General features: G+C 31.7%; 10 protein-coding genes across 10 annotated transcripts in view; 3 read left to right on the forward strand and 7 right to left on the reverse strand.

The window, feature by feature from the left end:
• The first annotated feature begins 2,532 nt into the window (after nt 1-2,532).
• LOTGIDRAFT_223175 (hypothetical protein) lies at nt 2,533-11,661 on the forward strand. The gene is made up of 21 exons (XM_009068475.1): nt 2,533-2,718; nt 3,079-3,242; nt 3,570-3,687; nt 3,900-3,974; nt 4,188-4,259; nt 4,542-4,641; nt 4,905-5,035; nt 5,248-5,393; nt 5,730-5,845; nt 6,051-6,115; nt 6,548-6,624; nt 6,738-6,830; nt 7,274-7,346; nt 7,747-7,902; nt 8,161-8,269; nt 8,623-8,756; nt 9,187-9,273; nt 9,680-9,796; nt 10,077-10,170; nt 11,098-11,208; nt 11,351-11,661. Exons 1-21 carry the CDS (start codon nt 2,599-2,601, stop codon nt 11,416-11,418), a joined length of 2,226 nt encoding a protein of 741 aa, XP_009066723.1. The 5' UTR covers nt 2,533-2,598; the 3' UTR covers nt 11,419-11,661.
• A 2,264-nt stretch (nt 11,662-13,925) lies between these two features.
• On the forward strand, nt 13,926-15,103 carry LOTGIDRAFT_134383 (hypothetical protein; the record flags this gene model as incomplete). Its single annotated transcript, XM_009068476.1, has 3 exons — nt 13,926-14,086; nt 14,353-14,587; nt 14,963-15,103. Coding segments are annotated over 3 exons (537 nt in total), but the record flags the coding sequence as incomplete, so codon positions are not given.
• A 6,222-nt stretch (nt 15,104-21,325) lies between these two features.
• Nucleotides 21,326-23,380, reverse strand: LOTGIDRAFT_169853 (hypothetical protein; the record flags this gene model as incomplete). The annotated part of the gene is made up of 2 exons (XM_009068477.1): nt 21,326-21,389; nt 22,146-23,380. 2 exons carry the CDS (start codon nt 23,378-23,380, stop codon nt 21,326-21,328), a joined length of 1,299 nt encoding a protein of 432 aa, XP_009066725.1.
• Nucleotides 23,381-27,855: 4,475 nt separating this feature from the next.
• On the reverse strand, nt 27,856-29,985 carry LOTGIDRAFT_134425 (hypothetical protein; the record flags this gene model as incomplete). Its single annotated transcript, XM_009068478.1, has 4 exons — nt 27,856-27,989; nt 28,446-28,556; nt 29,115-29,331; nt 29,791-29,985. The coding sequence occupies 4 exons, from the start codon at nt 29,983-29,985 to the stop codon at nt 27,856-27,858; spliced, it is 657 nt and encodes a 218-aa protein (XP_009066726.1).
• Nucleotides 29,986-35,438: 5,453 nt separating this feature from the next.
• Nucleotides 35,439-49,475, forward strand: LOTGIDRAFT_84718 (hypothetical protein; the record flags this gene model as incomplete). The annotated part of the gene is made up of 2 exons (XM_009068479.1): nt 35,439-35,717; nt 49,383-49,475. Coding segments are annotated over 2 exons (372 nt in total), but the record flags the coding sequence as incomplete, so codon positions are not given.
• Nucleotides 49,476-58,098: 8,623 nt separating this feature from the next.
• On the reverse strand, nt 58,099-61,088 carry LOTGIDRAFT_236927 (hypothetical protein; the record flags this gene model as incomplete). The annotated part of the gene is made up of 2 exons (XM_009068480.1): nt 58,793-61,088; nt 58,099-58,226 (listed from the first exon to the last, which is right to left on the reverse strand). The coding sequence occupies exons 1-2, from the start codon at nt 60,459-60,461 to the stop codon at nt 58,099-58,101; spliced, it is 1,797 nt and encodes a 598-aa protein (XP_009066728.1). The 5' UTR covers nt 60,462-61,088.
• Nucleotides 61,089-88,828: 27,740 nt separating this feature from the next.
• Nucleotides 88,829-89,011, reverse strand: LOTGIDRAFT_134423 (hypothetical protein; the record flags this gene model as incomplete). Its single annotated transcript, XM_009068481.1, has 1 exon — nt 88,829-89,011. A coding segment is annotated over one exon (183 nt), but the record flags the coding sequence as incomplete, so codon positions are not given.
• Nucleotides 89,012-114,445: 25,434 nt separating this feature from the next.
• Nucleotides 114,446-119,004, reverse strand: LOTGIDRAFT_197848 (hypothetical protein). The gene is made up of 11 exons (XM_009068482.1): nt 118,847-119,004; nt 118,296-118,406; nt 117,916-118,002; nt 117,556-117,659; nt 117,257-117,351; nt 117,003-117,096; nt 116,597-116,742; nt 116,095-116,242; nt 115,649-115,769; nt 115,369-115,475; nt 114,446-114,972 (listed from the first exon to the last, which is right to left on the reverse strand). The coding sequence occupies exons 1-11, from the start codon at nt 118,983-118,985 to the stop codon at nt 114,817-114,819; spliced, it is 1,308 nt and encodes a 435-aa protein (XP_009066730.1). The 5' UTR covers nt 118,986-119,004; the 3' UTR covers nt 114,446-114,816.
• An 818-nt stretch (nt 119,005-119,822) lies between these two features.
• Nucleotides 119,823-120,599, reverse strand: LOTGIDRAFT_101308 (hypothetical protein; the record flags this gene model as incomplete). Its single annotated transcript, XM_009068483.1, has 1 exon — nt 119,823-120,599. A coding segment is annotated over one exon (777 nt), but the record flags the coding sequence as incomplete, so codon positions are not given.
• Nucleotides 120,600-128,113: 7,514 nt separating this feature from the next.
• Nucleotides 128,114-144,179, reverse strand: part of LOTGIDRAFT_134438 (hypothetical protein) — a gene marked incomplete at both ends in the record, with an annotated part of 20,444 nt that continues 4,378 nt past the window's right edge. Inside the window, 15 exons of the mRNA XM_009068484.1 lie at nt 128,114-128,290; nt 128,649-128,739; nt 128,913-129,046; nt 129,623-129,828; nt 130,327-130,451; nt 130,731-130,828; nt 131,548-131,602; nt 131,985-132,096; nt 132,582-132,777; nt 133,256-133,402; nt 133,633-133,715; nt 133,957-134,123; nt 135,851-135,941; nt 136,134-136,299; nt 138,641-138,809. Coding sequence (XP_009066732.1) covers nt 128,114-128,290; nt 128,649-128,739; nt 128,913-129,046; nt 129,623-129,828; nt 130,327-130,451; nt 130,731-130,828; nt 131,548-131,602; nt 131,985-132,096; nt 132,582-132,777; nt 133,256-133,402; nt 133,633-133,715; nt 133,957-134,123; nt 135,851-135,941; nt 136,134-136,299; nt 138,641-138,809 — 2,017 coding nt within the window. The remainder of the gene's footprint in view (nt 128,291-128,648; nt 128,740-128,912; nt 129,047-129,622; nt 129,829-130,326; nt 130,452-130,730; nt 130,829-131,547; nt 131,603-131,984; nt 132,097-132,581; nt 132,778-133,255; nt 133,403-133,632; nt 133,716-133,956; nt 134,124-135,850; nt 135,942-136,133; nt 136,300-138,640; nt 138,810-144,179) is intronic.

Raw genomic sequence — 144,179 nt, forward strand, 5'->3', positions numbered from 1 at the left:
ACACAATTTAGAAGATTTTTAAAGATCCGATATTTAGTGCTGACAGGAGCTGTAGGAGGTGGTGTAGTTGTAAATAAGGTAAGCTTAAGAAATTATATGTGAAATTTAAGAATAGATTCTGATATCAAATGTGAACAATTGATCTTAAAGCTTACATCAGGGCTGTTGATTTATCTGTATTTGCCAGTCATGTCTGATTTGAGCTAAAAAATGACTGACTGCAATAATGATCATTAAGACATTTTCTAAAAATGTCGAAGATTTTCATGCATTCACTGATAATTGGTGCAATGTGTAATTTATTAATGATTCACATTCGGAAAGTTCAGATCATGTGGAAGGTCAACCATGACTGAAAAGTATATGAATAAGAAAATATAGTGATATTTACTCAAATTGAAAAAAAGTAAGATAAAATAAAACCCATGAAAATTTTGGGTGTAACATCTTCAATTAATAGCTAATTAGGCACTTCTAGCTAGTGACATAACATTTTCATTTGATATTTGTGTTTTGTTTTCTTTTATATATTTGATAAGCGTACCTATATTTTTTTATTCTTAAACATATGATACTTATATTTTTGTTTTCTGTAATATGTTTAAATTTTGTTTAGTATTCTTATTAATTTATCTTGTAGAAAATTGATAGTTTTAGAGAGTATTTACCTGATTTAGATTGGATGAAAGAATACATACCACAATATGATGCTTTACAACAATTAGGACATTCTATAAGAGTATATACAAGACAAGTAACAGGGCCACAAAAAGTAGGTTCAATCAGTTTCTTTATTGTTTTTACTCATTTGTTTATTTTTGTATTTTGATTTGCTTCAATTTGGTGGCTGATTCTGAGGTTAAATCCCTGAGAAATTTAACCAGATTATGACGTCACAATTCATTCATTCATTCATTCATTCATTCATTCATTCATTCATTCATTCATTCATTCATTCATTCATTCATTCATTCATTCATTCATTCATTCATTCATTTATAGTAAATAATATTCAAACAAAATGGTATTTGAAATAGGAAGCTAATTTTTTAATACTCATAGACAAGCATTTGAAATTTTTGAACAGGATGAATGTGTTATGGGAAAATATTTTTGGTAAACGAGTGATTATTTACATAGATATATTATATTATTGTCATTTAAGGAATGGTTAAGGGGAAAATTGGAGAATCTAAGAGAATATAGAGCTGGATTACCAAGTCTAGAGGATATGAAGTCCAAATTACCCAGTATGCAAGACTTAACTGATTATTTTGATGAATTGCCTAAAGCTGATCCCATGATGGAAGGTAATTCTTTTCATGAATTTTGTGCATGAAAAATGTTAATTTTAGTTCTAAGATTTAATCATTTAGAACATTTTCATGGACTGCATTATGCATTTTTAATCAAAATATGTACAAACTGGAAAAATATTTTGAATTTCAAATAACATTTGTGGTGATGCTCCCCCCCCCCCCCACCCTTTCACACATATCCCCTACTGCTATCAATTAATGTATTTATATATTGTTATATTGTCAGGACTGTCAGGTGTGGGTTCTATACTTCTCTCTTCAGGTAGATATCATTCTTAACTTCTTCCAATATATTGTCAGATCTACTGCACCCATCCATTCCAGGGGTTTTCAACCTGAGGGTATTTACCCCTAAGAGGGTAATTTTGATATTTTTGAGAGTAATGATGCACTTTGTAGTCTAGGATTAAAATTTTTGGACATTATAATTTAAGTTGTTCTATTTAGTCAGGCTTTATTCTCAGACATGAAATGATTGCAGAGAAAATGTAGGGAAAATCATGAAATAGTAAAGATTTGTAGGGGGAAGGGAGGTAATACAATCTATCAAAGATACTGAAAGGTGTAATGGAAAGAAAAAGGTTGAAAACACTTGATCTAGGCTGATTCATAATGATTGTGAGGTGTCTTGAAAGGCTTTTATCTCAATCCTTGTAAACCTACAATACAAACTCAATGAAATTTCAATAGTGAAAGATATCCTAACCTGTTTCATAATATTTTTAGTATTAGTAATTAGAATAAATTAAATCCCATTTCCCACCCCACACCTGACATATCGCTTCACCTTCTATACTTATATTATAGCTTAGGTTGCAAATGTCAAGGGCAAAGATAATTTGTTTGTAGGAAATTGTGGACAGATAATTTCTTTGTTTAAGATTCTGGTATACAGCCTATAACAAATGTAGCAGCCTTAACAGCAGATGCCACTTCTTCTTCCAGTTCTGAGAAAGTAGTAAGTTTCCTTCTTTTCTCTCAAATTGTAATGTGTAAGCTTAACTATACCTTCAGTAAAGGACCATAGTACTCTATATTGAGCCCATAAAGTCCAATTTCAGCTATCTGTGATACTTTTCAGAATTCAAATACAATATCTAGTTCTCTTGCAATTCAACAAAAATGTACCATGATAGCATTATGTGTGTTGAAATACTAACATTTGACAAGTTAGTTAAAGGGATTGTAAAGAGTTTTGATTTTTTATGTGTATGATGAAGAAAAAGGTCTTTCTTTCCAGGCCCAACAGAAAGCTAGAATAGAACAAATACAAGAAGAAATGATAGAAATACAGTTAAGATATCAGAAAGAAATTGAAAGATTAGAGAAAGATAATAGAGAATTAAGAAAAAGTATTTTATTAAAAGATAAAAAAGATGGCAAGAGAAGAGTTATGAAGGTAAGCTGCAAACACTATGGAAACGCTCAAAAGCACTACCCAAGGAATCTGAATTGAATGGCGTGCACCTAGTGAATATCATTCTTGCTTATCCCAGTACCGATTAATGATTATCATGTTAATTTGTAAAGAGGCTGGATGGTGAAGCCATACAGTGTTGTCAACAGTTACATTTGATTTTTACTTATCCTCTGTTTCCATTTGAAGGGGTTGTAATAAGTTTGAATAAAATTGCAACATCCAACTGAAAATTGCAATGGTGCAAATAGATGCTGTCGGTGTCCCTGATACACATTAAAAGTTAAGGAAACCTTTACAATGGCTCTATTATTTATTGATTTTTTGCTTGTGTAATTTCAGAAATCACCTATAGATATGTATTCAGAAGTATTAGATGAACTAGCAGAATATGATTCTAATTATAGTACTCAAGATAATTTACCTCGTGTTGTAGTGGTAGGAGATCAGAGTTCAGGAAAAACTAGTGTGTTAGAAATGATAGCTCAGGCTAGAATCTTTCCTAGGTTAGTAGAAGACACAAAAGTACTAACTTTTCCTTAGTGGTAAAATGAAGGATTTAATTATGATTAAAAAAAAGATAACTGATTATGATTACCTTTACTAAAAAATATGTTCTATTTGTTTATGTGCTTCAATCCTTTTATGATCTGACACTGTCTTTACTTGATTAAGTTCATATGAAGTAATTGTTGTGAAACCTATAAGAATCCCTGCTTTATCTTTGATGTAAAAGCTATTTCAAATGAATTGATTGTTTCCTAAAATATCATTGCAGGTGAATTTCTTACTATTATTCAAAAATTAATGGCTGAAATTTGTATTTTTTGTAGAGGATCAGGTGAAATGATGACTAGATCACCAGTAAAAGTAACACTAAGTGAAGGACCGTATCATATAGCCCAGTTTAAAGATAGTAGCAGAGAGTTTGATCTTACAAAAGAATCTGACGTAAGAGAATTTCCTTTCCTTTTTTTAATTTGGGATTTAGTCTTATCCATATAGTGATTTTTTATTTAATAATTAACATTTTTTCTCAGAAATCCAGATTTAGTTAGTAAATATTTCAAATCTGATTTTGAAAATTGTTAGTAACCAAATGAAGTTTATAAAAACATAAATACTCCCTCTTTAACTTATACTGTTATTAATTGTGATTTCAGTTAGCAGCATTAAGACGTGAAGTTGAATTAAGAATGAAGAACAGTGTAAGAAAGGGACAGACAATTAGTACAGAGGTAATATACTTATTTATTGTTACTTTGTAATACAAGAAGCTACATGTCATGGAGTTCATATCCTATCCTAGATATGATGAAAATAACAATGTAAATTGTTGAAACATTGTGTATAATCAGAAGTAGTAAACTATAATATTATGTTGAGGTGAGTTCATACTGTGTGACTATATCATTATTAAAGTCGTTCATAGAAGACATTCTTTATTTCAGTGTATATCAATGTCTGTAAAAGGACCAGGATTACAGAGAATGGTTTTAGTGGATTTACCTGGAATTATTTCGGTAGGTATTTAAAACCATATTTTAACACTCACAATTATTAGCAATTTTTTAAAGACCCCCATCACAGTGAACATGCTTCCCTCAACCATGATCAGAAATTCCTGAAGGCAGTCCAGGAGGGTTAAAGCTCTTCGATCGATATGGTTTCAACTTTCGAGGAGAATATGCGGAAAAATTTGACCAGACAAGTGTAATTATACATAAAATACAGCCCATACACTTCTTGATATGTCATACGATCAAATCTTTAAAATCTATTTACCGTAACTAATTTATTTGTAGACCCAAACTATCAACATGGCTCCTGATACTAAAGAATCCATCAAGAAAATGGCTGCCAGTTATATGGAGAATCCTAATGCTATTATTTTATGTATACAAGGTAGGTTAAATTTTCTCTGTGATGTTTGAAACATGAGGTTTTGACCTGTTAGATAAACTGGATCACTGTTGTGTTCACTTGTATCTTTATATAGAGTATTTGAATTAAATGGTTTTTACTGCCGTGTTATGTACTATATCTATGCGTGTTCCAATGTGCTGAATGTATGACAGAGCCATTAATCCTTGATGTATTGAACCGAATTCTGATATGAAATATATGTCATTTAAAGATTATAAAGGGTTTGTTGTTTTATATTTAAGATGGTTCTCTGGATGCTGAAAGAAGTAATGTAACAGATCTAGCCTCTATGATGGATCCACAAGGCAAGAGAACAATCTTTGTATTGACTAAGGTTGATTTAGCTGAGAGCAACTTGTACAATCCTGATAGGGTAAGTCATAGATTGGTTAGATTTTTTAGGGTCAGGAATGTCATGAAGTGACTTATACGTCCTGTGCCTGTGCTTTCATAATATTTTGAATATTTGTAGAATGAAAGAAAAAATTTAGTTCTCAACTCTATGTGGTCAGAGACTAAAATGTATGTTCTATGTGGAATAGATATATGACACTATGTATATAAAAATGAACTATTTGCTTGCAGATTAAGTCTATATTAGAAGGTAGATTATTCCCAATGAAAGCTCTGGGATATTTCGCTGTAGTAACTGGTAAAGGTAATAATAATGATAGTATATCTACTATTAAAGACTATGAAGAAAATTTCTTTAGAAGTTCCCGATTATTCAGGTTAGTGATATGATGTAAATATGTTATATTATGAAAATACAGGGAAAACAACTTTACCTCAAAAGAGTCCTACCTAACAGCTGGTCAAAATCTCTTCCCATTGATCACTCCAAATTTTTTTTCATTGACAGCTAAGTCAACAAGATTACAACCTATTTTCCAATGAAGCCAAGCAAATTACAAAGCAGTTTTCTATGCAGTCGATTGAATGCATTCAACATGAGTTATTGAAGCATATAAAAATGTTTTTGGGCATGGAAATGTGTTCACCATGTTTTCAGAAATTTCTTTGGGAAAAAAAGGAAATGTTATCCAACCTATTGATTAATATTGTAGAGATGGCGTATTAAAACCAACTCAGATGACAACTCAGAATCTAAGTATGGCTGTATCTCAAGTTTTCTGGAAAATGGTGAAAGAAACAGTGGAACAACAGACTGATGCTTTTAGAGGTTTGTTTACATTAAACACATTTTATCTAAAAATACCAGCATAAGTTATAAAATTGTCAATTTTGTCATGAGCTAATGTCATTTGTGTTGTGCTGAAACATACTGTCTCTTAGAGTCATACCTGAAAAAGCCCATAAACTTTGCAACCCTGGAATGTAAGTACTATTACTACTATTTTCTCACAAACAGTATTGTTTATTTTCAGCTACAAGATTTAATTTAGAAACAGAATGGAAGAATACATTTCCTAGTTTAAGAGAATTAGATAGGGTATGATATATTTCAACTTGTATTCAAACTTTTAATTATCATTTTGTTTATGTCAGAGGAAGGTACAGGTTCATTTAGAATTTAGTGGCCTATTTTGTCAAAATTTTGTCGAAATTTGACTTAAGATTTCGAGAACAGATCACCAACTGCCACTAGGTTTGTCATATCGTAGAGGCCACACTGCACCACACCACACCACTTCTCACTACATCACACCGCACCACACCACACTGCATCTCACCACACAGCACCGCACAGCACCACATCACACTGCACACCACATCTCACCACATCACACTGCATCACAACACAACACATCTCATCACACCACATCACCGCATATCACACCACACCGCTTGGTTTTTTTTTGTATTTTGTACATATTATGATACTTATTGTTACTTTTATTTTATTTTCTCTCTTTCACAATAGGATGAATTATTTGAAAAAGCTAGAGGTGAAATTTTAGATGAAGTTATAAATCTAAGTCAAGTAACACCTAAACAATGGTAAGAATAATTTTTGAGGGGACCAGGGAAATTTTAAGTTTGGTTATACCATAGTGTCCTAGTGTCTAATTGGCAAAAGATATGAAATTTAACTGTATGATTTATTTTTGCAGGGAGGATGCCTTCTATGCGAAATTATGGGAGAAGAATTCTAATTTTGTGATAGAGAATATTTATTTACCAGCTGCTCAGAAAACTGATGCAGGGTAAGATTGCCTTGAGGTGATTTTTTCATCTTGTGAAAACACTCCATTTTCATTCTTATGCACTTAATTCCATACATCATTTCAATAGATTGCCTTGTCATCATTATGTTAAAGTAATATATAATGGCCCTAAATAATGAAAAGGGCTGTTGATTTATCTGTATTTGCCAGTCATGTCTGAGTCAGGCTAGAAAATGACTGACGGTTGCGTTGATCTGTGCTAGATTCTCTGGATTTTTCATGCATTCTTGATGAAAATTGGTACAAGATTATAATTTACTTGTTAAAATGCCTGGTTGGAAATTTCTAAAATCAACAGCCCTGGTAAGTTAAGTTACAGATATTAGAGTATAATATATAACTATGTATGTCATCAAATCACAGATAGTTTCTCAAGGTGATATAGCTCTGATATCACAACCTTACTGTATATATTATTTCAGAACATTTAATACAATAGTTGATATTAAGTTAAAACAATGGGCTGAAGATCTACTTCCTAAAAAATGTGTTGAGGTAAGAAGAAAATGTCTAAATACAATATCAATCAGGATTTGATTTCTGACTGCAACAAACAATCAGTCTGTTTAAAATGCTGATGTGGATGTTTTGTTTCATGCTTTTTCTATGGGTTGGTAGATCTGATATTCATACTATGAGAAATAATTAAGTATGTCATGAAGGGTTGCCCAGAAAATAATATGAAATGAAAAATGGTTGCTTTAGCAAATTTATTAGATGCATTTGTATACAATTGTGAGTAAGCTCACTAAAATGTTTCTAATTATACATATTCCAAGGTGAAACATGTACAGAACAGTGGGGTATGAAACTTGTGTCTGCTTATTGTAGCTTCTGATATATAATTAAATAATGTATATGAATTTTGTCAATTATTGATTTCATCTTTTCACAGGTTGGTTGGGAGACCTTACATCAACAATTTGAGAAACTAGTTAATAAAGATCAGGCTAGAAAAGGTCATGATGAAATATTTGATAATATAAAACAGTCAGTATTAGTCAGAGCTGCTAAAGATCATTCATGGGAAGGAAAAGCTGAAGACAGTTTGGTGAGTGTTGGAATGATTACTTGAGAACTATCATATTAATCTTCTTCGGCAAATTCAATTTATTCCGGTTTTATATATTTTAAAATTTATTGATAATATAAAAGGGACAGGTTGGCCATCCATTTGACCAATCATACTAATCAGTAATAGTGATCGCAGCTCACTGTCAAAATTTTAGCCTTCAAAGCCATGTGTATCCGCGCTGATATCAACGCTTGTATGTGGGAAATTATGTCAAATTACTTGTTAATATTCTAGAGAGTGATACAGAATAATATTCTAGAAGATAGATCAGTAACAGATAAACAACAGTGGGATGCAGCCATTAAATTTATGGAGGATAGTTTGAAAGGAAAATTACAACAAGGTTAGTAAATTACAATGAAAAACATAGTGAAAATTATTGAAAGAGACAATATAGTTTTGATATTTTGATTTTCTTACTTAATCAATGGTAACTTGCAAACTTAACTAGCTATGTGGACTCTCAGAATGCTCTTTGTTTAAATCAGGTCATTATCACAAAGGAATGTTATGTTTAAAATGAATGTATATTTAGGCATTATGCATCACCAGGAATGGCATCAGAATTTTCTTACCTTGAGGAGTACGAACACATATCACCTTATGTAGACGACAATCCAACTCGATATCGACAACTCATTGTTAGCCCTTTATCTCTTGTGCATTTCTCATTAATATTGATTGTCTTTATTTTAGCTGAAGATGCATTAAAAGAATTAACAGGACCAGGTTTTAGAGAACAATGGTTACAATGGAAATCACGCACACCAGATAACTGGAATCGTATTGCTACTAATAATGAACTGGAAAAATTACTACATTCTAAGAGGGTAGGTTTGATCAGTGGTATACTAATCAATTCATTTAGTTTCTGATGTTCTGTAGCACAGTGATTGAAAGTTTTGGTTCTTTAATGATGTCATTTGCTTGGTTATATCAAATAAAGGGTGATCATGGGTTCTAATCTAGGTAGGCATGTGCAAGTCTGGTAACCTTGGTTGAGTCATCTTCATTCATAAATCCTGTTGACCAAGTTGTTAATGGGTACAGATAAGCCAGCTATGGTAGAAAGGATCCTCATGGACCTATTTATCCTTGTAAACTATAGTTGTTTCTTTCTTATTTTCTATCCTGGTTTATCATCCTATGTTTCATATTCTGAAATAGTCTTGCAACAGCTGATTTAACTTTTGAAAAAGAAGCCAAATTGTATTTTCTACTACACTGTAAAGACTAAATGATATACCATATTTATTACAGCATCATCAAGCACACTTATCTCTAGATGAACTAACTACAGTACGTAAAAATTTACAGACACAAAATATCGAGGTGGATAATGACTTTGTAAGTAGCACTATTCTCTAAAACCTTGACCCAGTTTCTAAATAATGCGTAGAACTAATCTTGCACTTTAAGTGAAGAAAAATGTTATTTTTGTTATCAAAGGGTTAATTTATAACATTTATGCTCGTATGAGAAACAGGGTCCTGAAGTCTTGAATATGTTTTATTTCATGGAATGGACTGTAGTTAATTGGATCCAGCTGTAAATGGGTATGAATAATTCGAGAAAGAACAATGCCAAGATTTAGCTGAGGATCAGATGTAGACGGAAATATCTAAGTCTTAATTTCCTCATTTTATGGCATACGTAGTTTCACTGAACAGAAATCTAAATAAAATCATGACAATTTGATCTTTAAAATGAAACATTACTATATCACATATGATATTTTTATATTATGTTCCAGATACGAGAAACGTGGTATCATGTCTACAGAAAAAATTTCTTCCAGAATTCTCTTAGTCAAGCTAATAATTGTCGTAAAGGATTTTATTATTATCAACGTGGTTTTGCTGATACAGGGGTAGGTAACTCTTCTTTGTTAATTTCTCAGTTACTACAATTTACTTTCAGGAGGCAAAAAGAAACGATATATTTTGATAATGGTATATGTTGATTTTGAATAAAGATCAATTCTATTGTGAAGGCTACTTGATATTCTTAATTTTTTTCTAGTGACCTAGAATTGACCTTAGAATACATTTGTGATAATATGAAAATAATGCCAAGTTGACAAAAACATTTGATGGAAGGGTCAGTTTTGTAGGCAGGATGATCATTTTTTCTATTTTATCTATTTACAGCTAGATTGTCATGATGTAGTTTTATTCTGGAGGTTTCAGAGAATGTTACAAGTTACCAGTAATGCTTTAAGACAACAAGTAATGAACAATGAAGGTAAATACCAAGCTAGAAATATGATTGTATAAGAACACAAATGTAAGAAATCATATTTCATTGATTTTCAGCTTTGATAATTCAAGATTTTTGAGGGTTTTGAACCTACTTTCTGTGGATGATTTGTGATCTCTTAGTAATAGGTAATGTTTGTGTGTTTATCTACAGCTAGAAGATTAGAATGTATTATTAAAGATGGTTTACTATGTATTTATCATTTGAAATATTTTGTGTTTGTTTACAGCTAGAAGATTAGAATGTATTATTAAAGATGGTTTAATACGTATTGATTATTTGGGATATTTTGTGTTTGTTTACAGCTAGATGATTAGAACGTATTATTAAAGATAGTTTACTATGTATTTATTATTTGAGATACTTTGTTTTTGTTTACAGCTAGGAGATTAGAATGTATTATTAAAGATAGTTTACTATGTATTTGTTTTTTGAAATATTTTGTGTTTTTTACAGCTAGGAGATTAGAATGTATTATTAAAAATGGTTTACTATGTATTTATTATTTGAGATATTTTGTGTTTGTTTACAGCTAGAATATTAGAACGTATTGTTAAAGATGGTTTACTATGTATTTATTATTTGAGATATTTTGTGTTTGTTTACAGCTAGATGATTAGAACGTATTATTAAAGATAGTTTACTATGTATTTATTATTTGAGATATTTTGTGTTTGTTTACAGCTAGGAGATTAGAATGTATTATTAAAGATGGTTTACTATGTATTTATTATTTGAAATATTTTGTGTTTGTTTACAGCTAGAAGATAAGAATGTATTATTAAAGATAGTTTACTATGTATTTATTATTTGAGATATTTTGCGTTTGTTTACAGCTAGAAGATTAGAACGTATTGTTAAAGATGGTTTACTATGTATTTATAATTTGAAATATTTTGTGTTTGTTTACAGCTAGAAGATTAGAACGTATTATTAAAGATGGTTTAGAAGATATAGGAGAAGACAAGGAAGAATTATCTAAATTATTAACAGGAAGGCGTGTTCAACTTGCTGAAGAACTAAGTAAGTTGAGGCATTCATTTTAATTAGACTATGAAAACAAAGTCAGTAAATATCAAACTTTGGTGTTTTATAATGACATCTTGCTTGGCCATTTTTTAAACTTGTGTTTGAATTATAACCTATTTTTTCTATTGCATTTCAGAAAAAGTTCGTCAGATTCAAGAAAAATTAGAAGAATTTGTACAAGCTTTAAACAAAGAGAAATCATAAAACAGAAATCTCAATTGATTTTTCAAGCCTAAATAATGCATTTAGGCCATATTGTGACAATTCTCTTCTAAGTTTATTGACTAATGAGGTTGGATATTTCTTGCACTCAAGAATTTTGTGGCTTTTGAAAGAAGACAAACCATTTAAGCTAGCTTTTTATACAGATTGAAAAACTATAAAGGATACTGTTTAGCTAAAGGTACTTCAGAATTGAAAGAGAGACTTTTGTTGCCAATACAATACGAAGTTATTTCTAATTTTTCACTCGCAAGGGTGAGGTTTGTTCATCTTGGTGCATAATTATTCCCTTCAAATCCTTACGCATCTAGAAGACAATTTGAATACAGGTTCATGTATAACTTGTGTAAGTTTAGTGAACTTTATTCGGTTTTCAATTGACTCAGTGAGTGACAAAAAGTGAATTGTGTTAAACAAACAGATGACTTGTTTCTATGAATCTGTGTGGTTTTGTGCTTGTGTGTATATCTTTTATCATCTAATTAGTGCTAATAGATTGATATCTGTAGTGGGCTTTGTATTAATGACAATATAAATATTGTTGATAAATGTTAAGTTTTATACACTTGCTGAGTTTCTATGGTAATATACCAGCCTGTGTTATAATATATCAGAAGAGAAGAGATTTACTTAAAGGGCTTGTACAAAGGTTCTCTATACATTTTATGTGTATTCAGACCAGTTATAGCTTCTATTTGCATCATTCTACTAGATAACTGTGGTTCCTGTCATTATAGCTATGCTTAACCGAATATTACATCACTATCGCAAAATCTATTAAAACATTATAAGCAACTTTTGTGATAGTGATGTCATAAAACACTAAGAGAAATTGTAAGACCCACAGATGTCTTGACTGAAAATTAGGATGGTGCTAATTGATTCTATCAATGACCCCATAACAAAAAATTAAGAAAACCTTTATTACCATCCATTTGAAAAATGCTGGAGTCAAGATTAATACAGTGAATAACAACAATATATTTACCAGAAAGTGCGGCAGTTTGGCTAACTATTTGTAGTTATAATGTAATGTGATATAATACAGAAAAATTCAAGGGCTATACAGCGACATCATTTTAGATATTAAGGTCTTGATTTAAGGTGCAAATTATTGCTTATTGTAGAAGAACAAATGTCGTTTCAATTCTGACAATATGGTCTATGAAATTCTGAAGCGACTATATTTCTTTATTTAAGTTTTGTTAGATTATAATGAATTTCTTACACTGTTTTGAAACAAGAATTAGTTTTTTAAAATTGTCAAATAATGAAATAATAATTGAGCTGCTAAGTTATAAGATGTGTGGCTACTAGTATTTTTGAAAAAGGGGATAGGTTGGGGGTTAATTTTTGTGAAATATTTTGTTTGTTAAGCAGATTTAGTTGTTGAAGAAATTAAAATATTATTTATATGAAATAGAATTTTGTTTGTTTTGAAATGCAATGTGATAGAAAAAATGAAATTGAAATAAAATTTATAAACCAAAACATATTCTTTGATTATCATTTATTTTGAATGTTTTCACTGAAAAACATTTGGTACCAAGAAGGTATACCTCATTCCTTTAATCCTCATGATACTGCGATACCAGTTGGTTAGAAAGAAAGGAAAGTTTCTGATGACAGACCGTTCTAACCTAATCCTACACTGTACTGGATATAAATCATCTTTTTATGTATGGATCAAAGTAACTTTCAATATTATTGTGTGCAGTCATTTCAGAAAAACTTAAAGTTGTTGCTAATGTAGAATTTGAATCAAGAAAAGTCCTGCATTTAGTCAATTATCTCTATATGTCATAATATATACTATTCTATATACCACGCTCGTAATTTACTTATCACATACATCACGTACAACAGTTTTGTCAACCTTTCGTTTCCTATTTGGATATTTCGTTTCTTTCTAGGTAATTGCTACATAATAAATATGTACGAGAAAAGTCATCGTAGAAGTCCGTAAATAAATAATTTATTTCCATTGGTTGATTTATTTCCGGGAATGATCGGGATGACGTAGACACCGGAAGCACATGTCTTCCACTTGTAAATAAACATGCTGCAATCCCCAGAAATTAAAGTCATGTAACGATTATTTCTGTTTCATGAGCGTTGTTCGTAAAAAGGAATATTAGTAGCTTGTAGATTTCAAACACATAACACATACGTATTAACTGTTATATTTTTAATGGCTCAAACTATGGCTAAGATAGCTAAAATGCTGACTTTGTTTGAAGGAAAAGGTAATAATATTCATCTATTGCAATTGCATTATTAGCATCATGGGGACACCCTGGTTTTTCAAGCAACTATTGTTGATGTCTTATAATGTTTGCGTAAGAAGTTATGAAAAATGTGTTTCTTCAGCAGTTAATAGTAGTGAGTACAGAATAACATAGAACACAAATTATATTGTTTTGAATCAAAAAGATTTGTTTTTTTAAATTTTAGAAGCTCAAATTATACATAGAGCTGCTGCAGATACCTTACTATCAGGGGGAGTTATAGCTGTACCAACTGATACTATATATGGTATTGCTGCCCTCTCGCAGAATGTTGATGCTATAAATAGAATATATGATATTAAACAGCGTAATTCATTAAAACCAATTGCTGTCAGTGTTGGAGAGGTTGAAGATATTTTCAGGTAGGATTATTAAAACTAGGTTGGGATAATTTCAGAAATAGCTTTACATTTCCACTTTTGCTGCATGTTACGAAAACAAATTTTGGTTAAAATTTCTCCTTTTAATCAGTATAATAATGATTGCATTTGATTTTATGTATGGTTACGAAATTTTTAACTAATGCAAAAGTCTGCATAATTAGATATACATAACTAGCATCTTATTAAACATAGGACAGAATCTAAGCCCTAGATCTACATCACAGAGCCAATGTTTTATATTATAGATGGAGTAAAGTGACAGTTAGTAAAGAGTTCTTAAACGAGTTATTACCTGGACCAGTTACTGTGGTGATGGAAAGGAAGCCTGAATTAAACCCACAACTCAATCCAGATACAAACCTAATAGGCATTAGAATTCCTGATCATAATTTTATACGTCAAATCTCCAGATTATGTGGTCAACCCATTGCTTTAACAAGTGCTAACATCAGTAGTAATAGAAGCACTTTAGCCATTAAGGTAAAAATCAATAGAATGTGAATGGCTGAAGCCTTCTGTAATTTATGTTTGTCTACAGCAATTTTTTTTATGCAATCTATATTCTATAATAACTAATATATATTTAAAATACTTTTGCCCTTTTTAAAATTTTTATATCACTGAAATTTTTGTATTGAGCACAGTTTTACAGTGGAAATATGTATTGTGGTTTTATAATGTGTTGTAACTTTGAGAAAGTGATGAAATAAATTGCAATGTTGAGTGTTCATAATATAAATTTTAGCTTCCTGACTATGTTTTGAATTTCCTCCTAATCTAGACATGTATAGTATGCTCAAATATTTTATTCCATGAGATACCAGTACTTGAAATAATATGTTTTGTATTTTCCAGGAATTTGAAGACTTATGGCCCAACTTGGACCTGATAGTTGATGGTGGAATGTTAGGTAATTGTCAAGCTAGTCGTTTGGGGTCCACAGTAGTTGATCTTTCTCTAGTTGGAAAATATGACATAATAAGACAAGGAAGGTAAGTAGATACTGCAATTTCTAGCACTGATTCATTGAATCAGTTCAATTTTATTATTTTCTTAAGTTGTTCACTAATGAAATGCTGTTCAGAGTTATTTTTCTCTATGGAGTGGTAAACTGTCCTTAATACTTGACAATGGAATCAGTAGAAGGCAATAGCTCAAAATATTTTACTCATGAACATTTGGTCCCTTTATTATCAATGGTTTTAAGATATTTTTTATTACTTTTCAGTGGCTATGATAAAACTATTAATATTCTAAAGAAATATGAACTCGTTGATGTACAAGATAAATCCTAGCACTTGATATTGGACATTAAAATTCAACTTCTGTGATATTTCCTCTGTGTTCAGGTCATTTTATGGGGATCATGTATGGGCAAAAGGCACAATTAAAATATTTGTCTGACGGTTTACAAAAGCTTAACATTGATAATAAGTTATATTATATATAACATTTTGACAGTGTAATAAGATAAATTTGTTCATGTTAAGTGTAGTTAAAAAAAGGTACAATTGGCATAAGGCATGTTATCAGAGTTTTATAAGAACTGCTATGTTTAAACTTTAAATTATTTCATCTTAATTATGAGAATTAGGGTCCAAAAATTCAAATTAATAAAGGTTACAGATTTTTATCATGTGTTCCAAGTTTCACAATCAAGGAAAAAGTTTAATTTTTTTTTTTTCTATTCCTTCATTTATTAGGAAGTTTGGTAATTAACAATCAATCCCACCAATGGGATGCATTTTAGCAGAGTATGGAATATGGATGCCACTCTGAATTTGAATGGCATTAGCACCTCTAATAATAAAAAAGTTAATTTTTATACGCCCACGTATATTGTCGGCACACCTGTCCGTCGGTCGGTCCGTCAACATTTGCTTGTAAACGCTCTAAAAACTATATTTTTGATGGAATCAAATGAAATTCGGTATGTGTATATATATTCATAAAACGAACATCAAGTTCGAATTTGAGCTATTTTCAACCGTTAGAAGCAGAGTTATTGCCCTTGCCCCAAATTTGACCCCAATTTTCAACCAATTTGATGAAACTTAAAATGGATGTTATTGGACCTAAATCGACAGGTTTGAGAAAGTTTAGTTTACTTCTGATTAAATTTAAGCCTTCTTACGTCAGTTTTGAGGAGTTACTGCCCTTTAACCTCTATACATTAAGTGCTTCTATCAACATCATTTGCTTGTATGGATTTTTGATGGAATCAAATGAAATTCGGTATGTGTAGACATATTCTTAAAACGAAGATCAAGTTCGAATTTGAGCTATTTTCGACCGTAAGAAGCAGAGTTATTGCCCATGCCCCAAAATATTTACCATCCGCATGCCACGGTGGGCGTATATGGCTGTGGTCCACTATCTTATATTTATGTCACTAATACTAGTTATATTGAATTTTACCTAACATTTTGTTTTATTTTTAGAATTTTATTAATATATTTTTGAAATAAAATGTTGTATTCATTGCTTTCTTTTATTATATATGTGAGTGCATGATCTTATAATGTTCATACGCATTTTTTTCATAGGTATGGCAGTGGGTAGGTTCAAAGATGAATAAATACTCTTATTGGCCTAGTTTGAAAATCTAAATTTTATGTTCATTCATTCCTATATGATAATTAAAGGGACAGGTTCACCATCTGTTTGATCTAAGTAAACGGATTATTTTTGCCTAGCTAATCAGTAATAGTGTAAACAGCTCACCGTCAAAAATTTGAGCCTTTAAATCCATGTGTGTTCAGAATTATCCATGTTTGAAAGTGAAAAAGATGACTCAATGTTTCTTGAGATACTGCCATATATAGAAATAAAAAGTGAAATTCCTTGTTTGTGGTATTTGTCAAAGAATTATGCAATTTTGGTACATTTTTTGTACTACTGAAGACTACTTACATATATTCAAGATCCCAAAGTAATATCTGATAACAGATCAATAAACAAAACAAGGGTGTTGGTTAGATTTTTTTTATTAGGCTTCCATTTTTAATCTTAGTGTTTTTTTTAAAGACAATATATTGGGGTTAATGATTATTCCCAGGGCAATATCTGTCTGTCATGTACAAAAATATCAAATATACTTAATAATCATCAAAGATATTTATACAGCCACAAACCGGCTGAAGATTTCATTATCAATTTGTTATAGAATTATTAAAGTAATTTAGAAATGTGATACACAAAGAAGCATAATTGTTGGGGCACAACTAAATATTATAGGGGGCCGGTGTCAGATAATATAACAATCATTTTTTCATACTGGTTCACACAAGAAATGCATACACAATCATGTACATTAATATTTAACATAATAAATTGGCACAAGATATTTACATAAGCTATTTCTAAATTTATTAACGCTTCACAATGCTAAAACTATTTTTTGCTTGACAACCCTACCAGTATAAGCATGGACTTTTGCGTCATTAAATTTAAAACAAGTATATTCAATATTTTGTGCTTCTTTATATAGACTATTTCCATGTTTATTATAAACATCAACCAATAACATTCAATTCAATACAATTCTAAGGGAGGACCAGAAGATTCTAGACTCCAAACCTCACCTACAGTTGTGCTCCTGTAAATTACACTGTATTATATAATTATAGTCATGCTTCGTATCCCAAATACAGGATTTTACACGATCTTAAGTATTTATGAATGTAGGACATGATGAGTCAAATGTAGAGTTTATATTAGAGTAGACTCATGAAATTTAACGTTGTTATAATATCTATTTCAGATCTCAGAAATTACTTGAAAAAACTTAAAAATTGTCCACACTAAAACATAACATGAAAATATAACAAATAAAAATATTTCACTTCAATTGTGTTTGTGGATCAAGTAACAAGCCATACAAGACTTAAAAGGTTCAAGTGTTTGAATAACTAGGGCCTTATTCAGGAAAAACTTAAGATGATTATAGTGTTCCAGTTATCTGATTGGTGAATCACTAAAATTGATCTTAAATTTAAATTTGTTATCCAATCAGAAAACTGTAATTCTTAAAATCTGGATTTGACTTAAGTTAAGTTTTGGAGAATAAGACCCCTAATTGATTTCACAAATTTAAAACAAACAAATAATACAAGTTAGGTCAAGCAAATTGAATTTGTGTACATCTTGGAACTTCAAACAGCCACATGAACCTTCCATTTTAATTTGATACCACACTTAGGTCTCAAAAACATTTTTTTCTTTTCTCTATATTTTTTTCCTGAATGCTAGACAGGACCATGTCCTTGTGTAATGGGCCTAATTCTGACCCATGTAAAATAAAAAGTTTATTATTATTATTATTCCTCAAATTTCTTTTCTTGGTAGTTTCAGTCTACAAAATTTGTTGAATCATTAGGAAAGTCAACTGAAACAAGTTACCAGGTTAATAATACTTTATTAATACTAGATAATTCTTTTTTATTTTCTTTTTGGAAATTTCTTTAAATCAGGTTTCCTCTTTTTTGAATTATTATTTCATTTATAAATGTATTTTAATTTTTTTTATTTTTTTTCTATTTTAAAGTTGTTGAAACAAAAAATATAAATGGTCCATGTTAAGTATACCATATAATTGAGCAAAATTGTGTATTAAATTAATACTCTTAAAAGCTAAATGAAGCATAATACTAAAAACATATAAATACAATAAAAAAAGATGATCAATTGATCCTTATATAGGCCCAACAAGGTGTAACAAGAACACATGGTTTGAAATGTGAAAATGGTACAAAATGCCTGACTGCATCATATACCTGCATAAAGTTTTATGGTAATCAGTATAACACTTATAGCATTTTATCATTCTGGATCACAAGGGTTGACAAAGGGGTTCAATTTGCCAGTGCCTTCTGTTGGATAGTAACTTGTTACCTTTCAACCACCCTAATCACTATTTTTGGAAACTGCTATTAAAAAACCTTTCTCCTTTCTGTGCTCTGTGTAACACAAGAAATGCCTACACACAGTGGTGGAGCCAAAGGGGGGCCAAAAGGGTTACCCACCCCCTAGGTTAGAAATTCTGGCAACCTGATATTTCGCCCTTGAGCAACCCACTTTATTTCTAATTAGATTTGAAACTTTACAGACTAAACTTACATTTTGTTGATTACTACTAAATGGCCTGATCATGTTTATGTTTTGAATCCAGAATATCATATATTATCTATTGTCAAAATGAGTGACCGATCAAGAAACGTCAAAAAGTCTTTTTTCTTTGTTAATCCTGACTGTACGTCCATAGACATTTATGATTGGTTAACACTCTTAATTATATGCAATAAAAACATAATGATAGGATTAAGAATACATGATGATTCATTAGAAACTCCAATTAATCAAATAGTTTGCTTAATATGACACTAAAAAGGAAATCCATTTTTAACAGTGGTATTTCTATATTGCTCTACAATTGATATATTGAGCACTATTTTAACAGTGGTATTTCTATATTGCTCTACAATTGATATATTGAGCACTATTTTAACAGTGGTATTTCTAAATCGCTCTACAATTGATATATTGAGCACTATTTTAACAGTGGTATTTCTATATCGCTCTACAATTGATGTATTGATCATTATGTTAACAGTGGTATTTCTATATCGCTCTACTATTGATGTACTGAGCACTATTTAAACAGTGGTATCTCTATATCACTCTACAATTGATGTATTGAGCACTATTTCAACAGTGGTATTTCTATATCACTCTTCAATTGATGTACTGAGCACTATTTTAACAGTGGTATTTCTATATCACTCTTCAATTGATGTATTAAGTACTATTTTAACAGTGTTATTTCTACATCACTCTACAATTGATGTATTGAGCACTATTTTAACAGTGAGAATTTTTTGTTTATCTACTGTATAACAATGGACTGGACAATCTTTCTACTGGTATTAAAGCTTACAAATCTAAGTAGGTAGTCTTTAGCCTATATACCAAAAAAGTATTTTCACTTTTAAGTGAAATATAGGTAGCAATATATGTAATAAGCTTATAATAATAATTTTCTAAAATATAAAATAGAACTCTATGCTACAAGTAGAGTTTGTTCTATCAGGTATGTTCTACTGTTAAGTAGAGTTTTATATAACAATAATTATTATATGATATCACAAATTCCCAAAAAGGGGAAACCAATTAAAACTATATTATTGTCCTGTTATTTGACGTTTCGACTTACTGCCTTCTTCAGAAACGATGAAACGCGGAACGTGAGAATCATCAAGGAACGTGATTGGATGAAGAGGTTACGAACGGAGGATCCAAATGGGTTGAATAAGAAGTGTTCGTTGGTTTTCTGTGGAGAGACTATTAACGGCATGACGAAAGATGAAATGACGTCGTAAATGAACTTTTTGACATGACAACCATCAAACAGTTTGAGTATTCTAAACTTTAAATAGTTAGTAAAATAACGGAATAAGATGTGATCGAGATCTATTTTGGGTGTTTCTGAAGAAGGCAGTCAGCCGAAACGTCAAATAACAGGACAATAATATAGTAATAATTATTATATATCTATGCTCTAAATAGGGAGTTCTATCTAGGTATGTTCAACTGTTAAGTAGTATATCTATGCTATGAGTAGGGAGTTTTATCTATATACATATAATATGTTGAACTGTTAAATATTATAGATGCTATATAATATAGAGTGTTATATAGTAATAAATATTATATATTCACCCTAGGAGTAGGGAGTGCTATCTAGGTTAATTATTAAACAGAGCTCTATGCAATAAGTAGAGTGTTATAACACTATAACTATGAGTAAGGAGCACTATCTATGTACATGTAACATGTTGAACTGTTAAACAGAGCTCTATTCTATAGGTAGTGTTATATAGTAATAAATATTATGTATCCATGCTATGAGCAGGGGGTGCTATATATAATAAAAGGTATATAAACTTATAAAAAGGGCTTCATGCTGTAAATAGGGAGGGCTTTATAGCAACAAGTATTTACACTGTTAAACAGAACTGTAGGCTATGTTATACATAGAAAGGGCTATATAGAAACATCAAGAATTTTAACTGTTAAACAAAAGTCTATGCTATAAGTCTAAAGTATCAAAAAGTATCTAAAAATATAAATAGGGCTTTATGCTATAAATAAGAAGGCTTAGTAATATACCTATTTGGTAAAACAAAATAATTAAGATAAAAAGCTAAAAAAAAGTTCAAATTAATTATCATCTGATTCATCTGATGTGTAGGTTCTATCACTATCTCCTTCGCTTTCACTATCACTGGAAATAATAAAAATAAATAGTGAAAAACATACACCCTAATACAATTTTCAAAGCTGTTAGATATAGAAGATCTAAAATGAGTGCTTATATAATATGAAATTTATGAAATGAGTTGCAGGATTAAATTTTACTTGATGTCTTGGCAATGAAAGATTATATATATCAGACAACTATCAATAAAGACATAATTTCCTTACATTCTTGCACTCTTTCGATATAGGGCCTTCATTTTGAGCCTTTTTAAACATTTCTCCAAAATGCCTTAGCACGTAACAAAATAGATCATGATAAACACATTCATGTGATTACTAAATTGAAACTTGTAGTCCAAGTAATCTGCGATTTCATGCCCTTTAGCTTCTACCTTAACTGAGTTGTCAACTTAAAACATGTTATGTTTGTTTACATGGCTGGATACATGACCTAATTTGCAAAGTTCTTAACCTGTGCTTTGAGCTCATATTGTTTTATGAACCTGTGTTATGAACTAAAGGGACAGATTCGCCATTTTCGGGGGTTTGATTCTTTGGGTCTTGAATATATATGTAAATAGTCTTCATAAGTACAAGAACTGTACAACAACCAAATTTTTATGGTGATCTTTGAACACTATAATTAGTATCTCAGCTAAGAAATTCCTGTTTCTAAGACTAAGGTACGCTTGGTCGAACAGATAGCAAACCTGTCCCTTTAAACAAGTAAAATGAAGATAGAAAACTACTAACAAACTAGATATAAGCTATTTGGACTTACCTTGAATGATCATCATTCCGTGGATGTATATTTTTACAATGGTTTTTATAACGGCAATTCCCAGCCAAATAATATTGACAAATAGTAGGTTCGTTTGACTGAGTGGCAATATTAGTACTGCTGCCAAATCGTCTGGCTTTGGAGAAAAGTTTGCGATTTCCTTGATGATGGCTTTGAGATCTGGTATGGCAGGATGGTGCTGAATTATATCTCAGTCCTGGGCGTTGTCCTGGTTGTGGATGCTGAATGGGATAAGCTACAGGAGATTGAATCAGCTGCATTTGTCGACTCCTAGATTGTTGAATAGGTGTATACCATGATCTGTTCAACTGTTCTCTGTGTTGTCTGTTGTAAGAGTGTCCTACAGAACCATTACTAGTTGCTTGCTGTGAAATAGTCATATTGTTAAAAGTGTCAACCATCTGTGCTCTTGGAGTGTAAGAATCCATATTATTTCTAGGGCCTCTTGTTTTATTGTAATCAACTTCATTAGGTCTACTATAGTTTGCATTTCGTGCCTTTCTTTCTTCAATCATGTCATACATGTCTTTAATTTCTCCCAAAATAGCAGATTGATTTCTTTCTGTGTTTATTCCAAATCTCTTTAAAATCTTCTCATTATTCAGAATTTCGTGGCTACGATTACATTTACCACGACCAAACTTACAATTACCCCAAACATAATGCTCACAAATATGCAAACTTGTACATTTCCCACCTTTTGAACAGCCTCTGCTCACATTATAAAATGAACAAATTCTTGGTATGCTGGCTTCGGTTCTGTTTCTTCGCAGCCGAAAGAGTTTCTGTAAATATTTATAGGGAAGATCATCCAGTAGCAAGGCACGGAAAAGTTTTATATTATGTTCACTATTAAGGGCATGTCCATATTTACAGGTATTCCTCTTTGACAGACACCCATCTGATAAAATGTAGAACTTACAGATATGAAACATTGGACAATCTCTGTCATCACAATTAGATTCTGAGCAGTAATCTGGACATAGATTAACTTGTACAACCAAATTAACCATTTCTGATCTCCCATGTTCACGGCAAAATGCAAATATTTGTGGATAATCTAGTAAACAATCTAAGAGTTCAGATCTACTTTCAATATTTAGCTTGCTCTGTAAACGATTGAAATCCATATTTTCTCCATTTCTAGAAGCAATCATTTGAATTGCAGAACGTGCAAGATCTTCGCTTCTTGTAGTATGACTTCTTTCAGCCATTATAGTTAATTCATCTGAAAAGGTAAAATAATAAAACAATATGAAACCTCCTCAACCATTTAAAGTCTTGCTATCATATCTTCATATCTTTCTTTCTTATCTTTACAAACAATTGGTGAAGGTTCTCAATCAGTGTGCAAAGTCTGATGACCTTGAATGAGTCATCTTTCCTCAATATTTCATTAGACCCAGCTGGAATTGGGTATGTTAGATAATGTAGCAAACAGGATCCTCCGGATTCAAACCTCAGATGTTATCCTAGAGTCAAAAGTAGCTGTTGAATTTTACTTTTTATTACGATATCTAAAATTTCCAAACACCTACACATTTTATTTGGTGCTTAAGCAAAATGTAAGAATTCATCAGACTTTTTGTCAAGTTTCTGATACAGCCTACATTAGTCTGATAGTCACGGCTGACTATAATCATTATTTAATACTTTCAAGACTTAATATTCATCACAGTTTATAGCCTAGTAAAACAAATGGTGTTCTATATGAAATCAATTTACTTCCTTGACTAAAATGAAAGTAGAAACATACAAATTTTATAATATGAAATTGTTCGTATATAGTGTAATTTTACTATTTATAACATATGTGGGCTATATATCACAGTTCTCTACAGTAGGCCTATAGTCAATTGAGGGTTAATTGCGACCTATTTAATATATCTGAAATACATAATAGGTCTGTGGAAGCAGGCTGTGATCTTTCCTATTCTTATAATGTTATTGCTCTCAAGAAAACAAGGAAAAATGTCAAAACATTATGTGCTTTGTTATTAAAAAAGTTAGTTATACCATAATATACTTCTTGTGTTTTTTGTTATAAAAATGTCAATAGTCAAGCGTGGAAATTATAGGAGAGAACCCAAGCATGAATTATGACAAGAAATTAGAGATGATTTTAACTTTTTCATAGTTTTTTCGACTTCTTGCTTTTCACCCTGCTTATGGTTGCTTTCTAAGTTACTGGTGCCGCATGTGGTTTTTTGAAAAGAAATGTGATTGCAAATTTCTCCTCCCCACATAAGACACATAATTGAGACCATTCCACCTTGTACTGTGGGGCTTCTCTACCTGACATCCGAAAATAGGATGCCTGAAAGTCCCACCAATGTAGTCAGAGACATTTTGTATACCAATATCCGTAGGGTCTACATACATTAATAATTTAGCCTATATATTGTCTACTATATATCGTATATAATTATATTTAATACTAGCCTATAAATGTAACTCACTTGTAATGTTATTAGTACTAGTAATAGTCCTTATTCCAATCCCATACAGAAATTTTTACACTCCAATGGGTATTAGAACCCGTGCTGACATATTATCTGATACTGAAACTTGACATTCTGTTTTGACAACAAGCTGATAAAATGCTTGGAAATCGAATTGATTGTTCGGCCTATTTTTAACCATTTTCTTGGAAGTCATATGATTAATATTACGTCATAGACCTAGCTACCTAGAGTCATTAATTGATTGTAAACCTCTAACTCTAATTGAAAATTCCGAATGATTACTTTTTTTTTTTTAAGTCCATGTCCGTTTGGCAATAAGCCAATATAATTAGACATTTGATACAAGATATATAAGCATTTTGAATACTTTAGTTTAGGCGTGTTCTTTGTCAATATGGACTAGGCCTATAAAACTATTAAAGGGATTGAAAAGATGTTTTCTAAACTTGTATGTATATGGGGGACACTGATGACAACAATTTGCATCATTCCAATTTCAGACAGACATGTGTGGTTCCTGCAATTCCACTAAAATTAAGTGTTTTATGGCGTCACTTTACGCAATTTAAACCTGCTTAGTGACGTCATAAAACGCTCACAGACGTCGGATTGAAAATTGCAATGGTGCATGATATCAATACTATCAGTGTCCTCTATACACATAAAATGTTTCAAAAACCTCTTTACAATCCCTTTAATAATATTTATGAAACACCCTATAGGTCGCGGTGGCCTAGGGTGCTTTTTGCACTTGCTCAGTAACTTGCGCAGTTGGTGGGTGGTCGCGTTTTGGAATCCAAATTGAATCAAAATTTTAAAAGAAAACATAAATTTTGCAATGAAAAGTCAAAACTACTACAGTAACTATCTACTCTATCATTTTGACTATAAAAAAGGTGTATGTGAACATAGAACTTTAGCCTATAATTCTATTGTGAACAATGGATAAAGAAGTGCATGACGTCTTATACCTTGACTTGAATGCAATAGCCAGCCTATTTTCATTTATTTTTTTTTTGGCAACGATTTGATAGGATTGTAAGTTAGCAAATACAGCCAATCAGAGTCATCAACAGAAAGTCTTAAACAATTAGCCATAATATTTACAGTCTATTTGTCAAGGTCTCTGATTGGCAATAATTGCTGGCGTACAATCCAATAAAATTGATGCTACCATGAAACAAGAAAGGTGGTTATTACAGTCAAGGCATAAGACAAAGTTCGTAGTAGTTTGGCATTGTGAAGATGAGCTAATCTAAAGGCCTTTGATCATATTTAACATTTGGAGCTATTTAAGCCCCCTATTAAATTTTTTCTATACCAATTTGTGTTGAGAAGATGCTCAATGAAGTAGGCTACTATTTCATTTCATATGCTGAAATCGTATTTTTGGACAAACATAAGAACTCTTTCCTGCAAAATATTGAATCGTACTGTGGAAAACACACAAATTAGGCTACTCTAATCAGATACTCACTTATGGTTGATCTATTATAGCTTCCTCATGTGGAAAGTTCATGAGCGATACCATTGTTATTTTGGATTTAAGGTTTTGTTCGGATCGATAGTACTTAGTTTCTTTTTCTGTTTTAACTTAACTAATGTCTATCTTTTCAAAACTAAAATAGGGCAAAAAACATACTGCACAATATTATGATAGTTTGTGTATTTTTATTGGAATGTTGGATAATCATACTTAAACAATTAAACCATGGAACCTCATAATCTATACTGAGAGTCCACATAGCTAGTATGATATTTTGGGTATCATGGGTGGATGAAATTGATCTGTATCATTGGGCAAATTCATAAAAATTAGTATATTTCATCTATTTTTCTTTCGGTGAAAATAATAGTTTTGTACATTAAAATATAACTAGCTAGGGCCTACATCAGCATCAGGAAGGTGTGACTGACCCAAAAAGCACTCTAGATAGGCAGCCATTCTGACAAATTATCAATTCGTTAAAAAGCATATCAGCAAAAGAATTAATATTTAATGGTGTTATACAATTGCTGACCTAGAATGCTATAAATAGATTAAAAGACTTAAAGTCCCATTTGTTATATATGGGTGGTTGGCTAGACTATAAATAGAAGGTGGTCCACAATTTTTGTTGGTTTTGTAAAAGGGCATCAAACAGTATTCCAGTATGTCCCTAGTTGACTTGGTTGACACCCATAAAACATCATACCATGAAAGAAATTGATATTTTTAGAGTGGACAGAATCTACTCTACACATATATCTAGTTATATTGATACCATCATTACACCTTTTCAATTCTAGATGATTATTTTCTATTTATGTGATCAAATGTGAATCTGCTGATTAACCTAAAGTATTAAATAAAAACAATACAATAGCAAATTTAAGTCAACAAAATCAATGTTTATAGACCAGAATCAAACAAAAGAGCATGCTCTTCTAATGAAATCTGTTTTCAAATATAATTCTCATTTAAGAATTTAAGCTCAGCGTTGAAATTTGAGCCTTCAAATCGTCATGCGATTTTCGTACATTTCTAGTATTCTAAAGACTATTTACATATATCCAAGACTAAAATCAACCCCCCAAAATGGCAGACCTGTCCCTTTAAGATAAATTAAATTCAATAAAATTTTGGACCATAAATTGTAAAAAATACCTTGGCCCTATATTGAAATATATTTGAGTTAGGTAAATATCATGAAATACTTTTAACCCATATCACTTACAAGAACTAATTATATTATTGAATTGGTTGGGTTCGGAAGAGTGGTTGACTTTTCTGATTGATCCATTGGTTGTAGTTGATTTCTGGGTTGAGAAACATTAGGTTGGGTTGCCTGGACCAGACCAGGAAAAAAGTACAGACTTTTACTTAATGATGACCTATATTCTGGAGACTGTTTATTACGATCACTAATTGTTTCAGCTTTTTGAACTAAATTATTCACCTGGAAAGAAATTTTCAGTAACCAATATTTAATCTGAGCAAACGTGTATGCACAAATAGTTCAATTTGTTGTCAGAGGTAATACTGAAAAAACATTCTTGATCTTCTTGTCTTTCAGATTCCATATGCTTTGTGACTTTTGTGCTTCTAATAGGTTCCTTCACAATTGGAAATCGAAAAAAGGTTTAGGTTTAGGCAAATAGTTCTTCATTGTACACTGCATGGCATCATTAGTCCAACAGGAGCAGAAACCATACTAGGATGTATTGTGTGTTCTGTACAGATTTCAACCTCCATGTTTTGTACCTACCTTAGTCATAATATTAACTAGTTCACAGCTATGAGCCCAGTATTTAAAGGCATAGACCACAGCTTGTATAAACCACGTTCCAATGTTGATATTTCGCCAAGATACATAACCTGAAATATAATTGATAGAAATTTATAAAAACTATACACTAAAAACTACAGAAATATGTCCTTCACATGTATGTAAGATTAAACTAAAAAAATCAAGCTGTCAATTTTTTAACGCCAATGTAAACTGACTTCATTACGCTTTTTGGTAGGTGTAAGAAAACAACTGAAGAAGAAAAATCTTTTTTCTTCCTTTTTTGGTTCTGGAAATTCTAATCTATAAATCAAATAGATTTACTTAGAAACATGAATTTTTTTTGCTTAGCCATCCAGTAATAGTGTTCACAGCTCACCGTCCAAATTTGAGCCTTGAAATCCATAAAATATTGATGCATTGACCATAATATGATTATAGAAGATAAGTAAATGTGGATGGTAACTTTTTAACTATAATTAAGGTTTTTCTATTATGAAGAAAAGAGGTAAGTTGGTGTTTATTCATCACAAATTTATAATTACCTGGACTTGTTGCCATGGAGATAAACATATCAGCTCTTCTAGCAGTATTATGCAAGGCTTCATCAACTTGCTCAATGTCTTGTAAATCTAGCTCATCCAACTTTTGAGTGACTTCATTCATTTGTTCCTTGTCTTTTTCAGTTATTTTTTGGCTATTTTCTGTTCCCCAATCTTTTATGTCTGTTGATGAAATATATGGAATTTTAAATTTAGGCTTATGAAAGACAGAAAGGGCCAGTCAGTGTTCAGAGATGGACACTTCTGAGGAAAGCACAACCAATTGTTCTTAATCTTTTTCGATATGTTTTTAAGGACCAGATTTGCCATTTTTTGGTCTTGAATAAGCCTTCAGTTACAAGAAATGTACAAAAATACCTAAACTAAAACTCGGAAATTCACTTTCCTATATGGCAGAATCTCAAGAAAAGACGAAACATCTTTTTAACTTTCAAACTGGTCCAAATAATTCTTGACACATGGATTTGAAGGCTAAAAGTTGGATGGTGAGGTGTTAACATTATTACTGATCAGCTTGGCTCCTGTTTCTGTTTCTGAGACTACGATACAATTGGTCAAAAATGGCTAATCTGTCCCTTTAATGCTAGGCTTAATTCAAGGCTTGGGGCATATAGGTTTAATTAGATTGTATAAACATAAACTTATACTCACTTCCCTGACAAGCTTGAATGAAAAACAGTTTTGGTTTTCCATGTAAACTTTGACAATAAATCGAATCAAAACTAAAAACAATTTTGCTAATGTCCACTTCCTTGCCATCTACTCCATAAACATTACCATGGGAACCATGAGATAAAATAACCATTACAAAACAATCATAATTGGTGTGATCCATATCTGTATACTCTTGTACTATGTCCACTATTTCCTACAAAAAAAAAAAGAATTACATAATGAAATATAGTGTGATAGTGACATCATAAACCACATAGTGGAATTGCAAGAACCACAGACGTCTTAATTGAGAATTTGAATGGTGTAAATTGATGCTATCAGTGTCCCTTATACACATAACTTTTTTTTAGAAAACCTCTTATTATATAATCTCTTGAAGTAATAAGCTTAGGGGATGAATGCTTGAAGTCCATTACCTGGGAAATACTTCTTCCTTCAATCTATATTGTCATAATCATATCGTTAATTAATGGTATTAGGGATGAAAGCCGACACCAGGCCAACAGTTGGAAGCACTGGAAGAGGCATCAAAATTTACCCCATAGAGTGATATTTAAAATATTATATTCTATATTAATAAGCGTGAATTGTTATCAAATATTTAATTCTGTTTATATTTTAGGAATTAACTATCAATATCAAATTCTTTTACCTGTGCAGTTTTGTTATTGCGCACATCAACTAAAAAATGTAACTGTGTGAAAAGTTTCTCCAAAGAAATCACATCTTTCTCTGTGCCATCTCGATCATCAAGTTCTGTACTTTTATGAAATATCTCATTATTTATCACCACACAGTGTCCCCGAGGGTTTGAATTCATTTGGTAAATCTGTAATATTTCATGCATATCAATTCACAATTATGAAATATTGACTAAAAAATCAAAAACTATTAAAATTACTATCAAAATTTCTCACGAAAACAGGAAAATGTAATAAAAATAATTTTTTTTTCAAAATATCAAGATTTAGGTTAATCCACTTGTATAAGAATCAGAAATATTATAACAGAACCTAAAAACACATGTTGCTGTTAATCAGAGTTTCATGATATGTGAACTTCAGACAACTGACCTATTTTCAGCCTACATCCCAACTGAAGTTGGACAAGTATAACTTATTCTCATGTCTACATTTCGAGACGAATTTGGAACATTTTTCAAAAAGTGTTTGGGAGAATTAATGATGGAAAGCTTTTCAGTGAAACACTGGTTACATCGTTTGATTTTCTTTGTGTGGGCTTTAGCTCTGCTATCAATAAATCAGGATATTTTGTAATTTATGCTCTGAGAGTTCGGTACTATTTTCATATTTTCGATATTTAAACGACTGCATATGGTTGTAATAGGTGTTTTATAGCAGTAACAACAACATGATTCAAGTTCAGTTGAGGGTTGGTTTTGAGCCCTCTGCTCTTTCTAGTCTACGTCAATGTCATTAGTGATGGTCTTCTTTCCAACCCCAAGCTTTTTGCTGATGATACGTCTCTGTTCATGACCATTGAAAACAAAGAAGCATGTCAAGAAGCACTTAATTCAGATCTTGAAAAATTAAGTGAGTGGTCCCAAAAATGGCAAGTTACATTCAATCCACTGAAAACAGAAACTCTTACTTTCTCACATAAGGAAATTCCAACTATCTTCAATCTTAACTTTAACAATAAATATTGTTTAAAAAAAAAAAAAAAAAAATGATTCAAGTTCTGTTTTAATATTTCAATTCTGATGTATAAAGCACTATTTTAACAGTGGTATTTCTATATCGCTCTACAATTGATGTACTGAGCACTATTTTAACAGTGGTATTTATATATCCCTCTACAATTGATGTATTGAGCTCTATTTTAACAGTGGTATTTCTATATCGCTCTACAATTGATATATTGAGCTCTATTTTAACAGTGGTATTTCTAAATCACTCTACAATTGATATATTGAGCTCTATTTTAACAGTGGTATTTCTATATCGCTCTACAATTGATGTATTGAGCACTATGTTAACAGTGGTATTTCTATATATTGCTCTACAATTGATATATTGAGAACTATTTTAACAGTGGTATTTCTATAGCATTCTACAATTGATGTATCGAGCACTATTTATCAGTTGTATTTCTATATCACTCTACAATTGATGTACTGAGCACTATTTCAATAGTGGTATTTCTATATCACTCTACAATTGATGTCCTAAGTACTATTTTAACAGTGGTATCTCTATATCACTCTACAATTGATGTACTGAGTACTATTTTAACAGTGGTATTTCTATATCACTCTACAATTGATGTACTGAGCACTATTCTAACAGTGGTATTTCTATATCACTCTACAATTGATATATTGAGCACTATTTCAATAGTGGTATTTCTATATCACTCTACAATTGATGTATTGAGCTCTATTTTAACAGTGGTATTTCTATATCGCTCTACTATTGATGTATTAAGCACTATTTTAACAGTGGTATTTCTATATCGCTCTACTATTGATGTATTAAGCACTATTTTAACAGTGGTATTTCTATATATTGCTCTACAATTGATATATTGAGCACTATTTTAACAGTGGTATTTCTATATCACTCTACAATTGATGTATTGAGCACTATTTTAACAGTGGTATTTCTATATCGCTCTACAATTGATATATTGAGCTCTATTTTAACAGTGGTATTTCTATATCACTCTACAATTGATGTATTAAGCACTATTTTAACACTGGTATTTCTATATCACTCTACAATTGATATATTGAGCACTATTTTAACAGTGGTATTTCTATATCGCTCTACAATTGATATATTGAGCACTATTTTAACAGTGAAAATATTTTATTTTATTGTATAAGAATTATAAAAGTATAATACATCAGGATACACGTACTATATATTTAGGTTATACGATAACAATTTTACTCACCTCACTATCAGTCGTACATCTTTTAAACTTTTCATACATTTGGTCACCGTTCATGGCAATACATTTCGGAACACTGACAATTTTTGTATCATCATTTGGATCAGGAAATACTGTAAATGTGATTTCAAGTCAAAATTTCCATAATCAAAAATAACAACAAATCAACAATTCTTCAAATTTTTAACATATTTCTCCTTTTTAACCAAATGTAATTTTTCACAGATTATCAGAATACTAACGTCTAAATATTAAGCTTCAAAAGAATGCAAGAATTTGATAATTATTCAAAGAGCAAAAAAAGTGTTTCTGAAATAGCCTTATGATTTTTGTACGTCCAAAAATTTTACATGATAACCGAAAATTTAATTTCACAACTATCTAAAAAGCTTTTGTTAACTTTTTAAGTTAATTATGCTTTATGGTAGGTGTTAATCTTTTAACAACAAAACCATTTAAAAGTTTTACGTAAACTTTTTATGTTTGTTATGCTATTTGGTAGGTGTAAGAAAACGTCTGTACAAATTTATGCAAAATAGACACCGGATCCTTCTACCATAAATTTCCAGAAATCAGAGGAAAAAAAAAATCTAAATTAGTTTCTATGAAAAAAAAACAACCTTCATTCCTTAAAAAAAAAAATTTCCAGATACTTCCATTATAAATAAAATATATGATTTTTGATAAAATCAATTCTGAGAAAGTAGAAAAATCCAGGTCAGTTGTGCCTTTTGTAATTTTTTTTTCTCTTCTGACCTTTTTCTTGAAAAAATCCATCAAACAAGAAAATAAATTGGTCTGGCCTCATTGTAAAAACTATGTCTCCCACTATTCTAAAGATTTTAACTAGAAATTGAATCTTTATGAGGTCCAACACCAAAACTCATACTGCCCCTTAATCTATGAAACAATATGGTACCTGATGGTAACTGATGTTCTGTTGTTATTCCAAATGTGCCTCCCAGATAGTTTGCTGCTACGGGTTCGTTACAATCTATTAAAACTTTCCCGAACATATCAAAAGCTGAATCACCTCTCCTTGGTAAAATATTTAACAATTCACGACATTTCTGAATTCTTGTTGGCTTGGACTAAAATTGAACAGGCAATTAAGAAATTGAACAAAAAAATATTCAAAATAAAATGGTCTCAATATCTGTAGTTCAAAAAGCATCTACTCATTAACATAAGCTGTTAATGTACTAAGCTGGAAAAAGCCTTTATTGCCATACCCACAAATGCATGTCATTTTCAAGACCTTCATTACATGAGCAAATAATACATGTCTAATTATGATGTCATCAATCTTACCAATTCAGAACATGTAACTTACTATTTGAAACCAGAGAATTTTTCTTTTTTTTTTAATACTATTTGATTCATTTTCATAGTATTTTTATGTCAATCGAAAATTACAATTTTTTGGATTCCTTTGATTAGCAACTTAGAACTTACCAAAATGTCTTCTTCCATGTACTGTGTGATGACTTTATAATCTGTTAATTTACTCACTATTGAATTAATATCATGTATAGACTTGCCAATATCTTCACGATGTCTCCGTAAAATATCTCGTTTATGTTCCTGCATCATTCTGAAGATTTTCTTTACAAATAGGTAACGTATTTATTTAAATCAAAGCAGGCTGTAAAAAATAAATAATCAATGTTACATTGTGATACCAAATACTTAGCTGTGATACGCCATTTCATTACAAATACATTTAACACTAAATTAATGAAAAACAACAAAAAAAGCAGTGACTATAACAATCTACTCTCTAACCAAACTGATATCTAAGTCAATTTACATTGTTGTTTTTGTTTATAAATTTATCGTGTGCAAAATTATATTTGAAATGCTTCCTTCATAGAAATTCAATGACTGTCTTTAAAATGGATTTTTTTATTCTATCATAATATTTTTATTGATTGGTATATTTATCTTCCCCCAAAACAATTAAACTAGAGATAATTTAATTAATAAGCCACAGTGGTCAATCAGCAAATCTACAAGCCATTTTAAGGCAGCTGTTTCATAAAACTTTCAGTTCTAGTTCTAAATGCTCCTCTTCCATGATTTTATTTCCTACTTTTGACTTCAGCTACTTACAATTTTCATTTAGGCTACTTACTACAGTAGGCCTACTATACAAATATATTTCACCAACCACTGCATATTATGGTTAATAGGTCTACGCAGGGTAAAATGATCAAAATAAACCATTACCATTGCTAGGAATTTATAATTTCAATAATCGATCATCATACTCAATTAAAGTCAAAGTTACATTTTTTCTAGTACCAGTTAACAAGTAGTAATATCTTCCACATTGGTTCCTTTCAGCACATAACTTAACCACAATAAATTATAATACAATAACTGATCAAAGCAACACAATATACTTCTATAACACAAAATCAACCGATGAAATTAAGTATTTTGGCATGCAATGTTTTTCAATTAGAATATCAAATAGGCCTATTGATCACTAGTCTGTCATTGATCTCAATTTGCTAAGCGATACCCAGCCCTTAGTCTAGTACAACACAAAGGCATAGCCTACTCTACACTATTAACAGAACACAATAGTTCGCAAATAATAAAATAAAATAGGGTCTATATAAGATCATATATTTTGTGCGTCTTTAAAATAGACTTTGCTTACTATAGTCTATTAAAAGTATTATGGTGTTTCTGGAAAGGCACAGGACTAGTAGGCTACTAGTACTAGTAGAGAAGACAGGTGAGTGATCGAGTTATAATGTACTATTTACTATAGCCTTAGGAACATTTCACAGTTGAGTTACTAAGTTTGTTTACTTGATTCATACTTAACCATCCAGATTCTTAAATTCAAGAAGTCGTTTAAAAGGGGTGAATTTTCGCTCACTAATCTGCATACTAATCTACATAGACAATACAAAAAATTCCCCTAAATAGCCTTTATCATCCAGTCCCGCTTTGTCTACGCACAGTTCTTCATGGACGCCAAAGACTACACAATAAACCGAAAGTAATGTAAATTTTGGACATGGATTTGTAAAAGTTTGACAAGTCTGAAATTTAGACGACAATTTTTCAATTATAAGAGTTGTGTCCCTTGACTTGAAATTTCTTAATCAAAACAAATGACAGATAAAAGGAAAGTGGCGAAAATTGACTTAAAATCTGAATGAATTTGAATTTGTATTAAAAGAGTATATCATTATGGTACCAATAGACTTGCTGGATACTGCAAGGAATGGGGATTTGAGCCTTTTGAAGTCGACGCCTGCTCCAAACTTCAAGTCAGTGGTTGACAGCTGTGGAGCATCTTGTTTACATTATGCAGCAAGAGGGGATAAATTAGAAATTGTTGAGTACCTTGTCAAAAATAATGTAATAGACATTTTATGTCGTAGCAATGTTGGTGCCACTACAGCCCATGATGCTGCAGCTTCCGGCAGCTTTAACACTTTAAAATGGTTGATCCAGAATACTTCATATCCAGTTGACAATCAAGATGGTACAGGAGCTTCTGTAGTCCATCTTGCTGCACGTTTTACACATTTTGAAATGCTAGAATGGCTGCTTGATAACTCGAACTGTGATATTTTATTGAAATCAGCCAGTGGAGCCATTCCGTTACATTTTGCTGTAGTTGGGGGAGGTTTGGATTGTGTGAAATTGTTACTGGATGAATCTCCAAGGTTAGTGACTGTTTTATTGGATTTTTCATCATAGATCAATATAACATAATTTTTAAATCTGCAGCATGTCAAATAGATAGTCCTCTGTTTAGCATAGGGAACTCATAGAATGCTGCTGTTTTTCAATTCTTGATGTTAACAAATCTTAAGTTGCTTGCTTAGGATCGCATGTTCTGGAAAGCAAATATACAGTCGAGTAACCTAATTTCGTGGAAACCTATTATTCGTGGATTTCTGGAAAGGATTAATAATTTACATAGCGACCTTGCGCGACCTCCACATTAGTTTGTTTTAATAAACATGGCTTTTCTCTACAATATCAGCTAGTAGAATGAATTCAGTAGTTTCAAACAAGGTAAACTGTATTAATGTATACTTTGACAAATACAAAATGGCGGATTTCACTTAATACCAAACATCACCATTTTTTATCGGCTGAATTTCACTATAATCCCAAGCGGTAATCGGAATTCCAAGTGTCGTCTGCTAGAATGTAGTCCAACGAAAAAAGTCACGTGATCAACTAGCGGATTCCGTGTCAGCAGAAAATTTCTATGGAACACAAAGTGGACCATATTCTTATGTTGTTTCAGTAACTTTTAGCAATAAATCACGCTATGTATCTTATTTTGCCAGTCACTATTTTTTTTTTAAATCGTGGTTGTTTGAAGGAATTGTCACTAGTTATAATGAATTAATATTAAAGATAAATACTAAGAGAAGTTAATTATACCACCCGGTATCCATACAACGTGTTTTTCTCGACTTATTTATAGATCAAACATTGTACACGAAAATAGGTGACGCATTCTGCAGCCGTTGCCGAGTTGGTTGCTCATGAAATATAGGTCAAAGTAAAGGATTCATAAAGAAAATTGAAATAAACCAATTGTAATTATTTTGTAGAATATCTGAGGAAACACCTAAGACATAAAAAAAAAATTTCTTTTTTTCAACTTTGACGTAATTCGGTGTTGAATCCTTATATCCACGAAAATAGGTTACACCACTGTACCTTACCTGTACATATTGATAAACAAACGGTTGTCTACAAATTCCTTCTGTTTTTCAGATCAGTGAATGTTCAACTCAATAATGGTGTTACTGCTGCCTATTTAGCCTGTCAGGAGGGCCAGATAGAAATATTGAAATATTTAGTTCTGAATGCCAATGGTAATTTAAAGATGAATGCATATGATGGTATGACGTGTGTGCATGCTGCTGGTCAGCTTGGAAGATTAGAATGTATGAAATTTCTGGTATGTTTTCTGCTCATATTCCGTTAACTTCCAGAAAATTTCCAGAGATGAATTCATTATACAAGGGCAATGTCTAGATATTATATTCATCATTATAAATATTATAGGAGGAGTGTGTACCAGTTCCACAAAAACAGCAATTATGATTAAGCCCTATCTCCCAATGGCTGGTGCAATTCTGCCTTTGTGAAGTTTCAATGTATCTAAACTTATACAAGGGAACAAAACTCAATATTTGCAAGTTACTGGCATTTGTAATCACACAGAACTGTCAATCTGATTATATACCCCAAAAATTCCCTTTTTTTCTATAGGATACTTTATTTTAAAAATTATTTACCCACAATTTACTACTATTTTACTAGTTAACTTTTACTTATTTTTAGGTAAAGGATCAAAAAATTAACCCAAACCAAAGAGATTTTGATGGAAATACACCTCTGCACTTTGCTGCTAGTGGAGGATTTTATCAAGTTGTTGATTGGTTAATGAGAGAAGGCGGAGCTAAAGTCACGTTAGATAATTTAGGAGGAAGTCCACTACATACGGCAGTACAAATGGGACAAACTAAGGTAAGGAGATGTATAAATTGATTTGAAGTTAACATGACAGTATTGAATTCATATATTATACAAATACACAATATATTCTTGTTTCTGCTATACAATAAGATAGCAGATATTTTCATCAATCCAGATATTGCTATAAAAAGGAAGCAATTAATATGGAAGATACAGAGTTGAGTAAGATTTTTTGGTAAAGAATTGAAGGTGACAGAAAATAAACACCATACTTTGGAAGATGTATTAGTTGGAAAGAATGTGTTCTTATCTCTTCAAACAGATGGTAGCAAATCTTGTATATTGTTTACATGACCTTCATTTCTGCGTTATTCTTCAACCAAGGCCTGATTGGTCAGATATAAATAGTACCAATTTGTATTCTGGATTGAATGGTGTATTTATTACTATCGATTATACATTTTTTTGAAACAATATCTTACAACATGTTTAGGTTTTTATTATATATAACAATCTGGGTAGAGTACTACTAAACATGGCCACCATTAATCACTGATAAGCTGCAGAGAGTCAGCAGAAATTTATCTTTTTGAACTTAACAAAATCATCAGCTTGTGATCGCTTATATCAAAGTTCACCATAGTTTTTTGTGTTATATTTGTCAGAGATAGACAAAGGCCTAGATATAGGATTAAAACTATTTTTGGCATTTTTGTTTGTGACATTATTGTAGTGTTACTACTGTTTTTTATAATTTTTATAATGAAACTGGATTTTCAACCTGTTTTTGTCTCTTTCTACTATTTTTTCTTAAATTTGACCTTGATTTACCTGATTGTCATGAATTATAGTACTTGGAAAAACCACATCCGTTGTTTCTAAATTTATCAGTTTTCAACTCTTTAAGGTGAAGTGACTGTTTTTTTCATATGAAATGTTGAAATTGTCTAATTTGTAAGCATTCTTACCTTTAATGATAACTTTTAAAACATCCCTCAACTATCAGAAAATAAACAAGACAAGGCAAATGTAATTTTTTTGCCAAAATTTCCTCATTACCCACTGATTAGCATTTCCTTTAAGGAACAGAAAGTCAAAAAATCAATTTTATTTAGGTCATTTCTCTGCCCTTTCCATGAAGAATCTTTATCAGGCTTTATGAATTGAAATTTGACAACCAAACTTTTTTTCTGCATGGGGGTTCAAATTTGTTATTTTGTCTAATAAACCTGGTAAAGACTACTGTTCTGTTCACTTTAGTACATTTTGATACACATTTAACAAGTTATGCTTTTCAATAGCTGTCATGAAATTGCTTTGCATGTGTATAACCTTTTAGATGACCACTTCTCTTATAGTTTGTGTTGTTAACATTATAATAGCTAGGTGGGAAGGGAACCAATGTTTCTAACTAACTTGATGTATGTGTCATGTATGATAAAAGAAAGAAGATGTCTCAGCAATTAGGAAATCAAGTTTAAGATATTTCATGAAGCGGAACTTTCATTTGTTGATTGTCTACCTGAATTGTCTCTCATTATTATTGTCTGAGGTTATGTTAGTGAATGAAAAAGTTGTTTTGTTTTTAAAGAAAAAAAACAAGGGAATTCACGATCTGGAATTTGAAAATACAAATCATGAATATTAATGCCTCACATATATTTATATATATTTTAATGTCTTTAAAATTAAACTAGAAATTTCAAATTTTGCTATTATATAGTTAGTCCACCAACCAACTGACTGACTCAACGAAGGGACAACTGTCAAGGCTGAATTGAAATTCTGCAACTTTGACTTACTTTGAGAAGGTTTTATAGTTGCAAGTCTCACATGGGGCGTCTGAAAAATTCAATTGATTTGGTACATTCTGATCCATTTTTGGTGCAAAAAGGTACACAAATCAAAATAAAATTGGAATTTGGTTATTTTTGTGTCTTAAATTCATTATTCAAATCTTTTTTATAGTTTATTGTGGTTAAGTTTTGTTCTGAAGGGAAAACTTTGTTATAAATGATAGAAGATGGATGACCTTTGTAGAGAATACAACTTGTGATATTTAATGGATTATTAAATTTACTAATATATTTGATAATATTAATAATATTAATAATTGAATTTTTGAATTCATATCGCCGATTATTGATATATAATCAAGCTCTAACAATACCCCTCTCCTATTATACCATATTTTGTTTGTTATATAATCATTAGACTGTGTGATATAAATTACAAGACAGTTTATATTTATGTATATTTATTTTAAATATATGACTTTTCTTACCTTATATTACTGTATTTACCCTAAAAATATGAATCATATTGCAGATATTATTGAAACGAGATAGTAAATTATACTTTGACTATAAGGAAATACAAAGATAAAAGTAATTTGACTCATAGCAAACTGAGAGTCAGTTATCAAAATTTGAAAAGATTTTGGCTTAATAAGATTATATCAGATTAAATTTAATGATGCGAATTTCTGTTTTTGAAAATTTGCTACTGAATATATGATGACTAACAATTTGAAAATACAGTAGAAACTGTATAGACCACTCAAGAAGATAATAAATTAACTACCTTAATCTTGTGAAGATTAGCAAACTGCCAGTAGCCTATAATCCTGTTTAATCTCACCTCTATGTGAAAGCATGTGATGTTAAATATGTAAAGCACTGGCCAAGGTCACTAATAGAGAGATCTGCTAAAAATAGGGTTAATATTATAGTAAGTGCCTAGTTTTGAACATGAAAAACTAAACAGGTATTCTACAACAAATCTAATGAATAGTGAAATACAAGGAATATTCAGGTTGTCACAGTAGAATGTATTATGTTATGTATGGTATATGTTTTGTGTTAAGTATGGTGATTTATTAGACTGACTACGGTATATTCAGGTAGAATGTTTTATTATTGGTGAGTAGAGATTTGTCTATTCATGAAGCTTCATTGAAGATATTGTAGTTGATTCAATGAATATTATAATACTGTATTGAACTAAGATATTGCTTTAGTCATATAAATATCTTATCTTTACTAGAGAATTTTATTCAATGGTCAATGGATAAAGCATATGACAGGTTTTTGTCATTTTAAACACATATTAAGGTAAATAATTTTATACATCTAACACACTGTGTTTAAAATATTAGACTGTCATGATTATATACATCAAAGCTTAGAATTTTAGTTAAAATTTTTGAAATATAGTGAATAAGATTTGTGATTTGCAACATATATTTTGTTAAAGTTTATTATTATGTTCAACTTTTTGTAATATTCTTTGGACATCTAAAGAGTGTTTCTAGTGTTAATATTATTTAAAAGAGTCAAAGAGGTCATCGTATTTTGAATAGGGGTTTTGACATTGTCTTATTAACCTTTAAACTAAGCCTGTACACTTCCTTTTGTTGGCGTGGAAATGAAATTGGTGCTATTTGAATCTGACCAATCAGAGAATTGAAATCACATAAACAAAACACAAAATTGATTTGGCGTCGCCCGTTTGAAGAGATAAGAACACATCCTCTCCACCTACTAACCAAAATACGGTTTAGATTTTCTGTCACCTTCAACGTCCATGAAGAAGTGTGATGAATGGGGATGTGGTTTTGACACGTTGCAAAGAGATAAACTTTCAAATGTAAAATGTTGTCTATAATTTCAACAGACAGAACCAGAAATGATATCTGTAATTTTTGATAAAAATTCAGTATGATGTATCAACACTTAACTAAAGATTATCATAAAAGTTTTAGTATCTTATTTTCACCAAACTATACATGTACAATGAAATTGTCATTCGTCATTGATCTAAGAATGTCATATGATCTATTAGAATATGAACATACTTCTCTCCAAGAAATTACTTCTAAGAATTGACTCTCTTTTTTTGTATTATGTCTTTCTTTGTGTAAAGTCTAATCCTATTTTTTTTTTCATTTTTTATAAGAAATATTTACCTTTAGATTGATTTTGTAATTTTTTTCAAAAATACCCTTCTTTGTATAATGCCTTTAATGGGCGTAAATATCTGAATATTCATGAGCAGTATTGATAATATGATTATGCTAATTACATGGTTCGATATGATATCTCCTGAACAACACTGTGTAATATTATATAACCAATTTGAAAAGGTTATTGTTTGAATTTCCTGTTTGAAATTTAAGTCATATTTTATTGCATTTTCAAGGAACTCGATTAGATATTTTTCTTCTAGCCCTTAAGATCAGATAATCCACACACTGAAGAAATCTGATGTATTGGATGCAAATTTTTTTTTGTATCTGTCTGCAGCTGATGTAGTGTATGTGTAAATTTTATAACCTTGCTTCCCCTTGTCAGAAATTGTTGACATGAAAAATGAGTCCAGTAACATACAGTGGGAATTTCTGCTGCTGTGTTTGCCAAATTTCTCTCATTGGACATTACAATAAGGGTTTTGTCTCAAATAGTCCACAGGGGAGCCGTGGTGGGTCATTGAGTTAGACACTTGCTCGCTAACCTAAACCTGCCCTTCTTCATTAGCCCAGATGGTGCAGAAAAGTAGGACGTAAAACTCCATTCATTTCATTTCAAATAGTTCACAAAAGTGCAAACGAGTAGGACTTAACACTCTCATTAGATGAATTCAATGGGCCATATGCAATGCTCTTACCTTGAGTAATGTTGAACTTTGGCTAAAGTCGAACTTTACAAGGTTAGGATTAAGGCTTTCATTTTCTACATTTTGATAGTCAAATTTAAGCACGACTTTCGTACAGATCGACCAGCATACCTAAAGTTCGACTTAAGTTTAACTTTAGTCAAAGTTTAGGTAAAGTACGAGAGCTGCATATATGGCCCAATGTCTTTTATCTGCAGCACTGATATATTTTTAATCTATTTTGGTATAAAATAATCAATACAACTATAGTAAGTAATGTTCTGATAGATCTCAGACTTTCATAGGTAGAGATTATTGTTTAATTATTTACTACATGTTAAATTACATTAGATAGGAACACCCAGTCTTTTATATAGTCTCATAGTAGACAGTATTTTCCATTCACTTGTAAACTATGTAAGACATGGCCTGTACTTAATATAATGCATATAATTTATTGTATGATAAAACTTCATTAGGATAAGCTGATAATATTTCTGGGTATGTTATTTTCAATAAGTCCTTTTCAATAAGTCCTTTGAAAATATTTAATCTTAAAGGAATTTTAAACAGGTTTTGTAAGTTTTTAATGTGTATCAGGTCTATGTGATACAAGCATATTTCGCAATTAGTGACGCTATCAAACTCATCTATTTTGTGGAATGGCAGGTGCCACGACTCAAAAATTGGAATGGTGCAAATTGATGCTATCAATTCCTCAAATATACATATTAATTAAGAAAACCTCTTTACAATCCCTTTAATATTGTTGTGTGTGATTAGTACAGAAAGTTGACTCTTGTGGAAACAGAGACTTTAATTCTCTTGACAACCTTATTCTGGAGACACTCTCTAGTTTGGCTCACTGGTTTGTGTGCTATATTCTTGATAGACAGACATGTCATAGAGGAAAATATTTGTCACTGAGGCTGAGCTCTAAAACACTAGTTGTGAAAACGCTTTGTAACTTTTATAGAATTTGCAGAGTTGAAAACCGCGCAAAACAATAACCCTCTACCTTCGTCATTGTAGCTTACATCAGTATTTGAATGCCAATTTGAAAATTGCCGACCTGATAGAGATTGGTATTGCTTTGTGTTTCAAGCTCATGTAGAATTCATCCAATGCAGCATCTTTGAAGCACATACTTCACAGGATGCTGTGTATTGCTCTGTAAAGCCTCTTTTGGGATAGCATCTGAATTCAGTCATACCACAGATGACTTTAACTTTATATATCTAGCTTAAGACAACCTTACTGCTTGGAACTGAAATATCTTACTGTCCTAGACATTATTATCCAGTCAATTGAATCTTTCTAGAAACTGAAGTATCCTACTGTCCTAGACATTATTATCCAGTCAATTGAATCTTTCTAGAAACTGAAGTATCCTACTGTCATAGACATTATTATCCAGTTATTTGAATCTTTCTAGGAACTGAAGTATTCTACTGTCCTAGACATTATTATCCAGTCATTTGAATCTTTCTAGAAACTGAAGTATCTTACTGTCATAGACATTATTATCCAGTCGTATGAATCTTGCGTTATTCTTATCAATAAAGAACATCAAATTTTAATGACATTGTGTGAAGAGAAATCAATTTCTTATGAAGGTAACTCTCATTAGTGTCTTCCTGTAGAGAATAATTTGTCAAACTTTCTTTTATTACCTTATTGATTATGTTTCAAGTTTCAATGGATTTGATCTCCAAAAAAATCTATAGTGTTGTTCATTTTAGAGTCAAATTCTTGGATCTCATTGAAGTAAGTTCATTCGTATTTTTCTGCTAAGTTTTATTTTTGTATTTTTTTTATTAGGTGTTATCTGATAGCTCTGTGATACAAGTTTTATGAACTAGTGTTGGTAAAGTACAGATTATATGGCATTCTGAAAAAATGTACTACAATTGTATGCAGAAATGAAAAGATATGGAGTCAGCCAAAGAGGACTGACAATTCCATGCAGTGTGCAATGAGGGAAATTTGTCAGGACATTAGCATTAGCCTAGTCTTTTTGATTTTCAACTGTCAAGGGGTATAATGTGCACAGTCTCTAGCACCAAGGGTCTTGGTTTATTTCTATTCCAAAAGAGAAGATGCTTTTTCCATGTCAGCTACTCAAACCTGGATCCCTGACTGGGGGAAACTAGGTTGAAAACTAAAAAGGCATATCTTAACTGACTTCAGGTTGCATGGGTATTTTCAATAGTCCATAACACATCATCAAGATCAAAGAATAGAATGTTTATATTTGTTAACTCAATTTAAAATTTTGAAATCTTAACATTTGTTGCCAAATAATATTTCTAATTTCTGAGTCTCAATAATTTCAGACTATGTTCACCACCCCTATTGTATATATAGTTATAATTCTGAGATAATATTGATAGTAATAGACTGTAGAGTTAATACTTCTCCCTTTTATTCTATAGATAATCTAGGGTGTAGTTACATTGACATAGTTCAATATTATATTTTGATAGAGGTAATGATAGATAGACTGATCAAAAGATAAGTAGAACTTGTGATAGTGACAACCAATTTGTGGCAGACGTGAATCAAGTGCTAATGGCTTTGATTGCTACAGTTAGAATCTAACTGTTAGATCCTGAATAGACTGACAAATCTGGCCCCACCCTGTTCCAAGGACATGATATGCATTAGGGCGGCATGTTTAGGCCCAGACATAAAATGGGAGTAACTGCGATCAATTTTTGGATAGCTAGTTATTTAAAGTGACACTATGTCTTAGAATGAACATAAAATTTAAGTTCTCGAAATGGTCAACAGAAGCTCTGTAAAATTTGGAAAATTCATAAAACTAAGTAATTATTGAAAAACGCTTAATCTTGATGTTAACCGTTTTTCAATAGTTAATTGCATATTTATTAAGTTTTTTTGATCCTGTTATGTTATTTATTTATGACACCAGGTATATCTACTGGTTCTTATTCGCCATGTTTAAAATTCCTAAATTCTAAGATGTAGTATCACTTTAAAAGGTATGCCATGACAAAAGTCAAAGATGGACCATCATATTGTGCCTACCACTGGTCTGTTTTGTGGTACCTTGTGGGGTATAAGAACATTGGAGAATAGCCTGTAATGTCTTGATGGAATCATTAATGGTTTAGTCTTGTACAGATACCAAAAGTTATGCCAAATTTGCTTTTTGTCATGGTGAAATTCTCAAAAACTGGATCCTGAAATGTTTATTTATTTCAATAGATATTGTCAATAATTAGCATGAAAATGTTATTGTGACTAGCATTTTCCTTCCATGATAGTTAGTTATAGACTAAATATATTATTACATTACAGTATTACATTATATACTACGACTTGTTGATCTGTGTAATCCTTTGAAATGTCATTGCTACTATTCCTCCAAATGGCAAATGTTCCAGGACTGCAACTAGGCAAAAGATGCTATGAGACAATTAAGGGGTCTGAGTAGAGTTCAAATAGTAATCAACTTTTCCGTAGACATCATATGAGTGTATGCTTACTCTTCTAGACACCTGATATATCACTTTTCATTATAAAATACTTACTCACTTATGATTGATATACTTCCTCATGAATGTGAGAAGTACTTGGTTTATTTATTTATAATATTTATATTTTGAATTTTTAAAAAAGATTTTATATTTATGTTCGTCAATTAGTTATTAGTCATTTAGGCCTAAAAGGTTCTACAGGTAGTAACGGCCCTTAGTATGCCAGTTGTCTGTTGATGTTAGCTCACAATCAGAATCAGTCAAGGTATTGAAATTCCAATCAATGTCATTTCAATTAAATATAGTTAGTTATTATTTTTATTTAGTAGAGTATGGTATTAGAATATTTGACAGTGAAAGGATATGATATAGGTCATAGTCAAATATAAAAGGGTATGATATATACTACTATTCATCCGATGTTAGAGGGTAGATAAAAAGGGCTGATAACAAGGGTTACGCATGTCATGTAGTGTGAAGATGAACATTTACTTTAAGGTCATTAAGGATATGATTAGGTTACTTAATGGGGTTCACCTTGAACATTACTTGCATACTGCATACATGTAGTTTTTACACTGTTGATATGTCCTTCTGTGGCAAATATCGAGATAATACCCTCTGATTTTTCAACCCGGTTTCCCACTGTCAGTGATGCAGGTAAGAGGGACTGACATGGAAAAAGCATCAAGTCGTTCGGATTGGCAATAAACCAAGGCCTTGTGTGCTACAGGCTGTGCATGTTAAAGATCCCTCGACAGTTGGAAATCAAAAAAAAAGTACCCAGTAGGCTGATGCTGCTGTCCTGACAAAGTTTCCTCATTGCACACTATATGACGTTGATCGTTTTCATTAACCTATAAAATGCAGAAAAGTAGGACGTAAAACTCCATTCATTTCATTTCATTAATTAACTGTTTGATTTTGACCATTATATTTTTCATTACAAAATGTTTAATTGTCATCCTGAAAACACTATTTTGGGGGCCAGGTTTTATGAAATTTGCAATATTTTTAACAAAGTATCTAAATTTACACAATAAGTTGTGAGGTAGAGCAAATGTTGATAGACCAGCCACGCTATAAAACAATAGGTTATATATTTATGGTTTATGAATATGCATAGAACGAAGTGACAATAGTGACATGTGACAAGCGACATTATAATGACATGTACATACTGACATGTTCAGATTATCACTGTCTTCAGTTATCATGTCAATGTACATATTCAGATAAAATATTCAGATAAAATATTCAGATAAAATATTCAGATAATAAAACCCATAGTCCACAGATAACATGTAAGGTTAGGCTAGTAAGAACAGTTGTGAGAAATAAGCCTGTGTTTTCACTCTTCACATAAGATTATCTAGGAGATTTATAGCTGACTGTTTTACAACACATGAACAGACTCTACTTTAGCTGCAATGTGCTTTCTCATGGATTATCTCTTATAGGCAAGTAGAACTCAATATGTTTGTGTGAAATACAATTTTCCATCTTAGCAATGTCAAGCTATTACCAACTTCATCTAATACCTTGACTGCAACAACCACTATTCTTGTATATATCAAAAGTTTGTAAATGCAGCCATTTGGTTGGATTGTGAGTTGGTGCATACAGTCAGACAGATAGTCTGTAAACAATAGGCCATAATGTTTACAGTCTGTATGTCGAAGGCACTGGCGTACAATCCAATCTACTTTTGTCTTAATACTTTTTATAGACTTCATTTGCCATAAATGTATGGTTAACATAATTTGCATATTTGTCAAATTAAAATTCCAATATGTAGAAAAGTGAGTGTAATTATATCTAAAGTTTTGTTTTTAAAGAAATAAATGTAAAGAAAGAATGTAAAGAAATTGTAAAGTGATTTGTACTGAATAATGATGTAAATGATAAATTTTTTCGTTTTGGCTCTATTTGATATCAATCTGTAATTCTCTAAACTCTTAGAACAGTGGCTCAAAGCAAAATGTAAAAAAAATATTTATACAATCTTTATTCATTCAAGCTGGTAGTCCTGTCACTGATTTATGATTTAGATGCTTCCTGCTTTATTTTTGGTTTGATGATTTGATCTTTGGAATATCTCTTTAAATAATATATCTGTGTGTTATTTTAGCACATTTCCTCATGGTGGCGTTTGTTTAGAGAGTTCTGAACAGGTTCCGTCTGTTCCAATTCTGCTCCCAATCGATCAGTATGAAAGTGGAAATGTCATATTCCCAAGTTATCCTTCTCTGCCATTTTGAATTTTGTCTGCACCTACTATTATTTTTGGCACAAGTGGAACGGTATATGATTTCGATAAGGTGCCAGAACAGTAGGATCATTATGTTTTAGCAGACCTCCAGAGCATGCTGCTCTACTTGGCATTGGTGCTTGTCAACTGAGCCAAAGTTCTGAAGTATCTTTGCACTAGTTGATGATTTATTGTTTTGTTTGGTGTTTGTATTCAGTTGTAAAGTTCTGTGAGAAAGTTAGAAAACAAGTATTAGTTGATATTATATGTTTGTCAATGTTAATAGCTGTAGGCTTGTACATCTCATATTACTCTCTACATCTTATTATAATAATAGTCTGATATTGTATCTAATTTACTTTATACCTGGGTATCCTGAGGTCTGAAACTTTAAAAGGTAAAATATATTATCACGCAGTTTTTCTTTCAAGAGAAAGTTTCAGAATAACTCTCCATTGAATTTGAGCGTTCAAATCTATGTGTGTCCAGAATTATCTGCATTTGATTGTTGAAATGAGGACCATATATAGAAAAGACATTGAATTTCTAGTTTGAGGTGTATTTGAAGGGATTATGTGATTTTCGTGCAGTTCTAGTACTTCTGAAGACTATTTACTTATATTGAAGACTAAAATCAACCCGCGCAAATAACAAACCATGGCCTTTAACATCAGTATGATTTCAAAATTTACTTATATCATCCTCCTTGATCATTAGGACTTGATTACAAAGTCATCTTGTCACCTTAGAAAAGTTCAAATATTTTCCTGTTTTAAGACCACATTGACATTAGGTCTATTTTCATCAGTAGATAATATAACATGTATATTGTTTATAGATATTATATGATATATATGTCACATCACACTATCTTGTCATAATAATTATTGTTCATGTATGGTCAGTCAACCTAAAAACTCAGAAATATTGTTGTACATTTTTTTCTAAATGGACATAGATATTTATACAGGTTTCATATTAAATAATAACTTGAAATCTCCTTCTTTTGTGAAAAAGACAAAAATTTAATCCACACTTTAAGAGATCCAGTGTGGACCAGTTTCGCTCAAAATTTTATGAACTCAGATATCATACATTTTTACTAATGGATATATCAAGTGCTAATTCAGATTTTGTACAACTTTTAAGTTTTTATTCTCAATCAAATACTTGAAATAATTAAAAACTTGTAAAATAAACCCAAACATTATAGCCAGATATTTTTGGTGCTTCAGTCTGGGCCAGTGTTTTAGTCATTTGATTGGGTAATGTGATATTAGGGTTTTTTTTTCCAACCAATCAGATAAGTGTATGTACTTTATCCGTAGTTAAGTTTTCGAAAAATGTACTTTAACTTTGTTATTAACCAAATCAACTAGCATGAATGCAGGATTCGAGGGGTTTTATGTTTGTGTTTTTTGATTATTGGAATATTTTGTTTATTTTCAGACAGTTCAAGTATTATTAAATAATGGCTGTGACAAGAATCTTGAAGATAACCAAGGTTTAACTGCTCTTGATTTAGCTATCAAGTGTCACAAGTCAGAGTGTCAGGCTATATTGAAAGGGGAGTTAACTCTTCCACTACAGGTAAGATAATATTTGACCTCTTAGAAGAAACAAAATTCTTTAGGACTCTGCCTAAACAAGAAAGCTAGATAACCTTCATATATCCTATCAATATCATTTATAGTGAGATTTTTTTGCTTTTAATCAAAATATTTTAAGGCAACTTCTAATTTTATTTGTGAACAGGCATTCAAAAGACCTAATCAGACATGACTGGCAAATACAATCGAAGCAACAAACCTGATAAATTTTTTTAAGCACATTTTGACATCTCATGAGGCAAAGTAAGAGCCTAGCTGTAAATCTCTATATAAGTGAATTTTTTGTTCATTATGACATATGTTAATATTATCTGCCTGCAGGAATCAAACTCTGTCAAAAAAGAGATAGTTGAAAAGTCTTCTGTGAAAAAGGCAGGTGTACCTCAGTCTAAATCACAAACTTCCAGTAAAAAGTCAGAAGTCGTTCCACCTCACAGAAGATCAGAATTATTTCGACCAGTGTCTATTTTATCTAGTGAGTTTTTCTATTACTTATGTAAGCCCACATCACTCTACGGCACATAATCCAAGCACATCTGTCTATATCCATTCACTTTGGCTTATGCATGCTATAAGATTTTTAGCTAATTTGTTCTGATTGAGGACAATAAGACAGAGATAAATTGCTCTTGTCTTGAATATTGAGAATGATGTAGCTTCTAGTTTTTAACATATTTCATGAAATTTTTTATGTATGAATATTATCAAAAACGTGATAATTGAGACAGTATATAACTTTGGTCCTTTTAAAATGATAAAAAGGCCTACAAAATAACAATTTTCATGAAATTTACTCAAAGTTTTATCTGAAGTCTGAAGGTGTATCTGACCGCCATCTGTAATGTTTTTGTTGTTATATTTCAGCTGTATCTTCAAACTCAGATTTTGGCCATTCTGATCCTCAACCATCAGGGAAGAGTCATAAAGGTTTGTTTATTATTGATAGTTTTATTATATTGTGGTATAACCAGTATATGTTATATGAAGACATTTGCTTCCTATTAAACAGGATATACTTACTATTGTGGAACATCAGATTCCATTTTAATCATCCTTGTCATCCGTTTGTGTTGACGAACACACTGCTCAGTACTGACAGTTGTATCAAACCACACATACTGTTAACTCAAGAGAAAAAATTATTTAGAGAATATGCTAGAATGTTAATCTCCACATTCATTTGAATCTGCTTTCGCTGTCTTCCACATTTTGGTACATTTCACGAGACACCAAAGATCAGATGCTAGGATCAGACACCAAAGATCAGACGCTAGGATCAGACGCAAGGATCAGACACCAAGGATCAGATGCTAGGATGAGGACTTATGATGTCTTTTTTCAGAAAACCTAAGCTATATGCTAGATAGTGTATTCAAAGGATTATTTATTGATTATTTGAGTTAGTGTTTTACCTATATTTTCAGTGCTAGCAGAAGTTCATACAGAAACTGGAGAACAAGAAAATCACATCATACCAAACTCGTTAGTGTTAAATACAACACAACCTACTAAACTTTCTAATCCTATAAATCACCCCACAAATCCTGTGGTTTACCCAGTTCTTGTGGATTCGGCACCTCTTAACCATTCATTCACTAACAATAAATATAGTTTCCCTGAGACCATAAAATCAGAGTGGAGTCAAGTGTCACGATACAACGACACAGATTCAAATAATAATTCAGGAATTGAGAAAAGAAACGTTTTTAAAAGTTCACGAACGTTCAGTTCAGAGAGTTGTGAGGAAAGTGGAGAAGTCGTGACAATTTTAAACAAAATGGAATCATCTGATGATATTGTTGAAAATGGTGTAGATGAACAAGGATTGAATAAATCTGTAATACAAATACGAAATAAAGATGTAACAATCAGCCATGTTGGAAATGATTATGATCATGTGACCAATGGTGCTGCCACAGACTCTGAGATTCTTGACTCTAATATAGCTAGGATTTCTATCAAGGGAAATAATGAACCTGAAGAAAGAGAGTCACCTCCCTTACCTCCACCCCCGTCTCCACCACAATCAGTACATTCCTCACCTGTCAAACAGGTTGTTGATTACCCCCCTCCCCCACCCCCACCACAGCCTGTCTTCAATGAACCTCCACCTGAAACTAATACTGAACCTGAAATAAGGTACCTTTCATTTTCCATTCCATTTCATTTCATTTATTTTACATGAAAGACTCTTCACTATTTTTCCAGTCAAATTTGTCATTGCACTAAACATTAATAATACAATAAGTTTCACAACAATTCACTTCTTTTTGAATGATGTAATGTTAACAATCAGTATCTAGTACAATTAAACTAAGTAATGTTATAATTTTCACCAAACATTCTCATTGCACTTGACACTGGCATTTTGGCATGTTTAGGATCTGACTGCAAATTAAGTGATTTTTCACCATTTTTTTTGGCAATCAATATTAAAGTGAATGGTAAATGAGGAATGCCACCAACCCTCCACCAATGATATTGAATGCAAAATGAATTGATGTTTGACCTATCCTATATATTTTTAAATTTTCAGTACACCAGAAGTGAAACGAGTTGAATCAAACAGTATTAGATCACCACCAGTGATGTCTCAACCTTCTTCTGGCCGTCCTGACATCGCAACAGAGATACTGCGTTCAGGTGGCAGCTCTTCATTAAAAAAATCAAAGCCCCCGAATCCGGGCGGTGGAGTAAATTGTGTCTTTTCATTTGGTAGTGATGCTCGCAAGGCAGATAACTCTAAAAATAATAATAATAAAGTAAGTTTTCCACAATAATATTATTAGCCTTGTTGCCTCTCTCAATGGAATCCTTAGTTGACAAACTCAATCATAGATTTGCAATTGTATCAGGTGATACAGAAGAACGAACGTTAGCTCTCAAGATTTCGTGTTGTGGGGCATTTTTGTCTTCTGCTATAAATAAACAATATATTTTGTGTTTTTTCAGAAGTCATTAAAGGGAGAATATGATCCAAAGAATTTTTTGAATCAAATTCCTGAGAAAGATGCTACAGGTGTTCCCATCCCAGACTGGAGAAGACAAGTTTTAGCTAAAAATTTAGCCCAGAAAACAATGGAAGAGGATGAAGAAAATAAGAAGGTATATTTTTTTAAAAGTAGGATAGATCTGAATATATTTCTTAGACTTAAACCTTATGCCTATACCTATACCTTTGAATGCAAATCAATCTTAAAACCAAGCTCTCTCTCCGATTTCCAGACTATAAGGCATTTTAGACATTTAGTCAGAAGTTACTGCTGATTTCCTCTGTTTTCCTCAGAATATTCTCCACATGTAGAAGCTAAAAGAAGTATTTTAACATAGAATATTATATATTTAGTATCTAACAGTAGATATTAACTGCATCCTGACTAGTAGTGTGTCTTTTACAATAAAGAAATTAGTAGGCTTATTTTCCAGTACCATTAACATGTTGACTGCCAAATTCTCATATCAGTCTATATTATTATAATGAATTTCATACATGATTTGTCTTTTGAAAAATCTTTGACCATATTTTAAAACAAACGGTCCTATTGGCACCATGATGACAGTGGTCAATAAATTAAAAACTGACCAATAAATGACTGTAACTGTGGTTCTGGCCAAGGAATATGTGACACCCTGACATCACACTGATTATAGTGTAGCCAGTCAACATGTTAATTGCTTTATTTTCCTTGAAAACCCTCTTATGATATTAGGGTTGTTGTTTTAATAGGGTATATTTCATAGCAAATATTAATTATATTATCTTAAAGCAAACATTTTGCAAATGGCTAATGTTAATGAAAATCACCACAATATCAAAATCATAGTGAAACACTTTGAACTGGTATATACCACCAAAAAACAATGGTATGATACCACCCAAAACAACTGTTATATATAGTATATACCACCTAAAAAACTTATATAGTATATACCACCAAAAACACCTGTTATATAGTATATTATACCACCTAAAACAGTGGTAATATACCTCCAAAAACACCTGTTATATACCACCATAAAACAACAGTCCTATATCTGCTATATTTTATTAAGCTTCTATCCTAATGCTTTTCAATGGCTATATACATCTAGGTCAGTGAGCGTGAAGCTCGGTTTGCCAATGTACCAGATTGGAAACGAGCAATGATAGAAAAACGTGAGCAGGAGAAAAGGTGAGAAATGCATGTGCTTTGTGTGTTTCATAGAGCTTTAATTAGAAATGATGTTATGGGATTTGAGAATTAAATGAAGTTCAAAGGTCATATCAACCTTCAAGACGAAAGGGTAATGTTTTTTTTAAAGAAAAGGATGCTTAGCTTAGGTTGATGCTCATCTTCATAATGTCAAGCTATTATCGCTGATACAAGAAAGGTGGCTATTGGAATCAAGGTGTAAACCGAAGGTCGTAATAGCTTGACTTTGTGAAGATGGTTGTTGCCTTGCTTGTATACTTCTCTCCTGTCCTTTCTTAGTGCCAAATATAGGATGCTGAAAATGATTTCTGATTATTTCATTGTTTATAGAGCTAAAGAAGAAGAGTTGGCAGCAAAACAGAAACCCTGCAAATATACAAACATTCCACAGTTTGATAGTGAGGGCAACCCCCTTAAACCCTGGCAAATTGAAATGTATAAAAAGAAAAATGGTTATGTGTAGTAGAGTTGTATAAAACTCGCTTATTTTAGACAATTCACAGATCACTTGCCAGAAACAAGGTGCTCACATAGATTTTGGGACAGCTTTTGCTGAGATTTTTAACATATCAACTATTTTACTTGTATTACTATATTCATTGTGTAAATATGAACAAAAATATAGATTTACTTAATTATGTTATGGATTGAAAAGTAAATTCCAGCTTTACATTGGAACTTAGTAGCACATTTTTCATTCTACATAATATTATTTATATAAAATTCAATATTCTACATTTTCAGTGTTAAGATTTTTAGACTATTATAATCTTACAGATATATTACATGCTGAATATTATAACTTTAAAAAATAGGTCAGTTGTCTGAAGATCACATAGTTTGAAACTCTGAGTAACAACCTGATTCAAGTTCTGTTTTAATATTTTTAACTGTAAATATTATGTAAAATATATATTTTGAAACATTTACTTTACTATGGCTTAATGCCTCAACCAAACTTAAACACATTGAACACATTTTATGGTATACTACTCCTGAGTTTTATTGTACGTACACAACGTTTAAATTTACAGTAGTACATGTAGTTTAAAAAATTGTGTTCTGTCATTTTATGTGATCTCTACCCCTAAATATAGTTTATGGATTGTCAACCATCATAAGCATTCTTACTTAAATTTTAATCATGGAAGTAACTTGTCTTTTAATTATTGTACATTCCATTTTCATATCTTTTGTGCAATAGCCACCTTTATCACAGATTGCAGTCATTGATTTGTTTGGATTGTACGCCAGCGAATACAACCAATCAGAGCCCTCGACACAACATAAGTCATAACATACAATCCAAACTAATCATTTGATTTACAAACTTCCATTATACAAGAAAGGTGGCAATTGCAGTCAAGGTATAGAACAAAATTTGTAATAGATTGACATAGTGAGGATGGTTTCATACATACACCATCTTTCTGAATTTTCCTTAACAGAAAAAAATGTCAATATTGGGTCCTAGCTTTTCAACAGTGGACCTATATCATATAGTCATTAGTAAGATGAAAGTATTATAGTGTGATTTTTGGTGCATAATAATTACAAATTTGATAAAATAATTTTACTATTTTTATATTATTGTACATTATTTAATATAATTCCATTATAATAGACATATCAATTTATTTTTATAACTTTTGAAAACACTATGCTCATTATTGTTATTGTAAACTAGTGTCCAAAAGAAACGATACCACCTGTTTGCAACGACATAAAAGAAAAACTAAACAATGCAGAAGTTTAGGATTGGTGTTATGCTTTTGAGAAATCCTTTCACAACATCTGTACAAAAATTCCATTTCAATAAAATCTGTACAACCAATATGACAAGCCTTTAAAGATGGGTGGGGTCGAAAAAAGAACATTTCGTTAGAGCACTGATCACAGAAACAACGGGAAATGTCACACCACACGTCACAAAGTCAAGTCAGTAGCGGGTATGTCCACCGTGAGCATCAATACATGCCAGAACACGCCTACGGATTGATGCCGTCAAACGTCTGATGGGAGTGATTCGTTGCCATTCCTCGAGGAGACATCGTTCCAAGTCCTGGACGTTGACTGGAGGCACACGGCAAAGTCGGATTTGCCGATCGAGGTGGTCCCATAAGTGCTCGATGGGATTCATGTCCGGTGAACATGCGGGCCATGGCAAAACCTGTACGTTGGCGTTGGCAAGGAAGTTCTGTGTCAATCTTGCTGTGTGTGGCCTTGCATTGTCATGTTGGAAAAGGAGTCCACGAGGCTGTTGCTGAATAAAGGGCACCACAACAGGCCGTAGGATGTCATCAATATAACGCTGTGCATTCAGGTTTCCACGAATTACGACAAGCCTCGTTTTGACGTCACCACATACGAACGACCGGACCTGTTGGATAAAGTTAGGCGCCAAACGTTCACCAAATCGTCAGTATACAAGCTGCCGTCCATCGTTTTTGAAGATGAGGAATCTGCTCTCATCAGAGAAGATAACACGTGCCCAGTCCCGCCGTTGCCAACGTCGAACTCGCCTGGTCCAGATCAGTCTGTTGTTCCGGTGTCGAGGCGTCAGGAGCGGTCCGCGGTAGGGATGACGTGGCCGGATACCATACTGCTGTAGTCTCCTGTAGACGGTCTGTCGACTGATCCTGTGTCCCAGTGCTGTAGCCGCCGTGGACGTCGTTGTTACGGTGCGGTTCCTCAGGTGTAATACCCGGATGAACCGATCTTCATGGGGCGTGGTTACTCGTGGTCTTCCACTCCTGGGCCTGTCTGACGTCTGAACTGTCTGACGTAACCGCTGCATCAACCTGGTGATAGTGATGCGTGCGCAGCCCAACCTTCTGGCGACGTCGACTTGTGTCGCTCCTTGTTGGACCATTCCAACGGCTCTCTCTCTGTCGATGGCTGTCAAAAGTGGCATATCTTGTGTTCTTTTTGTTGCTGTGATATCAACGTGTCTGGTGAGCCGTTTTATACAGTTTTTATGCACGTGCAGAACATGCTAGACAGGGAAATGTCACTTTCACGAAATTTTTTCCCCGGAAGTGATCACGTGTTCCCGGTATTTTTATCGACTATGCTGTGTTTGGGATGTGCAATACGAATTGGCATGTTTTCATATTAGACAATTCACTTAGTAAAAAACAATTTTGAAAATAAGTTGGTATCGTTTCTTTTGGACACTAGTTTATATTTATTGTATCTTTTTAAACATTTCCATTGCTTAATTATTGTGTAAAGTTTTAAACTACACTTATGCTGTGGATACACAAACAGTCTTGGTTTGCAAATTCTATCACTGACTAGAGGCTTGTTAAGAGTTTCACCGACCATCTGCAGTTTTCTATAATGTCAATAAACACATGCAATTAAAAGGAAAATGAATCTGATTGGATGATAACGCTCTGTCTTGCAGACGATAAAACAATCAGCGACAAATATCAAACTGGTTTGATATTAGAAATAATATCTACAACGTAATAATCTTGTTGTGGAAGCGAGGGCAAATATGTGAGATTTTATTCAAGATTTGCATCAGCGACAAAGACCTGTTCGTGTGCCCGCAGAATTAGGGCAGGATGGTTATATTACTAAAGAAGTGAGCATAAAATAACGCTGTATTGATGGTGGCCCTTAGATAAGAATTTACCTTTATTATTGTATATTGTATCTATATTAGACCATATTATCAGTTATTTCTTGTGATAAATTTATTATTCATTTGCATTTTAGGGAATTATTTCAGCAATTGTATTTAACATATTGTTATACTAGCCTATTGTAAGATATCAGTGAGCTAGAAGACACCTATTGCTCATCATTCGTCCAATGACGATAAGTTTAAAGGAAACATTCCTGTGATAAAACATAAGGAAATGTTTCTATATTACAAGATTTGAACCTTCCAACCCTTGACTTAGAAATAATTCCTCAGGAGTCATGTAGAAACTGTTTTATGGTCATGGGTGCTTAGTGTATTATGTCTTTTTGGTAATATCATGGCAATAGATATTATAAGTCATTTGATCATTCTTTTTGCTTAATGGCAGGTGGTATGCTTCTATTATGAATTGATGTAGAGCAAACTGTTGCTATGTGGTCATTGTTAAACTATTTAGAGAATCATTCCTATTGTTTCTACTCCATATTTTAATCATGTTATCACCGAATAAATAATGGTTATTTAAAGCTTGTCTGGTATCTTTTATTTAGAATGTCATTACCAACAGACATTTTTTGGGCATTCTTTAGAATCTTCTCTTGATTACTTTTAGGAAGGAAGGAGGTACAGTCTGTAAACTGATATAATAGAATAGTGAAGTAAAATGCTGTGTACAATGAGGGAAATTGTACTGTTTTAAGCACAAATTAATGAGCTTGTGATTTTATTCTTCCACTTAAAAAGAAGTAGATTTGTTTGATGGTATCAAAATGTACACTGTAGGTAAGCAAAGGCATCTGCAAAAAATATGGCAGTCCTAAGCCCATATTATTTTCTGAAGATACAGATTGGACAATAATTACTTTATTTATTAGGCTCAATAAATAGAAAGTTAACACAAAATATTCCATTGATAAGATGAAGAGACTTGGACAAAGAATAAATTAATTACAAGCACAATTCATTAAATGTAGTCTGAATATTGATACAAAATCAAGAGTTACTTCCCTTGAACCAATTCGCTCTCTACACTATAGTTTGCTGCCTACTGACCTTAAGCACAGAATATTACAGTTTTCAAAACCCATATCATGATGTGGTCAATACACCATGGTCAAGGCTATTACTATGACCATTCATATCCGTTTCATCTCCTAAACTCACCATTGTTCTCTATATTAATGGACATTTTTTATATTTAATTTTGATAAAAATGATCAATTGACAAGCCCTTATCTTTTTTTCAGTAGAATATCACAGGCCTAATCCTTTTCTTGGTTATATGATATCCTGAAGTATCCAAGATGCAGTCTGCATCACAGTCTGATACTTATTCGTTTTAAACCAAAGTTGACAGTTTGCTGTCTTTTTTGGCTGGCAATGGATATGAAGCCTTCATACCATTTCTACCATCAGGTACAAAAGATGGCATATCACGCACAGAACTACTAGGTCCATAAGATTGGTCGTAACTTACACGCATTGGTTTTTGAGGTGGTCTTTTTGAAGATCCTGATCCAGAGCGCAGACGCATTTTCACTTCCTCTGTCGACTGAGGTATTGTCTGCATCCAAGATTGTGAGGATGGCACAGTATGGAAACTATGGCGATGTGAAGAATTTCGGCCTTGAGGTAACCCGTATTGATTTTGACCTTGGCCTTGAAAGAGTTTATATATGTCTGCAGAAGATGCGTACAATGGTTTTTTTATACCAAGTGACAGTTCTGACATAGCTCGTAATTGGTCCTGTAACCGTGGAGAGTCACATGATTCAATGTTTGCAATTTGATTGGTCAATTCTGGATGAGAACTATTATTACAGTCCCAGGAATAACGATCACGTCTCGCTGGAGTTTTCTGACGCATTTTCACAGGAGTGTCATTAGAATAAATCACAGGTGGATGTTGCTGCCGATCGAATCGCAAGTCAGGCATAGAAACCATGTGACTTTGTTTAGGCTTCATTATCATGTCACTTTCTACATCATCATTTAGCACAGGGATGCGTTTGGTGTCATTACATTTATCTGACATGCCCATTTGTATATTTTTATCGTTCCATAAAGTGTCATAATATTTAACGTCTGAATGTGGTACATATCCCATTTTCTCCACACGATTAATCCATTCCTGACGGGACGTAGGTGAGGTAGGCATATTGCCCGAACTACCATGATATTCATTTGGGAGTTTCTGATCCTGACCTTGACCTACTTGTACTGGCACAGCTCTGAAAACACCCTCTTTGTCCTTTTGTGAGACTGTACCATTGTATTGTATTGGACCACTTCTATTAGCACTTTGACCTCCTGATCGTCGAAAATCACGCTTTTGAAAACTTCCACGCAAGTTTTGAGGTCTGCTGGGTTTTTCCTGATCGGATTGATTTGAGTCTTCCTCCTCTATTGTAGTCAGAGCTCGAAGTCGCTCTTCTAATGACTGAGAGTTCTCTTGACGATCAACATTTTGTGTAACTTTTCTGACTGGCATGATGGGACGATTATTGACAGTTACACGCCCATTTGAGGTAATTTGAGGTGTCTTTGACATTTGTGTAGTTTGTTGACGTGGTAAGCTGCCGTTACTGGATGTACTTTCTGAAGTTGAAAGTGATGATAAACTGGAAGACAGTGGAGATGAAAATGAGGCTGATGTGTTAGTGCGATTGTCTGTTCCGTAGCCCTCGTCAATAGCTGTATCGTCTTCTTCTAAAGTGGGTAATATGTGAGGACCGTATTTGTAATTACGTTCAATTTGTTTGCGTTGTTCGTATGATTGGTTGCTGCGTTGAATGCTGAGTTCATTTCGCTGTTCTTCTTCCGTGTTCATCATAATCATTGTATCACATGAAGACTCACTTCCAGAATCTAATGCGTCCAATGGATCAAAATTTTCCCACAATTCCTTGGCAGTATCTGGAGTTATATGTTTTAATGGAGGAGAAAAGGCAATGTCATTAGTATTAAATCCAAAAAAATTACGCGGTTGTTCTCTTTCCCAAATTTTATCATGCTGAGTAACATTCAAACGTGTAAGCGGATGTGGCTCTGGGGAGTTTTGAGTCATCATAGTTACTTCCCTTTGATATAACTCTCCTGTTATGAAACTGCGTAAATTGGCACATTTCGTATTATTCCATTTGAATCATCAAAATGTTTATCCTTAAAATATTTCACTGCACTTTTATGAGTTTCTACTACTTTTGTGTATTGAGCACTTTTTGATCTAACACAAAATTGACAATTAAAAAATCCATTAATGATCACTAATAAATAGATATAATCCAGAAATAACTTAAAATATATCCAAAACAAAACACGATGTTCAAATTATCACTCAAAAACAAAATTTAAAAAATTGGTTCAGAAGTTGTTTTTAAAACAAATTAAAACAAATATAAGGAACACAAGAATTAGACCTTTAAAAACAAATCGGCTTCGAAAATTGGTTAACAGTATAAGAATCTAAAACACAACAATTCCTTTAAAGAAATATCCTTTTTTCCTCACAAATATCTTCTTGTATTTAGTATTCTTCTGTTTCACCTTCTTCAACTAATAGTTTAAAATTCAATTTTCTGAAGATCACACGGCAAATACTAACAATTTCTCATTTCACCACAGATAGTTACGTTTATTTACCTTGCTGCAAACACAAATATTGGTTTTAAACTTTCTCCAATCAGAAACCTGTTTTGTTGACACTTCTAACCAATGAACAATCACTTTACAAATTTGTTTCGCACTTGAACTCCGCGGTTAAACAATTGTTGATCAAAATTTCACTTTCTTTGAAGAAATTCTTCAGGTAAAAAGTATTTCGTTTTGAATTGTTGTAAATCTTTTGATGCAGCGATTCACTGAAGATTTCCTTAGTTACAAATTTTCACACTTTTGATCCAGCATGTAGGTTTCCGTGGTAACTAAGACTTTTTTAAACAAGCACATGTCTTCTGTATGTTTTAAGTCTGTGAAATTGTTTGAACGTTAAAGTCCCAGCATTCCAAGAGTTAAGCCTCCACCTGAAAAGAGTAAAATGAAGGATTAGTGAAAAGTTAGATAGATTCACGTCTGTTAGTTACCGTGGTGATGATATAATGCAGCTGTTTGTTAAACTTCTTTACCTTTTTTTAAAGAGAGCTTAAACAATTTCAACTTATAGATAGGTACATACACACATACATTCCACCTTATTCATTTGTTTAGTTATCACTACTCATGATGCACCACAATACATTGGCATCTTTTGCAAGAGATTTCTAGTTAAAAATTAATACTTTTGTTCTGTTTTTTATTAGCTTTTACCAACCAAACAAACTGCAAAACAAAACTCGTAAAATAACAGTTTGGCAATAATTGGTAACAATCAGCATCCTTACAAAGTATTGCTTGAGTCTAGTTATTTTCAGAAACCGCTGCAGCAATAAGTTTAAAACTTTAGAAAACCCTGCAGAATAGTACCAACTGTTCTGTTTCAACATTTACAGTATTTGGTTAAAATCCAAACTTTCTGATTCTAATTAGAACAGGCTTCCTGTTTTTTACCTTAAATAACTTCAAACATTTGAAATTGATTTATTCTCTCTAAGGTTCAGTTAGGACAAGTTAATTAGAAATTTGATATTAATTATTGCATATTATTAATAATTTACTGAGAGCTGTAAATAATAAATACACATTCAGAGGCTCAACTAACAGAAATTTTAAATGGAAATCAATATCTTTTATATTCTGAAAATAAAACTTAAACAATGAACAGCTCTATGATAGGGCTCCAGTCTGTCTTAAACTCTTTACTTTAATCTATCAATCCACTAACAAAATACAAAACTTGAATAATATTTTAAAAGAAATATCTAATTCACTGTGCGTTAATGTTGAAGCAGAATAAACTTTTATTTTCAAACCCCACTGGCACAAACTATTTAAAATATCCATGGATAACAATTGAATTAAAATAGAATATAGGCCAGTTGAAAATAATTTCACCTAAAAACTTATTGAAGCAAAACAAGGCAATTATTCATTTCAATATTTATATATATATTAGCTTGTCAATATTTCAGCCCTACAGACAAACAAATATATTGACATTTTTCAACGTAATAAATTCCCTTTTAAACAAAATGATTGGTGTTGATGAGCAGAAGCTAACTATCTACTACAATATGGAGATTTTGCAAAGAAGATAACTAAAATATCAACATGAAATTCATTGTAAATGAACCACATTTTGCGTTTTTCTTTTCTCCAAAATACCAAATGCCAATCTGCAACTAGGTTTGTCAACTGGTCAACCCTTCTGGAGAGTTCACATAATTAATGATGCTGGTTTGGACAAAATGATAGATTCTGCAGCTTTAAAATTGTTGAAAAAAAGCGATTACAATCACTTATAATATAGTTATAATTTATACCAGTTGTGGTGTGAATATCTTAACATTGTCAAACATAACTTAATAATTCTGATACATATACAGAACATTGTTACTCTTTCTTAAAAACTAAAATCAAGTCTGGAGCCAAGTAACCCACAAAAAATAATTTGAACAAAATATCTGAACTGTATCTTAGAAAACAAGTTAGCACTTCTTGAGAAATAACCATCATAAGCATTGGTTTTACTTTGATAGTCTGCTCAGAGTCAAGTTCTATCTTCTGCCATATAACATTGTGTAATAGGTAATAGATATAATCTTACTTACATACATCTTCTAACAGTCCAAACTACTGACCATCAAAATATGATTTACAAAAATTCAGACCATTAATTAAAATATGACCTATTATCCTGACCATCAATAATTATATTGACATCTACAATAGGACTGGTATTTTACCTCGGGGTAGAAATATTTTACTTTTATCAGATCAACAAGTTCAATAAATGGCTTGCACAACGTAGATGAAAAGTGTGTTGGCTATTTCTAGAACACCAGAATTCAGAAAATTGAATAAAGCATTAAAAACTCATTATGTATCAAAATTCTTAGAACTCAAACTATGATGTATTCTTGAGCAAATGGTAGCTTTCCATTGGGATCAAGCTGGTATACACAACCATCAGCAAAGATAATAAATCTCCCAAATAAACAATGCATATTAGCTATGTGAACTCTCTAAAAGGGATGCCGAGTTGACAAACCCAATCTCAGCTCAGTACCATCACCACAAAATTCTTTTCAGTGGACACAAAATTTGAAAATAAATGGTTTAAACTCTGCATTTTATGTTGTATTATTTGACATTTTTACAATGAAATAAATGCATATTTCAACAAAAAAATTTATTCCGAGCCTGCTCCCCTCCTGTCCCACCCTTTCTGAGCTATTACTAGCTGTGAATCAGCTGTATATTGATTGTTTCATTATGTTTAATATATTACCTGAGAGTACACTGGCCATTAACTACTGAGGTGTATATGAACATGTTAATTTGTTTACATTTAATTATAATACAACAATAAACAAATAGTAAACAACTGTCAAATAAACAAAGTCAAGAGATATAGACCAGATGTCAGACATCAAACTTGTGAACTCTCATCATACAGAGAGAAAACCTTGGCTGGTTATGAGAGAAGAATGACACTAGTACTTTCTGTACATGATTGAGGACCTCATTGCACACTGCATAGCCTTGCATGTCCTCATTAACCTGAACAGGTGCAGTAAAGTAGCAAGTACAAATCCATTTTATTTACATGACTAGACAAATGAAGATTGAACTGAGAAAGATATCCTAAAAAATGATAACAATTTCTTGTTTTGACAAATTTCTGCAAAAGGTGCATGCCAACTTTCAAATTTTGCTTATTTCAAAATGTACGTATATTCTCAATTAACATGATACTAAAAACCAAAACATTTCTCATATAACATTTCATAAATAATTTGAACTCAAATCTGCCATAAATTCAGAACCATTTAATAGAATAAATGAAGTCATTCAAGCCAGACAACATCAAAAGCATGACTGTAATCAATAAAAATCATTGAACCTAATGTGTCAAATAAAATCTATGTGTGAGTTTATCTTGAGGTATAAAATATGCATAAGATATTGACCACATTAGTTCATACATATTTATAACTGTGAACTTTCTTAGGCTTCATTATCACTTAAATGTAAATGCAGGTAGAACATGATAGTAGATAAACTTAAACATGAAAAATGCAGAAGACCATGTTATATAGGTGAAAGTACATTCCAAAATCCAGTTTGTTTATTTGCCACTCATGTCTGACTGAGAATCCAAAGTGTTATGTATACTTTTGTAGTTCATATATTCCTGATATCACCTCTATAAAGTTGCTGATTCAATGCCACACTAATTTAGCTCAATAAGTGACTTAGTAACAGAACTTATTGAACAGGAGAAGTTTTTACTGGATAATCTCTCTATTAACTGTAATGGAAAGTCAACTGATCATGTTCTGCCCAAGATTATTCTATTCACGATCAATCCAAGACCATTAAAAACAGTTCTTATATCAGAATTCAATTAACTAAGACTATTATAGTATTGATTAGGTTGTTATTGGTGGTGTGAAATATTGATATCATGGTTTTTAATCACACGGTTGTTATATATCAACTGATTAAACACTGACAATAGTACAGGTTAGGCGTTAAAATATAACTACCATAGTCGGCAATAACACCTTGATTAGTTCTCATTGGTTCTTTCATATTTAGCGTGCAAAAACCAATGGTGTCTGTTACTTTAGTACATACCATTGACTGCTCAAAAGTGCACACTCATTAAAACAACACTGGATCATTTCCTGATCATTTGGAGACACCTGATCATTTGGAGACACCTGATCATTTGGAGATGCTTGACTATCTGGAGGAACCTGATCATCTGGATTTATCTGATCAGTTAAAGATCCATCTCTGATTATATGGAGATCTCTGATCAACTTGAGATCCCTGATCAGTTGGAAATACCTGATCATGTATAGACCTCTGATCATCTGGAAATCCCTGATTATCTAAAAATGCCTAATCATCTGGGGATCAATGATCATCTGGAGATCCCTGAAAAAAAATTCCTGATCATCTGGATATCCCTGATCAGCACACTAGAAGAAACCAATCAGATTTCTACAAGTAAACTAGAAAAATATTCTCATCAACAACAAATCATCCAGAAAACAGCCACATGTAATTATGTAAGGTATGATGTCTGATCCCTCATTACCTCTGTTCATGTAGGAACACTTGGGGAGTAGCAAGAAAACACTCTCTGAACTTCACAATCCATATCAGCCACCTCCCTTTAATTAATCTAAACAAACTAATGTATTTTATATAAAGAAAAACACAAAAAATACCAAACCTTAATTAGAGTTGACAATATATCATACTTAATGACTTTATAAATATTTCATTCTGGAAAAACTCTTGACATGAAGTACTGGATAATGAGAAAAAAATACTTGATAATCAAGTAGAATAAGATGATAGATTATCAAGGTTTATGACAGGTAATCATTACATCTCTCTTGCTTTATTTCCTACCTGAATATCCATCAAGGTAAACAATAGATACAATAAAATATTTATGACTTAATAAAGCTATCTTTAATGATTATAGATAATTTGTTACAACAAATATCAAGGTTTATTCTTCAAACTAAAAACTGAACATCAAAAGTCAAACGTGAGAAATAAAAACTTGAGCTCATTTCCCATGAAAACCACACATATGTGATGTTCCAATCAGAAATGACTGGTTAATACAGAATAAACAACAACCCTGCCTTAAATTCAGAATCTCTGCTAGTAAGTAAAGAAAATTCAACTTCTTTGCACATTTGTGGTGAGAAAATCTTTTAAATTTATCTATGTGATCAAATAAAAAAATTATAGCATAGAAAAATATTTCAATACAGTTAAGCCTAATCCAACCAGATAATACCAAACCCAGATATCAAAACATACAAAAGTCACAAGCCTGAGAAATTGTAATATAAACTTGTGAGAATTATAATTTTACAATAATAACACTATCTTATTCTCTTATTTTATCAACTAACACTATCTTACCAAATAAAAACTCTGAATAGAGCCTTTCTCGGTCAAGTTGTACAAAATACCAGCTTTGATTTCACTGTTGAGTAACACTGAATACTGACTGATGTAATAAAAATATAATGTAATCTCTGCTTCAAGTTTCTAATGAAAGGAAAACTGATAATAAACTTATGAAATTTGTATGAGCAAGGTAATATTTCAGTGAAAATATACAGTATAAAGTTGTTATATTAACTGAATATAAGGTTTGTGAACAATATAGAAATTATAACCTGGGACAATAAAATCTGTATTCAGTCTGTTTATTTTCTGTAATATTCCCATAACTTAGAGACTGTCAATATAAAATACATAGCCCTCTTACTAAAACCTTCATTACAATATACCTTCACAATAAAATGTACAGCATGTTATAAAGTTTATATCCTACATTCAGTACCTTATATCAATGCTGTGTGGTATGCAATGAGGGAAACTGTGATCATCTGCCACATTAGTCTTTTCTTTTTTGCGATTACAATATGTGTAAGAAACTTTACAGTGTTCAGCCCTATATCTCAACATTAGTGATAAAGTGTCTCTATCAAATCAATGATGGATCAAAGTACTTCTGCATTAATCATTAGTTGCAGGTTGGTTGGTAGGTGACAAGTTACCGTCTGCTTCCAGCATAAGTCAATATGGTACAATAATCATTAGTTGATATAATACTTGCATTATATATTTAAAGGAACCAAAAGAGAATCGAACTTATGAGATCTGTGGTCTTACCATAAATCTGACTGGTGTCATGTAGCATTATCATCTTGTCATATACAATTATGAGCTGTTATTTTGAATTCGCCTCCAGAATCAAAATTTCATAACATAGAAATACAACAAATCAACAGAAAATAGAAAATCTTATTAAAACTTATTTTAAGTTCAATTTGTCTTACATTACCTGTAAGAAGAAAATGGCTAATATCTTATCTATCTATCAATTAACATAGGTAATTACACTTTACCTTCTTATCACCTGACGGTAATTACCGCTTGAGATGTCAATATGCCAAGTTTACAAATGTAACTCTTATCTACTTTCAAGAACACCTGATGCCTCTCCTGTATTAGGCATCAATTATGTTATGTTGTTCCAATCATTATGTTATCTTGTATTAACATAGGATAAACACATAGGAAAGAAAGAAACAACTATATTTTACAAGGATAGCAACTTAAGTTCACAGTTAAGGATCCTTCCTACCAGCTGGTCCTTTGCGAAACCTTGATCTTTCATTTATAGCTGGGTCGACTGGAATTATGAGTCAAGATGACTTATTCAAGGTCATCAGACTATCTCACACAGATCAAGAATTGAACCATTTGCTTAAAGTAACCATGCAAATGAGGTCATGTTAAGATCTAACACTCTAACCCACTGTGAAATGATACCATTTGAAGGACAGCAAACAGCCAACCTATAGGATCAGGAGACTCATAGTTGTAGTCAACCCAGAAGTTCATAATCCTTAACAATGAAAGTCAAAACACCATCAAATTACAAAATCAGTTGACTAGATGTAATCAAAAACAATATTAAACATAGCAGAACATTTACCTGTAATTTCCAGTTTACATCAAATTTCAATTATCCAAATGTGACGTTTATTCTTCACCTAAATAACCCAATGTGACAAGCTAACAGAAACCAACTCTATCTTTCTTGAATTTCTAGTTGGTCAGGTCAGGGTCTGGTCCACTCCTAAATAAAGATCCTATCTCACTCTATCTAAGGTTGTCTCATGTAAACAAAGTTTTAAATCACCACAATGTAAATAAACAAAATAGACACACACCTATTCTCTCTCTCGCGGACACTCCCTGGTTGGGTAGTTTTTTTACTCTTGACAGGCCAAGAAGAGATATGTAGAAAAAAAAATTTCAGTTTGACATCTGCTAAGACTAAATTTGATGTATATAGCAGCAGAGACACATGTAATCTTAACTATAGAAAAACCAAATGACATTGAATATACAAAAAAAATTAAGGACGGACCTGAACATTTTTTCAGTTTATTGATGTATAAACAGAAAAAACCTGTGTACACTGTATAAATCCGTGTAGCGGATACCGTGTAAACGGAATCGTGACTTAATTATTCATCAATAATGAGAATCTTGGAGACCATTTCAAGCAGATTTAGAAGAAAAAAAGCAATAAAGATAATCCATTGAACTGAACTTTCGTAGAAACTCTGTGTATATGTGTGATTATTCTAGCTAATTAGTATATGTGGTTTCAAATAAATCTTTTTCATCTAAAAGTAGAAAAAAAATAATCAAACTACAAACCTATTTGACCATCAATTACAGTTTTCTTTTAGTTTTCACACAGTATCAGTCCCTGGACACTCCTTTACCAGAATGTTTGTAAGAAATGAGAGAATTCTCAGGTTGAAATGAAACTTGTTATCTATCCTACTTCACCACAAAACACTCCTTGTTGCTTTTTATCTTCTACCTTCAACCAATTAATTAACAGAGGTCATCAACAATTGAAATAAACTAACTCAGTCTTCCTTGAAATGAACATGTTTGGGAACTCTTTTTTTATTAAGGTTGGGTAAAAATAATGCTAATAGACATATAACTCGACATTTATCATGGTGTATTTGTTCAAACGTGTTGAGTTAACAAATCCAGTTACAGATTGGCAATCCTGAAGGAGAAGTAGGCATAGTCGTCAAGCTCAAACTTTATTTGTTGTATCTCATGTATCTCATTTTGGACGTCGTCTGCTAGATTTCTGATGACTGGGGGTTCAAAAAGGGGACAGATTGACTCAATGGTGTATTCAAAGTCGGAAGCCTCTCGAGGAGCGTCTGAAAGGGTTCTCCCAAGAAAATTTTCGAAAAATTAAATTGATTTGGTGCATTCTGATAAATATTTTGAGGGAAAATGTATTAGAAATAAATTAGGGGTCCAAACCATTTTTGTAAGTCCCCCCCTATTCCCACTGGCACCACTCCTGGGTTTCAGGATCAGTCTGAGCATCTGTCTCTGGAATCTCACTTCATTTTCCGTAAAAACCAAGAGGATTTGTTGAAAATCTGACCTTGGGTTTCATTTGAAAAGAAAATATTCAGTTTGTAATTTAAGGGATTTTTTTACCCTATTTCAATTACTTAGAATGAAAAGCAATAACTATTTGTGGATCTGACCTACACTGATTCACATATTACCTTTATATTGACAAGATTTTTTATACTGCCCCACCCTACCCTAGTTTCTACTTAACATGTAACATAAACATACTAGTTTAAAGTGACCAAAATTGTTCCTTGACTTCAATCAAAATTCAGTGATAAAATGACTGTTAAATTCTGATGCCATATGAAACCCTCACAGATATAATGTTAGAATTCAGAACGGTAGAGCTGTAAATTCCCTGTAAGTGTCAGACAATCTCTTTAATTATATCTGATGTACCACACTATGATTGAGCTACAGCTCTCCCTAAATTTACCTCAAAAAAACTGTAAACTAAATAAAAGCAGACGTAAAGAAGTGAACAATATAAGGTCTATTTTTTAAGTTAAGCCTAAAATCAACACTTGACTCTGATGTAATATGAAACTATTTTAATCAAATTGTGGGCTAACCACAAATATGATTTAATACTAGGGTTGGCTTGTCAATAGAGTGTAAAAAGGGGGATTGTTGATTTTAGTTGAGTTTAATCAAATCAAAGACGCATGTATATGAATCTTAAAGCAAAATTTTCACATGAAAAATTTCAAAAGTGGACAATTGGTGGCTTAAATTGGTGATAATAATTGATTTTTGTCCAATTGTTAGTCACAAACTCTCAATTTCAGTCTTACATAGACATTACATTTCTCTAGGAATATTTTAAGGTTGATTTCATCTCATCAAAGTGCCAAAAACTTGCCAGCTACAACTTACTATTTGAAACAAGCTGCATAGACCTACAGCCATCTTCAAAATGTCAAGCTATTACAAACTGTGTCTTATACCTTGACTACTAAAGTCATCTTTCTTGTATCACTGTAAGTTTGTAAGTGCAGTGATTTGATTGGATTGTACATTAGCTTATACAGCCAATCAAAGTCCCGACAGAAATAATAAAAATAATCCATAATGTTGACAGTCTTTCTGTCCAGAGCTCTGATTGCCTGTATTGGCTGACGTACTGCTGAGTACAATCCAATCAAATTGTTGCATTCTGTGATACAAGAATAGTGGGTATTGTAGTCAAGGTATAAGAAATAACCAATGACTAATGAACACTATTGCAGCACCATTAGTAAACAATATACTTATCTACTTATCTAAATGACTGAAGAGCTGTTTTAAGTGTACAAGTTTTACCTATTTCAACAAACATGTACTAAAAGCTACTAGTTAAATACTATAATACTGGTACAATATATACACAATATACCACTTTGTGTCACTTGTTCAATACTTAAAGGGGGCACCTGTTCTTATTTACAACTAGCTACCTTATTGTTCATTTAACAGGCCTCTATTACATCAAAAAAAAACCTTGGGATAAATTTAATGGTCATTTTCACACACAAATTTTGTTTGGAAGACATTCACATTAGCATTACCTCAGACTATATTAAGGAAGCCTTAACAGTCCCAATATATATGACCATCAGCAAATTTTGACGCCAATTAAAAAAATACCTTAAAAGCGGTACTAAAATAAGATCTTAACAAATAGAAACACTATGCAGAATGCCTACCTGAATATGTACATATCAAATCCAATATACAGTAAGGTCTAAAATTACAAAATTATATTTAAATTTTATAAACTTCCATCAGAATTCCTACCTGATCATGTATAAATCAACTCCAATATACAGTTAGAAATACAATATGGTAGTGTATTAACAACAGCACCTGTCTATATGAAGAGTATACATGTTAGGTCTAAAATTACAAGATTACATTTAAACCCTACTTCAACTCTACTGTTTACATACTGCCTTGTATTACAGTCTACTACAAATAGATAAGACATAATACTTATAGTTCATTATGTTTTAAATACAGACTGACTTGTTCTCTACATGAAAGAAATGACTTTATCAAAGAATAAATGCCCTTTTCTTATTTCTTAGGATTTTATGAAACTTTATTTAACACAGATACAATCTACTAAATAGTAGCCTAGCTTAACCAGCTTAATTTCAGGCATACATGTCACTTCTCAAAATGAAATTAAACATCTGGTTCATTTGTAATTACATCAAAAATGTCCCAGCCAATTTTCATGAAACTCTCATCCTGTGGATGGTCATCAATGGTATGATGAAAACTTATCATTATCCTGAGAATACGCAACTAAGTGAGGACTCCCTAAGGATGCCCTAACCTAAACTATGAAATCACTGACGCGAGGTAGGCAAGCGATGTAAGTAACAATCTAAATTGAAATCTAGTAATCTGAAACTAGGTAAAAGTTTATCATTTTACACTAGATTAATTTTATATAAAACTCTATTATAAACCACCCAAAGTTGAACAATGATATGGCTTATCTCCCCTGCTGGTGGTAAAATAATATCTGTAGTTATATAATATAGCTTTATGCATATTAGATTTACTATAGACGTATTGTATTACAATTTACATCTCGTCGTAAATTCTCTGTTTTCTAACTTTCTCAATTTCAAACTACCATCCCAATCTGAGAACATCTACCTACTATATCAGAACTGACAAAAGTGATACTTAAGAAAATCAGAAGTAAAATTTAAAAACAACCTTTTTTTTACAAGATCAACAATTAAAGTTCTCTAGAATCTTGTCTACTAGCTTGTCCTTGGCCCAACCTCTTGGCATTGTTCTTTCCCGTTTTTATCTGTACCCATTTACAACTAGTTTGACTGGAATAATGAGATAACCTATTCAAGGTCACCAGACTTCACATGTGACCAAGATTAGTACCCATTTGTTCAAGATGTCATGTAAAGTTTCCAACGTCCAACATATTTAGCAAGTCTGCTCATTGATGGAACAAATCATTTAAATCTCATCATACAATGTTCCCTTTACCAGATCTCTCTAACTTTAGAAGCTTCCATCATTAGCATTGACACTATTATCTACTTAAAACAACTGTATTTGAACGATCAAGATTGTTTGGCTTTTAATAGTTCAGAAAACATCAAAAGTTTACTATGGAGAATGTAAATTTTACCAGTTACTAGGCTTGATTATTGGTGACAAATTTGCCAAATTGAAGAAATCATCGCTGCGCATCCATCTTATGTACCTCTCTTGTAAATCTCCAGTTCAATTTAGCCGTGAAGCATTGGATTAATTGATCACTTGAATACATAACGCAAATCATCTACAAACCAAAACAATGACATCAAAACCACAAATTACTTTGAACTGTGGTAAAGCTGATGATTATGTTATTTTTTGACAAGATGAATGTTAGATTAATCTGGGTTGGAATGTTGTTAATCTCCTCATACTAGATCATTAGGGGATTAAGACTCCCTCTATAATCATAGATTAATATATAGCCTATTGTGGTTAGATCAGATACTAATCATTGATAGCTTAAACCCATGATCACTGCCCTCCAGGCTGAAATATATACTACATTGGATGAAACAGCAGCTGCAAACACATTTACACTGTTTCTAATTGTTGACAGGTATTGCTGACATAGCTGAGGCAAATTCAATCCTGTCGCAAACATTCATTAGAGACAAAAGTCTGCTGTGTGCCTCTGTATTTTAAGTTCAATATGTATATCTGCCGTCTGCACCTCGATTTACTTTGCATCTCCAGGAATGTCAACTCTACATCCAATAATACAAACAATAATTTATACCTTATTGCTATATATACTGGAACAATAACATTTATACATTAACTTCCAAAAGGGATACCATGCAGAAAAATCCCAGAAGTAAGATGTTTGAAAGGTAACTATGACCTGGATTCTTAGAGCTTGAGTTATAGAACCTAAATCTAAATGGCACCCTGTTCAAGCGTTCCAAGAACAGTTCTTACATATGCATCTTGACCCCTTGACATTTTCTACAGCTTCGGTGAGCAGAACATCTAAAATTAACTCTTTCGTGAAGAGTTCCAATAAAATGTGTCTGAGAACAACAAATCATTTACACTAATGTTATAGAAACTGTTCTTGGAACGCTCAAACTTTACAATAGTGTAAACGGTAAAATATGGTCATTTCATACTGGAAGGACATTTGTGAATAAATTCTCTATTTCACCATTTCATCTCTTTAACATTGGATATAAAATAAAGTAGATTTGGCATGTCACAGACAAATCAAATATTGTATTTTAACTGTCTGTGATATTGGCCTTGTACTGTCCATGTCATTTAAATAAGCCAAGGTCATTAAACTTCAAAATAAACACAGAGTGACCACTTATAATAGTGATAACAGAAACTCTATCCTTGGTTAAAATTAGTAAATACTTGACCATGAAAAATAGCCTGGGGGTTAAGGATTAAGTTGACTCCCCACTGTCACTCGCTGACTATTAAATGCTCGCGTTTCCTGACGTTTGTGGCCTAGTTTTTGATCAAAATAATTTGATCCTGACAAAAATAGACTTGTGTACTTTGTCACAATTTTTCTTAAAAAGGAATACAAATTAATTCAGTCCAGAAATAGATGATAAGTATTTTCAGTTGGACAAAAAAAGAAGAAAATAGAAAGAAAAATGTCAAGAATTTGACAAATGATATTCTTAAAATATTCTAAATAGATTTTCTGATTAAGTCAAAAGTGCTCAGTATCTTACTGAAGTAGACATGTCAAATTAGAGTTGATTAATATTTGTTATATTTTTACATTCTATTTATCAACTTTTGGTTTATGTCCATATTAGGGCAGATAAAAGAACAAATTATTCAGATTTAACAACATCTTTTTACATTCTAATTATCGTTTAGGGTATTTGGTTATATCATTGTAACGGTTGCAATTTATCTTCAAAAACATTATCCTTATCCTACAAGATCTGTGATTTCTGCTTTAGTTATGATATAATTATATTGCCTTCAATTTTCTTCATCATATTTTTTCACTTAAACCAAATTTAGATCAAATGACTGAACTCAATGTTTTGGTATTTCTTACTAATGGATGATTCTTACATGGACTTCATATCTGTTTCTCAGGAGGATAACTAACACCAGTGGATCCTGTCCATCTGCTGGTCCTTTTGCAAACTTCTTTACAATGCCCTTTCTGTATTACTGAATCTCATACACAGCTGAGTCTACGTAAATTTCATCAGACTTGTTAATGATGCATTTACATCTCCATTTTCAATGTTAATTCACAGTGCTCTTTATTACAATATCAAAAGTAGGAACCTGAAAGCTTCCCAAGAGTTTGCAAGAGTTGCTATGAAATCTTCAGACAACTGATCAACGTCAGCCTTATGAAGTTTGACAGATGCTTTTGTTCTTAATATCATGCTGTAAAACTTTGAGTTGTCTGAAGATCACATAATGTGAAACTCTTGAGTAACAAAATTTGTCAGGTTCTATTTTAATATTATTCATATTTTAAAATAAAAATCTATAAATTAATTAATATTATATCTTACCTATATTGATATATATAGAGGTAAAATCAGTGTATATCAGCAGGTATATATATATATATATAGAAGACCAGGTTATTCCAGACACAGTTATTGATATATCATACAGTTATATTTACTGATCTCTAATCCTGTAACAGACAATAAAACATTGCTTACAGTTTAATATAATAAATTACAAATCAGGTGAAAATTTAAAAATCTAAAAAAAAAATTAAATGTATTAAATCTGGAAGATATCTGAAAGCAAAATATGAAAATTTCAGTCAAAATATTGAAAAAAATATAACAAAAAATATTGCTACACTTACCTCGAATTCAATGTTCTGCATTAAAATTGAAAATTATTTTCTCTAATTTTCATTCATTTGGAAAAGATAGTTTTAAAAGCTTTGTCATCAAATTGTAAATTCTAATTAGGTAAAGAGTACTTTCTTCTTAAGGTACCGGTATCCATTAATGAACAAAAATATCCCAAGTGAAATATTTACATAATCAAAACTGATTCTGCAAGTCGTAAGAAAATAGCTCTAAAATCAAACTAACTGACTTCAAATACACCAGTACAATTTGAATTGTAACTGTACAAGGTGAATATACTAATATAAACCAGCCTGAAGGTATCTCCTTTATCAAATCAGGTAAACTTTCACCAGGCCTCCTTATATACCATATAGCTACTTTAATACTATAACCTAGCACAGCAAAACTATACTTCTTTTACTTCATAGGTAAAATTAATCACACACAAGGCATTGTAAACTACAGTAATACTACTGTTTCTGAATTATTTCTAAGAAAGATAGTCATGCAGTGTGCAATGTGTAAAACTTACTGAGATAGAATGTAAAAGTATTTTATGGTAATTGACTTGATGATGAGATGAGATTCCAATAGGTCAAAAGACAAGAAAATGGACATCAAGTAAATGCAAACTTTATATTTAACACAAAACATTGAATATTGTAAGACATAACACAATTAATTGATACCAAATCATTAAAAACCAAATTTCTCAATGTAAAATTACAAAAATTACCTGAAACATGTATATGATAACTATCCATTTCATTTGACTTAATCCTCATTTAAAAACACACAACACATTTAACATTGTACAATTCCAGATAATTCTTTCAACAAAATGTTTACACAGCTTGTAAATCCAAGAAATACACAAACCCAAGTTCTGTCTTGATATTTCAAATGATAAATGTTAAGTGAACCTCCAGTACAGTCCTACTCCAATGAAGTCACACACTGTACTACTAGTAGTATGTAGCTCTCTCAGTCATATAGACAGTAGAGTAAAATAAAGCTAGTCTGTTGGTCAAGCTGGACTGTTATAGATTACATTCAAACATATACTTTTATATCTTACTATCTTTTCAATTTTGGTTTTTATTGTTTGACTTCTGTCAGATGGTTTAATGAAATCACTGTTATTTGCTAATGATCTCATGCACATATCCACATAAAAGCACATATGAATCCGAAACTATGCTCTGAAATTTGATGCCCTAATAAAATAGGCCTACATCAAAGGAAACGTCACTTTTCTTCCTAAATTTCAACCAGTTAACCAGACTTAAAATTGCATAAAACCACATGTCAAATCTGGAAATCCTCTAAGCAAGTAAAGCCACTGTACAAAAAGGCATCATTGCAGGAGAAAATCTAAGGCCTTAAGGTCATCGACGAAGGTGCATATTTTGATTCTGAAGACTTTTCAAAACTGACTTAATAGGTACTTTTCTACAGTCACAAAGTTTTTTTTTTAGAAAAGTAGCTAAACTTCTAGTTGTCAATAGAAATCTGAGCCAATCAGACGGTCAGGGTAGTTGAACCTCAGTGTGGCTGGGACTGTTACAGATTGTATTACATGGTGTCATGTCAATATTCTACTGTCTGTTCACTTGTCTTGTATAACATGATCAATCTATTGTCATTGTAATATCAAATATCTCAACTATAATACCACAGCTTGTAGACCTTGACCCTTCATTCTATAACCCTAAAAATATATAAAACCTGCCATTCAAATTCATGGAAACAAATTTACTACCCTTGGCTTGTATATTTCCAAGACTTTAAATCCCTTAAGGTGCCCTCCCACAATAGCTATTACTTGATGCAAAGAAGTAACTGGTCATGAGTACCAAATGCAACTCATAACTCAGTTGTATAACTGACATTCTTATTCATAATCATGGTAATCACTAAAGTGAGGGCCACATCAAATCTGGTAATTTTTATATACTATATAGATACATTGCCGTTGATTTTTATTCAAGTTTTATTCATGATTAAACGTAAGGGTATGTATTGTTTTATTTTTCACTAATAATCCAAGCCTTCTTGTAGGACATTATGTTAACCCAAATTTAATCCAGGTTCAGAGAATGTCCAACAAAACATGTAGAACCTGAATAACTCAACTGGACATTATGATCTTAAAATTGCATAACAACAGATAACAAAAGTCCTGAGGCTAGTCCAAAAGAACTTGTGTTCTTCAATTTTACTGCTGAAATATATTAAATTTCCAGAGACAATTAAAGCTGTCAATCCTGCTATTAATCAACACAAACAAATTACACTAAACTATCTTTACCACAAATAGACTAAACATGAAATGGGATGCTAAATTATCCCAAAACATAACCACTTATTGGTTGTTAACACCAAATACATGAAATACAATATAAACAATATTTTTATAAACTGACCCGTTTTTCGATCACCTTTCATGTCCTATCACCCTAGTTGTCATGTAACTACCAAAAACACTTCAAAACTCTGGGAAAATTTATGGCTATTCAATGGAGTTTTTGTTTTGAGGGAACCATTGAAGCAGAACCTAACCGTGAAAACTTGATTAAGTAGAAAGGTATTTTTTCACCTACGAGGTTCAATTAAAATTCCAATCCTATTGTTCAGGACCGTTGGTAGTCAGCTGATTTCAATAGTCATTCAAAAGCAAAGGGTTATAAGGTGTCTTCAAATAACATAGAGGTCAAAGTTTAAATCTGATCTTTGGTGAATGTTTTATGAGCCAATGGCATGTTTTACTAATATTTGATTTTAATATTTTGTGTTAAGTCCTATATTAGTTGAAATGTATTCAGTATAGATTAAGGTAAACATAGTCAATATTCTTTAAGAAAATATGCATTTTTATCTCCCAAATATTCTTGCTTGACCTCCATATTTTACAAAGTTAATAGTATTTAAATAATAGTAACTGTGTCCAATACCTTGACTGCCAGAACCACTTTTCTTGTACCACGGAAGTTTGTAAATGCAGCGATTTGGTTGGATTTTATGTATTCGCTGGCCTACAATCCCATCAAATCGCTACTTTGAGTGATACAAGAAAGGTGGCTAATACAATCTTCATATATCATGTTATTAAGAATATTCTAATTCACTATCCTAATTACTAAATTTATTAATTATAAAATAATTTCTACAACAATTATAACACATAATCTGACACTAGGATGTACTTATTGACATCAAATTACATCAAAGTACATCAGATTTGACAAATTAAAACTTTTAATTAATTTATGGACTTTTTGATGGATTACAAACCAGGTCCATTTTATCACTGCAATAAGGTAAACCAATAAGAATTCTTACTACCATATATCTAGGGTTCCAGAGATAATTATGTACTATCCAAATCATGTGAATTTTCTAAAACCTAGAGACTAAATTCCTAATTTTCAGAAGACAATAAGAATAGACAGTACTTAATTTGAAGAAAATTAGAGCTGCTGTTTGTTTCCTTCCCATCATTACTGTAGGTTAAAAATAAATGACAAGAGAACGGTATTTATAGACTAATAAACCTGTAAAAATAATACATACATACAGGTAAAAAATAACATACATACAGGTAAAAAATAACATACATACAGGTATAAAATAATATACATACAGGTAAAAAATAACATACATACAGGTAAAATATAACATACATACAGGTATAAAATAACATACATACAGGTAAAAAATAACATACATACAGGTAAAAAATAACATACATACAGGTATAAAATAACATACATACAGGTAAAAAATAACATACATACAGGTAAAAAATAACATACATACAGGTATAAAATAACATACATACAGGTAAAATATAACATATATACAGGTATAAAATAACATACATACAGGTAAAATATAACATACATACAGGTAAAAAATAACATACATACAGGTAAAAAATAACATACATACAGGTAAAAAATAACATACATACAGGTAAAATATAACATACATACAGGTATAAAATAACATACATACAGGTAAAATATAACATACATATAGGTATAATATAACATACATACAGGTATAATATAACATACATACCGGTATAATATAATATACATACAGGTAAAAAAATAACATACATACAGGTATAATATAACATACATACAGGTATAATATAACATACATACAGGTATAATATAACATACATACAGGTATAATATAACATACATACAGGTATAATATAACATACATACAGGTATAATATAACATACATACAGGTATAATATAACATACATACAGGTAAAATATAACATACATACAGGTAAAAAATAACATACATACAGGTAAAAAATAACATACATACAGGTAAAATATAACATACATACAGGTATAAAATAACATACACGTAAAAAAATAACATACAGGTAAAAACTAAACCAGTTATTCTGTCAGATTGAGTTAGTTAATTTATTTATAGAAAACTGACAGGACTGGATTGTTTATAATAGTACAGGAAACAGGGCAGTCAGTTGGTGTGGGGGTCAGTAGGGGTGAATCATATTGTCTAGGGTGATCCTGTACAGTAATTTAATAACCTGGGTCAATTAATAAGGCCATCATTGACAACTTTCACCTAATTAGAATGGCTTCCACTACATGTAACACACAACAGCAAGTTGGAGCAAGTTTTTGATTTGTTTAAAAAGCTTCAACTTGGATTTTTATTTCTAAACCAAATTTTTATTTCTAATGTAGCCATTTCAGTAAGGGTCTAACGACAGCCCTCTTAATCATCTAACTTGATGACATCTGTTTTAACAAAAAGGATAACAATTTATGTTCAGTAAGGATCCTTTATACTAGCTGGTCCTTTGCCAATCCTCTTGGCATTGATCTTTGCAGGATTATCTGTACCCATTTTTGCTGACTGAGATTAGAACCCTTGACCATCATTCCTTTGACCTAACCAAGCAATTGACATCATGTAAAGAGTCAGTGCTCTAACCGACTGTCCTAGATAACCCTATAAACTGTGTAATAGGACTTTTATAAGACCATGATGTTCAAAACATCCAAATAAACAGCTCAAAAGATTTAAGTCTGATGGAAAATAAGTGGAAAAGTTGAAATGGATATGGTCACACCTGGTTAATTGGCTAGAATAGAAATCAGGTGTTAAATTGACATGCTTATAGAAAATATTTATCATTAGATATAATCTTATTATACTCATTGTCAATAACCATTTTTCTTTTATCAATCTATTTCAAAATATTTATTAAAATCAGACAGACTTTACAAAAGCAATAATAAAACAGCTATATCTTTTCAAAACACAAATATTTTGAGGATTCTCTTGAATAATTACCCTATTTAGAAGTACAGTACAACCAATCTAGATTTTAAAAATCTGTACTGACAAAACAATTCTGTAATACTATGTTTAACACTATGATAGCCGATTAGGTGCCATGGGTTCAAATCCTCCTCAGGGTAAGAAAATGATGCCAATCCCGGTGCTTCCATGAGTCAGCCAGATGACAGTTTTCTATCTTTACCCCGGCCAGGCTATATGAATATCTCCTTGAACTGGTCAAGAACTTTTGAACTGTGTTAACGTCAATACTTCCCTCTACTGCTGGGTTAGAACACTTGTCTTTTTGTGGCAGTGGAATAGCTCAGTTGCCAGCAAGTTGGATTGCCGTCTGCTGGGTGAGTAAGTGAATCAAAAAACTAAAATAGTGATACACCCAATTATTGTTTTGTGGACAAAAGTACAGGAGCCATGTCATTAGATCACTTAAAGTTACAAGTAAATGATTTTCAGATTGGCTGGTACACATAGCTGTTATATTTTGGGTGAAAATAAACTTCTATTATTACGCATATTTTGATGTCCTCAAAAAAATAGTCATATATCTTAAGTTATACTTAAAGTGCATTTTGATGCTATATAGTTAAATAGGTCTACCTTGTCATTATTTACTTAAATATTTATTTAATATATTTAATCTTTTAAATCTTAATATGCCTTATTCATCCTAAAAAACTTATAAATAAAGTAAATATCTAGTTTTAATGTTTCTTATCTAAAATTTTAAAACCATTTTGTCAAATATTCACATTTTGCTTTGTCATAACGAAATGGTTTTGCTTTCACTTCAATCAAATATCAAAGGATTTGAATTCCCCTTTCAAGAGCTTTCAATAAAAAAATAGGCCCTATAATTATACCCAAATAGCATATTTAAATCTTGAGATAAAAATAAGTGTCAAAAATTCTGAATATTTAAAGAGCACATAGTCGAGCATTTTATAGATATTCAATACAAACATATATGATAATGCATTGACTGAGTCTAAAAATTGTGTATTCAACTGCCCTTAATTGAAAACATCTTTCATTTCAAAAGCTTTTTATGTTTTCTATGTTAAATTTGTTTCTTTTATTAAGGTTTGCACTGGTGCACTACTATAAATAACATTAGAAGGTAAATTTAAATCTTTTGGAAATAAACATTGTTGACAGTGTCATAAAGATCACCTTTTACATGCCAAAAGGCAGCCTTGTTAGCATGCCTATCTGCAATATATTATAGTTATTTTGATTGGTGACATAATTACACATTTATAAAATCATGAACTAGATTGTAATGTTCAGATCAAATCACTCTGTGTTCACAGTTTACATTGTGAACTATAATGATTATGATTTCTATATCATGTAATAAGATCACTTCAATATGTTACATGAAAATTGATACAAATGTTGAATATGATCATACCTAAATATAGTCTCTACAGAATTTAGTTGCTCAGTTTGCTGATATGTGCTCTGTATCTCTTTTCAAAATAAACTTATGCATCTGATTTGTCCACAATTTTAAAACAATTCTCTAAGAATATCAACATTGTTATGGCTTGAGAAAGAAAGATCAGCTGGCATTGATCTTTCTCAGAATTCAGGTTGACTGGAATAATAAGGTCAGATGAGCTTTAAAGCTTGTTTCCAAAACCATATGTTTATATATATGTATGTAATATTTGTAATCCTTGAATAAATATTGTTTAAAAAAAAAAAAAAGATGACCTATTCAAGATAGCCAGATCTTCACACACTGACTGTGATTAGAGCCCACAACCACCATTTGTTTGACATAACCAATCAAATCAGTGTCATATGATGATTCCAATACACTATTCTTTACAATCATCTATAGTCTCTTAAGAATTTCAAACTATTTCCTAATCTTATCGTACAAACCTACCAAGAGATAACAACTTTATGAAAGTAAAATTTAGAGAAGAGCTTAGCTAATCTAACCTGTCACTCTCATGTTAAAATCAGCTCTGAACTGTCAAATTTTTATCAAAGATCAAAAGGTAAAGTTCAAAGGTCATAAAATAGTTGATAATCCTCATAAATTGTTCAAGTGCTCTTCAACCTAAGGAGGTCCATGAAGATGTTGTCGTAATGGCCACTTCAGTTTTAGTACATTCCCAAAGTTTACAGAATTTCGAGTCCCTAGGACAAAATAAACTCGGACAAAACCTAAATATGATGGTATTAGCATTTTCATTAACAGATTACTCAAACCAAAAATGACATTCAATTTTGAAGATATACTTAAATCGGGAATGGTGAAAAACTACCAAAGTCATTAATTTTCATCGGATAAAAACCACAAAACTTCAAAAGAATACCAACAAGAAAAGTTACATCTTTTGGAAGTTTGACAATTTCATATAGTTTTTGTCATGTTATAAAGTAACAAAAATGCACAAAAAGCAAATGTTTGATGTCTTACAGACCAAAATTCAAGATAGATATTTCTTTTTTGACCGAAATAGTTATTGCTGCACAAGTTCTTCTTCTTTTATTTAAAGTGGTTAAAGTTTAGATGTTATCTGTAAACAATTAAAATAGGTAAGGCCAAATACATTCACCTTGACTTATACCAATATCACTTTAGTTTTATTTCCTTCTGTACGCTTTAATTTATGCAACACCAAACTTTATACATACTTGTTACATTTTCACAATGTTTGTAAGTCATGCTCAAGATGAAATTTTTTAGATTCTTCACAAAACTGGGTTTCTACAGCCTTCATTGTAATACATTCTCGTCAGAAAGATACTATATATACATAAACATTATTTAGTTATCAAAATTGGTTAAGTTTATACTATCCTTTCAACAGATCAACATAATTTTGAAGAAAAAAAAAAGAATGGTAAATTTCCCTCATTGCACACTGCATGACATTGTCTGTGAGTCCAATGTGGGTGCAGAAAATGTAGGTTTTATACTACATTTCATTTGTTTTCTAACATTCATCACTCTTACCTTTTAACATTTTAACAACCAAAAACCCAACTATTTTCCCGTTTCTTTCCACAAAAGTTTTTTTCTTACAGGTGTATAAATTCAATATTGAAATTTACGTCTATCAATATACCATAGATAAACCTATTTCATATTAACATTTTACACAGAGATCAAACCCCTAGTTTAAGCCTAAATCAACTTCTAACTATACCTATGTTAACATAACATACCCAAAATATATATTGACAAATAGATTAAATAATCAAATCTTTGTTAGTTTAATCCTATCTCGTGTTGACTTGATAAATTATACTGACACTAAGGTAAATTTATATTGAAATCAAGCCCTAATTCCCTATAATAATGAACATATTGCCAGCGTTTTTCATAATAAATTTTACAGAATAGAGAAAATTATTTACACTGGTCACATTTAACATACACTTACTTGAATGAATGAATATTTCTAAAATGTGAAAGTTTAGTCCTTCAATTCTGAATTTTTTTTGCACTTCTTTTTGTGTGTTATTGGGCAAATCTGAACATAAATAAACAAGATTTCAAACTCTTAAATATCTTTATCATACTAAGTCTGCAGAGTGAAGAACCCTAATTTAAAGGTCTGTTTGATACAAAAAGTACAATAACATGATAAAACAACCAGCAAGGATTGACATCTGAATCACAAACTTTATTTCAAAACTTAATCAGGAGATCTCTGCAAGTCCCTTTAAAATATGTACTAAGGCTATAAATAGGGATTATTCAATCTTGACCTATATCAACAATATATGGTTTATCCAAGGTGAGTTTTAAAGAATAACCTTCATGGTAATTAAATAAAGGTAACTGTCCACAATAATAGAAGGTTCAGTCTTAAATAAAACATTTCAGTTTTCATTGAGAGTCTCATATTTCAATCAGTTTTCATTCAGAGTCTCATATTTCAATCAGTTTTCATTCAGAGTCTCATATTTCAATCAGTTTTCATTGAGATTCACATATTTCAATCAGTTTTCATTGAGATTCACATATTTCAATCAGTTTTTATTAAGTCTCAAATATTTCAATCCGATTTCATTGAGAGACATATATTTCAATCCGATGTCATTGAGAGACATATATTTCAATCAGTTTTCATTAACAGTCAAATAGTTTAGTTTACATTGAGAGTTTACATTGAGAGTTACATATTTCAATCAGTTTTCACTGAGAGTCAAATAGTTCAGTTTACATTGAGAGTTTACATTGAGAGTCACATATTTCAATCAGTTTTCATTAAGAGTGAAATATTTCAATCAGTTTTCATTGAGAGTCAAATAGTTCAGTTTACATTGAGAGTTACATATTTAATCAGTTTTCATTGAGAGTCAACTAGTTCAGTTTACATTGAGAGTTTACATTGGGATATATTTCAATCAGTTTTCATTGAGAGTCAAATAGTTCAGTTTTCATTGAGAGTTTACATTGGGAGTTACATATTTCAATCAGTTTTCATTGAGAGTCAAATAGTTCAGTTTACATTGAGAGTTACATATTACAGTGAAGGTCCAATATTTCAGTTCTCATTGAGAGTCAAATACATATCAATGAGAGTAAAACTTTAACAGAGATTCAAACTTTAACAGAGATTCAAACTTTAACAGAGAGTCAAATATTTCACTTAGAGTCAAATATTATTTCACTTAGAGTCAAACTTTCACTTAGTCAAACTTTCACAGAGAGTAAAATATTTCTCATAGAATCAAACTTTCACTTAGAGTCAAACTTTCACAGAGAGTCAAATATTTTACTTAGTGTCAAACTTTCACAGATGGTCAAATATTTATAAATATGAATATCCAGGTTCAACTATTAGAATATAATGACATTAACATGTAGAAAATTGAGCCATATACAATACCTTTAAACTTAATCCAGTGTAAATACTTCAGACATATTTTGTGGTCTAGGTTGTGGTTTTTAATTAAGTATAATCCATTTTAAGCCTTGAACCTTTGGATAAGACTTGTTGATATAAAAAAATACCTTTATCTTACCTTATGATATCTATACTGTAAATGATAACTTTGATCAAACTCTTTTTAAACTCACTATTATCACTTTTTAAATTCATTGTGAACTTTTATTCTAATTTGAAGCTTACTCATGCAATCATAATAGATCACGATATTATAGTAAACTTATTATAATAGATTGAACAGATATTGACTGAGCGTATTTAAAGGAACAAGTTTGCCATTTTCAGGCGTTTATTTGGGTCTTGAATATATGTAAATAGTCTTCAGAAGTACTAGAAATGTACGAAAATCACATAATTCCTTTAAAAATACCTCAAACTAGGAATTTTACTCTCTATTTCATATGTGTCTTTTCTATTTATGGCATAGTCTCAAGAAAAGACAACTTGTCTTTTTAACTTTAAAACGCAGATAATTCTTGACACACATGGTATTGAAGGCTCAAATTTCAACGGTGACTGTGAATATTTTTACTGATTAGCTTAGCCTAAAAATTCCTGTTTCTGAGACTGGGGTATAATTGGTCCAAAAAAAACAGTGAATGTTACTTTAATACATGCTACAATGCACCTGTTGATACAATCTATAGTGCATCTGTTACTTTTGTTACACCTCAATATTTAACAATACACTGTTCAATACACTGTTATATACAAATTCAATATTCTTTTCATCAGGCTTATATTTTAATTATTACACAAGATTATACAGAAAGGTTGTTGTAACCTAGAGTAATTTGAATCAATTCACCAGATATCCCTGCAATTCGTTTTTAATCACTATTACATGCATTAAATGAAAACATCATTCTTGCCATTGAAGGTGAAATAAATATTTGTAGAAAGAAAACTTATCATGTAAACTCTTAATTCAGTATTTGCAAACAATTTGCAGAAGTGTTCAATCTCCTTCAACAGAAAATTTTGGCATCTAATTTAGAAGATTCCACATAAATATCTTACTAGTGCCAAGGGGTTCAATTCTCACTATTACGTTTCCACTGAGAATTGTAAAGTAAAGCTTAGTTACAAGCTAGCATTATTGCCAAAAGCGCTGTGTTTACACTAAGTCAAAATGGCTCTAGAACGACTTTAGTCTCAATCACAAAGTCACACATTATTGATGTTCAATGGAAATTTATTGCGCATGAGCAGATAAAAGTGAACAAATAATAAACTAATATTTGATAAAAAAAAAGAATTTTCCCTCCACTGTATAGCCGTTGATGTTACTGAGATATGTAGAATTATTTACATCGACGAAAGAAAGACTAAATTTGTTTTGTTTTGTTTAAGAAAAGGAAAGACCCACACGCCCCCTAATGCCGAACAAGATAAAGCTGGAAATTTTGTTTCCACTGGCTAAGTGAAAGCTGGCCCCAACCCATTCCCCCCCAATAATTTTCCAAACTTAAAAGGAGCGGTTTTCAGTTCACGAATTGTAAGCGTTCGGCAATTTGCCCAGTGCACACACACAAAAGCTAGCTTAGAGCGTTTTTTTTCCCTCAGTGGAAACACAGTTATTGTGTGACCAACAAATCGGTACTTTTGATCAGTTGAGCCTCTATCAGTCAGTATTTGCTGAACCTTATCAATTCTCCCCTACAAGAATACCATACCTAATATTAGAGCCCCTATATTACAATAAACATTAATTTTCAACCCCTATCTAATACCAGCCCCTATTTACAGTATAAGGTTATGTTTATTTTATATAATGAATCAATACAAGGACTAATAACACTACTTTATATCATACCCTTACTATTTACATATATTCAAGACTAAAATCAACCTCCCAAAATGGCACACGTGTCCCTTTAAGTATTCATAAATATCTTAAATTACCCTTGAACACCTGATATTATATTGCATTTGTGATTGTCAAGTTAATATCTTTAGCCTTTATGGTTGGAAAGAATATGGCATGTTTGGCATTACCTCTATGTAATTGTTATTGACTGGAAGAACTAGGGCACACTATTCCAACCATCAAACTGAATAAGTAATATCTCAAACTAACCCCTTATCAGAATAGTAAACTGAACAATTGGACTGAGGCCAATCTAAACAATATTCACTCCATTACAACTTCATTATGTATCTTCATAATCTAGATATTAAAATATCTTATAACCCTTTACACATTCTAGACTGGCTGAGAACTTTACATTGGTTATTTTTATGCAATATGACACTCTAAATAGACTACAAAAATATTTCATTATCCTTTACACGCTTTAGGTTGGCTATCTTATATATTTACATATATGCAACTTTTAACACTAAGGTTTCAACAAACCATGGTCAATTTTTACTACTTACCAGATCATCTTTCGAATGTTCAGAAGTTTCAATTATGTTCAAAAAACTTTTGATGTAAAATGTGTTTCTCAAAACAAACTTGCCCCAGAGATTCTCATGCGCATTGGATTCCATATTATTTAATGTACAAAATTACTAATGGGAGTCATATTTCAAGAAAGAAATGTATAAATAAATAATGTTACATGAAAAACAAATGGAATACTTTATTTTACAAGAGGGAGATTTCAAATTTCAAAATCAGATCATCAAACTCATACAACAAAATCCAAATCTGATCATTACACATTACTTTTTCTTTGACACAAGTCCTGATTTAGAATTTAATACACCTAGGTTTGAAATGTGAGTTTTATAAATTTTAAGATACTTAGTTTACAAAATGGATGATATGCTAATTTTTTCCAATTTTCGGCACCTATGTTAGATAATTTACTTAAATCATTTTGATAAAAGCTCCAAAAAACTATTGCAGTGTTACAGATAATATATCAATCATCAGGATGATTCAAAATAGATACTTACATAATGGTGTTAGCAAGGGTGCCTTCAGAATTTTTGTTAGAGGAGTCAAATTTGACCCTGAAATTATGAATTTCCGTAAAAAATCTAAACATTCAGAAAACTGTTCAGTTAAACATGTTTTGACTATGAAATTTTGAGCCATTTTTCACAAGGAGTCAAGTGACCCTATTTGCCCTACAGTGCAGACGCCAATAGTTATCAGGCCTCATATCATCAAAGCATGAGAACTCAGTGAACAGGAGATAGATGAAATAGTAATTTCATGCCAGAGTGGAATATTTTACACATATCTGTTATTATTCTTCAATAATATCTGCAGTCTTTCATTTTTTTGTCTTATCAAGGCCAATTTAACAACTCCTGCTAGTTTAATGCCAATAATTCCTGCAATTTGTCTGCGAATTCCATTAGTTCTGACAGTTACATAATGAGATAATGGTGTTTTCTTGTTTAATGTAAGATTAATTCATTATAACATCAATCACTATACAATATTCTGCAACTTTTTTATAATCCAATTGTTGCTGAATTGTTCTATTTCAATTTTTGCAGTTTCAAGGTTTCAAACACTTCAAAAGAGCTAATCATATCTTTGTGTATCAGGACACTTAGAACTTGTATAAGCACCATTCTGATTCCCAATCACATGTACATGGTTCCTGATATTCCAGAGAACTTTGACAAGATGAATGTCATTGGAATTGTAGATTGGTAATGTAATATAGTGTACAGGTTTTTATGTTTCAGCACAACTTTAATGATTTACAAAATTACACACTGAACACATAGTCACAAATACTAACAATCAACTCAAATCTGTTCACCCTGTTCTATCTTCTTTATACTTTATCAATTGATGAGCTTCTGTTCAACTCACCAATGTGATCTCATCACTCTGAACATTCTTACTTTTCTATCTTTTCTACTTTTTGTCCTTACTTTGTTTTCATGTAGAAAGGACTGTTTCAGTTCTTCACTGTATCAGGTTTTAGCGGGAAAGTTGTATTTTACAAATTTCACTGTTTATTTTATTCATATTTCATGGATTGTGTTGTTTGTGTGAAGATTACTTCTGTCAGTTTTGTATTTTAAAGGTATGTTTTATAATATAATATTCTGTATATTGAGCTCTATAAGGTTTTTAAAGTTTCTTAATAGCCATATAAGCAAAGTGTATGGCAGCCATTTTGAATTCTCAAAGTATTTTGCATATAGTTCCAGTTCAGTTGTGGTAATTGTTGTAAATATTTAGTATTTTAGTTATTGCACATTAATATGGTAAAAATATAGTTTTTAATAAGAATATTGGTATTTCTAGGTTAACTAAGGTATTTCACCTTATTATTTGCCAGTTTGATAGTTAGTTTAAACCCCCAACTTCTGGGTATGTATTTTTGTATTTTGTATATATAATATTTCATTATTTATATTCATCATGTGTGACTAAAGTGGCATTAGAATTATAGTTTGTGTTTTATTTATTAGCAGTTATATTAAGTTATTTTATTCATTTCATTGATTGTTATATAATCATATTTATTGTACTTTCAGGGGTTTGTTTTAGTTTTGTTCTAATAAAGTTTTGAAACGTCACCCACTGTGTGATCATTCATTTGCCTTGACCCCCACTTGATAACAGTAAATGGAAGCTATAATTGTATAACACATGTATTAGGCTAAGATCCATTCCTAGGATCAGGATTTTGTTTGGGGATATTCGTATAGTCGAGCACAGATATTTTATATTTTATAAGTCCAATTCGAAACATCAACAGGGGCAATCCACTTTATATGGAGATAGAATCAGTAGCAATTGATGCTACGTTCATAACAGTGGCGGAGCCAGGTTTAAGTCCATAGGGGGCGAGATATCTGAGATTGCCTGAAGCTCTAACCTAGTTATGAGATTTTTGCACGAAAAACTTGCTTTTGGGGCTGCAAGGGGGGGCACCTGCCCCCTCTGCTCTGCCACTGTTACTTAACTATCCCAGTCCTGCAGTGGTGTGTACATGTTTAAATCAGAAATCGATATGCACAAATATCTTTGCTCTACTTGGTAAAGTTTCAGATAAGTTCTCTGAAGAGTTCAGTGTAAAGTACTAAAAATCTGTACAAGCAAGACAATTTCATTATCCAAAAATCCTGTATAAGTCCTGTATAACCTATTAACCATTTTAAGCATGATTTATCAATCATTTCACCCAATCACTATTGATTTTTTCTATGTCTTAAAGTCATTAATAATTCCTTGCTTTCCTAACAACAAAACAAATCATCTCCTAATTTGGTAACGATCAATTTTACTCAGGTCAGTTCTTGGATAAGAAGTATTGAAAACAGAATAAGAGAGAAGTCAAAAATTCCAGGGGCAAATTGCATAAAAACTTGACTTTTGACAATTCTAAAATTTTGGCCATCTTACTCATCACTTTAATTGACTTGTTTCCTTCATCAAACAAAATTACTATATATTTGGATTGCCGTCTGCTAAGTGATTACCTCCTCAAGGTAAGAGAAATTCTGATGCCATGGCCAGTGCTAAAGAGAATTGGACTGGTGTTGACTTTCACCTCTATAAACATCCAGGTTTTAGAGGGTTAACCCTTACCTCAATAATTTTTGCTATAAAATGCTGTTTCATCAATAAATAAAATACTAGATTCTCAGCAGAAACAAAGTGAAACTTAAAAATAGTTCAGTTTATCAGTATTTCAAATGAACCAGATGCCAAGTATATTTAAGTGAGTAAATTGACCCTATGTTATTCTAAAAACAATAGACCAATCTCACCTTACTTCTAGAAGAGCTGATAACTGGCGTGGCAAAAATGTTATGGTTGATAAAAAAACAAAATTAATTAGCTGTCAAAAGAGAAAACACAGATGAGAACAATTGGAATGTCCAAAATATAAATATTTGTTTGTAGATGTACAGACATAATTAGTTTTACTGACTACTGCTGGTCAGGCCTTCCATTGAATTGACCTCCTGCTATGAATTGCAAAAAAATAACGGGCCATTCAAATCAGAAATAAAACAAATTTGTAAAGCTCAAATCCAACAATGAATAGCAAAAAATTGCAATTATCTTCTTCAGGTTCATTAAGTTGGAATTCAAGACATCTCTGAGAAAATGCAGGAATCTGGAAAATTGTGGTGGGCCTAGGACAAACAAGAATAGCCTCAAGTGACACTTAACAAGACCAAACAAAATTTTACAACAAAGAACCTGTTTTCTTTTCTAAAATAATTAGAAAGACACAAAAAATAAATACCATGAAATAATCTACTTGTTTTATCTTTCAAAAAAAAAAAAATCTTTTTGAACAATTAAACTAATCTACTTGAAAATGTTTAAGCTACTTTCCAGACTTACATTTTCACATTTTTTAAGACTTAAAGAAGTACTTTCTGATTTTCTATTATACCACTATTACTAAAGTAGTTAGATATTGCAAAACATAACAAATATATGTAGATATCCATGTCAAATATTCATCAAATCAGAAAATGTGGAGATGTTATTGAGCAGTGAGCAGAAGATGCTCATTCTGAGAAAACCTCAATTTGTTGAATGATTATTTACGTCTGTTTATGTATACTTTGTCCATTAAGCGACATTAGTTGGGGTAGTTGTATTCCTTTTCTCTTAAAATTCTACTTTTTTATGGCAAGTCTAAATTTTCATAATCCATCTCATAAACCAAAAAACCCTGCAAAGCATGCGCATAATTTGCATATAAATCCAAGCTCATCTTCTGTTTAGCTCTTTGAACCCTTGCGTCTGCTCAACCAGAAGCACAAATATACTGAAAAATAATCAAGCAGCTTGTGTTGCTGCTAGATAACAACACTGTAGCTAAATGTAAATGTCATCTTGTCAAAACTCAGAACTAAAAAGGTTAAGCTTTTTTACAAGGAAATTTACCTTTAAATCTGTATGAACATCAGAAGAGACATGTTAAGTAGAAATGTTAGGTAAAATGTGAAGTTTAGATTAGTAGTATACTACTAAATATAGTCAGATAGTGAGAAATATTTTATATAATGAATCATACAAAAACAAGTTCAGACATAATGGTAATAATCGCATGTTTTGAACCTATAACATTTACAGACTAAAATTAATGGTCAAGAGAAGAAAACTACTAAAATAATGTTGACATTTTGAAAGAAAAATGTTCCCCAAATCTTCATCCAAGTACACAAAACATAAAAACCTTATTTGCTGATTTTATAAAAAAAAAAAATTGTCATTGACATTAAGGCGCGTAACTCTTTATAGCTTTTTAAAGGGTAAAAAAAATGCACTATAGTCACAAATTTACAATAAATTGTTAATGTCCTGTCATAACTGGCTTAAAAACTGTCTTCTAGATGATTCTTCAATTCAACCAAACTAAATTTTCAAGTCAATGAATAACCAATAGTGCAATACTGTGGCTCTTTATGACACAAAATTAAATGCCAGATCAAGTTTATTCAGTTGCATTACAACATTTATAAGCAGATTACTGTCAAGGCTCAAACCTTTGTTATGCACTTGAATGTGTTTTGTGCTGCATGGACACCAAGACAGTAATGGGCAGAGGGCAAGAAATTTAAGAGAAGTTTGATAGCGGTTAAATACAAAATTTTATAAGATATTTAGTTTGATTTGCTCCAACCTTTCTGAACCTGAGACCACCAGATTGGTTCTATCAAATGAGGGAAGAATCTGTGTATGTTTATATTGAAGAATACCTGATCAATCTTCAGGCCCTGTGTACAGATAGTTGGTCCGTCAGTAGAGATAGTTGAAACACCAGAGCTGATTAATCAAACCCCAGGAGAGAGTGTTTGTAGGTGAAGGTTAACTGATCAACCAAAATAAATAAATAAACCTAAATAAACTGTGATCTGACATAATCAGGTTGTTTGACTAATAAATAAACATTGTCTTCTGTTTCAAACTGGAATCTGTTTTCCTGCTTTTAGAAATGGAATGAATGCAATCCAATGAGACTAAGGAAGACATGCAAACAGGTTTTATTCTTCAAGTTCCAGTAAGAATCAAAAGACCTAGGTATGTAAACCTTCATTTCATTTTACAATAACAACACATTTCATCTTACAATAAGCAGAAAAATCTGCTACACATTTACAGTCTACACATTAATGCCGATATTTTGATCATTTCTGAATGCCATTGACAAACTTGAAGAGCCATTCTGATACCAGTTCAGTTTTATCAACAATCAAATGCCAGATGTATCTAGTATTTTGACATTTTTAATTCATCATGTTCATACAGAATGCACCAAGAAATCTCTTTCACCCCAAACATAAATTCTTAAATTCCTTAGTGAATTGTTTTTCTAGCTTCAAACCTGCCCAGATGGGAGAAATCTGCTCTCAGACAGTAAAAATCTGTCCAATGTTTTGATACCAGCTGGTATTCTAAAGATTCTTCTTTGATTTTTGATGCCTTAAGCATGATGGTCTAGGCATTGATATATTCACTTAACCTATGGAATGTAAGAAAAGAAATATGAAAGAATGAACTAAGTCTGTAAATTCTGCCTACCAGCTTTGTCATCTTGGTAGAGGAACTTAAAAAGAGAACACATTCAAGACCAGGAGACTCTCTTCTACTATATAGCAATAGAGGTTTTGCCTGGAGTATTGCCATATCTCAATCCTATTGTTACAAATAAAGTCAAAATTTAAACAAATTTATCAACATTCATCTTGATATTCTCATTTAAACTTCAATGATCCTAAATCATAATCCCTTTTACCTTGAAAAATAACTGAACAAATGAATTTTATGTAATGTTAACAAGTAAGCAATCTAAGAACCGTTCCAAGTCTGGCCCACCATGAGGAGGTGGTCTTGGAACTGTTCACAGAACTGATGCCAAAAGAAAGTCTTAAGTGAACAGTTATAGTCATGTGAACCGTTTACTGCCAATGCCTTCTTTCACCTTTTCCTGCAGAATTTACTCAGTGTCATTGTTGTTGAGGACTAATTTCTACTTTCTAAAAAAAGAGTGGCAAAGAAAAGCATATTCCACTTACACTACTATTAAAGAACACTTTATCACAGCTATGTCTGGACATAGAACTAGACTCCTAATATAAATGGGGCATAGGTTACTTTAGCCAAATATTCCATAGGCTTTTGTGTCTAGTTCTTCTTTCTAAATGATTTTCAAACAACAATCAGGAATTAAATCACTTGGAACCTAAATCAATCATTCCATTCTTTCGAGAAGAATATTTTGGCAGACCTCAACCTTTCATCTTTACAAACAGTAAATTGAGTGAAAATAAAATACACTTCAACCAAAACAAGTCAGGGAATTTATCAATATTTCTGCCAAATTTTCAACACCATGTTTCTGGTATTTACAATATTTGTAGAAATTGACTAATTGGCTGCTGTCACATGTAATAAACGAGTTAAAATGTTTCTGTCATCCAGCCAAACTTTAAAAGCCAAATTGTTTTATGTAATGAGGAGTGTCTGGGTGATCTGAATTTATGAGTATACCAGAAATATCACATGTAATTGTGCTTTGAAAGGTAATAGCACTATGAGGGGAAACCATAGCCACTGATCATTAATGTTATATAACTTAATATCACTATAAAGAGTTATATATTTTTTTTTGTAAAGAAAATGTCACTCACCTACAACTTATCTTAGTTTTTCTTATGGCCTGAAAAGAGAATGGTAAAATTTAAAACTTTAGTTAAATGAAAAGTGCTGTTATCCAGAATTTAAGCTCAAATGACAATTGGTTAATTGTTAATGAGGAACATAATAGCACATTAAAGCGCGCTTCACGGACTGCAATTTATACTACTTCTATACTTAGTATAAAAGAAAAGCACAAGGAAAGTAGTAATATGCCTTTATCAATAGCAAGTTGATATGTATTATTTTGCATGGCTATTCTCTTAAAAAGTGAGATTAGGCTGACAATCTCAGAGTAGCATCAGGTGTTCTTGAAAAGGGACATATACTGAGAAATATTGTAAACTAAAATATCATTTGAAAGTTTATACAACTCTATAATTTGTCTTCAACACACAGGCATCATCATTTTTGACTTATTTTCTACAGTCTGGAAAATGTATCTACCTCATTGATTTGATCAGGTCATTGACTTGCACTTTGTTATATGGATTGCACTTTGTGAACATTCTCCTTTTGATAGCATGTCAGATCTTATATCTATATTTCACAAAGCATCTTGTATCATATATCTACTTGTAATAGATAAAACTAAACAATCAACACTTCAACTTGTTTCTCAATCCTGATAAAGCATAAAACTTAGTAATAATCAAGATGGTCATGAAGTAGATACATTTACACATGGCTACAACCTAATCCCTACTTCAACTGTCTATCTTCAAGGAAAACTATCAATTCTTAAATCTTACATCAACTATGTCTTCCGTTGCTTGCATGATTATTTTGAATACTTTAGATGACATCATTGTTTTAAAGGGACAGATCTGTCCTTGTTTCCACCAATCAGACATAAGTCTCAGAATCAGAAATGTTTTAGCTTGTGTTCACAGCTCACAGTTGAAATTTTAGCCTTGTGTGTCCAAAATTATCTGCATTTGAAAGTCAAAAAGACAAGCCATCTTTTCTTGAGACACTGCCATATATAGAAAAGACATCTATAGAAATATGTAAATAAATTCCTTCTTTAAGGTACATTTGATGGAATTATGCAATTTTAGTACATTTCTAGTGCTTTTGAAGACTATTCACATATAATCAACACCCAAGTCAAAACCCCCCAATATGTCAAACATGAGTGTAAGTATGATATACAACTGTAGAATTATGTTTAGTAATACCTTCATTTTAAATCTAAGATAAAGCACAGTACATTATAATAATCATGAAATCCACACCAGAATATATTCTCTAGTATTTATCATGTAATCATGATGGTACATGTGTTAAGGATATTAAAATCTCATTTCACACCATTTTTATCTCCTGCTTTAATTTCTAAAGAGCAGCCATTTAGTTTAGATTACATGATAAACCACATTGTTTAAATACTTAAAGAGAAAATCTGACCAAATGATTACGTTTTCTCATGCATCTTGAATCCAGAATTGATTGTCAGTCTGAAACATGCTGAATTTTCTTTTATTCTAGTTAGTCTAACAAGAAATAGACCATAACATTCCTGCCACTCTGCACCTGAGTTGTCAATGAGGATCCAATTAGGAGATAGCTCATCAATATCAGAGTTAATCTACAATTTTGCAGAAAAACCTTGTAATTTATTTTTGAATGGTCCAGCTAAGATCACCACGAATAAGTGAATGTTTCACTGAGCAGAACTTTTTCCTCAAGAAGTTCCCACCAGGCAACTCATTACAAAAACAGCTCAAAATTTCAAAATAAGTTAACCTACAATACCAAATATCATCAGACAATTGCAAACTTTTAAAATCTATAATTGTTTCCCATGCCGCACCACACCATGGGCATATGCATTTCCTTCAGAGCAGCATAGTTTTCCTTGACAAATTGCCCTCATGTATTTTTAATCAAGCCCTCCAACATATTATAACAATAACAGAAACAAATCTCTAAAGGAAATCTTGAATTTATCAATGGTTTCCCATGAAGCATCAGAAAGCTGTGTTTTGCACAATTAATGACAACCAGGAAGCCTGTTTGTAGTTTGTGTCAACTTAAGTAGTTCTTATTAATTCTACTGGGATGAAATAGAGATTACTTAGATATGGTGCAAATGTCAAGCCAGTGGAAAGACTTAGCAAAAGACAATTAATTTTTTATGGCTTCATATAAAATCTGCGTTTAATAAATCGATCAATTGGCAGTGGTTTATGACAGCCAAACAACAAATCAGCAGTGATCAGGGAACATCTGGCAGGTTGACCAAAAGACATCCATACTACCTTGGTAGCAAGTGTGTAGGTATTTCCAAGGATTTGTCATAACCTAGCCTCAAGGTCAACCAATAGAATTCTTGGTATATGTATTATGTGCTGACTTCAACTTTTTGGTGACTCTGCCTCTAGTGAGGCTGTCACATGCACCCAAGTTGTGAGAAGAGTAGGTAAGAACATGTGGCAACCCAAAGTGTGCAGACATGATAAGTTTGTTTAAGGTACATTCTTTTTAGCTACAGTCTAACATTGAATAAGTTAGTGTTTGCTATTACAGATGCTGTTGATGTGTGAATGGCAGTGAGTCTGTTGGGGGTCCATATAGCAGACGTGTCAATTCTGACCTATACTTTATCTATCGTCTGTCAGGTGGTTGACATGCAGGTAACTATCAAATAAATAAACTAGATTATCAAACATGTGTTACATGGCTTGTAGCTTATTTATACTGTACCTTTCATGTTATTTGAGACAATATGAAATAGAGTTTTGATGTCTTACCTTTCTGCACCTAACTAGACAAAGTCATGCAGTGTACAATGAGGGACATTTAGCAAGAACATCAGCATAAGCCTTTACTTTTTTATTTCCAACTGTAAAGACCCCTTTAACATGCACAGAATGTAACACACTGGTTCTCGTTTATCATTTGATCCAAACGACAAGATACTTTTTCGGTGTCAGCGCCTGTGATGTTAAAAGGGAGAAACCATCATTAAGGCCAATCAGACTCACATTAAATTTGTTATTGCACTGACAACTAATTTGATGAATTCTGACTTTTCAAACATTATTTTACTTTCTGATGCCTTCAAAACATGGAACCAATACAAGCAATTTAACTTATTTGAATTCAGATTTGCATTATAGTAGTATAGCCACATTCCTAGAACAATACTAGACAATGAAAATAAATACTGTATTGTGCTCACAGACCAGCTGACTAATGTTCTCCATTTCTCAAAGACTTCCTGCTTGTTTACACAGCTAGAAGTAATCTACTGGGTTCACATGGTAGAAATCTATTTTAGGTAATTAGGAAGGTCAGTACATGTCAAGTACATCACTATAGGGGATTAGTCAACAGCTTAAATATTCAGTTTATGGGAATCTTCCAGTGTAAGTAGCACATCTGGTGTTCACATAGGAACATTAACTGGTAATTGGATGAACCATCAAATCACAGTCAAATCAATACAGTGCAGATGTCAGTGGATATAATTTATGTACCAATATACATGTACCAAAATCATTATCTTAGCTCTTAGGATCAATTGAACATATTTGGTATTATTTAGAACTATACTCAAATCATTAACTCTAGCTACAACATATTCAAATTCAAAAGAACAAATAAGAGAAGAAAATTGATCGTGGTAATAAAAAAACCTAACACAATTCAAAGCTGATCTCCCTATAAAATGTTCATTTTTAGAGCAATTCTTGAAATATAAAAATATAATGTGCAATATTGAATATTGAACCTTACAGTAAAAAACTTTCACTTATTTTGAGTTACCCTACAAAAAAGCTTGATGACAAAGGCTGCTGGCAAAATGGGGCATGATCCTCATTCAAGGTACCTAATTCCACTATGCACCAGGGCATATCAATTTGGGCCTTGGCGTTACCTTTACAGATTCCAACAAAAAGCAATAAATAGTTTAGCATTTAAAAAACTCTGGTAATCAAGCAGTTATTATTGCCAGAAATAACTGGAACCAACTATTGTTAGCAAACTGTTGATTACATCCTGTCAATTCTAGAGTTATTACATCTGTCAGGATTTATTGTGTTTGGTGCAGAATGCAAGTTAATCAACATCATGCAGGATAACCAGTTCATGGTAATTAACATCAAATATCAATAGCAGAAATTGGTGAAGTTGAAATAGAAATAAAGCAATTTATTTAATTGGAATTCCAGAGCAGATGGTTATTTGACAGAGAACTACAGTAAATCATGTGGTGCAGGCATAGCGCAGAGAGCATCTTCATTTTAATTAAACACAAAACATATAGCTATGTAGCATCTTAAATAATAACTGCGTTTCAACTGACAGTTGTAAAGTAAAGCTTCTTGCGGAACATGTTGTTTTTACACTGAGTTTAACTGGATCTGGAACAAATTTTAGCCTCGATCGCAAAGTCTTTCAGGTCCACAGCATTTCTTGCTGGTCTAAACGGTAGTCTTGTACATCACGAGTTGTCAGGAATGTATGACTTTCTGATCGCGACTTAAAGTCATTCGGGAACCAGTAAAACTCGTAAACACAATGTGTTCAGCAAAAAAGCTGTCTTCAAGCTAGCTTTACTTTACAATTCTCAGTGGAAAGGTGGTAAATGTTACATCTGAAACTCTGATGGTGGTCATAGTTAAAATTAAACTTAGTATCAACTTGCTACTTCAGTATTTCAAAAATGAAAAAATATTTTTCCTTTGTCTAACTACCTAAAACCTATAAATATTAAAGATAATCCAACATGAAAATCACAAGAAGCTAGAGGCATTGTCAGATTTTAAAACTGGAAAATTAGTATCTATTAAGGCCATAGATATTCACACTGCGACCGTAGAAAAATGGGCATTGAAAAACATATGGCCATCCCTACCTTACCCTAACAAAGTCACTTATTATCATTGTTGACAATCAAAACGGCTTCAAGCTTTGAAAAAAAAAAAACAGCGTGCCTATTGTGTCTTATTAGCAGCCATAGAGAACACGTATCACGACGGTACAAATAGTCAGTGCGATAAAATAAATAATTATTCATTGTGGAATTTCTGCTCAGAAAATATCTAATCAAGTACCACACACAATTACTGAAAATACACTGTTATAAGAATTACACAAAACACAAAAACCGATCTTTATTTTTTGTAATTAATATTTTCTTATTTTATTTGGCACCAAGATTCCTGTTTCTTTGATGTCTAAGAATGTTAAAACATTGCAGACATAACAGAAATATTGTTTAATTGTTTTAGCGCCAATAAAAATCATATCAGAAATTTCAAATCCGGTTAAGACAAAAAATGAATCTAAAAAAAGAATTCCAGAGCCAATGGAATAATCTAGAGAGATCTATTTCTGTAATTTCAGGATCATTTGGCATTCAGAATAACTCATTAATACCAATCAATTTATTTTCTATTTTCAATCTATTAGAATCAGTGTTTGACTATTTTAGAATTATTGTTGTAATAATTTTTGGAATGTTAATACAAATCAAATTATACAATTATAGTTATAAAATTATTGCATATAGATAAAAAAAAAACATAAAACGGTAAATTTTAAAATTATTGATGAAAATCCATTAATTTTATCAGAAGATATCATCACAGTTAATGTACAAAACCAATCGCAAAGTAGCCTCATGTGCTCTAGAAGAGTGAGTATGACCTACTATGCTTACAACAAATGCTTCTTACAGTATCATTTTCAAGAAAGGTAAAAAATGAAATGTATTTCTCAGCACATGTTTGAAGACTGGAGGAATAGTTAATAAAAAAATACATCTTTTAAATCTTGAAACTAATTGAAATTTTAGAGAAAACATGAAAATAAACTCCAATGTATCAGAAAATAGTTTTGGTATAGGGAAATATCTCATTCCATTTGTTTCATCGATTAAAGAATAATACATCAAATTAATGGGCATTTTAAACATAAACTGGACAGAATTACTGCCCATTATAACTGGACACACTGTCAAAACAATCTCCTTAATTTTACTTCCATTTCCTCCTTACACATAAAATATTACAATAAACAGTAATCAACAAATAAAATAATAAACAGTAATCAACACATAAAATATTACAATAAACAGTAATCAACACATAAAATATTACAATAAACAGTAATCAACAAATAAAATATTACAATAAACAGTAATCAACACATAAAATATTACAATAAACAGTAATCAACACATAAAATATTACAATAAACAGTAATCAACAAATAAAATATTACAATAAACAGTAATCAACAAATAAAATATTACAATAAACAGTAATCAACAAATAAAATATTACAATAAACAGTAATCAACGAATAAAATATTACAATAAACAGTAATCAACACATAAAATATTACAATAAACAGTAATCAAAAAATAAAATATTACAATAAACAGTAATCAACAAATAAAATATTACAATAAACAGTAATCAACACATAAAATATTACAATAAACAGTAATCAACATATAAAATATTACAATAAACAGTAATCAACACATAAAATATTACAATAAACAGTAATCAACACATAAAATATTACAATAAACATTAATCAACACATAAAATATTAATATGGCCAAATTTCTTTTTGAACAGCCAACAAACAAAAAGTAAAAGACACTGTTCTGACAGTTCTTTCCTTTTAAATCATCAGAAATAAAAAATTACATCAAATTCACCTTACCTTTTGATATCCAGTCCCAACCATATTGTTTACACTTTTAAGTTGTTCTTCAATCTTTACATGCAATCACTACATCATACAACTTGAAACCAAAACTAGTTAATTTCCACAAGAACTGAATGTTGAAGTCCTTTCCTGCAATAACTGTCAGAATGGCGCTAACTTGCAGGCACTCATCAGCAGGAAGACTATAATTTACTACAGCTCTAAATTGACATGAAGCACCATAGAGATGCCTGATTGAGTATTAGCTTCTGAGTTCAAAAAGTTAATTCCCTCAGGGCTGAATTCCAATATTAAAGGACATTAAATACTATCATAGCATCACCTCAATATTCTTCTCTAATCACACATTGTTTGCCTTCTCAAGGTCAAATTGTATTGATTCAAGGTCAAATACAGATTTCTTACAAAATTAATTCTGAAAGAGGTCTTTCATTGTCTTGTACTTCTACAATCTAATTCAGCATTTGATTCAACATCAACAAGATGGTTAGAAGAGAATTTGAAATCAACGGAGGTTTAAGACCTACTTTTCTACAGTTTGTTAGGCAGAAGTGTCAGAACTGGCATTAGCCAACAATTTTTAGGGTTAGTTCCAATGCTTGAGTGATCAAAAGGCACAGCCTACATTCAATGAAATTTGAAAGATTGAGCTCAAGACAAAAAAAAGCACCTTACTCATATTGTCTTATATACCGACTTATATAGAAATGTTATGAGAATTCTTTTAGAACTTCAGAGTTTCATTAATCTCCATAACAATCCAAGGTCAAAGTTTATGTTTGTTCTGGAATTCCGTTGATAAAATTTTGTTTCAATCAAGATGAAACCAGTATTGACTGTCATGAACTTGTCAACGACATGTCACCCTGACATAGTCATTGTCATTTTCAACGCCACATGGTACCAATTTTATCAGAACCACAGGAAATCAGGGAATATTGATTGAATCAGAAAAGTAATTAATTTCTAGAGAAAAATTATGATGCTCTCAAACCTTATTTCCATGTTGCATGTTCTTGTAATTAAATGATTTTCTGCTTGGCTTTCTTCTTTGCCAGCAAATTCAGTAGAACCATAGAATATGCAATGAAGGAAAAATTTGCCATGATGCACTAATTCCTATATTGCATGTCAATGGAATTATTTTTATCATCATCATAGATTCACATTAATTTAATCAACAGAACAACCATAGTAATGTTTATTACACAAACATCTGAAGGATTTTACACCCAAATGTACATTCAGTGTTCAGTACATCTGAGAAATGATAGCTAATCTTTAATGTATGCAATTACCAATATTCTATAAATTGCACTTTTTGATAGCAAGCTACAAAAAATCTACAAACAACCAATATTCTCAAGCATGAGTCAATGAGGCCTGTTAGCATGACAACTAAAAAACTTAAAGAAGATGATGTGATAATTAAGAGTAAAAATGGTTGACTTCTCACTGTCTGTTTCAGAAAGTGGTTATGAATTATACTAAAAGAAAAGCTATGTTGCCAAGGCCTTTGTTCTGAAAGTCTTTATCTTGATGGTATATGACAAGATCGACTATACATCAAACTACACAATGATGCATGGTTTCATCTTAGAGCATCATTAGTAACGAAGTCCTAGAAATATCAGTTTGATGTCCCAATGCTAGTTGAATAGATTGTATCCTGTCCCATGTTGGTTGATAAGACTTCAAGGTTTACTTGCTTTGTGATACAATGCATAAGACCAACTTGATTAAGTAAATACACATTATGGCACAAAGGTCAGAAAATTACTGCTAGAGCTTCATACTTAAATTTATTCTTTTAATACTTGCATTGCCCTTATGAACACATGAATTCAGTTGAAAGTGGTTATGTTGAATCTATGTATTATAGCTTCGAACCACAGTAAGTTAGTATGTGTTTACTTCTCTTCTGTGGGTCTCTTGTACATACTATTAGTATAAATTATGTTAAACAAATTCATACCAATATAACTATTACCCCTGGGGGTAAGGTTTAAGTTTATTCTGATTATAATCTAAATATATATATATAGTCAGTAATGGAGGTAACCTGGTCAGAGTGTAGCTGTCTGATTTTATCAAGGTTACCTTCTGCTTTTTTAATGATATTTACACTAGAAAGTAGAATTCTACTGAAAATCTTGATAATTTACTCTTCTGAATACTTTTGAAAATACAAACCCAAATACTAACGATTCGAACCGTGCAACGAAACCTGAAATCCAAAACAACATACTGGCAATACATTGATAGCAGCTACTGAACTGAAAATTTTCTGACCAAAAAGGCATCGGGGAAAGTTCAAGGGCATACTAAGGTACCTGACTGAGATGGTGAAGACTGACAATACCATATGGTGTGCAATGAGGAAAATTTTGCAAATACATGTCATAAGCCTTGTTCTATTTTAATTGCAACTTCAAGCAAAGGTAATCAAGCAAAAGGTGACAGAGTTTGTTTGTTCTCTGTTTCAATATCTACTGCTCATATATTTTTTGTTTGCTTTTCAATACCAATTTTCAAAGATAATTCAGTACTTTTTTTTATCAGGTTGTCAAAATAAAATATACTTCAAAAATCCAGGATATTAACACCTTCTATGATGTTAATCTGTAATCAGTAGTCCAGCTGGTAGGTAATTGTGTATGTTGTTTTATGAAATGTATGTTTATTATGACCAGTAGAGATAAAAGTACACCATACAGAGATTGTTTAGATGGGTTCTATATGATACTCAATGATAAGATTCCTGTTAAGATGATCTATCAGCCAGCACCATCTTGGCTTCACGGATATTTTCTTACCTTAAGAAATGGTCAGAAGTTGGTTGTGAACAAGTCTTCTTGAAGATGTATGCAGCCAGTTACATTTTGCAAAATCATTTCAGAAGATTTTTGACATACTATAAGGAGGAATTTTAGATATGTCAAAATATTAGTCAGCACCATCTTGGCTTCATGGAAATTTTCTTACCTCAGGAAGCAGTTAGAAGTCTAATGCAGAAGTTATATTCTCGGTTAAATGTATTAATGGCCAGCCCCCTTGAATGGAAAACTTGCAGTAGAAGTTCATTAGCCAAATTCAGATGCAAAAAAAAACAGTGTAGCTGTGATATATCAACACCATATTAGTTTTGATAATAGAAATAGGCATAACTAATGTGGCTACTAGGTCCATCTCAGAAACTCTTTATGGAACCCATTTGTTAGTCATCTTGTTAATGAGTAGTCACTTTAAAACTTAAAAAAATGACTGACCTAGAACTCATCTTCACATATAACAAGAAAAACTTGGTTAAATAACAAAGGATTCAGAAATAACAAACCTTACCAAGATAAGATTGTTGTGGCCCATTGAAGCCAATTATCAGGTTGTTTACTAGGTAATTAATGAGGTAGAACACTTCTTTACTAAGATTCCACTCTGATAGACTAAACACTATTTATCACTGACCAGCCTACTAATAATAAATACAGATGGAGAAGTTCTGATGTCATTGAAGGTACTCACATGTAGGCAATGGCTACTAACCATAATTCAGAAAGAAAAAGGGAAGGTTTATAATATGAATGGACAAGGCAAGAACCGATACCTGCAGTACTGGTCTAGACCTAATGAGGACAAGGATCAGAATGTGACAATGTTGATAAAGATTAGCAGTGGAAATTGAGAGTAATGCTAGAAAAGGATAGCATACTGAATACAAAATGGAGAACTATAGCTTTTACCAGAAAGGTTTTCATTTCAACTTAAGTGAGGTGCAACCTAAGTGCCACAAACGAGAGGAACCCAAGAGGCTGTCAGCTGAGCAACATCCTCATTACTTATTTCACAGCAGACGAGAGCTCCTGTCTGAGCTATTGTCTCACTAAAATTCTGTACGCCACTTTTTCTAGCTCAGCTAGCAGCTTAGTCGCCCGCACACAATGAATTTCTGGCCTCTTGAGGCAGAAAATATCAAACAAGATAGATCTTTTCCACACAGCCTCTCGAGGCAGAAATCTCAACCTTTTGAAGCAGGCAGCTCGGCTAGTTCCTCTAGTTTGCGGCAGACTTAACATGGTCTCCTTCAAGCTGGACATAGAAGTTATTACTATCTCTGGTTTCAAATGTACAGACAAATAAATAACAATATGCAAATGCGCAAAGTACAGGTTTTCTGCAATCCATAAATGGTAATCATTAGATCCTAGAGACCTTCCATGATGAAAATGGATTTACAGAGTATTTTCAGGGAAATAGATCAAGTCTGAATCACCTTGTAATCTACTGTTCTATGATCATTGGAATCTCATCTGGCTAGTTAATTTGGTAATTATCAAAACATGTGTACAAACATCAGAATCATTGGACCTCTGCTACCTCCATTAGATTGTCCAGGGTCTATCATAAAATAATGGTCTATTAAAAGGGTTGTATTTGATTGTTTTATAATGGTTTTGGAGAGAAATGGGTTGTATTTGATATGTTTATAATGGGCAGTTATTGATAAGAGGTGTTTACATTCAGATATTTGGATAATTTAGTTCCACACTTAATCTACCATCAAAGAGATAAAGGCTACTAGAGCACCATATAACACTATATTGTAAAAAGAACATGACATCCAGATCCTATGATAGGCATAGTTAGATTCATTCACCAAATTTAGATAAATAACTAATCTTGATTTCTGTATCAAGAATCTTATCTGACATGTCATATTGGATGATGGTTTTCAGATTTTTGCCTGTGATTTTTGTCTGTCAATTAACAGAGCTTTTAATTTAAATTTTACAGATCCAGTGCAGGTGGAGATTCTGCATTCTGGTTAAGTCCACTCCCATCTTCTGTAATTAAAGATAATTAATTGTTAATTGACTGATAATAATTAGACAATTCCTGACATTTCTGGAAGACCTCTGACATAACACATGTTCCCTGGGGGATTCCACTATTTTAATTGACATGTTTAATAGGGTCTGTTGAATTCTGCTGGTGCTTTAAATATTGGTACTATTCCATTGCATTCTAAGAGTTTAAAGAGCTGATCATGGATCATACACTGTACAAATTTACAAGTGGTTGCCTAGCAAGATACGTCCACTTTCCTCATACATTTTCAGTATATCAAGGGCAGTCACCTATCTGTGTTAAATCATACCAAAAATCTAATTTGTGGAAGATATTGTTGATTTAAACAAACACACATTATTTAATAAAATTATGTCATAAACTGTCACCTCTATCACTAACAAATCATGGGCAATAAATCAAATTCTGGTGATCGAGAAATTGTCAAATTCAATCTTGATTAAGATCTCATCATTTTAAATGATCATACCAAATTTCATTTAAATAGGATGAAAACTGTACTCTCTATTGTGTCCACATTATAATGTGGGCGTATAAAAATACTTTTATTCCTTTTATATCCTAGAGTACTGCTGCCAAAATACCAACTATCTGAAGCCTTGGTTCCTAAAACTTTGGGCTCACTCACTAGTACCCATCACACTCAACAAGCAAAGTGAAAAGATGAAAGCTTCAGCTATTTGGAAGGCTTGACAGAAATGTATAAATACTATGATGATAGCATTATACATATTCCAATTATCAAAGAGACCTCTCAAGTACCACCTTATTTGATCTCTAGAACCCCTGGGTGGTATTAATACTCCATGTTGGGATCTAGAGCATATATATAAATATGAAAAATAAAATTAATTGTAATGAAAATACATTAATTATGCACATCCAGCAAGACCAATGCATAAAGTGTTCTGATATCAAATACACTTATTACTCATGATACCTACTTATTCCATTTAAACATTAATGATATTTTTAATTCTCTATATGAACATCATGTAAATGTTCTAAATATGAGTACCATTCTGAATGAATTAATTGATATTTAATAGTAAGAATATTATATATTGATGATCTATCCATTAAACAGATTGTAAAGTGCTTTTTCTAAATATTTTATGTGCATTTGGGACAGAGATAGCAGAGATGTAGATTTTAAAATAGAGGTTCTAAGTTCACATTGAATGGGGCAATAAACCTTTGCACAAAATTTACCTCACTGCCCACTTCCACTTGTCCAAACTAGAGCAGATAAGTAAGAGATAAACCTGAGCTGAACTATTAATATTTGCATTTGATTGCATTATAATATATATAATATAATAATATTCTAAATAAAATCAACAAGATTGATAAAATAAAAAAATAAAATTGATTTTTATAAGATTTTATAATGTGTTTTATTCTAGTAAAACCTGATGTATAGTTTTTATTTAAAACTCTATTAAAATGATGAACATGGTTGAAAGATTATCACCATATGGCATGTTATAATTTTACTACTATCTTTCAATCTTCATTATTAATTACTCTATTTCTACAGAAACTGTTTTATCACAGCAGCAGATCACTGAACATTCTGTTTCTTTGTTTCTGGGGACGATTCACCTTTATTGCCCTTCAAAGGGCTTTCTATGAAAGTTAAAAATCAGCTGCAGGAAACTACCATAGGGTTTGGTGAACTATTGTTTTGAGACCTGTTTTCATACTGCCATGGTACATAATGAAAACTAGGCATATAGTACAATAATATCAGAAATAAAGGCTAAGGCTACACAATTGAGAATGAGATAATTTTTTCAATGTTCTAATATGCTGTTTTCAAAACTGAAAACCACTGGCTAGAATTATCAATTTATAGTGTGTGTTGTTCTTCTCATCTGACATTCTCACCAATTCTACACTAAGAATTTTTGGGAACAAGGCCCTAGATTAATGCTAAACAAATATTTTTTGATAATTAATGATTAATTGAAGTTGGAGAAGGAATTGTTATCTTCAAGCCTTCACATCAATGGTATCAAATAAAACATATTCTTTAAGACACTTTCAAGATTAAAGTTCTTCAGCTGTATCTATATCAAGACCCAAGGCCATTCTCAGGTATCTAATTTATCTAGTAAACAATTCTTAACTGGACCAAAATTAAATTCTTCATGGTACGTTCTTAACTTGCTTATCTGCAAGAGATATTCAATATTCTTCACAAAAAATCTTTCAAACCCAATACGTCAATTTTAAGTCAAAGTTTCTCACAAAACGAAACCTCTATCTTTAACTTTGAAAGTCTGTTTTTTTTTCTATGTTCTACTTTTTTATGAGAGATGAATCATGAGATCTGTTCCTTGCCATCAAACAGATATAAAGTTTTAAGAATAAAAGAGGTGAAAATGGTGTGATAGTTATTATACGTATGTTACTATTGTTAGATACCTACTGATATAATACAATTTAAATAACAGCTACTAGTAACTTCATACTAATTTAGAAACTCTACTTGTATAATACTAGCTAAACAAGACATTGTTTCACTCCACAGCCCCGTCATTACGTTGCAGGCTATGTGGGTTGGGCTCCGGGAAGTGATAAGCCCCAGCAATAGACCTCAAATTTGACCCAAGCAGCAATTCACTCTAGACAACGGGGCTGCTACATAAATGCCTCAGGTGAAAATGAAGAGGGCTCCAAGATTTATTAACACCAACAGGATTAGCACCTGCTTCACCAAGACTCTGCTGCTGATAAGTGCCACCTTCTGCTTGTATCAGGCTCTATCAATGTGCCCATTATGCTAAATAATGTTACTTTTGCATGCAACACCTTATTAAGTAATACACTATCATGGTATTATTTACCCTTTAATGCAATTGTTCCTGATAATGGGTATCTGTATAAGAAAAAAGGGTAAAAGTCATCTGCTCATTTCAGTCCTTTGTGATATCAGTTCTATATGATGTAAAAAAAGCATCCTAAAAAATTAAATACCTTTAACTTCTAAACTTCAATCACGCAAATATCTTAATGTACATTAGTATTAGTAGAGATATTGTCCTAATATAATTCTATCATCTCCATCTTAGATCCATTTCACAGTCTGGAGGCAAATACCATGACAACAATCCTATTATATATCTCTACATCATTTACTTCTCTCTCAATATTTCAAATTTCTATCTTTACAAATATCTCCTTTTAAATTCAACGTTATTTCTAGGTGGTATATCAATCATTTTATCTAACTACCAATCAAATTAAGAGCGGTAGTTTCAGCCTAATTTGTTGTAATTATATGTAAGATTGGTTCACCCCCCTCGAGGTGATTAGCTGCGATTCATCTAAATTAATACTCAAGTTTTGAGCGGTATCTCTAGGCTGTGTTTAATCATATCAAAATCTAAATGGGCTGATTATTATAATTTGTAATATTATTTTTACTTATGGATTTAAGTTTGAATGTTTACATAGCTCAGAGAAACGTAAAAGTTTAAAAGAGAAATTGTCCATTAGGACAGGATATTGACAAGAATTATGTCAAAGATTTTCATTCAAATGTATAAAATAACTGCAAATTAGTACCAATTTGGCTAGCTGACTTTTTTTTTTACTTGTCTTCACTCTTTTCATTTGCAAAATCAAAATCTAAGAAAGCCAAATATAAATGAAATTGTCCTCTGTAAAAATAATTTTCCCATGTGCCCATGTTTATATTTTATGAAAAGACATTATAAAACCTTCAGTTCCTTTTTACCTGGCTGATAATCCAGTTCACTCAAAAAAATCAGTAACATTCTGTTCACCAACAAATGTGCAAAGATATCATAGTAGGTCTGCAGAAAAAGTGAGATAAAAAACATTCCAATTTCAAATATTTCTTTCTGTAATACATGGATCCAAAATATTTTAAGCCGCCAGTGATGTTAAAATAATCTCTCTCCACTTACCTTCACAATGAGAACATAACAGAAATTCCTGCTGTAGAAAGGTATCAGAAGTTGAATGCACGAAAAACTTTTCACGAAATAACTGAGAACTGCACCTCTATCAGTCTCTTATTACACAACATAAAAACTACAAACTGTTACTATTCTTGGCACTCTGTCAAATCCTTCCTCTTAATTTATTATTTCACAGTGCAATGGTTCTAGAATTTACATCTTTAGGTGCTATTAGGTGAAATATGCCTATGAAAACTTATAACTGTCACTTCTAGCATGAGATGTTCATTTTTGACTGTTTAAAGGTATTCCAGGAGATAAAAAAATAGCATGCCACCTGAAATATACAAATTTCAAATTTAAGTAGATGGTAGTGAAGTATATCAAGTCATATGAGAATAATTTAGAAGAATTTAGATTTGATTCTATCAAAACTCAAAGAAAAATTGAAAATTAGAGCCAATTTTGTGTTTTTGACCAACGCCTTTATATATTGTTTACACAAACTTGAATATACTCTCTTTTTTGAAAAGAATTTCAATAACAAATCAATCTTATTTTCTCAAATGTAGTTTTATATCCTACTGCACCTCATGTCTCTTAATTCTAATAAATACGATATAGGATTTCTTTTTTTTTAACAGGAATGTCACAGATTTATTGTAAATATGTTAAAGTAAAGAATGATAATTGACCAGATGTTAGGAGTATAAGGGTATGGAGTATGGGATTCTAAATATGGCAGTCATCAGTCTTGACTTTGTTCTTCTCTTTTAAATCATTGTCAAGGTCAAACCTCTGACCCTGAAGGTCAAATAATTCATTCCTGGTGGGAAGAAACCAAGAATGATACTTGAAATGTTCAGCTGGAAACTTGAGTTAGCTAGGGTAGTGTTTGATTGGACAGTTCTGAACAGGTTCTGTCAATTCCAACACTGTTCCCAACTTTTTTTTTTAATGTCCAGTTGATCCAATGAATCCCAAATGTACACATAGAATTGAAATAGATACATTACCCTCCCAGAAATCACAACTGAGAAATGAACGAAAATCAGTTGGTGGAGAGAAACCTACTAAAACTGTCTGTATTATTTTGAACGTAATTCTTCAAAAAGACAATTGAATGAATTTGATTCAGAAACTTTAGTCTTGTGGTTGGATAGTAAGAACCAATCTAGAGAGTGTCCTATTTTGCTGCCAGTTAGGTAAAAGCTGGTAGAAAATCTATGTGAAAAATGTAGTTGCTGCTTTTCGCTTTTTGCATTTTTTCTACTAAAAGCTCTTCATTGCCTTATCTTCTAATACAAAATATAAAACAAAAACAATTCGATTATCTTATCATACAAAATATAAAACAAAAACAATTCGATTATCTTATCATACAAAATATAAAACAAAAACAATTCCATTATCTCATCATACAAAATATAAAACAAAAACAATTCCATTATCTTATCATACAAAATATAAAACAAAAACAATTCCATTATCTTATCATACAAAATATAAAACAAAAACAATTCCATTATCTTCTCATACCAACCAGATAACAAAATACTTCTTTCTAAAACAAGTTCCAATGGCTAACTCTATTCATCTTCAGTAAAAAGCAATCAACTTTTTAAACTCTATTTACATTTCCATCAAACCACATGCCATGCACATTACTACTACTATCTTTACTATGAAATTATTGACTAACTGCCAAACAAGTAGAACATTGTAAAACAAGTTGAATGATTCTGTACTTGATTACATAGTTCATCTCCTCAGTTCTTTGATTGATTCCATAACTTTTACATCATCAGTATTGATTGCTCATGGTTGAAAAGGCTTTATACAATAAAACATGATCAAAAGGGAGCTTGTCTTTTTCATGTAGACAGCTGCAAGATTGAGTTACTAGAACTTTGGGAGGATAGGAATCTATTTAAGCACAGACTTTATCTGATTTAAACTCTAAAATACAAATGAGAGTTACAGATTTCCTTTTCTAAGTTGATACAAATAATTTGAAACTAGTTTCATAGGATTTCCATCATTAGTGTCAGTTGTAGGTGACAATTAAAGGAAAGAGTGTGTACTTAAAACAAAAAATGTCCAAACCGTATATTTCTAAGGACTCAAAGACAATCTTAGATGAAATGTATTGGTTCATTGATGAAAGGGGTTCTAATCTACCATGAACCAATACATTACTGGTGAATTTTTGAAGATAATGGGGAACTTTCTGTTTCTCATTAGTTTTCCAATAAAACAGCATTACCCCAGAACACTTCAGCAAAGAGGTTATGATGGTTTGAAATTAGCAAGTTACTTTTCAACAGAAAGCACTGGCTAAGGATTAAAGCAGTGTAATGGATTATTGGAATAGGAGAGCTGAAATTAACAATACAATGGAAATGAAATTTATGAAAGATTGATACAGTTTTTTTAATCGTCTTTATAACTATTTTCACAGAAATCCATTGTTATATAGGACTCCCTGGGATTCTATCAGTATTGTGTCACTAACAATGTTTTCAATAGACCATAGAAAATAAAACAATTGATTAAAACATTGTTCTGTAACTGATATTATTGTTCTTCTACCTAGATACGAGAAACACTATTTAAAGGGATTGTAAAGAAGTTTTGTATCAGTGACACAGACTGCATGAATTTGCACCATTCCAGTGTTGGTTCAGAAGTCTGTGGTTCCTGCTATTCCACTTAATTTTAATGTTAATAAAAATATGCTTTGTCATATAAGGCCACTCGTGATCGTGACATCTATCACATAGTTTTAGTAGAATTGAAAGAATCACAGAGCTCTGATTGAAAATTGGAATGGTGCAAATTGATGCTATCATTGTCCCCGATACACATAAAATATTTAGAAAACATTTTTACAATCCCTTTAAACTTAAACCAATATTGGAAAGAGTCAATATCACACATATTGACCAAACTGTTAAAAATTTTTAATGCATCAGACAGCAAGTTTTTCCTAATCGTATGGATATATTTAAGCATTTAGAAATTAAACCGGGAATGTCATAACCAATGGATTATTAAGAGAAACTCGAAATGTTACTAATTCATCCTTGAAACGACCTTCAAAGTGTCCCCCAATTGATATTTTTTTGTATAGAATGTATTCAGGACATCGAAACAAACCTTTTTCAGTTGTCTGGTGTGCATATTCAGATCGTACAGAGACAGCCCTACCAAATTGGGTAGTGTCATTAAGCTGGTACAACATACAACAGTTTGGTTTCATTATCCAAAGATAATGCAAGGGAGATAACTCGATTTTACTAAAATATTAAAGACCACAGCTGTTTGAATACTTCCTTTCTCCTGTCTTACATACTCCCTCTGTGATTCTTACAAATAAGGCTAGCCTAAGTACACTTCTCCACAAAAGAGATACTAACCCACAGTTTCAATTCATCATATGTAGGTTGAAATGAAAATTTAACCCAAACCCTTTGAAAACCATGAGTCACAAGATGAAATGTATAGCTGAAGTGCAGAAACATTAGCAGCAGACCATGAACCTTTCACAAGTGACGAGGAAGTCTTTGTTATGTCCCTTAACAGGTCACTTTACGACCAATTGTATGTCCTGAAACCAAGACAAGTGACCTGTCCATACAGATGTTTATTTAACAGCTCAAATCAACATCAAAAAGTCAACCAAAATGCATTTGCAAGTGATTTTAAAAACAACAGAAACACATTTAACAACTCATATCTTTATTTTAGGTTTAGCATGATAGTATACAGTCATACAGATGAAGATTTGATAGTTGCAATTAGTTTTTGATTCAAACCTGTCAATAACACAGAATTATACCCAACATATTGAGAGCCCATAGAGGCAATCTGACACACATTTCAACCCATGCTTCTCTGGAAGTTTTACCAAGACAGAAAAACACCACAAACTGGTGATTTTTGGGATTGAGCATCCTAATATTTTAAGCAATATAATTATTTTATAGTTTTAATCTCAAAAAGTGTGTTTCCATATATCTTTTGATGAAAAAATTGACATAATAAAGTCTAGTATAAAAGGAATGAAAATGAATTAAAGTTTTAAAAGATTATTCCTTTTTATCCTTGGTATCTTCTTTATAATGTAAAAAGACTATACTAAATATAACAACACCAAACATCATAGAGAAACAACTGATATAGTATGGGTAAGCTGAGGGGATAAACCGCTCATATTGGGTATGTTTTAATGGATGTACAGACACCTGAAAAACAGAAATTGAAAAATTAAGATGGATAAAGAAAAGCATTAGATATTGGAAACAAAAAATTTCAATTCAATTTCAAATCAGGGAATATGTAAAATACATCAATGATAACTAAGCTACCCTCAACATGACTACCAGATTTGTAGCAAAATCACCTATCTATTAACACAAGGCTCTTGTCAATTTAATATCTTCTTACACTTTTTAGAAGCCAGTAAAGATTGTAATATTATATAGACACAGCCTAAAGCAACAACTGTCATTGGCTAAAGTTTTATGCAACATTTCAACACCTCTCCTCTGTCATCTTCAGGCACAAACTGTACTGTACTCTGTATTTAAAGACTTTATGACTGCATCATTTATCAATAAATGAAAAAGTTAAATTCTTACCTGTGTAGTGCTGAAGAGTCTGGTATAACCAATTCTATTGTAGTCAACTCTGAACTGATAAACACCATAGACATCAGGTAGTTTAAAACTTACATGTAATAGACCATCTAAAATACAAATACAATATTATATATCTAATTCATTTACATAGACAACTAATAGAAAGAGAGAACATACTGATTATTTTTTTAACAAAAGATATTGTCTAATATTCTACGAGTTTTAATTTCTATTCCTCTGTATTAAACTACTGAATAAAGATTTTCCAAACAATTCTTACTTTTTTGTTTGAGAGTAGTTCTTACAAAAGGATCAATTCTGACAAATTCTAACTGAACATCTTTTCCTTGGAATGGTTTCCATTCACCATTACTATATTCATCTATCTGGATACTGTATTCCTACAAACAGGTAAATTCATTCATGTAATGAACATGAGTTGAGTTAAAAGAATGATATTGAATATTACATCCTAATTCAATTCTTTATTTATACATGTAATTAAGATTTCCTTAACATAATAAATCTTCAATGATCATATCAAAATATCAAGTTCACCCTGTCATATACTGGTGTCATTGACTTGAAAATCATTACTGGGCCACACTTCAATTGATCACACTAATGGACATATAAGCCTTATTAGGGTTTGTTTTTAAATAATGCCAACTCACAGATAACTATGATTTTCATTATGAAAAGGCTTCATAACATCAGCGTACTTACAACTTGATCGAGGACAGTGTAGGCTGCTGGTGGTGTTTTCTCTCCTTTTAAATGATGTTTGACCTCTCCAACTCGTAATACACCTTTCTGTTTAAATACCCACTGTGATAGACTGTAAGCTAGGTCTTGATTACCAGATTTTTCATATCTAAAATAATCCAAGTAATACTCATTCAGTCAAGATTCCATTCGCATATAGTTTAAGAATTTAAAAATTTGACATTTACTATAATTTCCGCTATTAATTAATAATTCATGCTTGCCTTTAGTTTAGAGTAGGCTCATGTCATTTCAATTTAGCCTAATATTTACAAAAGCAAACAATACATTGATACCTGACTCAGTTGGTAGCTAGTTGGAATGTTGCCTGCAATCCGATTTGTAGGTGCTGTGGGTTTAAATACTCCTCAAGTTAAGAAAATTTCTGATGCCTGTACCGCAGTCAGAAGTTGCTCACATTCAAGACTAGAATACATAGAGCAATACATAAAATAGAACTTACTTCTTTCCATTTAGAGCATTCTGTACAGAGGCTTGCATAAATTGATCACTGAAGAAATCAATAGAACCAACAAATACAACTCTGGCATTATTTCTGGCTTGTAGAGCACTGATCAATAGGGTATTCTTTCCTACAGCATGGGGGAACTACAAGTAGAAAGAAATTACATAAATTCTCAGAACATCAATAAGTTGAGACCAGAACAAAAATAGTATGTAGCAATAATAGTCAACTTTTTTACTATACTTCTTCAGATGGTTTGAATAATCCCCATAAAAAGGGGCCTAGTTTTTCTGACTCTTCTCCCGCTGATAACTGTTAAAATATCTATCAGGAGCTGGACTAAAGTCAGGTGTGTCAGACTAGAATATATCAAGTTCTTATTGCAAGGATGGTGCCAACTTACCTCTGAAATTTTTTCATCAGGATTATAAGAGTAGGATGTAGATGAAGCATGAAGAACCCCCATAACAAGAGGATTGTCAGGATCAGCTACCATACTGTTAAAATAAATATTGAATATAAATTAGATAACTAATGACTTCGAAACCATGTCCATATTGAAAAAAGAGGAAAACACATCTATCTAACTAAGTATTGAATACCAAATGTGACACAATGTATGTCTTCAACTGAAAAAGAATTCTTAGATGAACTTACCCCACACCTCTAAAGAGAAAAGGTGCAGAAGGTTTCTGTCCAACTATCATTGGTGCATCTAATAGATTCTCTGTTTCCGACACAATTAAAGTATGCTGAAATAAAATAAAGATTCCTCAAAACCAGAAACCAGAAAATTGTAAGTGACAAAAATCTCCAATGGAGTTGTAGCGGTAGAGATGAACAATATATTTTTAATCATAAGTACAATAGCCCTTGTTCTGTTGTAAATATGTAGACCTCATCCTTAATTTTCTGACCAGAGAACGCACACAAAAAGTAATAGTGAGTGAACCTACCTTTCCCTCATCATTAAAATCATAATGAAGATGATCAATGACAGCTGTATTTTCTTCATCGAACTCAACACCACATTCTGTAGCTAATTCTCTAATAGGATCACCTAAAAATACAGGTCTATTTCAAAACATGTACCAGAGTTGATATTATTAACCAATATAATAGAAAATCTAGAGAAAATATTGAACCTTCCAATCTTTAAAGAATTCTGACATGTGCAATGAAGATTTTGGTTTTTAGTAGATGTTACTTTAGTCCTCATTGTACTTTATTATTTAGTTCATGCTCCGTCGGTAGAAGTGTTGCATTGTGAATTCATTTGAACTTTGAATTCATTCCATGAAAAAAGTTGTTCTTACCAAGTGAAGAACTGCCAGCAACCAAAACATTTCCTCCCCCATCAATAAAGTTAGTAATTGCTGCTACATCTACGTTTCCACCGAAATCTAAAATGTAAAACATTCAAATAAAATTTTAAAATCCAACAATGGCAACTTCTACTGCTATTTGGTAACATGACTTTTTTTTAGCAGCATTGATACAATTCCAAAATGAAACATTGCATTACTTCTTTAATCATACAAACTTCTAGGATGGCAAGCACTTTCAGTTTTTTGATTAGAAAGAAATAAACCACCATTTTGTTTACAAGGATGTAACAACTTCAACTTTGGTTCATGTGGATTCTGTCTACCAGCTGATCCTTCCATCTTTTAAAAATGTTTTATAAAAAGCTTACCTTCTACAGAAGGCGAGAAAATAACCAGATTTTCATATAAAAATTCACCAAATTTAACCAGAGCTAAATTACCATCATCAGCTGTTTTAAATGTTAAATCAAAACCTTGGTCTGAAAGAGAAGGAGAAAAAATTGTTCAATACATTAATATTATAATACAATATTTAACATTTAAAGATCCTGGGAATATGTCAAATAAATAGGCCTTATAACATGTCTATAGCAGGCAATAACCATATCTTACAAATATAAAAAAGTGAACATTTTTTGTCATATTATCTATGTTTATTGCTATATTGTTAGATCTATGCAGCTTCTCCAACTCTAAAACTAAAAGGTTTGCAAAGATGACAATCCAGCTACAGAATAGCATATCTATGGTATTTTATATATTAGTGCCATTTTGATTGATTCAGTCGCACACTGACATCAGGTATTCAAGAATACAATTATTACAATCAATGCTAAACATTTTTGACGAGTTATGCCCCTTGTTTGGTGCATTAGGGAAATAAAAAGGGACATTTTGCATAAAATCGACGCTATATTACCTCGTAGAGATCTGAAGAATGTCGAGTGTGTTTCTCTGATGGACCAGTTATCTACCAAAATTAAAGTCCGTTTGCCTGATTGAGCATAAACACCCAAAAACATCAGGGCAATGAAGCCGGCTAAACGTGTAGCGTCCATCTTGTCTATGTAGTATGGCTTATCCAGTCTCGTGGTTGAAAGTGAAACCACACTAGACTATAATGTCTTACTGATCCCGACTACGCCACGTCGCACCTTCTCTTTGGTGGACTAAATCACAGGGCACCACAGGGGCTCGTATAATATTTAATTAATCTCATTGATTGCTAAATTGGAGATTAATTCAAACTTGTAGCAAAGAATACTATAACAAACTTTAAGCACTTAAATCTGTTAAGTTGAATGTAAAGGCTTAAGTATGCTTTCAATTCAAGATTTTCATGAGGCTTCTCTTTCAGATCTACTGCAACATTCAATAAACATATTTATAATAGTAGGCTTACCGGTAGCCAAAATAAAAATAATGAGATACAGATTTCATTTCAACAAAAATAAATTTTAATAGTAAACAATAATCAATAATTATAACTACAAACAAACAAGATTCCTGAATGAAGGCAAAGAGACTAATTATTGTGTCCACTCACAGTACTTTCTGTAGCCTACTTTCATAGTTCATAAGCCCGATTTGTAGGCCTATAGAAAAAATCCAGCAATAATGGCAACAATGATGGCTAAGTAAGATAACAGCTTGAAAAGTTGTTTAAAGTCGAAATAAAATGAATCTGGGCTCTGAATTTGCTTTGATGCCAACATCCGCCATTTTGGGGCCGGTAGTTCACATGGAGCTGTTTTCTCATTTGGATATGGAAGAACTCCAGCTAGTCTCTTTGCTTCATCGGTTTTTGCGATGGAAGGCATCTCTTTTAGTATAGGAGGAGCATTTTCCTTGTCTGAACCATGGAGCATATGTTTCGCGAAGCCCACGTCATCACAGGGCCAATGGGTTGTCATCAGCATATCTCTGTAGATTGTCTTTTTTACTTCGAGAGTTTCGTCAGTGGCCCAAACTTTAGGAGCCATGCAGACCATAACACAAAATCGCCAACGGTCTTTGACAGGGCGATTCTCTTTTGGCCGTGAATTGGCATGGATGAGCCTAGAATCCCATAGTACCATACCGCCCTTTGGCACTGCAATAGTTTTCCTGATGCACCCTTTTCGACGAAACCATTCTCGATCACTGGGTTTCACTTGGTACACATGGTTTAAAATGCTTCGGATTCTGGCATTATCCGAATATTCGAAAAACTCCTCAAATAATTTATGAGATCCTTCAAGAACTTCTAGAGTCCAGTCCTTTTCGCTGGTTTCTTCTAGATATACTGCACCTTGATAACCATGCAAGCCCTCTCGAAGATATGTCTGATCACAGTGTAACCAGCCTGAAGACGCAACAGAAGTGTTTGCATACAAATTGTTTGGGGTGTCGAGATAATCTGGAGGGCAGGCGATGGCAACAGAATCATAACTGGACAAGAGTTGATCAGTTTTCCAAATTTCTTCAAAAACTTTCTTAGATTTTAATCTGACATTCCAGGAAGGTTCCATGTGCGCGATCCTGTATTTTTGTATACAGGAATGCATGTTGACTGGCCACGCGCCGTTTTTAAATTGCTTAAGCCAATCTTTATATTGCTGGATGTAGACATCACAATCTGATTCATCTACAACATTTTTAACAACTGTATATCCCTTTTCTTTTAAATCTTCAAAGTTTTTTTCAGTCATCAAATTCTTAGTTGTCTGAAATAATAGAGACGAGATTTTAATTTTGATGATGGAATCAGTGGCAGTTCTATGAATCATTATGCGAGGGGACCAAGTAATGTTCACATAATTCAATTTAGAATGTACTTGTCCAGAATAATTCAATTTGTAATCTCTTCCACCAGAGGCATCAACACAGGCGCGGAGATGCCACCCAAAACTAAATTAAATAGATTAAAGGTTAAATAGGACTGCAACGATTCTTGAAGTTGCGATTCGGGGCAGTTAGCGATAGGCTTATATTATAGGCTCGTTCAATTTTTGAATTCAGAAATGATTTTTTTTCTTACAAATTTTGATCTGAAGATTATACTTAAAAATCAAATCATGACACAATTTCTTACATACAGGTGGATTCTGTGTCATTCGTTATTAAAACAATTAAGCCGATTCATCGCGATTGTTTTATCCAACGCAATTGCATCGATAAGAAGGATCGATTCATCGTTGCAGCCCCAAGGCTAACGATTTTCTTAGCCATTTTTAGCCTTCTTGGATCTATTAATTACCAACATAGGTTAAGGAAAAATATAATGAAAAGTTTTACCTTCATTTTATCGCTGATAAATTGCAATCAAATGTAACCCAATATTGAATGATATACTTTAGCCTATATGGATAAGAATCTTTTATAGTATAACAGTGATTTTGTTTTATATACTATACAGTTATCAATATGACGTCAGATATTGTTACTATATTTAATTCACCACGTGTATAGTAATGACTTGTAAATAGACGCATAGCGAAATATAGAATTATCGAAGTTATGTATTCATATACGACCTCTGACAAAAGATTATTTTAAAAGTAGCACTAGTAAGATGGTCATAAGGGGGCGGGCTTGGGGAGCATTATTTTAATATCACATCACGATAATAATGCGTATCCCCCTCCCTTTATTTTTGTATTTTGGGGAATTTAGAACTCGTGACCTTTACAAGAATTCGTCATTTTAATAAAGTATGTCACGACACAAGCCGAAAAGTTTTGATCCCAGATTTCAAATTATTATAGTATTATATATAAGTACAGTCACTGAATGTATCTGTTATCTTAATAAAACAGTTATTATCTGTATAAATCAAGTATAGTCATACAGGCAACACATCAGAAGAGCGCCCTTCAATGCTCATGAATTTGCTTAGTATTGTGTGGATCGACAAGTAAGCTTTATGACCACCCATTTAATGGCTCTAAAGGTGGCATTTCTGGCTAGAATTTGGAGCTTTCGTATTAACTTAGCGATCTAGATCGTTATTACTTGTTTATTTATTGTTCAGGAATGCTTTATGTCTGTAATTTAGCGCCATTTCCCTTACATCACAGAACTATACTTACATTCATAAATCAACGAATGATCTCCTTTGAAATGAATCAGGCAATGTGCAGTTGATCAGACACATTTACAGGGAGATAACTCCAAAGAATGAAGTCAATTATACCTAAACTGTGGTCTGTTGCCACACGAAAAAGTCATAATGGGGAAGAAAAATTCTTTATTTCATCACCAGTATTACAACTAATTCATACCAGCACCATTTAATCTTTGTATTCTTATAAAATACTTAAAATGTGCAAAAATAAAAGAAACAATTAAGTTCAGTATGGAAACTGATGAAATTTTTTTACTGCTTCATACAGCATGCAACATTTTTATTGTACTTCTGTTTATCGATTTTCATGTTCAGCAATTAAAAATGTCATTGAAAGCACAGTTTATAATGAAACAGATAATTTTGGTTTAACCGTAAAGGGGTAGTAAAGAGTTACAGGAACCACATACGTCTGATTGAATATTGGAATGATACAAATTGCTTTAACTTTTTCACAAAATCAATGACAACAAAGCATTTAAGCTTTCACAGAGTCCTACAGACACAACACAAAATTAATTTTTCTACAACAACAAGGTAAGCAGATGGGTGGGTATCCATGGTAAGTTAGGGTATGCATAAAGATCAATTAAAGGATTGTAAAGAGGTTTTTTAAACTTTTTTATGTGTATTGGGGAACTGATCAATGATAGCACTGTTGGAAAACCTTCTTTAAAATCCCCTAAAATTTAAACCAAAATTATCTGTTTGTTGTTGAGCAAGATAAGTATATAACAAGTAGTGTATCAGTTAACAATAAATATACATTATAATATTAAATAACATGATAAAAATTATAAATAATAACAAGATTTCATTATTAATAAATTCTTTTATAGGGTCCATTCATTATGCTGTTTACCCATAAGTTGCAATATCTGTATGAAATTGTAAAGCCAACCCGCCAGAGAAAAGAGGTATACACCAATTGAGCTCAAAAACTGAGATAAAAACTTTTAACATAAAGAATTTGCAGGATAATTCTCAAATAAAGTTTTACATTATATTTTTCAATGCCTTATCAGGCTTAACAGACAATGCAATGAGAGAGAGATTCTGCCAGAACTAAGTTTGAATGTTCCACTACAGTTCATTATAATTATATTTTTTCAACCATGATCTTTTCTATTACCTTTTCTTGGTGTCACAAATAATTCAGAATAGAATTGGAGGCAAGGACAATCAATTTAAAGCAAATGTTACAAAGCTTATATTTTCACACTAACAATAAATGGATTACAGATTTCACATAGAGAATTTAGCAGATTTAATAGAAAAATAGGATAGCACTCTTATATCTTCAGTGTTTTTAAACATTTTCCTTTATTAAAAAAAAAAACTGTGCCTTAACAGTAAAACATTAAAATGAACAACAGGAGACTAAAATCATATTAATACTTAAAACGACAGATGGCAATCTTGTCCCTTTAAAGAAAAATACAAAAGTTTATAAATATTAAGCATTAGATTATTCCATTCATATAGAAGTTGTTTATATAGTGTAGTGTCCAATCTGAGTGCAGATCTGAATGTTTGGTTTGGTGGGATTTTTAACAAGTTTTTATATTTGACATCAATGATCTGACAACATTCTTCTTGCAAATTGTGTTCTGTTACAATTTGACCTAATAGCAACAAAAGTTGTTATAATTTATGCAAACAAATTAAAAACACTGTTAAAAGTGGTAAGACTATTATATACTGGTAGTAAGGAAATCTTTTATAGAACAGAGCATTTGATTGCTTGAATATTAATTAATCCAGAACAACAGATGTGGAAAATATTTTGTCGGATCATGTATGGCAAATGACGTCCGCTGTAAAAAAAAAAAAATGAAACGAAACCATTCATAAATTGCCCTATCCTTCAAAGAAATTTGTAGGAAGAATTATTCTAAAAAATTATTCTTGTAAAATGTGCTAGATATTGCTAGAGTTAAGTGAAAAGCAACAATTGTAAAATTAAGATACCTTTGCCTTAATATATCTAAAATTTACCTATTTACAAACAATTAACTAATAACAAATAAACAAATATTATAACAAATATAGTAGAGATTTAACATAAACAATTTATATTGAAATTTAAGTTTTTTTTTCTGATAGAAACTGAACATAACTTTCATATATCTCTCTGTAGTTCCAGATATATTACAGTGCATATATTTAAAGGTATCCTACCTCTTAGAATGGACAGAAAATAAAAGTCTCAAACTTAAGAGTATATATTCATCATCAGTTGAACTTACCAGATGTCATGACTAAAGAATAGAATCTCTATTTAAGATGATATATCCATTAAACTAAATAATTATGTAAAAATGCTACTAAGTATGTTTCAAAATTACTTAGTTTAATGAATTATTACTTTATGGATTTATTTGATTATATGTCGTATAGTTTTGACACCAGGTAAGTCCAGTGATGATCAAAGACTCATATTGGCCAAGTTTCAAAATTTTAATTTTTTGATCTTCCTAAGGTAGTGTACCTTTAAAGTTTTGCATATTTTCTTAGGATAGAACACTTTCCAAACAAAGAAAAAGACGACCAAAAAGTAAAAATGGGCCCACAAAAGCAGGTTAATAAACAGCTAGAAAGGCCCTGCTAATGTAATGGAAATTGAAAGAAAAGAAAAATTTGGTGTTAGATAATACACGACTAGCTTTAAAATATACATGTAGAATATCTTGAACAAACAATAGTGAATTTGGTAGAAAAAGAAAATTTAATCTATAAGAGGTAGAATAAAAAATAATAATAGAAATAAATAGTTGTATTTTAATTTACAATGTCACAACCAAAATCTATTCATAATATACTAATCAAATATCAATTCCTTTATATACTGAAGAAAGCAGACGTTATTAATGGCCTCATTGACAAATTAATAAATTTAGTTCAGAAATCAAGAATCTGCAATATTATAAGAAGAAAAATAAACATTGTATTTTGGAATGTATTTTTCAGTATTTCTTCAGATTTATATCAGAAGCTGAATAACTATCAATATCTTGACATGAAAGACAAATATAAATTTGTTAAACTTAGACCCAGACTCCTTTTGTCCTAGTGTAGTTCCTTCTATTTTCAGTTAAACCAGCTACATTTAACTGCATTGCACATACGCAAAAATCTTTACGTACCATGGATTAGTGGAAACATTGAATGATGCAGTACCGATCTTAAAATAGTCAAATGACATCAGGGTATTCCCAAAAAAGGTCTTTCCCAACAGTCATTGGCTGGATTATGCATGATGCACATAGTAGACAAAAGGAGTCTGGCCTTAAGTCATTATGTCACAGAATTTGAACCATTAATAAGAGTTATGGCCCTTCTGCTGCATTTACTCCACCAACTTCTCCCTCTTCAAATTCTTCTTCCTTGTTTAACTAAAAAATAAAATTAAAAAATTAAAATGAAGAAATCTACAAATTGAAGTATCTTGTATGTTTTAAACTGAATTAACGTGTATTACATGAAATAAAGATACATATATAACTACAGTGATTTACTTTTACAAGACAAAAAAATGACATGACAAAAAAATTATATAATCTAAGGCAACTAAATTTTCTACCAAAACTGCATATACAAAAAAAAAACCGTAATAAGTTATATGAACTATAAATGACAGGCGTTTCAGAAAGGTAATCATCCACAATAGACCTTATTCATGCATCAGCCATATTGAATCCAGAAAGAGACTCATAACGCAATGTTGTGTTACTGCATAAAATCACCAACACCTAGCTCAAACCTTATGAAATTTGATATCATTCAAATCTGCATTGGTTAAGCTATTTAATGATACTTTCAGATGAAGTTTATCTTCACACATTCCTGAGAAAGGGCAATTATCGATTGTTTTATGACATCACATAGGCTATTCCTTCATTATGTCGTCACTATCTTATCAATAGATGACGTAAATTGTTATGAGCATCACATTCAATGTGTTCAAAACAAGGCAAGAATAAGGTCTATAAGCATCACAATAAAACTGGAAGTAAAAAGAATAAAAAATGCGTAAAAAAAAATATCAAAGAGCAGAACTTAAAAGGGAAAGACTATTAGATAATATTAATAAGATTATGTTCAGATTATTAAGAAAATTATTCTTGTAGATAATCCCTATTCAATAATAACCCTTAATTTCCTCAACATTATAAATCCAGATATCAGAATCAGAATTAAGCCCCACCCCCTTTCATTTCCTACAATATAAGATAAGCTGTTTGAAATGAAAGTAATCGTTAGTATTAAACAAACAAATATAATGAGTGTTAAAAGATATCAAAATATCTTTAAAAGAACAGACATGCTATTTCAATGTTTAATTCAAACGCAACACAAAATAACAAGTTCGGAAACACCCTTAAGATGTAATTAGCGTACATGATCCCTTTGTTTTATATAGTAAGTTGAACCTGTTACTACCTACTGCTTTTCTCCATCAAAATCCCACTGTAAAATATGTTAAATAATAATATGCTAAATGTCTAACTGTAATTAATGGGAGTGGGTATATTTAAGCTGGATTGAATTTTTTAAGCAGATTATCTTCTCTAACCCAATCTAATTACTCGATTAGATTACTATTTCTTTTTTTTCTGATATTTTTCATCTTCATTTTAATCTAACAAGCTTTCTACTGCAGTTGCTTTCTGCATTATGCAGCGCTTGCCAACCTCCTGCCAATCAGAATCATTTTTACAAGCCAAATCGTATGCAACTTGGCTATCATATTGTTCTACTTTGGGTATCACAATCCAACAATTCATTATTGTTATAAGAAACTGGTCTACATGACATCCTTTGATAAGTTTAAAATAACATCATCAGAACAGGATAGCAGAAGAAAACTTGTTATATTACAAAAGAGACAAAGAATATCAGAAAAAAAGGAGGAAATAGCTATCTATTTTTAATCAGATTGTAACTAACCTGACTTTCAGTATTAAACCTCAAAGAATAAAATTTTAATAAAATCATCATGTGTCCTCAAAATTCTGTAACTGAAAATTGTGAAATAAAAATCAAAACTGGAAGATTGTGCAAGCCTTGTTCTGGTTAAAAATATGTGCATTTTAAAGCTGTTAAAATTTCAAAGAAAAACGTGATTGATCTGAAATATAAATAACTGAAGGAACTATATCTAGAAAGGCTGTTAAATTGATGAAAATATTAGGGTTATTTAAATTTTAAATATTAGACTGAGAAATGGTGTTAAATGGGTTAATCTGAAACTTGTATTTGAAGATGTTAAGTTCACCTGTTCCTCACTGTTAGCATTATCAGCGAATTCATCAAACATCTAAAATAGCATTTAACATATAATCAACAAAACTAAATATTTTGGGACAAATTCTGAAAAACTTTCTGGTCAAAATTCAAATATAAAAGAATTCAATCATCGAAGCAAACTTTGTAATCTATTTCAAAAATGCTAAATAATTAACAATAAACTAAGAATTTTCAACAAAAATCTACAAATTTATTCACCTCTTGATACATGCTTTCATGATCCTTGAAATAAATTATAGCATGTTTTAATCATAGTGGCATAATGTTATTCATTTTCATATATTCAATAAAACTGTCAAAATAATTCTGTTAATTACTTAATTTATTAAAGGTATCTTCTTTTAATTCAATACTTATCATTTTATTATTCTGTGTGCAGTTCCTCAAAATACCTTGAGATGAGAATTTGTTGTGAGTAAGATTAATTAATCCCTGACTAGCATGTTGAATTTAAACATGATAGTTCAGTCCAAAACAAGTTTCTACTATTGCTCAATACAAAAAAGATTAAACATTCAGGTTATTATTTTGTCTTTAATGAGTAACAGAAACACACCTGGATGTTCAAGAAAAAATATAATATCGAAACTTATCACAAGTCATTCATAAGATTTACGCACTTAATAAATTATGAAAGTGTCAACCTTTTTAAACCTAGTGGCTGATTTACCAGTCACCCGAGCAACAGGCAACTCAGCAGTTACTAAGTGATGTTAACGTCATATGATTTAACTTATATTACTTGGAGTTCAGGGTATATGATGTTAAATTTCATGTACACTCAGTGTTCAATGGGGTAAATAAGACCATACATACCAGTAACATTGTCTCAGTATCAGCTAGAGCTTGTTTAGCTAGGTAACGTTCTCGTTTTATCTTTAATTCCAATGTTCCTGGTACATCTGGTACTAATACATCTATCAATCTACACACACCAAATACTACATGCTGTAATAGACAATAGTCTAATATAAGTACTATGAAGAGTGCAGCATCACCACCTTTCTAGGACACCTGCTGCCACTAGACTAGATTTGTCAACTCAGCATCTTTTTCAAAGAGTTCATATATTTATTTATTTGGTACATTTATTTCATGTTATAACCAATGAACCTAGCCACATATTTTCAAAGCCGAATTCTTATCGCTAGGATATCTCAGAAACAGTCTTAGAAGTTAGGACCCTGGGACATCCAAGTACTAGAATCCTTTTTAGAATATGCAGCATGGTTCAAGGTAAAGCTACCAAAGGCTATAGAACAAAAGAGATAAAAGCTCAAAGCACAGGAATTAGTTTCTAACATACCTCAAATATAATAACAAAACCCAATCTGATAGCCATTAATCTCCAGTAAAATATAGTATGTTCACCTTTCTCATCTCGGAAATCTCGATATCTAAAACACAATATAATATATCAATCAATATTTCTTAGTCAAGACTAAAGATGCATGTAATTATATCAATAAATAAACAAAACTATGTACCCATAGTCAAATTTCCTACTAAAATTATCAGTTCTTCCATTTTCTGGTTATGGAATAACAAATTTATCAAAACTAGTTTTTACCTGCATTCCTGTGAGAGAGTACCATTAGGGGCAGTGGCTAGTGTAAAATTAGTATAACCTTTCAAATCCCAGTCATATTCATATTGGTATAATAACCTGGGTAAAAACTCGGATGTAAATGCAATTAAAAACGCCTGTAACAAAAAAAAAACTATCAATATCACATTGGGTATTAGAAGTAGAAGTTTAGAATTGTTATCTGTGGTGACATGATACATCAATCCAGACATTGGAAGGGTCAGACATCAAATGTCTTAATTCAACCCATTTTGGATCACTAGTTTTTAAGAATTTTCACCATGACAAACTTTGCATAACTTTGGGTATCTATATAAAGCTGAAACAATGATGAGTCCATGATACATTACCAGATATTCTACCATGTCCTTGTGCCCCCACACAGTAGAATAATACATCAAGGGGTAAGTGTTTTCAACCTTAATATAATTCAGTAAATATTATATATGAGAGGATGTGGATCATGTGATTGAAGTCACAGCATGCTCCACAAATTGTCCTCAACTTTCTACAAACAACAACATTTGGTGTTACCTGCACCACGACCTCAATCATGCTCCACGCATGGAAAACTGTGCCAATATTTTTTTATTGCTTAGACCAGCTTCATATTATAGCGGCACTATCATTGAATTGAGATTCACCATGACAATTGATATTCTTAAATTCATTATCAAACTTTTATCACTTACATTGCTAATGACAGCCAACTGAGCCAGTGCATCTAATATAGTATACCATACACCAATATTTTTAGCTCTCTCAGCCACTGGACGTCGAGTTTCACTCACAAATTTATTAGCATCCAGTCTTATTTCTATCCAGTTATTTAACAACGCAAATAATGGGGCTAGGGGGAAGGCTGCTACAAATATGGTTATAAAACCAAACTGTAAAACTGAAAAAGAAGTTATTTGGTATTGATTAGTTAGTGTTTGTTTGTTTAAAGAAAACCCTTGCAAGATAGACACAGCGTATGGAACAGTTGTAGGCAACAATTGATGTGTTTCTCTAGACTTACTCAGTCACAGCCAATGGTACCTTTCTGATCCTGATTGTGTCCAATGTTTGTTTCTGATCCAAATGATAAAATGCTCTTTGAACTTCAGCCCTACCTCTACATGAAACATTGACAGGGGATACCAGGTGGAAAATAATCACAAGGTTAATACCTTAGGCCTTTGCTATGATCATGGACCAAGCAGGCATCTTATCTCACTGAGGCACTGCACCCTCAAGAGATATCAAAGGACAAGACACTATGGTAGAGGTAGCCCTTGACTGGTTAGACAGTACACAACAATAACAAAAGTTTTTGTCAAAGAAACTGTAATTTTCATGTACAGTCTGTAGAGTTGCTGACCATGGAATAGCTATAGAAATATTTCAATCTCACCCATTTCTAAATATTCTTGAAACAATCCTTCATTTTCTATCAATTCAAAATCTTCTTCCCATCTCATTCTTGGAACACTTTTATCTATTTTCACACGGAATCGATGCCATATTGCTTTGGCTTTCCTGAAATATAAAAAATCTCATTAAACCAAATGATAGACCTTGAATAAAGCAGCTTTACCTGCTACATTGGACATGTAAGACCATGGGTTAGAAGTACAAATCTTATAAGGATGCAAGATATCCAATTACAAAGAATGCTAATTTTGACAAGGTTTACCCCTGTAGCATGACCTTCAGTCTACTGACGTATAATGCTCAGCATTTGATTTAATCAAATATCTAGCTATAAAAGTTTTACAGATTTGCTGTAAACAGAAAAAATCATAAATGATGACTTACGGAACAACAATTTCTTGAATGTTGTTAATCATTTGTTTACCAATCATAATAACAGCTAGTTGTTGAGCCAGTTCTATAAGACATCCTCCATTATTACACTGAAATACACAATAGCAGAGTGAAAGCAGGTATAAACATAAGAAACAGTGCAAACATAAGATTGTATGTATTAGCTAATTGGGTGAAAGACCATAATTAAAGGGGGATTCTGGTTTTTTTCTAGGTTGAAATTTTTCTCAAATTTATGGTAACTATAAGCTTACACCAAAATCTAGTGAAATGTGTCCCTTAAATTAAAAGTTTTAACTACTGTATATTTCCGAATATAATTATAATTTCTGATAATGACAATTTTACATACTGCCCCTTTAAGTTAGCCCCTAGTTCATATTATATATTTCCAATTTGAATTGGAGCGCAAAAGATTGATTGAAAAAAGATAATTCTTGTGTCCAATTCCATTTTGGTCATATTGAACTTCCAACTTCAGAACTTCCAAAGGAATATGTCAAGACAGAGATTATCACAATGTAATATTCTAGTCTGAATTTGGCAAAGAAATGAAATGAATGGAGTTTTATGTCCTTTTCTACACCATGTGGGCTAATGAAGACGGGCAATGCCATGCAGGGTGCAATGAGGGAAATTTTGCCAGTCTGCTCTTTTTTGATTTCCAACTGTCAAGGGGTCTTTAACATACACATCCTATTGTTGAATTTGGTAAAGAATATCTCAGTGCGTGATAAACAACCAATCAGTACGTATATATCAAGCATTCCTTTATGTTTGTAAAAGATACAGCCATTGAGTGTCTCACCTCTTCACTTCTGAGACCAAAAAATCTGTTATAATGACCAGGGTACCCTACAAATCTGAAAATATATTTTTAAATAAATGTTTTTGTCTGTATGTAAATGCAAAAGAAAATGATAAGAATGTTGATATTGTTTATCCTTGGAACCTATCTTGAGATTCAACTAAATACAAAGTACATTTCATTAAAAGTCAAATTTAAATCTGTTAAGACTAAGATATCTACCTTCGGTTGAAATTGCATTAAAATATAAGTTCTTGAAAACGTGACTAAAATCAAATTCAGACTTTAAGAAATACAGTCACCAAATTGGATAAAAAAAAGTAAATTTAAAATTGATTGATTTGTGATTGACCAAACAGATGACTAGACAACTTTAATTAGCTTAAATCATGTTTTCTAGAATAAGATTAAAGATGTCAAAATAACTTGTTACTTACTTGCCCTTGAAGAAAGCTACATATATAATAGAAGAATAGAAATTAACGAATTGAAAGATAAAAACTTTAAAAGTTAACTGATCTTCAAATTCAGACTGTGTTCGATGCATTTCTGAAAATATAAATATAAATTATATTAAAAACATTTTAAAATCAGAAACTTTGAGAAATGTTGGTTAGAACCATCATAGTCTAAAGCTGCCATAAAGACAATACCCCATCATGTTAGATATGATGAGAATTGGAAATACAAAATTCAAGCTTTGAGCTTATAATGAATGTATTAAATATGTGTCAAGATGTTTTCAAAAAATGGGCACATTGATTTTCCACCATTCCAATTTTCAATCAGACGTCTGTGGTTCCTGCAATTCCATTTAAACTATGTGTTTTATGACGTCACCATTGCTAAGGTCTTTATATATCAATAACAGCTTTTGCGATAGTGACGTAATAAGATGGCTAGTTTTATAGAATTGCAAAAACCACGGAAATCTGATTGAAAATTAAAATGGTGCAAATTGATTGTTGTTGCCGATACACATGAAAAGTTTAGAAAACCTCTTTACAATCTCTTTAATATCGACACTTACTTACCCCATTGAGTTAATTTTAAGGCAAGTTTTTCATAAACACGACCCAGAGCCATAATGATGATTAAATTGACCACAGCAGCTGATAAACTAGCAATCATTGAAGCTTTAGATCGTAAATCTTTATTTTCAAACAAAGGTATACTGACTAGAACACGATACATTATAACAGCCACAATAAATATCATGACTAAAAACATCTGAAAATAGACATAATAATGAGTAATTAGTTTGCATGTTAGTATATTCATATGCCATGAAACCTGAAGAAAAATCTAATATGAATCATTTTTACAAAGAATACAATTTAAGTTCAAATAAATACTCTCTAACAGCTGGTCCTTCACCAAACTTCATGGCAATGTTTTGGTCATACCCATTTACAGTTGGGTCGAATGGACTAATGATGAAAGATGACTTATTCAAGGTCACAAGACTTCGAATGACAACCAGGACCCAATGACCATCATTAGGTTGTCCAACCAACTGTGCTACAGAAACCTCACATGAATGGTGGAGACTGAAAATAGACTGTTTCCGGTTACCTGTTTTAGTTGTTACAAGACCAGTAGACAAGTTATGACACACCGAAGCACCGCCATTTTGTTGCCACTAGCAGCCATACCTGCTGTAAACTAAAATGACGTTTCATATATGAATTTCTTTCTTGTTTTCTACTATACCTACCATAATAACAAGAACAGCCATTCCAGATAAAATACGTGGTAGACGATTTCTGGGATCAAAATAAGGTTCTCTGATACCAGTTACAGGGTTTTCCTTCCATTCAGGAGCTTTGGCAGCATATTCTGTTCTGGGACGCTCCTAAAATACCAAATGGACAAAAAAGAAGAATCAATTTCAAACGAATGAGACTGGGGGCATCAATTTCCAACAAGAACATACTTTGTCAGACAAAATCTTAGGGTTTTCTTAATAAATTGTTTGGATTTCATAATGACTCATATTGGATTACTTTTCAGTATATTTTGTTATCCATTTTTGATATCGCCAAATTTACAATTTTATCAATTGTTGCAGAAAAAAATACAAACCTCTTCATCTTCAAAATCTAAAACATCCCAATGATGGGCTAAACTTGCATTTTTTCTCTTCCAATATTCCAGGAATGTAACAGCTGCAAATAAAAAAAGGGAAATAAATGAACCTTCTTGAAATGAATGAGTTTTATAACATTTGGTCTCCATTTCAGCTCAAAAAGTCAATTAACACCATGCAAAATATTATTTCTTAGTTGCTAATTTCTAAGGGAAGACGAACATTTAAATTTACAGCAACTTTTTTACAGCAGAAAATCAAACTTATGTTTTATTAAACTATATTGGGTTCACAATATTCTTAAAAATATGTATACTTACACCAGAAAGAAATAAAAATAGCGTAAAACACTGTTCCAGGATGATCGAATAAATATGCCACCTCAATAAATAAACATACATCTGATAAATACCAGTATTCACAACCAATATCTTCATCACACAGTGGACACATCTTATAATTCTTACCACTGTCACATACTTCATTTCTACAAACAAATAAACAAATAACACAATGGACACATCTTACAGTTCTTACCACTGTCACATACTTCATTTCTATAAACAAATTACACAATGGACACATGTTATAATTCTTACCACTGTCACATACTTCTTTCTATAAATAAATTAACAAATAACACAATGGACACATGTTTTAGTTCTTACCACTGTCACATACTTCATTTCTATAAACAAATTACACAATGGAGACATCTTATAATTCTTACCACTGTCACATACTTCATTTCTATAAACAAATTACACAATGGACACATCTTATAGTTCTGACCACTGTCACATACTTCATTTCTATAAACAAATTACACAATGGACACATGTTATAATTCTTACTACTGTCACATACTTCATTTCTACAAACAAATAACACAATGGAGACATCTTATAATTCTTACCACTGTCACATATTTCATTTCTATAAACAAATTACACAATGGACACACCTTATAGTTCTTACCACTGTCACATACTTCATTTCTATAAACAAATTACACAATGGAGACATCTTATAGTTGTTACCACTGTCACATACTTCATTTCTATAAACAAATTACACAATGGACACATCTTATAGTTCTGACCACTGTCACATACTTCATTTCTACAAATAAATTACACAATGGACACATCTTATAGTTCTTACCACTGTCACATACTTCATTTCTATAAACAAATTACACAATGGACACATCTTATAGTTCTGACCACTGTCACATACTTCATTTCTACAAATAAATTACACAATGGACACATCTTATAGTTCTTACCACTGTCACATACTTTAACAACTCCCGACTTTCAGGTTTGGCAAATATTTAAGGTTTTAACAAATAACTACTGATACACTGATAATGTCAATCGGACTTTGAGGTTTGACAAATAACTACTCAAACACTGATAATGACAACCTGACTTTGAGATGTGAAAATTACAATCTGAAACACTGATAATGACAACCCAACTTTAGAGGTTTTACAAATAATTATCTGTCCCACTAATAATGTCAACCTGACTTTAGAGGTTTTACAATTAACTATATTATCTGCTACACTGATAATGACAACCTGACTTTAGAGGTTTTACACAAATAACTATCTGATACACTGATAATGTCAACCTGACTTTAAGGTTTAGCAAATTACAATCTGAAACACTGATAATGTCAACCTTACTTTGAGGTGTGAAAATTACATCTTAAACACTGATAATGTCAACCCGAATTTAAGGTTTGGTAAGTTACAATCTGAAACACTGATAATGTCAACCTTACTTTGAGGTGTGAAAATTACAATCTGAAACACTGATAATGTCAACCTTACTTTGAGGTTTGACAAATTACTATCAGATACAATGATAATATCAACCTTACTGTGAGGTGTGAAAATTATAATCTGAAACACTGATAATGTCAAACTGACATTGAAGTTTGAGAAATAACTATCAGATACACTGATAATGTCAATTACAGGCTTTGAGATTAAATAAAATAACAACAGAACTGCTATCTTGTTTCCCAAGAAGATGAAAGAAAGGATTTCGTCTTAGTTACCTTTTTTGCAGTACAAAGATAACTTAATATAACTGTCAGAGCTGATTTCATTTTTAGGGATAGTAATGTAATATGTTCAGGTATATGACATATTATATAGATATAAATCTGGCTATAAAAGTTGAAAATGTAAGGTAAACATACCCAGGAACATTATTATTAACTGTAGCAATACCATAAATAAAAACTAGTAACCCAACAATGGCTGCTGGTAACAACCAAGCTGTATAAAAACCTGACAAAATAAAGGGTTATTCAATAATTATTTTAATAGATATATTGTCATATATACAGGTTTGACACCAGGTAAGTCCACTGATGAATATATACCAGTACTCTTATTGGCCAAGTCTGAGAGTTTCAATTTCACGGAGGTAGTATTCCTTTTAAAACTAGGTCTGCTATGTTACAGCTAATGGTTACTTACCTAGCCAAGCAAAATAAATTCCTATTTTCTCCCCGAAGTATTCTCTAATATGATCTAGAGGTTGATATTTGTACCAGACACCCCAGCGCGCCCAGTACTGATATAAAACTTGACGTTTATTTAAAGTTGTTTGGTCCACATAATGGGTAGGTAATGTATAGCCACCCTGAAATATTCATTATTCATTACATATTATATAATATAAGATCAATGAAAATGAAATGAAATGGAATTCTAACAGTCGGCTCCTAATTTGGATTATATAAATGAATGGACAATATCATAAAGATTACAGCAAAGAAAATTTTGCCAGGATAGTGACATCAACTTTTTTTGTTTCTCATTCCACCATTATATTCTCTATTTATCTGAACCACAAAATAAGCGTGCAAGTAAATAACATTACACAAAGCCAATTTGTCCAGTTGTCTTTATATAAAGGATATAAAATAATCCAATTCTACTTTTATTTTTGTTAAAGATGATGAATATATTATCCAATGATTCTATATAAATATATAACATAGGTCTTCATGCCTATGAAATTATAGGGAGTCATAAAATTTGGTTACTAGCAAGTTATTAAATCTATTTGTATCTATTCACTTTTGTCATGCTATCTGTGCATGAAACTTAATGGTGCGGACACACAAGGGGTTCTGGTTGACGATTTTTGCAGGCAAGTATGTCGATGTCACATGCTGATCATGTAATTAAAAGGAAAATGAATTTAATTGGATTATGACGGTCTATCTTGCAGACGATAAAACTGTTGGAGACAAATCATTACGTTGCCAACAGGATTTATAATATCAAACCAGTTAATAGCATAGTAAGACATTGGTACATTTTCTCCCACCTCAGACAACACCTAACAATTTGACATAAAATACCATTCATCAACTGTTCATGACAAATTTTTAATGAAAGTCTGACAGCCTTGTTTCTTAGACGAGCTGTCTTTCAGTGACAGATAATATTGACATTTTGCCATATGAAATTCTTATATCTAACTATTGAGTATATTATTATATATGATAACACTAGGGAACATATTTCCATTATGCTTTATCTGATTTTCAAATATTGTGTGTTTCTTTTCAACCAGATGGACATTTTTTTTTTGTCTTGTTTCTTGAAATTTAGATTTCCAATTAGGCAAGTGTACATTGACTTTAGACAATTGTATCCAGTCAAAAATTCAAATTCAAATTTGAGCATATTTGAAAATTAGAAGTACTTTCAATGGAATGGGCCAGTATGTGTCAAGTACGGGCCACAGATTTGTCAAGGAGTACTCACAGAACGATTTAAAGATAGTGAACCACAGCCATATATGCCCACCATGGCATGCGGATGGTAAAAATTCAAGATTTTTGGGCAAGGGCAATAACTCTGCTTCAAATTTGCTCAAATTTGAACTTGATCTTTGTTCTATGAATATGTATACACATACCAAATTTCATTTGATTCCATCAAAAAATCGAGTTTTTAGAGCGTTTACAAGCAAATGTTGACGGACGGACTGACAGACGGGGGTGCTGACAATATACGTCCACATAGAGAGATTTGGGCTTATAAAAACTCAATCGTAAGAAATTTGAAATGAAGGGGGTAAAAATCAAGGACAGTCTCTTTTCTTCTCCCCCTGCCCCTCACCCCATTTAAAAATACAACTGATAGCATTTATAAATAGAATATAAGTTAAAACTTCTAATTGTTTAATGTTTCAACAAATGTTACTAGTAATGTGGTAGAGAAACCTGAACAATGTCCATTCAATGAAATAAAAAAGAATTTCAGACATTGAATTGGAATATAGACTACTAAACTTTGTTAAAAATCTTTCTACTGTGTAATATTTAAATGTGTCTGTAATAAAAGTAAAAGAAACTTCTGTAATGAACTGAAAGCCTGAAAGGTAGACTCTATTTCCAAGTATTGTATAACAATGTCTTTCATAGGCTACCTTAAGACAAACTTAATCACTCAAAATGTCAACATCATTTTCTACCTCAGACGACAAGTTTTACTTTGCCTGGCTTCCAGGGAATAATAAACTGTTACTCAGGAAATAAGTCAGTTATTAAAATATGGAAGGATGTTGGAGTGCCTTGTGTGTAATGAAAGATATTGAAGCAATATTTCAATATAAGAGGCTTAAACTCAATAATATCAGACAAACACCAAATGCAACCATACAAATTTGTAGTTCACATTCTGAGTTTTATTGTAGCTTAGTTTCTAGGCAGGAATATAAGTATTTCGAGTTTTCAAAGTTTTTGCTAAATTTCAGAAAGATGTAATGATTTTACCATCCTTTCACAAGAACATGAAACTTGAGCAGAGCAGAGAGAGAAATAGTTACATGTAGTTCAAAACCATATTCAAAGTCTCTGCCACCTGATTTTGACTGGTTATCATCCACAGAAACTTCTGATTCCAAAAATCACCCCAAAATCAAGTGAAAATCTTGCCCAGAAACACAGACGGGGTAGAAAACTTACATCATGTAAACAATAAGCAGCTGTTATCACATTCTCTTCTAACAGGCGTTCAATTCCTACTTCTGCTTTCTTTTTCTTACCATATGTCGCAGAACACATGATCTCCCATACTAAAAAACTTCGTTGAGTGTTAGAGAAAAAACCATCATGGTCTTCATTTCCTAAAAATCTGAAATGTACCAAAATTTAAACATATATATTGTATAAATTTGCAAATATTATCCCAAACAAACATTCATTTCAATATTCAAATGGAGACCAGAATCCTTTCAAATGCAAAACTTCTGTTTTTTCTCTGGGTGACTCAACTTGATCCATGATCTGACAAAATTATTATGCATCTCCTGTTCTAGGTCATTTAATATTTAACCAATCAAATAATAAGACTAGAAAGTGTTTTTTAATCTGGTACAAGTTCTACATATTCAGTTATCATTTTTAAAAATAACATACATGTATTAAGCTGACACAAAAACTAAGAATCTTACTCTTAATCTAAAAACATGTGTAATTCTTCATGTCAAAATGGATACTTATATACATAATTTATATTCTAGAGTTTTAGTACATGCAGACTTTGCAGTCTTAAAGGGACATTGGAGTCAAAAAATGTTTATACTCAAACATGTGAAAACTACACATCAAAATCTAGAGAAATGTGTCCCTTTAATGTATCTGAAAGTTTTAACTAATAAAAGTTATATTTATAATTTAAGAAGTTTTTGATAATAAATATGAAGAGATTTGAAATCTTGAAAACAGTTATCAACTGCATCCTGTTACTGCTATTACTCTAATCTGATTGGATAAAAAAAAACCTGAATTTAAAATCAATTTTCTAGATTACCAGACTTTCTCACCAAAAAGCAGAGGTTATTAAGATTTCAACACTTTAATCAAATGAGCAACAGTCTGCACTCTATTTGATAAATAAATGGAATATATTGGCATTATAAGATCAATAGAATTCAAATATTCAACTATTAATAATAGAAAAGTCACAAATGCAACAAATAACAGTAAAATACAATAACACAACTAACAATCATAAATCATCCAAGTTTGAAACAATCTATTTTACAAACCTCATTGGGGCTTGGGGATCAATAAATCTGCAACAATCAAAATACAATTGTATATTTTCTTACTGCATTGACAAAGATTTATTTTAAGGGGAGTCAATTTTAATCAAATCTCCCCCTTGACAAATAAATCTATGTTTCAAAGTTTAATATATAATATTGCTATTATAAAAAATAATGGATATATATATTCATTGGCAAGTTAAAGGATTAGTTTTTAATCTATAATGAATATTCAAGTATTTCGAGTGGAAAACCCTTTGAAATCGCTAGTTCATGGAGGCAGCCATTTTGATAAGTCTGGCAGGTGAGATTATGGCATTGTATTGGGCCATGAAATAGCGGGTCTCTGCAATTTTATTAACTTCATAGTCAATAATTATTTTTATTTTAGTTGAAAGGATCTTGACCTTTAGAAAAAAAAAAATATAATTCTTTTGTCAAATACATAGCGTTTTCTTAATCTGGTTAAAGTTGTGATTATTTCTGGGTTGAAAATCAAATAAGATGTTATTAAGAACTTCAAATCATTGGGGTCTTTTTTCTCATTGAAAGTATCCTCATGTTTGAAATTTTTCATTAAGTTCCAAGATGTCTAATCCGTTTTAAAACTTTATTTTGAGATGAAATTTTTCATGAAAATCTGGAGGGAAAACGCCACATACAAAAGACATGTCAATAAATTGAATAAAATTCCATTATCCCCATTTTAACCATTCCACATGACACATTTCTAAGAATTTATAGACCATTTTTACCTCTTAATTAAAGATTTCTATTCAAAGTTGTGAAGAAGGAGTAAAAACATTTCCATTGAGCTATTTCAATTGACAAATGGACACTTTGAGTAGCATAAACTTGGAGACAAGAGTCTAATTAAAGAGAGAAGATTTTCAGGAGATAAAAAGTCTAACTCAGTTTGATTCAATGTTTTTTCTCCCAGCCACAAAATGAAGTCTTTGAATCTGGTAATAGATAATACATTATGATAGATCTGATGTAAATTGTTGAAACAGTGTAGAAAAATTGAATTATTGTGTTTTGTTATTTTGTTTTAAAATGTTTTGTATCACAATATGTTTTTTTTTTTCTAAAAATCCTACACACTTCCCTAGTTTCTATCAAATGTCTCTTACTCAGACTTTCATGGACATTTTCTCAGCCTTACGACTACACTTCAGAGCAAATTAACACCTTTTCACATCAGGCTGATCTTAAATTACTTATTTAAAATGAAATGAAATGAATAGAGTTTTACGTCATGTGGGCAAATGAAGACGGACAATGCCATGAGAGTACAAGACAGCGGCATTAGCCTGCTCTTTTTCGATTTCCAACTGTCTTTAATATGTACAGCCTGTAGCACATGGGACCTAGGTTTATTGTCCCATCCGAACGACTTTTTCCATACCATCTCCTCTTGCCTACATCACCGACAGGGGGAAACCGGGTTGAAAAAAAAACGAAGGTATCATCTTGACCTATGCCGGGATTGAACCCTGGACCTTCAGGTTAGCAAGCGTCTAACTCACTGAGCTTTTGAGGCTCCCAAATTACACTGATTGATTGTAAAGAGGTTTTCTACAAATTTTATTTGTATCAATATCAAAGGGCCTCTCTTTTTTTAGTCATATCATCTAATACTTAGTTTGAGTGGAATTGCAGGAACCACAGGTGTCTGAATGAAACTTGGAATGGTGCAAATTGATGCACACACAATCTCTTAATGTGTAAGTTTTCATTGTAAGTAAAAAGATGACAAGAAAGAAAGACTGTGATAGAAACTTCAGGCATAGTAATGGGAAACTACATGATGAAAGTTGAACTGCTCTTTAAGCCAAAGAACACTGTCTGAACCATGCTTGAAATTTTTTGATCTTAAGAGTCTTCAAGTCTATTATTATATAAAGTAAAAACCTCTTAATAATTAAATCTTTCAATGTCATAGTATTCTTTCATCACAAGTGTAATACAAGAAGAAGACTGTCTTTGAATTCTGTGAATAATTCCAATACTATGGAATGTAAAACTCTTTATTATTCCGGTATTCTCCAGGCATATAACGTACACTTGTCACAGTCACAGTTGACTTTTAAATATCCTGTAAGGAAAATCTTCAATACAATTTTCTTTCAGTCATACTTTATTTCAATCTCTTTTAAATGCAAATCTGGACTTTTCATTCTATGTTTTTCCTGTTTTCTCCATTTGCCATTCACGATCTGATGAAATTGTTACGTGTCCCCAGTTCTGGACTATTCCTCTGGTCCACACAATATAATTTGAACCCTTTCTTTAAGTGAACTCTTAATGTAATATTTTATATCTAGCCATGTTGATGTACAAATTTCTTTGCAGCTCAAACTATGTGATTTTTCAACTGAAACAACGACCTGATTGTTCTCAAACATTGATGTTCAAGCTTTAACTTATAAATGAAAATTCAGGTAAATTCTATCTTTATTAATATAGATGACATTAATATTTGTATTTGTATTTAGCAAATATCCTAACTGCTTTCAACTGTGCATAGATTTCTTGCAGGGAATGCTTTTAGTCCCATGTCTGTAGTATGAGAGAAGCTTTTGTCAATTCCAGATATTTATTAAAGATTATCAATTGCAAGGCATATTTGAACACCATTGTATTTGTAACCGTCTCTTTAAGTAGAATTTGATAAGAATTCATCATATTACACTATTGATTTTAATATAACGCTCTCAATCTATAATTTACAGGTAGATCAAAGACAGCCTTGACATTTTGTCATCAGTATCATTATTAATATATAGTATTAAATTCCCATACATGATCATAATAATTACTGTTTTTCACACTAGAATCTATATATTTGTCAAGATTATCAGTATAAGAACTGTGCAACTATTTCAGGCTATCTTGTGATAGGGTGTATTTTTAAAGAAACTTGGTTGTTTTATTTATTTGTTATCTTCTCTAAATACACCACTACTGTTTTTATAAACACCTAATTACATTACACTGGCCTTATACTATTAACTAATTATTGCCCTCTCTTAGTCTCTTTAACTTAACTGATCTCACTGGACCTTGTCACCTTCTGTCATTGGCCAACTGAGTGAATTTTTAGTGAGTTTCATCACCTGTCCAGTCAGAAACTTTACCTTTACCTAAGTCTTTAAAGAAGAAGGAAGTATATTTCAACCTCCTTGAAATACTGATTATCTACTTCTTTATTCTTTTTCATCACCAGTTATTGTCTTCTAATAACTTCACAGGTATGTGTGTTTTGGTATTTTATTGGGTAATTGTCTTTCTGGGAAACTATATTTTGTATGAGAGGTGTATAAAAAAAAAAGAAAAATTTTATTATTAAAGTTATCGTTTTTGATATAACAACTGAGCTCGCTTCCCCCCTGAACTAGCCCAGCTACATTCTAAGGTACAACTGTGATGGAGGACATCTATGAGGCATGCTCTGGTTACTTCTATTTGGAACATCAATACTACTAAATATCTGTCAGCTTATAGAAAATACCAGGGCACTTATGGTGACTTTACATCAGTCTCATTATTATCCTTACCTTATCCTGAGTTACATCAGAGTGATAATGTAAAAGAGCTATATTTTAGGTGTATATGTTATTGCTTAATTTTTATCCAGGTTTTAATTATTGATCATGTTTACTAACTAACACTGTAGCACAGTTCACCTACCTTCTTTCTCTCCTCTCTTATTCATCTGAGTGAGATCATTTCTTCCCTCCCTCACTCACTCACTCTTTCTTTCCTACTTTCTTATTCATCTGAGTGAGATCATTTCTTCCCTCACTCACTCTTTCTTTCTTTCCATTGGTCTCTACCATGGTTTCTGGTTTGTTTACCCAGACTCCCCTTACTTTCTGTCTTTCTTTATGCATTTTTACTATTATAAGATATTTAGTTTCTGAATTGTAAAGACATTCTCTTTACAATCAGAAGTTTTTTTTATATTTGTGTTTTCAACTGGATTTGCTCTAGTTTATAGGTAAGTTTAATGTATAGTTCTTGTTCTTGTTTTAACCTGTATATTTAAGTTTTATTATTCAAGTAAGTATTTTTGGCACTCAGCAGTTTTGTGGCAGTCATGGTCTATCTTAATAGTTTTCAGTTCCAACATTTAAATAAAATACATTACATTTAAATCACTACATGACATTCCATTTCTTTTTAGGCTAGTATAAGTTTTAGTATTAGTTAGTTTGTTCTCAGGCCTTTCGCTTGAAGTTAATTGGTATATGAAACCCCTCTCCAGGATATGTTTTTCTTCAATTTTTCATTTTATGTTAAAGATAGGTTTCCTTATTTTTTAGTGTCAAATTAACAAATTTTTTGGATTAATTGGTGTTTCTAATGAATTATCATGTATTCTTAATCATATCATTATATTCTTATTGCATATAATTAAGCATTTTAATCAATCATAAATGAACAGTCTG

The sequence above is a fragment of the Lottia gigantea genome (genome assembly GCF_000327385.1).
Source record: "Lottia gigantea unplaced genomic scaffold LOTGIsca_90, whole genome shotgun sequence".
NCBI lineage: Eukaryota > Metazoa > Mollusca > Gastropoda > Lottiidae > Lottia > Lottia gigantea.

What these genes read in the sequence shown, in the direction of transcription:
- LOTGIDRAFT_223175 (XM_009068475.1), top strand. Translation starts at nt 2,599, where the DNA reads ATGATAGAAATACAGTTAAGATATCAGAAAGAAATTGAAAGATTAGAG. An exon ending in TATTATTTTATGTATACAAG is followed by an intron (nt 4,642 to 4,904) that starts GTAGGTTAAATT and finishes TTTATATTTAAG; the next exon opens with ATGGTTCTCTGGATGCTGAA. An exon ending in CAAGTAACACCTAAACAATG is followed by an intron (nt 6,625 to 6,737) that starts GTAAGAATAATT and finishes TTATTTTTGCAG; the next exon opens with GGAGGATGCCTTCTATGCGA.
- LOTGIDRAFT_197848 (XM_009068482.1), bottom strand. Translation starts at nt 118,985, where the DNA reads ATGGACGCTACACGTTTAGCCGGCTTCATTGCCCTGATGTTTTTGGGT. An exon ending in TGCTGGCAGTTCTTCACTTG is followed by an intron (nt 117,660 to 117,915) that starts GTAAGAACAACT and finishes CTGTATTTTTAG; the next exon opens with GTGATCCTATTAGAGAATTA. An exon ending in AACTACTCTCAAACAAAAAA is followed by an intron (nt 115,476 to 115,648) that starts GTAAGAATTGTT and finishes TTTGTATTTTAG; the next exon opens with ATGGTCTATTACATGTAAGT.